At 38.3% G+C, this 113,536-nt stretch overlaps 2 protein-coding genes across 6 annotated transcripts; one reads left to right on the forward strand and one right to left on the reverse strand.

Annotated features, from left to right (window-relative positions):
* Positions 1-17,182: 17,182 nt before the first annotated feature.
* LOC135714700 (3-phosphoinositide-dependent protein kinase 1-like) lies at positions 17,183-64,908 on the reverse strand. 2 transcript variants are annotated; one of them, XM_065238089.1, is made up of 5 exons: positions 64,814-64,905; positions 57,911-58,111; positions 56,846-57,835; positions 46,363-46,646; positions 17,183-17,299 (listed from the first exon to the last, which is right to left on the reverse strand). In XM_065238089.1, the coding sequence occupies exons 2-5, from the start codon at positions 58,062-58,064 to the stop codon at positions 17,204-17,206; spliced, it is 1,524 nt and encodes a 507-aa protein (XP_065094161.1). In that variant the 5' UTR covers positions 58,065-58,111; positions 64,814-64,905; the 3' UTR covers positions 17,183-17,203. The 2 variants fall into 2 exon arrangements, with proteins under 2 accessions (XP_065094161.1, XP_065094162.1); XM_065238090.1 differs by lacking the exon at positions 46,363-46,646 and having other exon boundaries at positions 64,814-64,908.
* Positions 64,909-65,961: 1,053 nt separating this feature from the next.
* Positions 65,962-81,328, forward strand: Mrtf (Myocardin-related transcription factor). Of its 4 annotated transcripts, none has more exons than XM_065238081.1 (5): positions 65,962-66,101; positions 66,471-66,629; positions 71,524-71,661; positions 78,422-78,487; positions 78,545-81,328. In XM_065238081.1, exons 3-5 carry the CDS (start codon positions 71,571-71,573, stop codon positions 81,286-81,288), a joined length of 2,901 nt encoding a protein of 966 aa, XP_065094153.1. In that variant the 5' UTR covers positions 65,962-66,101; positions 66,471-66,629; positions 71,524-71,570; the 3' UTR covers positions 81,289-81,328. The 4 variants fall into 4 exon arrangements, with proteins under 4 accessions (XP_065094153.1, XP_065094155.1, XP_065094154.1 ...); XM_065238083.1 differs by having other exon boundaries at positions 66,471-66,618; XM_065238082.1 differs by having other exon boundaries at positions 66,471-66,614.
* The last annotated feature ends 32,208 nt before the right edge of the window (positions 81,329-113,536 follow it).

A 113,536-nucleotide genomic window follows, 5' to 3' on the forward strand; every position in this document is an offset into this window, starting at 1 on the left:
CTCGGAATTGACTGATGACAGCTACCAACGATGCCAACAGATCCGGTCCCTTGAGGAGAAGAGAGTTTAGGGATATTCCGGAAACTTTGGCAGAAGCGTCCCAAACAAGTCTCACTTTCCCAGGTTTTTTTGAGATTCGTGAGATGCTTACTGGAAGGTACCATATTTGTCCGGGATCCACTTGCGTTAACTCCTTCGGAGAAGCCTTGTGTGCGTAGCCCTTTCTTAAGTATTCACTTATTTAGTGGTGATAGGCATCAGCAAGCTTCACGTTGTTAGACAGCCGCTTTTCCAACTGCTTGAGTCGTTTTAGAGCCATTGGAAAACTGTTGGGAAAATGATGATTATCCGATTTCCAAAGGAGCCCGGTTTCAAAACGATCACCCTTGCGAACGGTGGTGCTTTCCAGGATGGCTTTGGCTCGTTGGTCGTCATCGGATTCTAGAACGGTGCTTGCTGTAATTCCGATGTCTTCTACCGAGAAATGATCCCGGAGTAAATTGTGTAGCTCTTGATTGGGAATGCATTCTCCTTCATGGTGTCCAACAAATGCTTCGTGGCGTTTTTCGTTACTATTTGGCCCATACACCGCCCATCCTAGTTTTGATCTTACAGCGATTGGTTCTCCGAGATTTCCGATCCGAGATTCAATCGGGGCGAATAGATGGATGTTATCCAAACCAATTAGAATCCTAGGCATGTCGGACAAGCCATCAGCTAGTGGAAGATCTTTCAAGTGATCGAACTTCTGTGCTAGCTCCGAGTACCGAATGGATTGAACAGGTAATTTTATTTCTATTACGGTATGAGCGTTCCTGAGTGGCCACTTCTCGCTGGACCCTTTGGCGGAAATTCGCAAATTCACTCGCTTTGAGTTTCTTTCCGTTCTGCTGATGTTTGCTGTCCAAATCGAACGTAACATTTGCTTGACACCCTTCACGCCAAGATGATCAGCTAAATCCGCTTCAACCAGGCTTAACGATGAACCCTCGTCCCCTGCTGTTCCCCACTGTGCGTGTAGTGGTTGGAAGCATCTTCTGTGTCATCGGCCGAGACGCTAGCAGCTGGATGCATTAGAGGATGATGCCGCTCTTGGCATTGGCTTACGTTGCATTGGATCTTGAACCTGCACCGAGATTGTCCATGCCAATTCAAACAAGTACTGCAGAGCTTCAACTTATCCACTTCCTTGGTCCTCTCTTCCCACGTCATGGCTTTGAACTTCGGACAGTTCCGAACGCGATGATCCAGCTTCTGGCGTACGTGGCAGGGCTTCTCCACCGGTATGGGCTTTCGAGCCGTTTCCGACGCTGCGGCATCATTCCACGAGTTTTCCGATGAATCGTGAGAATGCAAGAATGCTCTCTCTTTTGGCTTTTTCTCTGGTTTGGTATGGAAGTAATCCTTCGGTTGCGAATAACCGGTCGCTTCACTTGCGTCAGCAGCCTTTTTGGACATAAAATCCGAAAATGTTCGAAGTGTTGGGTTGGGAAAATATCGCTTGTAGCGAACCCACTCCATTTTGGTACTGGCTGGTACTTTTTCCACAAGCTCCTGTAGAAGCAGAGGGTTTACCAGATGATGCCTTAGGTTGGTCGCCTCCAGGTGGTCACACAGTTGTTCGACGAGAATCCCAAAATGTACGAAGCTCTCCAAACGATCCGGCTTGAGAGGATCCGCCTTCCTGACTTTCTCCAATAACGAGTAGAGCAATTGCTCTGGGCGACCATACATTCTTCGTAGGGTTTCGACAATCTGCGGCAGGATCAGTCTGCTGCGCACAAGTTCGAGTGCAGAACCTTTTAAACATTCCTGCAGTCGGACGAGGTTTTCGCTCAACGAGTAACCGCACGCTTCCGTAGTTGTGTTGTAGCTTCTCAGAAAAAGCGGCCACTCCTCCGGTTTGCCGCTGAATGTTGGAAGTTTTCTTGGTAAAACCTGCCTTGCAGCCATTTGAGCATTGCTCAGACTTGGCTGCCCCAGCCCGTAAGGAACTTCGTTCATGAACCGTACGTTACCTGGTAGCCCAGCTGGCTGCCTTTGTTCACGATATTTGACAGGTATAGGATCAAACCGTACATTGCTGGGTCCCATTTTAGCAATCGGTAATACCGGATCGGCTTTACCGAAACGTTGTTCCCGCTGATGCTGAGGGATTCTTCGGGTTAAATCGTCATCTTCTTGCAATGCTAACGATGATATGGCTCTATCTAGGTCCACTAGATTCTCCGGAGGAATGTTGTTGAACCGATCGCATCTTGGATAATACGCAGCCATTGGGTTTAAGCGGATACGTTGACGATTACCCGATACCTGTTCGAGGTCGTTCTTGGAAAAGCGTTCAGCCACGCTTGATGCCCTTCCCTAATAAAAATTTTATGGTTAATTTGCTTAACGACGTGTTCTGGCTATCATCCAAACCATTTGTGGAATAGTTCAATGATTTGGGTTATCGTTCGTTTATGGTTATTTTTTATTAGGGTTGGAAGGGGAGCTTTTGGATATGCCCCACGAGGATCCGCATATCCGGTTGATTTTCGTCCAGCATCCTCGGGTTTTGACATCGTTTTCATCCACCATTCCACTTTACCTTTTACGTTTTGCTGACTTTCTGACTCGAACATACTTCCACGATCACTTCCTCCTACCGTACCTTGCCTTAAGAGAAAAGCTTGCCGGTTCCTCCGGTATTCCTCCTGAAGTGCATTCTGCTTGCACAAGTACTTCTCCTCTAGAGCTTTCTCCTGCTCCAAAGCCTTTTGCTTTTCCTTGAGCTCATCTTCGAGCATTTGAAGCTCCAGCGTAAAAACGGAACTTTCCTTGGAAATCCGAGAACAGACGCTTGACGCTGATGCTGCAGAGCGGAAGCTGCAATCACCGCAACTCCATGAGACGTTTTTCACATTTTCTGTGACGCCCGCGCATCGGAAGTGAAACCATTCCCCGCATACGTCACAGGCCACCATGCCAACATCCCAATCATCCGGTCGATCACAAAGTTTGCAGGACGTTGCCATGTTGAGATCCGGATGCTACGAATTCTTTAAGAATGTTAGTGAGAATTTTCGGTTTCGGATGCAGCCGAAGGAACTCGATCTTCAGAGCGTGTCCAGTTTGTGAACAGCTTGAAGCTGGAAATATATTTGCATTAGCTTTAAGGTTATTAAAGTAAAGAAACAAGCTTACAATTCGTGTTTCCTCCTTTTTTCCTGCACCTCTGATTCCCTAACCTCAATTTCACTAGAGTAACAACTTCACTGCTAGAAATTGAGGTATAATTAGTATGTTTGTTTGTAATTCAATTCTGTCCTGTACATTACCGTTTAGTTATCAAAGTTTGAAGTTTTAGAGCAATAGAAACGCAAATAATAATGATAATACTTCAGTCCGCATCGTGCTCTCTTGCCGTGCGGATCTATTTGCTTTTTGCTTAAGGAAGTGTTACTACTACCTAAAGCTACAACAAATTTAAACAGCACTTTTCAGTGCTCAACCTGTAAAAATTTTCTACCTTGTTCAACTCCTCTTATTCCTCTTCGATCCTTGTTTGGACCCTACCCGAGGTAATCCTTCTTGGATATCGATTTGGAAAATTCCTCTTCGATCCTTCAGATTCTTATAGTAATCTGCTTGGAAGTCGATTTGCATAATCGCATAATCGCACTTTTCAGTGCTCAACCTGTAAAAATTTTCTACCTTCTTCAACTTCTCTTATTCCTCTTCGATCCTTGTTTGGACCCTACCCGAGGTAATCCTTCTTGGATATCGATTTGGAAAATTCCTCTTCGATCCTTCAGATTCTTATAGTAATCTGCTTGGAAGTTGATTTGGATAAAAATTTACTGCCGCCATGGCGCCTAAACGCAAAAGAAAGGGGCAAACTCTTGACCCCCCTTCTGATGAAATTAATTTGAGTAATCAATTTGATTTGCTCACGGATGATGAGAATGATCCATCATCCAAGAAAAATTCTAGTAAACTTTCCCGGCTTAATGCCAAGAAAGAAAAGATTCCCCCTATTGTGATAACCACTACCGATTTCCATGCTCTTCGCATGGAACTTTTGAATTTCGTGAAAGTTAAGTTTTCACTACAAATTGGACGTCGGGGTGAATGCCGTGTATTGGCTGAAACCTTGGACGGATTTAAATGTCTTCTCAAGTATCTTACGGAGAAGAAGCACAAATTTTTTACTTACGACACCAAAACTGAACGTGTGTTCAAGGTTGTCATGAAAGGACTGCCCAGTGGTGAATCCCTGGATCAGATCAAAGATGAACTGGCAAAATTACTTGGAGTTGTGCCACTCCAAGTAATCAAAATGAAAATGAAATCCCGTCCTGGCGATTCGCGCAACGGGATTTCTAATGATTTTTATTTAGTTCACTTCAAGTCTAGTGAACTAAACAACCTTAAGGCCTTAGAAAAAGCTAGCCTTATGCTCCATGTCCGAGTGAAGTGGGAACACTTCAGGAAGACTGGAGGAAATTTCCAAAACCTCACTCAGTGCCGTAAGTGCCAGGGATGGGGTCACGGAACTAAAAATTGCTACATGCCAGCTAAATGCATGAATTGTGGTGATTCCTCTCACGCAAAGGACGACTGTCCTGTGAAGGAGAATCCTAAGAAATTTAAATGTTCAAATTGTGGTGAAAACCACAAATCCAATTTTTGGGAATGTAAGACTCGCAAAGCGATCCTACAATCTCGTTCTAACCGACAGGTAAGAAACGCTTCACGTTTCCGACCAGGTACAAATTCCTCTGCTGGTAACAACGGTCAGCGAGGAACAAATTCTACATTCGTACCCGTAGGTACAAATATCACCCCTGCTTCAAATGTTTCATCTGTACCTACTCCCCTCGCTGCTAACAATGTTCAGCGAGTTAATGGAGCTACCTATGCTGCTATTGCAGCGGGTAGAAATCAAAATACTAACCAACGTTCTAACGGAAATTTTGACAATTTTGACTTAGGAAGCATTACTGCCCCTAAAATGGAATTTTTACAGAATTCATTAATTGACATGATTTCTGATATGCTTAAATCTAACTCCATGTTTGATGCTATTCAAACTGGAGTAAAATTTGCTAATAATATTGTCATGACTTTAAAATTCAGTAATGGATTTTAAAGCATTAAACATTTTAAATTGGAATGCTCGATCTCTTAAAGATAATGAAGACGAGCTATTTAATTTTTTGAGAGTTCATAACGTGCATATTGCCGTTATAACTGAAACGTTCCTTAAACCTGACCATAAGGTTAAGAAGGACGCAAATTACTTGATTTATAGAAATGATCGTCTTGATGGACCCTGTGGTGGCGTTGCCATCATTATTCATAGACGAATCAAGCATAAAATTCTTTCTTCATTTGAAACCAAAGTTTTTGAAACTTTGGGAGTTTCTGTTGAAACAAAATTTGGACAACTTACGTTTATAGCTGCTTATTTGCCATTCCAATGCGTAGGCCAGCAAAAGAATTTTCTCAAGGGTGACCTCCAGAAACTTACCCGTCATAGGTCTAAATTCTTCATTATTGGTGATTTTAATGCAAAACACCGCTCATGGAATAATGCTCAAAGCAATTCCAATGGTAATATTCTGTTTGATGATTGTTCTGCAGGTTATTACACTATTCAATATCCAAACAGCCCAACATGCTTTTCTTCTGCAAGAAATCCCTCCACTATTGATTTGGTCTTAACTGATTCATGTCAACTTTGTAGCCAATTGGTTACCCATGCTGACTTCGGTTCTGATCACCTTCCAGTAACTTTTGAAATATCCCAAGAAATAATTTGTAATCCCAACAGCTCTACTTTCAATTACCATAGAGCTGATTGGGAGCAGTATCGAACATTTATGGAATATAACTTCGATCCAAACATTCCTTTGCAAACCAAAGATGAAATTAATTATGCTCTTGAATCTCTGACTACTTCTATAGTTGCAGCAAGAGCTGCCTCAGTACCAAAATGCGAGGTTAAATTCGATTCAATTATAATAGACGATGATCTTCAGCTCTTGATCCGTCTTAAAAATGTCCGTAGGAGACAATTTCAAAGAACACGCGATCCTGCCATGAAAGTTATCTGGCGGGATTTGCAAAAACAAATTAAAAAGCGATTCTCTGCCCTGAGGAACAAAACTTTTGAAAATAATGTTTCTAAATTAGACCCGAGTTCCAAACCCTTTTGGAAACTCACAAAAATTTTGAAAAAACCTCAAAAGCCAATTCCAGCGCTTAAAGAAGGTGGTAAAATTTTGATCACAAATTTGGAAAAAGCTCATAAACTTGCTAAGCAATTCGAGAGTTCCCATAATTTCAGTTTGGGTCTTACTAGTCCTATTGAGAATCAGGTTGCTCGGGATTTTCGGAATATTTTCTCTCGGGAAAATATTTTTGATGATTCCTGGGGGACTGATTTGGACGAAGTAAGGTCTATAACTAAAAAATTTCAAAATATGAAAGCTCCAGGTGATGATGGAATTTTCTATATCCTCATCAAAAAACTCCCAGAGAGTACCTTGTCTTTCCTGGTAAAATTATTTAACAGATGTTTCCATTTGGCATACTTTCCTGATAAATGGAAAAATGCAAAAGTTGTTCCAATTTTGAAGCCGGATAAAAATCCAGCTGAAGCTTCTAGCTACCGTCCAATAAGTTTGCTTTCTTCAATAAGTAAACTTTTTGAAAAAATAATTTTGAATAGAATGATGCTTCACATCAATACGAACTCAATTTTTGCAGATGAGCAGTTTGGATTTCGCCATGGGCATTCAACTACTCATCAACTCTTGAGAGTTACCAATTTAATTCGTTCAAACAAATCTGAAGGCCACTCAACTGGAGTTGCTCTTCTAGACATAGAAAAAGCATTCGACAGTGTTTGGCATGAAGGTTTGATTGCTAAATTGAAAAAGTTTAATTTTCCACTTTACATTATGAAATTAGTTCAAAATTATTTAACTGACAGAACTCTGCAGGTAAATTATCAAAATTCCAAATCTAATCGACTACCTGTTAGAGCAGGAGTTCCTCAGGGTAGCATTCTTGGGCCTATATTGTATAACATTTTCACTTCGGACCTCCCTGATTTGCCTCAGGGTTGCCACAAATCTTTGTTCGCTGATGACACAGGCATTTCCGCTAAAGGAAGAAGTCTTCGTGTTATTTGCAGCAGACTTCAGAAAAGTTTAGATATTTTCTCTTCTTATTTACAAAAATGGAAGATTTCTCCCAACGCTTCCAAAACTCAACTTATAATATTTCCACATAAGCCCAGGGCTTCCTTTTTGAAACCTAGTAGTAGTCACATAGTCACTATGAACGGAGTTCCAATTTCCTGGTCAAACCAAGTGAAATATCTTGGATTAATACTTGACCATAAATTAACTTTTAAAGATCACATTGAGGGCATTCAAGCCAAATGTAACAAATATATAAAATGTTTGTATCCTCTTATTAACAGGAAATCCAAGCTTTGCCTGACGAATAAACTTCTAATATTTAAACAAGTTTTTAGACCGGCCATGCTTTACGCTGTGCCAATATGGTCTAGTTGTTGCACTACCAGGAAAAAAGCACTTCAAAGGATTCAGAACAAAATTCTGAAGATGATTTTGAAGTTGCCTCCCTGGTACAGTACTACCGAAGTACATAGAATTTCGAATGTTGAGACTTTAGCACAAATGTCCAACAAAATAATTAATAATTTCCGGCAAAAATCGTTACAATCCTCAATTGCAACGATCAATTCCCTTTATACTTAGATAAGATTTAGTTTTAGTTATTTAGTTTTAAGCTATCAATTGTTATACTGACATGCAGGTTTAAAAAACCTGTTTAAAATACTGAATTGCCAAGACAGGAACAATGTAAAAACACTTAGATATATATCATAACAATTAAGGCTGGTAAGTTACTGTAGTAACTAGAGCACCTAGGTTAAAAATGAAATGTAATTTATTTTGAATTTGGAACAAATAAAGAGTTAAAAAAAAAAAAAAAAAATGATAATACTGTAAATTAAACTTTTGTCTTCCTAGCGTGTTTACACTGTGTCAAATTACGATCTTTTTTTTATTTCTTCTTCCTTTACTAATACTCTAGTCCGTCCGTTTTCGTGTACCGCTAACTGCCAAGGTTAATTTAAATATCGAGGTGCGTTCGAGGTACCCAGTGGGCTTAACACTTGTGGTGAACGAGCTGCTCAGGGATTGTAGAAAGGAAAAGGTTTGGGTAGGTTTTATTTGAAAAGCGCATAAGTTATTATCGTGTCGTTGAAAAATGGCCTCGATTTTTTTTTGCGCTCTCGTCACATAGCACATCGAGTACATCACGCCGTCAATGAAAAAGAAATTAATAGAGATTGAAAGAGATTTTTAGTTACGTTGCGTTTGTAATGGAGTAATTCCTCGAGTAATTCGTAGGTTGCATACTGGCAACTGTCATATATCTACTTTAACATTCTTATTCTAATTGCTTAAATAAGGAATACTATTTGGGAATGAATAGCTATCCAATAAGAATTCAGATTAGGAAAAGCATGACAATTAATTACCATTGCCGGCCACGCCATCTTCTCGGTTACGGGGAAAGGACGGATATTGTTGATGTAACATCTACTTAACGGAAGGCCAGCGACTCACCGACGCCCTCTACGGAGTTGGATAGTTGGGTAGGATAATTTTAATAAAATATTATGTAATTTTTTTACTAAAAGATCGCTAATTTATTGGTAAGAAGTTTCTAATAAGCCCTCCCAGTTCCTCTGTATACAGAACAAATCTGATACCAAATCAGAATTGCTCAGTCTGCATGAAGCAGCTGATTTCATCATGGAAGATCTATAAACAACAGAGAATTAATCTTTTGAGGCATAAGGAAGCATTATGTTATTGTTATTGTTATTGCTCAACTCATACCTGGCCGACTATCACCCGCCCATCTGCACTTAAACTAGGTATGAATCTACGGAAATTTTGGTCGTGGCCTATGCTAGACCGTATAGCATAACGACTTTCTTCCACAAGCAGGCCTGTTGCTCCCGTAGGCAGTCCCACTAGCTTCAGATTTGTAGGGGATAGTAAGAGAATAAAAGAATAGAGAAGAGCGATAGAGTATTTGTTGTTTTTCTGAAAATAGAAGAACAAAAACAGCACGCCGACTTGTTGTGCTGCATGAGCTATGTCCGCTTTCATTCCCACTCCTGTGGGTTACGTCCCTCTTCACGTGCTCACTCACACAAGTATCCTGGGAACCTCCAGAGGTGCAGAGGGCCAACATGAGAAATCTCTATTCTGAGCGGTTGCTTGACCTGGGCCCAGGTCAAATTCCTATTGGCTTGCTTGATTTCCTTGTTGGGGTTTTGCTGACATAAGCCCCTGTGCCTTTGCTGTGACGTACTGATGAATTTGATTCACATGCTTCACACGCTTGCCTGCAGTGATATTGTCGGTTGTATATTATGTTTATTTTTATATTGTTTTTCGGCTGCCAGCAACAATTTCCATTGGGGATCATTTGATACGTTTGCTGCATTCCCGTGTTGCTCATTTGTTGGTTTGTATGTAAATAGAGAGATAAGAGTAAAAAATAGAGAAAAAAGAAAATTAAGGTTAAATAATATTAGTCAACATGTTTATTAACCCATTTATTGTATTTATTTATTAATACTTACATTTCAATAAAGATAATGCTATCTATTTTACCTTTCATGTGATACTTATCATCACAGAATCCAACTTTGAATCGTAGACCAGGTCCATTAACAATACACTCGTTCCGAGAAGGGGGTCATGGTACCACTCATGATGTATAGTCATCTTCTTCATCTTCAGGTTCGTTCACCACCCGGAATGAAGGCTCGGTGCGGTTAGTAATATCAAACAGTGTAACATACAAACGAAAAAGAGATACAACCAGGATTAGTTTTTTTTAAGTAATAGTTTCATCTGAATACCCAACTAACCATATCTCAGTGACATTGTCTCAGTCTGAACCTACATTTAAAGTTATTTTGTGATTATATGGTTACCACAAGTTCAACAACGCCCAACTATGGACAGCTCAATGTTAATACCAGTTACTATTTGAATCAGCGTACACCAACATGATAATCTTCTAAGAAACACCTAAGAATATATGGGAATAAAGCTCAAAAATACAGTTTTAACTGAGGGTACATTATAAACATTAAACTGTCCAATATTGGACCCAGCCAACACACGGCGCCTGCACGGTAATTTGGGCCGTCAGAATGGTTCATCGGTTGAGAAGTGTGCTTCTCAAACTGAAGCGATACATTTCAACGTTATCCTAATGTAAACTTAATATTATCACCCATATGCCCGTCCACGCCCGAAACCTATTCACCACACAAAATCAAATAAAAATGTTTCTGTATGGCAAACACGTCCAGACATAAACGAGAATATGGGTGTATATCTTCACTGTAACAACTACGGGTAATCATCGAAAGTACTTGCATTTTACTTAGGCACTTTTGAGCAAACTGCAATCACTCTCTCATACTCGAAATGTGCCACGACCAAATTGGCACAACGACGCCCTATACGCTATATGACCAAAGCGCAGGGGAGGCATACGGAAGCATTATGAAGGTGACATATTTCACTAAGGGAAATCATCATAGTTGCAGATATAAAGAGACTAAACATAACCCTTTGCTTCAGTACTGTCAACCTCCATGTCCATGGGGAGGGAATCAATATTTGAGAAATTATATTCCAACACAAACATTATGACAGTAAATGATGTGGAAATTAGGCATTTTGATACAACATTAGAATCTAAACAATGTACCGTTTAACTTCTATGTCTGCAAATTTCTGCTTATCATATTAAATTCATGTTACCCAAAAGCTACGCCCGATGTGGATGGTCTTTCTAGAAGATTACCGCCCAGAGCAGAATTAACAATGGAAGAAATAAGCACTCACAAATAGTTTCCTCTGGCATCGATTTACAATGAAATCATAGGAAGAAACATTAGAGGAAAAATATAAAAAAATATATTAAAACAACAATATAGAAAATTAATTGACTTTAAATAAAAAAAAAGTCATGGAAATTGCTTTTAAATATTTTATGATTTATTTATCATTAAAAGCAGAACAGCAGCTATAGACAAAAATATAAATTTTGATGTTTTTGTGCAGCAATTCTCAACACAAGGAGGCACACAAAGCGTATTGGAGCGTATCTAAGTTAAAAAGGAAAAAATACTATGAGTTGTTTGAAGTGAGGTTTGAAGCTCCTATTCTCTCTGAGGCTCTTGCTCTTGCTCATGAAGGTTTTTCTTCTTCAATTAAGATTTTTAATTGCTTACCGGTTTGCAATTATATAGCACCGCTCAATCTACACACCAAACTTCTTAAATTATGTTCGGTACTTTTTTTTGCTGAACTTAGTCTGTAAAATACAATTTTTACCGATTGTTCTGTAAAATACGGTGTTTTACCGCTTTTCAGCATTTAAAAGTGACGAATTTCTGTAATTTACAGAAAATTACCGTAAACTGTAAATAAAGATACGGATTGAACCTGTAAATGGCTGCAATTCCGTAATACTGTAAAAAACTATTACGTATGTACAGTAAAAATAATGTTTTACAAAACAAACTGTACAATTAAGTACGATATTTTTGAAAAAAGTACCGAACGATTTGTAAATTACGTGCTGTCAAACTTATTTTTTGCCCACCTTTTTAAAGCTGGTTATGACTCGTTTCTCCAGTGTTATAAAGTGCACAATTGGAAAGTGTTTTAAAAATGAGTAAATACTCCAACAAATTTAAGCTCTCGATGGAGGAACAGAAGATCTTTTTCGTTAGTAAGTAAAATTAAAACTATTATTACTATTATTATTATTTTTATTATTAATTTCGATTATATTTTTTAGATGGTTCTCGAGATGAATAAAGATCCCATCATGTGTTTTTCCTACGGTCAGCTCGGGCACCACCTCCATCACCATCCATGTGCTATCAGCATTTGTTTTCCCTGCAGAAGTGAAGAGATGCATCGGGAAAATGCATCCACCGAATTCAGAGAATGAAGGAATATGAACTCTGGGTACCTTCATGTTCCAAATCACAATGCTGTTAACAGTTTTCCGACATAGACGGAAAATGTATGCATATTAAAGACATTGTAGCTAATGACATTCGTAGAAAAAAAAAAAATATACCAAATACCGTATTTATCTTATTGTTAACTTCAAATTTGAAAAAAGAAAGAAAATCAATAAAAAAAAAGCAGTAACAACACAATCGGTAATTTTTACAGTACAAATTTTAAATCGACCGGTAAACATTTTACAGCATTTTCGGTAAAAATTTACAGAGCGGTAAATGCAAAATTTGCAGTATGTATCGGTAAATTTTGACAGCTCAGCTGAATATAAATTTACTGAACGTACTGTAAAACATAAAAATTACCGAATCGATTACCGAATGTTCAGCTGTTCCATATTCGGTAAAAAATTACAATGTTCTGTAAAAAAAAAAATCTTAGTGTGTACTAGCAACAATCAATACGAAACTAACGATTTTAAATTGGCTCACCACTTTAGTAGCCTATTGGTCCCAAGCAAACGATTAACGTACCCTATTCTAGTTGAAATTCTATTACTACACTATGTTTGTTTTGATTCGCTATGAAAGTTTGACAGATAACATCAGGGGTGTGTGGATTCATGCAGAACATGCAGGGGTGAGTGAAATAGCTTGGGACTGCTTGGGACCGTTGTTCTGGTACTGAGTGAGCCAAAAATAATAATGATTTTCTTCGGGACCCAGTGGTCTTAGAGTTACCTCTATGGTACTAGGGCTGTTCGCTTCGCATACATCATCGTGAACAGGATTTGATAAGTTTCAGACTTTAACCTCCACCTGTGGACAATCATTAGTGCATATTTTTCAATTCAATCGTCTCCTCAGACAGCTCCTTAACATATGTATGATCCATCCTGCAAATAAACTTATACAGTTTTGTTTTCATTGAAATAAAATTTAAAAATAAATATGATTTTATCACTGGCAAACCAATAAACAGATTCTGAGTGACTTTATTTTTTTTTCCTTGATTTGTTTTCCGTCGATCTTGATTTCCATACTGAAGTACGCCAGGGAGGCAGCTCCCACACCTGGACCCTACCTATCGACCCATCAAACTCATGGACAGGGACCAGCGGTTTTACTTCCCTTCCGAAGGAAGACGTGATCAGAGATTTTATGCCTCAGAAAATTCCAATCACACCTACCGTATGCGTGATAATGTTTGCACCATTGAGCAATGTCAAAATAAAAAAAAAATCTCAAAAATTTCGTTTTCGAGTTTTTTTATGTATGCGTGATAATGTTTGCACCATTAAGCAATGTCAAAATTTAAAAAAATCTCAAAATTTTCGTTTTCGAGTTTTTTTTATTTATTTAAAGGGGGATGTTTCTCAGAGTCTTAAACTATGTTAATCATCGATCGAGTTTCCACTTGCTGCAATCACGGCCTCCACACGCTTCAGATTCTAATAATGTAGTGTGGATCCATTTCTCTCCAGATACGGGTCAATGTTTGTCTGAGGCTTGCTGTACTCGGCTGGCGTTTAGAACAGGCCTTGGCCTTCATGACGCGCCATATTGAGTAATCCAGCGGATTAAGATCGGGGCTGGATGCCGGCCACATATCCTTCGCCCAGAACGAAAGATGTTTCTGCAACCACTTCTAAGTGCTGTTCGAGGTGTTGTACGGAGCCTCATCTTATTGAAATACAACATTTGACTATGGACCGTACTGTTCTTTGATCCACAGAAGAACATACTTACTTAAAATCCCGATGTAGACCTCCGTGTTGACCTTGTCGCCTTCTGGAATGAACACCGGGTCCATTTTTTTAGCCATCGGAAGCCACCAATCCAAACACCATAATGCTAGCATGATGCTTGGTCAGATACACGTTCTTGTGCTCGTCGGTCACGTCTTTTACCGGAAAAGAACTAATAAACCGGACGGTTCTGGAATTTGATCCGGGATCGACGGTAAACATGCTCTCGTCGGTGAACAGGATTACCGGATTTTTGCGCTTAAGGAAGTTCAAGATTTTCTTGCATCGTTCGACTCGTAGCTCCCGGATGCGGTTGGTAATCATGTGAGTTTTTTTTTCGTTCCCTCGACTTTGCCCCGCAATCTTCCTTTACGATCTTCCGTGCCGTAAAGTCACTGATCCCGTGTTCCATTGCCATTTTCCTTATTGAACGCACTGGATTCACCCGAATCTTCCTTTTGATAGCAGCGATAACCCTCGGAAACCAAGCTGACCTCGGACGACCTGTGGCCACCTTCGCGGATAGTTGTCCTTTCTTTCCTCGGTCTAAAACCCTTTTGACGGTCCACCGGGACACGGTGATTGAAATGTCTTTTTGCGACATTTGCGCGTGGGACAAATCACGAATACGCTGCCACTTCGTCATGGTTCAGCTGTCAAACTAAGTAAATCATTTTCTTTTATACAAAGCCTACTACGGCATGAGCTATAGGTTACGTGCATGCAAAGAAAACCAAGGCATTGTATGCACAGGTGAAACGGGAACCTTATTTGTACGATGGTGCAAACATTATCACTTCACCACCGGCGCCAACTTTATTATAAGATTACAATTTCGGATAGAGGACACTAGTCTCAACTTTCCAGTTTCCTCTGAAGGTTTGCATTTTTGAGTACATCTGAGTTACTCAAATTTACTCGCTGCAAAACTATTTGCTCTAGTAAAGTTGAATTGCCCCTTGCTCCGAACACGATATCTCCAGTAAAATGTGTAACGGCAAACTTGCAATGTATGAAAAATCATAGCTCTGCTATTTATTGACGAATTTTAAATCTATTGGCGCCAACTACATCATTTATTCGGTATCAATAGATTTAAAATCTATCGATAAATTGCTGAGTAATGATTTTTCAAACATTGCCAATCTGCCGTTACACATTTTACCGGAGGCATCGTGTTCGTGGTGTTAATAAAATTTGCACAGAAATCAAATCAAATTGCGGTCTTCGACAAAGTTTTTCTGCATGTGAAGACTGCACATTGTAGTCAAAATACGTATCTGTCATGGATACCAAAATTAATTAAGTGAAATTAAATGCTTTTTTGGTGTTTTATTTAAGCATTCCGCTAACAATCCAAAATGAGCTATCACAGTTTCATTATTCCAACCAACTTCTTCTTTTTCTTCTTCTTCTTGTTCGCATTTCATGCTTATTGCTTACTACCACTCTTCGCATGTCCGTCACATAGCAAAAATCGACAAGCCGAGAAAATCACGTTTTAAGTTTGCTTCGTACCATTGCATCTTATGTGATGACCTTTTCAGAACAAAGTTGATGAGTTCATCCAGTATTATGAAAATATGGGTAGTTAGCTACCATTTGCATTTAAAATACTTAGTATTGACAAAAACGACTATGGGACCGACATGCGAAGAGCGGCAGCTTAGCGCATATTAGTTTATTGCGTGCTCTCAACTTAGTGTTCTAAATGCACTTCCACAGTTATTAATTGAGAGCAGCTTTCGATGCCAATACCAATGCATGAATTTGTATAATGTGTGGCAAGCACAATGATACTCTATGTCCAGGGTAATCGAGAAAATTTCCAACCCGAAAGATTCCCTCGACCGGACCGGGAATGGAACCCGCCGCCCCCGGCTTGGTAATACCGTGCCTTCACTGACCAGGCTATGAAGCCCCTGACCAATCAACCTGAGATCTAAATAGAAGGTACATGTTTGTAGGAAAGCATTGAAAGCATGCTTAGGAAACTAAAGACAGAATTAGGTATTGAAAGTATTTTCTTACGGTTCAGGTAAATATTATAATAGGTAGGTAGGGTTACGGTATGTAATGTGGGTCTAGTCCTTTCATTCGGCCTATCACGCAAATAAATAATTAATTAAGGAATATTACACAAAAAATAAGGAAAATATTGATCACTGATGATTGATAAATGTGTACCACACACAAATCAATTTATATCACAACATTTCAATACATTTTCAGCTCTCGTAAGTAATAAAACTGGTTGAGAATATCACTCTGTTCGGAGTTTTTAGCCGCCATGACTTCTAAGGTTAAGATGGGAAGGTTGCACTGACGATCATCAAATGGCCTGATTATGGCATTTATTGAATGGAATTACCTGATAATACACACTAGACGTAAAACTCACAGTTACTGTTTGAATATTTTATGTTTATTTTAATTGTTTAACAACGTTTTCACAAGTAAATCATGGACCCAACTTTAGGGACACATTTCTTTTCTATGTTCCTAACTTTGGCCCATGAAATTCATTTGACAGCATATAGCAATAAGAGTAACGTCAACAATGTAGTTTGCATTTGGATGATAAGGAACGAACAGGAAGGGAGATTTTTTCTGCCAAATCTGTATAATGAACATCACAATGTTTTGATTTAGATATTCTGCGGTCGAAAGACGATAAGCGAAATTTTTAATTTTTAATTTTTAACTTGAGTGATTTAATGTAGTTTTCGTAAAATTTTCTCTAAGAAATGTTTTGAGGAATGAAGAGTATTAAGTTAACAGTGATAGTGATAAAAAAAAATACATAAGAAAACGTTACCAAGAGCGTTTTTTTTGAGAATCAAACAGGATAGGACGAAGTTGCATCCATAAATAGACCCAATTTGGGGACAATAGACCGATATTACATACATTTCCCTGGTGAGTTTTTGTCTTAAAAAAAGTAAGTTTTTCAACTTTTTGCGGTTCCTGATAGCAAACGACATGATAAGCATATCTAAGCATACCATTTAGCAGTAGAATATCGTTTGCAGGTAAATTAATTGATGAGTTATGATTAAAAACGTAATCTATGGCTGCATATTAGACCGAGGTTAGGGACGTATACCCTATGTGTTATTTTTTCATTAAACCGGTACTAAATCGACAGATAATTTTTTTGAACCTGAATTTTACCATATTTGACGCTAACCGGGCGGGATGAGTAGCGATCGTTTATTCTCAGGCACGTGTGATGGTATGTATGGCTAAGGGATAGTTTTAGAAAATAAGTGTCGACTACTATTATACTTAATTTTTTTTTTGACTTTGTTATAATTATACTACAGTGACAGTGATAATTGAAAATTAGCATTTATTTTTTATACGCTTTATCATAGACTTCTTGTATTGCTTGACACCATTTAAGCGCATATCCTTGAGGATCCTCTAAGTAATAAGTTCTATGTGGCTGAAAATATACAAAAAAAAAATTAATATGGCATCACAAAAAGTATAGAAATAAACTTATTTCTTTGTACAAATCAATTAACGAATCAAATTCCTTTAAAAAAATAATTTGGCATACGCCCGACGTTTGTATAAGTGAGTATTTAATTTGGAAATGTGACAAAATTGAACAAACTTCAAAATGTATAACCGAACCTAATGTCTTACTTTTGTAGGAACTTTAAATTATAAATATCTGATACATACATAATTTTCTTTAGTTAGGCTAAATGACGGCTTCGGCAATACCGTCAGTAGGGTGTTTCAGATGATCGATTGACTTATTTGAGCGCTGAAGGACTTGACGATAATTGGTAAAGTTATTGCCGTTGTCGACATATCCCCTAAGTAAGGGAAAACAATAAAATGAGAATAAACTATCCACGTGGGCAGTTTTTGAGAGATTTTAGATCCCAAAAAACCGATGTTTAATAAGTGATACTATCGGTGATTTCTTGGAATTCCTGCATTGCAATCTTATTTGTAGAAACGGTTGTTTTTTTACCTTCCTCACGTTTCGGCCGTAGGGTTGCTGTCTTTTCCTTGGGCAGGGCTTCTGTCTGTCCTTTTTTTCATGAGCAGTCAACATAACCATTCATTCAATTTCAAGCTGTCCTTTGTGTGCGGTACTTCGTATACCATCCGTTGCTCCACGCTACTTTTCGCATTCATAATTCCAAATGCACAGCGTAACGAATAGGTAGAAAAATCAGTATTTGCTCCCTCTCGTAAAAAATCCTCTCTCGTTTAGTCACTCTGCTTCGTTTTGATTTTTTTCACATTTTCATTTCGGTCAAGTTCCCTTTGTCGTTTGCTGTAGTGAATGACTGCAAAAAAAAATCAGTTCTACGGCAGTCACCTCTAGCGCAGGTAGTGTTTGCAAACTTTTTTTTACCCTTCTTACAAAGAAGGGTATAGATATCACTTGAAAAACCGACTATCGATCCGAGGCCCGGAGGGCCGAGTGTCATATACCATTCGACTCAGCTCGACGAGATCGGAACATGTCTGTGTGTGTGTATGTGTGTGTGTATGTAACGAAATGAATGCGCTCACGTTTCTCAGCAACCGCTCAACCGATTTGGACAAACTCGGCGCCAAATGATAGGTCTTGGGGTCCCAAGTTTTGGAATCGGTGAACTGGTTCCGGAGATATGGCCGGAATAAGATCCGGTGAATATGGGCATTCACGCTGGATTTAACGGAAAACGTATCAAACCCATCATATACCATTCGACTCAGTTCGACGAGATCGGAATATGTCTCTCTGTGTGTGTGTGTGTGTGTGTGTGTGTGTGTGTGTGTGTGTGTGTATGTGTGTGTGTGTGTGTGTGTGTGTGTGTGTGTGTGTGTGAGTGTGTGTGTGTATGTGTGTGTGTGTGTGTGTGTGTGTGTGTGTGTGTGTGTGTGTGTGTGTGTGCGTGTGTGTGTGTGTGTGAGTGTGTGTGTGAGTGTGTGTGTGTGTGTGTGTGTGTGTGTGTATGTGTGTGTGTGTGTGTGTGTGTGTGTGTGTGTGTGTGTGTGTGTATGTGTGTGTGTGTGTATGTGTGTGTGTGTGTGTGTGTGTGTGTGTGTGTGTGTGTGTGTGTGTGTGTGTGTGTGTGTGAGTGTGTGTGTGTGTGTGTGTGTGTGTGTGTGTGTGTGTGTGTGTGTGTGTGTGTGTGTGTGTGTGAGTGTGTGTGTGTGTGTGTGTGTGTGTGTGTGTGTGTGTGTGTGTGGCTACTTGTGTATGTGCATATGTGTGCATGTGTGTGTGTATGTTAGGAAATGAATGCGCTCACGTTTCTCAGCAATCGCTCGACCGATTTGGACAAACTTGGCGCCAAATGATAGGTCTTGGGGTCCCATTGAACGGTTTTGGAATCGGTGAACCGGTTCCGGAGATATGGCCGGAATAAGATCCGGTGAATATGGGCCTTCACGCTGGATTTAACGGAAAACGTATTAAAACCATCATGCGACACATCAAATTACTACAGAATTCAAAAATAAGATCAATGCAAGTCGTGTTAAGTGTTCCAGACCACATTAGACACACTTGGACATGTTCCGGGTACCCCGGGGAAGTTGCTTGAATATGAATTGATAAGGTGATTGGTAGCCTCACCAAATAGACTACACCCGGATATATTCCGGGTACCCCCAGGCAGTGGCGTAGCGTCACTGGATGACACGGGGGTGGGGGGCTTGGTCACTGATAATGACAATAAAATAAATAAACTTGAATAAGTAAGAAGGGTCTGTTCACACCATAGGTGGATAAATTCGGGTTTTTTTTTTCCTTTGGTTTGTTTTTTCCGTCGATCTTGTTTTCCGTGCTGAGCACCAATGCTACCGACGTGCCAGGAAGGCAGCTCCCACACCTGGACCCTACCTATCGACCCATCAACTCATGAACCGGGGACCAACGGCTTTACTTCCCATCCGAAGGAAGGCGTGATCAGAGATGTTATGCCTCAGAACATCCCGGCGGCGCCGACTGGAATTGAACCCAGGCCTGCTTGGGTGAGAGGTAATTACGCTTACCACTACACCACCGGCGCCGTTATTTGCAAACTTAGCAGTGTGGTTTTTAATAAGAAACTGGTTGAAATTGGAAAGAAAATCGCAGGCAAGAGGAAGTTTCGTGATTTGGCGAAGGATTTCGTTGTGCAAAATTACGTGGGTGTGTGGTGTAGGTTGAGTGGTGATGAAAGTTGTAAATATTTCCAGAAGAATTTTGATGCGGGAAATTTTGTGCGTAATTTTCGCAGTACACATGTCGCGTAGGCCAAGGAAAGGGTTTTTTTTTAAGGAGGGTGAGGAAGTGGAAGCAAAATCGAAGAAAATGAAAAAAAACGATTCGTGCGTGAAGCTTGTGGCTGTGAGGAATATGCCTTTGTCTTCGATTGACTGGCCCAAAATGCGTGCGATTCTTGACGCGCTAGCTAGTGCGTTAGGTACCAGTTTTTCATCGGGGAAAACCAAGAAATACATTAACATCGATGCTGATAGAATTCAGAGATGAGAGGAAAGTTAATTTCACTGAAGATCGACTCTATTTTTTCCTTCCATCTAATATAAACTCTACCCAAGGGCAACATTTTATTAAATTTTGATACTCTGATACCCTTTAGCCCACTCGCAAAGGAAATAAACGTAACATTTCACTAATCACCCTTTATTAGGACAAACCTAAACAACAGACAGAAAATGTTCATAAATTATATTTAGCAAATCCACGACTAACCATACAAGGGTGTTTAAAAATATAGATTTTGCTCTACCCTGCTCAATCGATTATAATTTCTAAGTACTCTCGAGAAATTTGAACCCATTTGGTTGCGATCTCATACTGCTCTTTAATTTTTATAAGGAAATTATTACGAGAAAATTTGAGAAAGTTCTATCAAAAAGTAGTCTCCAAATTTTACATAAGAAAAGATAGTAGGCATACCCGTATATCATTTTGGGAAAAGGCTAAAACGAAGAAAATAACCTATAAACCTCGAAGAGCTATTGTAGTATGAAATTACAAACCAGTCAGGTCAAACTCAAACGCAAAAGAATAATCTGGACGGACCTGCTTTGGTGGAGGTGGAGCAAAATCTGCAAAATCATTGCAGGGGTTTCTTTCCAAACACTTCTATGGCCACTAGAGGCCCTACGGGCACCAACTCCGGGACAATCCATCGGATGATCACAAAATTATGATAAACAGTCTCCTGCTGTTAAATTCCTGCTATAAATTCATGAATTTTGATACCCATATTGCAGGGGTTTCTTCCCAAACACTTCTATGGACACTAGAGGTAATACGGGAATCTACTCCGGAATGGCCGTCCCGGAGACAATCCATCGGATGATCACAAAATTATGATAAACAGTCTCCTGCTGTAAATTCATGAATTTTGATACCCATATTGTAGCGGTTTCTTCCCAAACACTTCTATGGCCACTAGAGGCCCTACGGGAACCTGCGCCGGAATGGCCGTTCCGGGGAGAAACCTTAAACTGGTCCTCAAGTAAGCTGAAATTGTTTCTTGAAGGAGATTCTACTTTGATATCGATTCCTTCAAAATTCTAGCAAAAGGCAAGAAAATGCTTAGTTCTGAAACAATCCGGATTTCCTAGAACCAGACTATTCCAAATGGACATTGTTGGCAATGTCCAGAAAGAACACAAGTTTCTGAATCCTATGGTGCCAAAAGATTCAAAATCGGTCAAATGTGGCCGTAATAGCAACTAGAGACTTTAAATATTAAAAATTAGATCGATTTATTTGAGCCGAGTTATAGCGGTGAATATAACATATTTCCTACCGCGTCTATCGAGAGACTCGTACAGCATAGCTCACCATTGGAAAAGAGAAATGAAAACAAAATACGCAGCATACTCCCGGTCATTCTGCAGCTTCAACTTTCAACATGCACGATAAGTGGGAGAATGAATGAATTGAAAAATCGGCTTCCACCGAGTTGCTGCAGCAAACAGCACACAAGCAATCGACAAAAGGCAGAACGACTGCGCCATTTTGCCAGTAAAACCAACGTGCTTGCTTTGCACATTGAATGCAGAAAACGTACGCGATCACGCAGTCACAGTCGATATGCGATCCCCTTTCAAGCCCTGTCCTTGGGTTGTAATTCCGTTACATACTTTTTACAACATTGAAAAAAACCGCAACCCTAAGGCCGAAACTTAGGGAACGAAAAACGAGACAGTTGATAGAGCCTCACACGCAAACCTGAAATAAGCGGAGTTTAACATTACTTTGAGAAGTAGGGGAAATCGAGGTAAAACGGATACCTTAAGGATTGTTATTGTTTTTTCGTCAATAAATAAAGCATTTTGCTTATAATGCCAGTATTCTGTGAGTTAAACTCATATTAAAAGAAACATCATATACAATTTGATATTAATCATAAAACTTAACACATAAAACGGTCCAAAAATTCACAAAATTCACTAGGTGCGGAGAAAACAGACAGGTGCTAGGGGGGTAAGGCGAACATTCTTGGAAATTTCATGATTCTACATTATAAAAACTGTTGAAATAAATTTATGATTATAGTTACAGCAGGTCATTATGAGAACTCAGGACCGCATTAGTCACGTAGGGATATCTTCCGGATGGTCTTGGTACCCTGAAGGAAACAACTAGTATGAGCCGAAATTCATAATGGTGGACATTAGCATTCAAGAACAAGATCACTAGCTGTACCGGTGGATATATTATTGATGTGTTCTATGAGAGTAAGTAAATTCGATAATAAAAATTTATTTCGTATGATTTATTAACAGGCGACGGACAGTCTTGCCCCGATGATAAACTATTTAGAAAAAATGCCTCTACTTGCAAACGTAATAACAGCATTTAACTACTAATTTCAACAGGTCCAGTAACAGGATAGTACACTATGTTGTAAGCATTTTACTGTTTTGGTACATTACAACTTTATGAATTGTACACCGAAATTAACATCACATAACCGCTGGAGGAATAACTTTTTGTTTTTGTTTATATTTTTACATTTGACAACTGTAGAATATTGTGGAATCCATTAAATATCGTTAATTAATAGCGAATTCGTTTATTATTCAATTCCAACCTGGGTCGGGTATCAAGATTGGATCTGCTTATTTTCTGACAAACGGCAGTTTGATCGTTTGTTTTTAAAGCCTAGTTCAGGTTGAGGTTCGCACTGACACAAAGTTCGGTTTCGCACCTGGTTCCAACCCCAATAATAAACGAATTCGCTATAAGAGTGGGAGTGACTAAAACCCGATTATTCAATAGTTAAGCCTTCAAACAATCAGGTGTCCGTCTTACCCCGAATACCCTTAGCATCCCTTCTCACAAATAATTCCACCATGGCTCACAGCTTGTGAACGGGAGGGCATAAAACGAGAGTGACGTTAGTGCCATCCATTTTCAATATTTCTTTCACTCGCTCTTAACCTCATTCTGTGTGAACCAGGCCAGTGGCAAGGACTATACCAACAGCAGCGTTTGACAGTAGGCAGCATGTCCCGGGCTCAAATCGTTTATTTTGCTGTGCTGGGCCCGCTGTCACAGTATAACATGTTGCCTACGCGCCTGCCACTGGGCTTGTGAACACTCTGAGCTTCATGCCTCGAACAAAAAAGTAATCCGGAGCCTCTCAAAGAGTACCTCATAACCTCACATCAAATCATTCTCTCGCACGAGTTCGTTCTCCCTCTTTCTTTATGAGTTGTTTTCGTATTCCTTAATTCCTACTGCCAATTTAATGGCACAGCAACATGTGTGTGATCAAAACTAAAGAGCCTGAATTTATAAAGAGACGACATACGACATCTTATCCATTTGACAGGTCTTCTGCTTGATTGGAATGACTTTTCCTATGACTTTGACAGACAATCGATTGTTCCAATTTTGACATGTCGCCTCTTTATAAATTTAGGCTCTTTAATCAAAACGACTGCAACCTGAGTAGTTGTTGTTTTGTTGTTTTGTTTATTAAGGACATTTTACATCTCCGCGATGCATTCATCATGATGTAGGGTTTAGATCTAATTTTGGGCCTACTAAGCACAACCCGCCCTTTATCTCTATTTTTCGAGTAGATTTTTTTCACAAATTGGAACGTTTTCACTGCAAATGACATCTAAATTTATTTACCTTTCCGTACGTACCGTAAGATTTTTTTTTCTTTATTTTAGTGAATTTTAGCCATAGTATAGGTAAGGCCTGCCTTGGGAAAAAATACAGTTGACATTCACAGAGTTTTGGTTGGACGACATTTAAAATTTGGGAAATACAGAAGAACAAACTAGACCATTGACATTGAGTTAACTTATTAACTAATTCGAACAAGGCAGAGCTCCACCGTGGAAGGCGGTGACCCGGTCCGGTAGAGATGCCCCGACGGCCGAAAGGAAGGAATCAAACATTGAAAAACAATCCAGCGCCCTTCAGGAAGGAGATCAGCGTAGCCAGGATCGAAGGTTCGTCGCCCAGTATGTCGCCGATATTCCCCGAAAGGCCGTAGTGTTGCCACACGAGCTCATACTTTGGACACACGCAGAGGATATGCTCGACGGTGGCTGGAATATAACAGACGACGCAGGTCTTGCGGAAAACTCATCTGCCGAAATCGTGTGAGAGCCGGGTGTGACCTGTGCGAAGCCTGGAGATGACTCGTTGCTCCTTCAGGTTCCCAAGGTCCTTCCATGGACGCGTGCTCTGCTTGATTTTCCTTAGAAGCGGTCCTTGGTTTACCAACCATTCTTCTTGCCACCTAGCCTGCATGGAAGTTTCGACCCATCGCTTGATGTCCGGAAGGAGAAGTGATGCCACAATGTCCCGGAACCCAAGCGAATACTGTGTTGGGGGCATGTCTGATGATCCCCTGAATCCATGGATGAGTGGACATGTTGGACCGGAGAGCAGAAATAACGCTGTGTGAATCAGTGAGGATTAGGATTTGATAAAGAGAAACAAATTATTGAGATATTTTTAAAAACCTAACACTACTTCTTGATCCCAAACTCAGCCTACGGATTCTAAATTAGGCTTAATGCATTGAAAAGCCCTTCAAAAGCCATTGAATTTACTTCGGCTTATCGGATGAAGATAAAAATTGATTCGGTCGGATCGCTTCTTTTGTTTTTAAGATAAATGGGTTTAAACATTCATATCATGCGTTCTCATTGACTTCGTTCGGTAGCTTTTGAACTAAAGTATCGTACCAAACGCATAATTGACTTGTTAACTCTGAAACAATGGATTTATTTGATGTTTTCTGCTCGATAGGCCCAAAATGGGCAATTAGGCCGAAGTAGTGCTCTACCCTAATTATTATCAGTAACACCACAAAATCAAATTTAGTTTTCAATTTGATCTCAAACTTTGCTCGGCGAGGCTCCTGCACTCAACATAATTTTCACGTCAATGCTACGTGAAAACATACATAGATTTTTTCCATCGCACTTTTCACGTAAGTGTTACGTGATTATCATATGAAAGCACTTATTTCAGTGAGCAAGATGGTCACGGGATTATCACGTAGAAGTTATGTGATTCTTTCGATGGAATTCATGGTGGTTTTCAATGATTTTTATTCCGGTTTAAATCAAATGTATTCTTGATTTCAAATGAAAAATGATCCTACAGTATTCCTTGACCATTATATCTTTAGTGTGGCAAATAAACACTTAGAAGAAGAAATTAATTCGAGCGAAACTGGACTCGGGAAGGATATGGGACACATATGATAAAAGGGCAATTAACTCGCATTTCAATCCATGGTACCCCTTGTTGTCAGACTAAAATAAAGAAACATGTTACAAATTATTCTCACCATAAAATTTGTCTGTGATAAAATGTTCAGCCATTATACTTACAACACGAAATTGTCTCACGAAAATAAGCCCCAAGATTATAATTGGCATGTAAACATCATATTGCGTACCATTATGAGTGAGGCACTCATTTATTTTTTCATATGTGAAAATCACTTAGGGTTTACGTAAAATGCACATAGAATTTGTGAATGTGCAAATCACGTACGTTTCATTAAAAAACCTAGTGACTTTAAAGGGACTTCCCGTTGATACGTATGTGGTATCACGTAGACTCTACTTGTGTCACGTAAATTTGACATAAAAGTGAAAAGAGAGACTCCACGTGATTTTTCACGTAACAATAGCGTGTCGATTATTTTGAGTGTAGTTCCTTTTCCTTGGCGCAGAAGCTTGAGTTTTCCTATTAGTTTCAGGTGATGTTTAATGCCAATGCCTGTTATCAATGTTCATGTTATGCAATGTTAGCCTTCCACCTCGAGTTCAGATTGACGGTGACGAAATCGAGGTGGTCGACGAGTCGTGTATTTGGACTCACAGTTGACCGCCAAAAAAGATACCAGCAAAGAAATTCAAACACGCATTATGCCAGGGAATCGTGCCTAGTTTGGATTCCGGAGGACGCTCCGGTCGAATAAAATTCGCCGCCGCACGAAGTTGACTATCTACAAGACGCTGATTAGACTGGTGGTGTTTTCGAACGGAAGATGTTGCGTATCATCAACGAAGGAGTGCAGATGGATGACGGAACGTGCAGGAGGCGAATGAACCACGAATTGCACCAGCTGCTGGGAGAACCATTTCTCGTCCGTACTGCAAAAAATGGGCGACTTGGGCTGGGCACGTCGTAAGAATGCCGGACGACGACCCAGTGAAAATGGTTCTCGAAAGCGACCCAACAGCGGGCAAGGTGGATCGACCAAGTAGAAGGCGATCTGCGGACCCTTCGCAAACTACGAGGCTGGCGGCGTGTGGCCAGTATAGTGAAGCAGAGCGGAAAGCAGAGGACATTAAGGCCTTAGCCTGATTGGTAATGTAAGTAAGCCTATTACAAAAAATATATAACAAAGACAAAATTGTAAAAATAGCAATTAAGGCAACAATTGTAAAACGGTCTACACTGATGAACGACAAATAAATAAATAAATAAATAAAACAGTATAAACAATGAGATCTTTCTTTAACAAATTAAGAATTTGACGATATTTAATGAGGATTTGGAGCGATTGTTGGTCACTTTCATTAAGAAAATCAAAAAGCCGTGGCTTAGATTATGGTATGGTAGGGCATGTATGTATGTTACCCTAACGATTGTACGAAATTAAAGCTCGTCAAAAGTTGGTTAGGATTTTTTCAAATGTCACTTCAATTTTTTTCTTGAAACTGCAACGAGGCAAAGTGGGGTGGGGCAAAATGGGCATGTGTTTTAAATGGAGTGACACCGATTAATGCTTATTTAAAAAGTTGCCTTTTGACTCTTAATCATGCGGCTTATTGCTTATTATCGCTTAATTAAACTGCTTAATTTTACAATATTAAACTGCTTAATTTTAACATATAAACTATGTGTACGTAATACGGAGGCAAATTGATTACTTTTTAACGTAAATATAGTAATAAATTTCTGCAATAAGTGATATTGACAAACTAATGGTATTTAAATCAGCAGTTATAAGTACTTGAAAATTTAAAAATATCGATAAGAAATGGAATTGACTACTTCCTTAAATGGCTTCCCAGTGCATTTCTAGTAAATTATCTTATTAAATTTGGCTTACCTGAATCCGAGTCAGATGCTTAAACTCTTGTACGAAGAGTATTTCAGCAAAAAAGATTTCATACAATGTACAGTTGCACCTACATGTAGGCAATGTCAATAAAAATCAAAGATTTTTTTGCGAAAACTCATCGATTTATTGATATTGAAAACATTCTATCGTAATTTATTAAATAATTTGAATGAAATGACAATTAGTCTAGGAAAAAACTGCTACTTGCATGCATTAGCACCAATCCCAAGTAACAATTTTGATTTTATGAAGGTTCTGTAGACCAGACCATAATTTAGACTTATAGAATGCTATTAAACCTCTATAAAACTGGAAATGTTACTTGGGATGACATCAATTTTTGCAGGCTGCAACTTGCAGCCTTATGATCGTTAGTTTGTATGATTTTTTTTTCAATAAATTGATTTATTTGTACAGGCTCAATCGAATAAACTTTACAGAGCCAAGTTATCATTTTCGTTATACATACTTAATCCTAATATTAAATCTAGAGTTACAATGATTGAACCGAATACTCGCGGTCGTCTCGAGGTTAGAGGAGATTTACAATTTTATGGATGGGGAGAGGGAGGAGGAGATTTCACTATTTCTAAAACATTAACTTATTTCTATTCAACTTGTTATCAGCTGTATAATTTTACAATTATTACCAAAACAAAGTTAAAAAAAAACCAAACACACAAAATACAAACTAAACACAAGTTAATCAAACTTACAATCTAAGGTTAATATTCTTCAGGAAAACATACATAAGTTTCATAAACTCCAGATCGCGTATAGCCAAAACTTCCCGAACTGGAACATTAGGTTGTCTACCTCGAGCCCGAAGGAAATCGTACAGTTCAGATCTGACTCCGCGATGCTCAGCACAAGACCAAATAATGTGATCTGCGTCCTGGTAACCTTGTCCACATTCACAGAGATTGCTGTCCCCCTGCCCAACACGGAACAAGTGAGCGTTTAACGAGTAGTGATTGGACATGAGGCGAGACATCACACTAATGAAGTCTCGACCCACCTCCAACCCTTTGAACCAAGGACACTTCGACACCTTAGGGATGATCGAATATAGCCATCGTCCCAAACTCCCTTCGCTCCATTTATTCTGCCAGCTGACGAGTGACTGTTGACGATAAATGAAGAAAAATTCATCGTAGGCGATTTGTCGATCGTAAATATCGCCTTCCATAGGGCCCACCATTACAAGCGAGTCCGCCTTCTCATTACCCGGAATCGAGCAATGAGATGGGACCCATGCAAAGGTGATGACAAAAGATCTTAAAGATAAAGCACTTAGAAGCTCTCGTATTTTCATGAGAAAATGCGAGGAGTGCTTTACCGGCCTCATAGAGCGAATAGCCTCGACAGAACTGAGACTATCCGTAAACATAAAGTAGTGATCTGGTGCAAGTGAGGCGATAGTTTCAAGCGTATAATGTATTGCCACCAGCTCAGCAATATATACGGAACAGGGAGCTTGAAGCATTCGAGAGGCGCTATGAAATTCGTTAAAAATACCAAAACCAGCGGACGCCTCTATTAATGATCCATCTGTGAAGAACGATCTTGCGGAATCAACTTGGCCAAACTTTGCAGCGTAAATTGACGGAACAATCATGGAACGATGATGTTCTGGGATACCACGAATCTCCCGCGTCATAGATAAATCAAAACTAACTGAATTGCCGAAGTCGGAGAAGCATGCATGATGAGGATTATGATGTGAAGGGCTGACATCCAGTGTTATGTACACGTAGTACAATGACATAAAACGAGTTTGAGGGTTCAGCTCAAGAAGCTTTTCAAAGTTTTCGATTACCAGTGGGTTCATAACTTCACAACGGGTGAGTAGTCTGAGGGACAATTCCGAAAACCGATCCGATAGAGGCAACATGCCCGTCAACACTTCTAGACTCATCGTATGAGTCGAGTGCATGCATCCTACGCGATACGAAAACAACTAAACTGGATACGTTCCAGCTTGATGATGTAAGTTTTAGCCGCCGACTGAAAACAAAAACTACCGTATTCTAAAACCGATAAAATCGTTGTCCGGTACAACGTTAGAAGATCTTGCGGATGGGCTCCCCACCACGTTCCGATAATTGTTCGGAGAAAATTGATCCTTTGTTGGCATTTTCGTCTCAGATACTCAATGTGGGATCTCCAGGTGCATTTGGAATCGAACCAGACCCCAAGATATTTTTTTCTTCTTTCCTTTATTTAATGTCGGTCTCTGTTCCGCAATCTAGTGCCAATCACCGACGGACATCGATTGCCATCCATTGACGGCAATCGAATGTGCAGGAAGGCAGCTTCCGCACCTGCGTAGGATACCCATTCAACACACATGGGCCGGGAACAACGGCTTTACTTCCCTTCCGAAGGAAGACGTGACCAGAGATTTTTATGCCTCAGAAAAATCCCACCGACCTCGGCTGGGATTGAACCCAGACCCATTGGGGTGTTAGAAAGCAGTCACGCTTACCACTACACCATCGGCGCCGGCTACCCCAAGATATTTGAAAGACATGGAATGAGTGATCGGCTTACCCAAAAGTTTAAGCTTCGGTTGTGCTGGGCTATGTTTCCTAGAAAAAAACGACCAACTCAGTTTTCTCCGATGAGAATTCGATACCTAGCTCGATAGCCCAATTAGACAAATTATCTAAGGTATCCTGTAAGGGTCCTTGCAGGTCGACCCCTTTGAGCCCTGTCATAGACACTACGCCGTCATCTGCAAGTTGTCTCAACGTGCAGTTGTCAGTTTGACAATTGTAAATTTCTCTGACGTAGAAATTATACAAAAGGGGGCTTAAACATGAGCCCTGGGGGAGACCCATGTAACTAAATCGAGAAGCTGTAGAGTTTCCATGAGAAAAGCTCATATGTTTCTCTGACAGCAAATTGTACAAAGAGTTATTTATTACTGGAGAAAGGCCACAAGTGTGGAGTTTGTCTGAAAGGACTTCAACCGATACTGAATCAAAAGCCCCCTTGATATCCAAGAATACAGAAGCCATTTGCTCTTTTTTTAGCAAAAGCCAACTGAATTTCTGTGGAAAGCAACGCGAGAAAGTCGTTCGTTCCCTTGCCCCTACGGAAACCAAATTGAGTATCTGAGAGTAGCTGGTTCATCTCAACCCATTTGTCCAAGCGAAAAACGATCATTTTCTCCAACAATTTTCGAATGCACGATAACATCGTGATGGGGCGATACGAGTTATGATCTGACGTGGGTTTTCCAGGCTTTTTAATGGCTATAACTCTCACTTGCCTCCAATCATCTGGAACAATATTGAGCTCCAAGAACTGACAAAAGAAGTTCAACATGCGCCTCTCAGCGACGTCTGGGAGGTTCTTCAACAAGTTGAACTTAATTCTATCAGCCCCCGGAGCCGAATTGCCACACGAAAGGAACGCGAGTGAGAGCTCCAGCATTGAAAAAGGCTAGCTGATCTCGTCTACCGAATTCGTCGTTTCGCGAGGAATCATCTGTGCCGGCACGGAATCAGGGCATACTTTTCGCGCGAACTTGAGAATCCAACGATCTGAGTACTCCTCGCTCTCGTTGTTCGAAGACCGGTTACGCATCCTTCGCGCCGCGTTCCAAAGCGTATTCATCGACGTTTCGCGCGATAATCCGTCCACGAATTGCCGCCACTATCCACGTTTCTTAGCTTTGATGAGGCTCTTGAGCTCTCGTTCAAGAGAAGAGTACGCTTCGAAATTCACGGGTGTTCCACGTTTCCGGAAAAGCTTAAACGCGTCGGACTTTTTACGATAAACCTCAGTGCATTGCTGCTCCCACCAAGGGGAAGGAGGTTTTCTACGGAAAGACGTTCCAGGAACCGGCCGAGTTTGAGCTCGAAGCGCGCTGTCCAAGATCAGATTGGAGAGGAAGTTATATTCCTCCAACGGTGGAAGCCCTTCTACCGACGACACGGCTTCCTCTATCGCGGTCTTGAACGTTGTCCAATCGATATTACGGGTGAGGTCGTACGCGACGTTATCGGATTGCGACGGATTGAACCCACTGGCAATCGAAATTTTGATCGGCAAGTGATCACTACCGTGGGGATCCTGGATCACATTTCACGTGCAATCCAACGATAATGAGTTAGAGCAAAGTGTGAGGTCTAGTTTACTTCCATTTAAGGATGGACCAACCAAACGTGTTACTTCTCCATTGTTAAGAATTGTCATATTGAAATTGTCACAGACGTCATATATCATAGTAGAACCATAGAGGTAACTCTAAGACCAGAAGGTCCCGAAGAAACGTGTTCAACTTTTTGGCTCAGCTCTGGTACTCTCTTCGGTCCCAAACTAATCGATTCACCCCTTGAAACATAGGAAAATCCACTATCCCTCATTTTATCTGTCAAACTTTCATAGCTAATCAAAACAAACATTGTGTAGTAGTAGAATTTCGACTAGAATGGGGTGCGTTAATCGTTTGCTTGGGACCAATAGGCTAGTCAAGTAGTGAGCCAATTTAAAATCGAGAGTTTCGTATTGATTGTTGATAGAACGGTTGTCATCATACAGTTCCCCCCAGCCTGTACCGTGGGAATTCAAATCTCCCATAATCAACCGTGGAGCAGGAAGTACCGAACAGATATCTGAAAGTTGTTTTCGATTAACAACGGCTCTAGGAGGAATATAAACAGAAGCTATACAAAGGCTCTTACCTTTAATAATAGCCTGACATGCGACAACTTCAATACCTGTAAATTGTGGAAGATTCACTCTATAGAAGGAATGGCACTTTTTGAGCCCAAAAAGTACCCCTCCTCCACGCGAATCCTCACGATCAAGTCGAATAATGTTAAGATTACAAAAAGGAAGATCTATGTCTGAAGAGAGCCAAGTTTCACAAATAGCAAATGCATCACAATCATTATTGTGAACTAAAAACTTAAAAGAGTCTAATTTTGGAATAAGGCTTCGGCAATTCCACTGTAGAGCAGTGATCAAATCCCCGACCTCGTTTGGAAAATTATCCATCGAAGGAAATGATTGCTGCAAGGAGGGGCCACTTCAATGTCAATTGCTTCAAGAGGATCTTCACATAAGGAAGCATTGCCAGAACAATGCTTTTGAGAGGATCAGAAATATTGAGGTACTGAAGGATATCGTCCACAATTTTATCAAATGAGAACAACCCAGATCATTCCACATCGAACGCTCGACTGTTTCGGTCAAGTATTGCTTGCACTCCGTAATCGGTACTAGTTTTTTTTTCCCCTATTGAGGTTTTTTTTTTCAATCCGCTTTCATACTGAGTGGTGTTGTAGTATACAACAGTGTAGTGAGCATCGCGGAATTGTAATTGCCGCTCAATCGTTCGAGAAAGGAAGCAGTCATTTTCGGCCGAGTCCGGCAGATGAGCTGTACATCTCTAACCAACAAGTTTCATCGCATCACGAAACGGCAAAATCAAGGTCATCGAGTTCACCAGCCGGCGAGCCAGCCGGTGCTTTGTTGCAAACACTCGAGGGCAACAATAGAACGATCATCACCATCATTCTCACATCAGGATAGATCATCGTCATCAGCCACACTCCGTGCGCTTGGGTGGAGAGTTAAGTAACAAACGGTTATCTTCCGTTCTCCGCAACCTGATTAATCTCCATACAGTGTTGATTAACTTTTCTGACACCTTTTTGTTTTTTTCCTGAAAAAGTTTTCATTTTTTTTTTCTTTTTTTTTTTTTCATTTACTGTTTTTTTTTTGCAAGTTGATTAATCTCCCTATAGTGTTGATTAACTTTCCTGGCACTTTTTTTTTCCATTTTAAAGGTTTTTTTTTTTTGCTTTGTTGGATTAAGTATTATTTTTACCGTTATATTTTTTGGATAAGTTTATTTTTTTTTCTTATTTTTTTTAGTTATTATTTTTTCTTTATTTATTTTTTTTCTCATCGCATATATATATAGGTATATATATATATATATATATATTTCCTTTTTTATGTCGAAATCTGTTGCGGAGGTACTTAAGACCCCGCAATGGACGAAACCAATGATGGCGGGGGTATTTCGCTAGCAGATATCTCCGATGATGAGTCTGTTAAATCTCCATCATTCGAAAATCTGCTTCTCACTGAAGAGGAAATGGATACCTCAGGGGATTCTACTTCGGACCCCAAAACGAGCACTGGAGCTTACCCAAAGGTGATGTCTAAACAACAACCTCCTTCACCCCCTGCCCCCCTTTCTCCACCATCGCCCCCTCGTCCACCTGTTCCCCCTACTCCAACCGTTCCCTTAAAAATTTCTGCGACCCCCCGCCATAAAGCTTACCCAAGCGACTCAAAAGGTCCGTGGGTTGTTTTTTTCCGGCCCAAACAAAAACCTTTGAATATTTCTCGGATTTCGAAGGATCTGACAAAACATTTTTCGGCCGTAACCGATATCTTTAAGGTAACGTCAAACAAACTGCGCGTTACCGTTGATGACCTGAAACAGGCAAACCGGATTGTTGCCTGTGAGCTTTTTTCGATCGAATATCGAGTCTACGTCCCCAGTTATGACGTAGAAATTGAAGGAGTGGTCACCGAATCGAGTCTGACTTGTGAGGATTTCCTGCAAGTCGAATCTTTCGGCGTTTTCAAAAATCGTGCCCTCCCGAAAGTCAAGATACTGGACTGCATTCAACTGCAGTCAGTGTCGCACATAGGCACAAAAAAAAGTATACCCTCTCAGATTCGTTTCGTGTGACCTTTTCAGGATCGGCATTACCTGACTACGTCACAATTGGGAAGGTTCGACTACCTGTACGCTTGTTTGTACCGAGGGTAATGAATTGCTTGAAATGCAAACAACTAGGTCACACCGCGGACTTTTGTTCCAACAAACCGCGGTGCGATCAATGTGGGGAGGAGCATACGGAGGGTCCTTGTCATGCTACCCCAAAATGCGTTTACTGTAAGGATGCTCCGCATGCTCTGAGTGATTGCCCGAAGTACAAACAGCAGGGAGAAAAACTAAAGCGGTCTTTGCAAGCTCGCTCTAAGCGCTCGTTAGCAGAAATTTTAAAAACGACCGCTTCATCTTCCCAAACCACCCCAAAAAGCAACAACACATTCCACCTCCTGCCAGATGATGATCAGGGCTCTGACTCAGAGGTGGGTGAGAGTAGTCCTTTTGTCTTTAATGGCAACACGAGGAAGCGGTCCAAAATAAACGTCACCCAAAAACCTCGTAAGGCCTCTCGTATGGACTACCAACCTACCTTGACAAATTTAAGAGGTAGCGGAAATGTACCGAAACCCCCACCACCGGGATTTAAATCTTGTAATTTTAACAAGGACTTTCCGCCACTTCCGGGATCATCTAAAACCCCAGATATCCCAGTTTTTCAGCCAGAAAAACAGCTGAATAATCAGCAAGAACATGATACCATGTTCACGTTTTCTGAAATTGTGGAGAGCATCTTCAATATATTCAACGTCTCTGACTCAACTCGGAACATTATTAATTTAGTGCTTCCATTCGTGAAAACTCTTTTGAAGCAACTAGCTTCTAGGTGGTCCTTCCTTGCATCGATCATATCCTTTGATGGATAATTTTCCGAATGAGGTCGGGGATATGATCTCTGTTCTTCAGTGGAACTGTAGAAGTCTTATACCGAAACTTGACACATTCAAATTTTTAGTTCACAACTCACTTTGTGATGCATTTGCTCTTTGTGAAACATGGCTTTCTTCAGACACCGATCTCCCTTTCCACGATTTTAACATTATTCGCCTTGATCGAGCAGATTCGTATGGAGGGGTGCTTCTCGGGATTCATAAGCTCCATTCCTTTCATAGAATCGATCTGCCTTCCGTGACAGGCATTGAAGTTGTCGCATGTCAGGTAAATATTCGAGGTAAAAGCCTCAGTATTGCCTCAGTATATCTTCCTCCAAGAACTGCGATTTCTCGCCAAGGTCTCTCAGATATCTGCTCAGCTTTATCTGAGCCTCGGTTGATATTAGGAGATTTTAACTCCCACAGTACAGGCTGGGGGGAACTGTACGATGACAACCGCTCAACCCTGATATACGACCTTTGCGATAACTTCAATATGACAATTCTAAACACTGGGGAAGTAACACGAGTGGCCAAACCTCCAGCAAGAGAAAGTAGATTAGACCTCTCCCTCAGTTCGAGTTCACTATCGTTGGATTGCTCGTGGAAAGTAATTCAAGATCCCTACGGTAGTGACCACTTGCCAATCAAAATTTCTATTACCAACGGTTCATCTTCCACTCGCTCGGTTGACATCGCGTACGACCTCACGAAAAACATCGACTGGCAAAAATTTGCGTCCGCGGTTCTCGGTGGTACTGATTCGGTTGACATACTCCCTCCGCTGGATGAGTACTCCTTTTTATCGCGACTTATCGTTGACTGCGCTCTTCAAGCACAGACGAAACGCGTTCCGGGTGTTTTCGTTCGCAAACGACCTCTCACTCCGTGGTGGGATAAGGATTGCACCGACGCGACCAGCGAGAAGTCCGCCGCGTTTAAACGCTTCCGCAAACACGGTAAGGTCGAGGATTTCGAGCGGTACACCGACCTCGAGAAAACTTTTAAGAGCTTGATTAAAGCCAAAAAACGCGGTTACTGGCGTCGGTTCGTCGATGGTTTGTCGAGAGAGACTTCGATGAGAACACTCTGGAATGTCGGCAGGAGAATGCGCAACGCGTCATCACCGGTCAACGAAGACAAGGAGTACTCAGACAGTTGGATATTCAGCTTCGCGCCGAAAGTTTGCCCGGATTCGGTGTCGGTTCAAACCAACGTTCGTGATAGCCCGTCGGGTAGTAACGAAATAGATTCTCCGTTTTCGATGGTGGAATTCTCACTTGCTCTCCTCTCATGTAACAACTCAGCTCCAGGAATGGATAGAATCAAGTTCAACTTGCTCAAAAATCTCCCAGACGTCGCGAAGAGACGCTTGTTGAACTTATTCAATCAATTTCTGGAGCACAACATTGTTCCGGATGATTGGAGGCAAGTAAGAGTTATCGCTATTCGAAAACCCGGTAAACCCGCGTCGGATTATAACTCGTACCGTCCCATCGCGATGCTGTCCTGTATACGGAAATTGTTGGAGAAAATGATTCTTTTTCGTCTAGACAAATGGGTCGAGTCGAATGGTTTACTTTCAGATACGCAATTTGGATTTCGGAGAGGCAAAGGAACGAGCGACTGTCTTGCGTTGCTTTCAACTGAAATTCAACTGGCCTATGCGCAAAAACAGCAAATGGGTTCAGTTTTCTTGGATATTAAGGGGGCTTTTGATTCTGTTTGTATCGATGTCCTTTCGGATAAACTCCACGATAGTGGGCTTTCACCAATTATGAACAACTATTTGAGCAACTTGTTGTCTGAGAAATATATGAGCTTTTCTCATGGAAACTCGACAACTTCACGAATTAGTTACATGGGTCTCCCCCAGGGCTCATGTTTAAGCCCCCTTCTTTATAATTTTTACGTTAAAGACATTGATGGTTGTCTTGATGAAAATTGCTCGCTAAGGCAGCTTGCAGATGACGGCGTTGTGTCCGTTATAGGGCCAAGTGCACCGGACCTGCAAGGACCATTGCAAGATACCTTAGACAATTTGTCTACTTGGGCTATGAAGCTGGGTATCGAATTCTCTCCGGAGAAAACTGAGTTGGTTGTTTTTTCTAGGAAGCATCATCCTGCACAGTTACAGCTTCAACTAAAGGGTAGAACAATCACTCAAAGTATATCTTTCAAGTATTTAGGTGTCTGGTTCGATTCCAAAAGCACGTGGGGAAAACATATTACGTATGTGAAACAAAAACGCCAACAAAGAATCAATTTTCTTCGTACAATTACTGGAACTTGGTGGGGAGCACACCCGGAAGATCTGATCAGGTTGTACCGAACAACCATCCTTTCGGTTTTAGAGTACGGCAGCTTTTGCTTCCAATCCGCAGCAAAAACACACATTCTTAAGCTGCAACGGATTCAATACCGTTGCCTTCGTATTGCGCTAGGCTGTATGCACTCGACTCATACGATGAGCCTCGAAGTACTCGCGGGTGTTCTCCCACTGACAGATCGTTTCGCTAAGCTGTCTTTCCGGTTTCTCATCCGTTGTGAAGTATTGAATCCTTTGGTAATAGAACACTTTGAGAAGCTGCTCGACCAAAATCCTCAAACAAGATTCATGAGTTTGTACTATGAGTACATGACGCTGGAGGTTAGTCCTTCTTCATTAATCTCCAATCGTGATTGCTTCCAAGCCTTCTATAGTTCCTCTGTAAATTTTGATCTGACCATGATGCAAGAAATCCATGGAATACCAGATCACCATCGGTCGATGGTTGTTCCCTCAATTTTTGCAATCAAGTACCACCATGTAAGTAACGATAAAAGATTTTTCACAGATGGGTCAACCATAAATGCTTCCACTGGATTTGGTGTATTTAATCAATTTTATAGCGCCTCCTATAAACTGCAGAAACCATGCTCCGTATACGTTGCGGAACTCGCAGCTATATTTTACGCAGTAGAGCGAATTGCCTCACTACCTTCTGACCATTATTTCATTTTTACGGATAGTCTTAGCTCATTGGAGGCTATTCGTTCAATGAGGCCGATGAAGCACTCCTCGTATTTCCTGCCTGAAATACGATCTAAACTGAGTGCTTTATCTAACTGCTCCTATACTATCACCTTAGCTTGGGTCCCATCTCATTGCTCAATTCCGGGTAATGAGAAAGCGGACTCATTGGCTAAGGTGGGCGCTATGGAAGGCGATATTTTTGAGCGACAAATCGCCTTCAATGAATTTTTCTCCATTGCTCGCCAGCAAGTCCTCATCAGTTGGCAACAAAAATGGAATGATGGTGAATTGGGAAGATGGTTACATTCTATTCTCCCACAGGTGTCGAACAAACCATGGTTCAAAGGGTTGGACATGAGCCGCGACTTTATACGCGTTATATCAAGGCTTATGTCCAATCACTGCTCGTTAGACTCGCACTTCTATCGAATTGGGCTCTCAGGCAGCAATTTATGTGCGTGTGGCAGTGGTTATCACGATATCGAGCATGTTGTTTGGTCGTGTACCTTACACCGTGTTGCCAGATCTGAGTTATCCACATCCCTCAGGGCCCGAGGAAAACAACCCGCGATACCCGTTAGAGATGTCTTGGCGAGCCGAGACCTTGACTATTTGAATTTAATTTATGTGTTTTTAAAACGGATAGATTTGAGGATTTAGAAGTTAGTGTCATCTTGTGTTCTCCCAAGTTGTTAGCTACCCATCGGTGTACCCCCATATTTGTCTTTTTCATCAGAGTGTCGCCTAGTTCGAGATCAAGAGCACATTGTGTTCACAATCCCTACCCTGCCATCCATTTGTTACAATTTGTTACCCCTAACCTCGAGATAGCCGCGAGTAATCGGCCCCCGCTTTACTAACGTTAGTTTTAAGTAATTTTGTTATCTAAACAATGAATATCGGCTCCGCAAAGCTACAGCAAATGAGCCTGGAAAAATAAACGAATTATAAAAAAAAAAAAAAAAAAAAAAAACAACCCAGATGAAGAAAGGGCTTCTATTCTTCATCAGGGGTTTTGGATGTACCCGGGAGAGGAGGAAAATCGTGGGTATAGTCAGTTCTTCGGAATCCAGGAGGAGTAGAAGTCTCCTTTTTTTTCACCACTCCTTGATTTGGGCAAGCTGTTTTGGGATTCTTCATTGTCAACTTTCCGCGAACGGACGCGTTTTCGTTTCCGTGCAGAAAAACGGAAAGAAGTTCCCTCCTCAGCCAAGTCAGAGTCAGTCTCGTCATCTGACAAAAGAGAAAAGGGATTTTTGTCGTTGGTCGATAGCGTGGCCGTCTTAAGCATTTCTGCAAAAGACTGCCGGGAACGTTCCTTAAGTGAGCGTTGTAATTACTCCCCGCGTTGTTTGTACACCGGGCACGACGAGAGACCATGAGGAGTTCCCTTACAGTACACGCATTTTGGTGCAGTGACTGTGCAGGCGCCATCCTCGTGCTTCTCCCGCATTTGGAACAGCGTGCCTTGCTGCCACAGTGAGAGGCCATATGTCCCAACTGCTTACAGTTTTGGCAGTTCATGACCCGGGGAACGAACAAGCGCACAGGTAGTCGAAGTTTTCCCACCTCGATGTAGTGAGGAAGGGCTGAACCAGAAAAGGTCACACGAAACGAGTCTGTTGGGGTAAAACTCTTTTTATCCTCGCTGACAGATACTGAGCCCAGTTTTTGAACATCCAGTATCTTCCCCGGGGGAAGCAAACGGTTCTTGAAACAGCCAACCGCCTGCTTCTCCAAGATCTCGGGGGTCAGACTCGCTTCGGTGACCACACCTTCGATCTCCACATCACGAGCTGGGATGTAAACTCTATACTCGAGCGTAAAGAGCTGGGAAACAGCAATATCATTAGCTTGCTTCAGGTTAGAGACGGACACACGAAGTTTATTGTGCCTAACCTTCGTAATTTCGGTCACGGCCGAGAATCGCTTCGTCAAATCATTTGAGATTTGAACAACGTTCAAAGGTTTGTTTTTGAGCTGAAAGTAGACAACCCATTGGCCAGTCGAGTCATCTGGATAGGCTCGCGATCGGGGGTTTTTCTGAGCCTGTCCTTTGCCAGACTGAGACGACGAACCAGGGATGGCATCATCTGTCTTCTGAGAAGACGTACGTTTTCGACCCTTCTTGCCATCACGTGGCAAAGTAGTGTCATCTTCCGACAAAACGTCCATTTCGTCTTCTGACAAAATGTCCATTTTGCCGTACTAGTGGGAGCGAAAAACGCTCTACCACTGAAACGATAATCACTCGGACACAATACACAAAAAAAACTACAAACACAGAACACAAACTTAAAATTTAACTGATGGGCGTAAGAGAGAAACAAGAACAAAAACTTATCTGATAATCCTATACTACTACCACCGAGCGTTTAAACAGCAGCAGCGGAGCGACGCACAGCGTGGATGATCTTCGATCAGCGTGTGCGGGCGGTCTTCGTTGGTGTGTGCTTGAATGAGGGTCGGCACTCAGCTGAACACACGATGACAGATGAGCGGTGTAAATGCGGAGGCAGATGCTGACACTCGATGACGATGATCCGTATGCAGGTGTGCGTAACCACGCACCGATGGTGCTCAAAATGGTTGGCGAATTGCCAATCGCAAGAACACTTTTCCTTCAGATGATGCCGAAAACACACTTTCTTCTAAAAAAAAAAACTCACTTTTTGATTATTTACCGGGAATTATGCCAGGAATCACTGAGCGAGAAAAAAAAACTGATAATTTACGTCAGAAAATAGCCAGAAAACTTCCAAATTAACGGAGCGCGAACTAAGTCGATAGTACTTCTTGCTAAGACGCAGTGGAGTGAAGTTTGTATGATGATATTGTACTATTGAAATTGTACAATAAAGTTATTTTGCCAAATTTGGTGAAAATAAAGCTTACCAAAGATTAGTTTTAGTACAATTAAGCCTTCACATTTTTATGTATTTTTATTCATAAATGTAAAGGTGGCACTCTTGCCCCCTCCCTCTTAAAGAAGATGATTTTTGATAAAACGATGGAAATATTAACCTATCTCAGGCAAGTACGACATTATTTCGAACAATCCACTTCCTGAAATGTATTATGCCTACAGCCGATCATTTCCGATAAAAACACAACCTGCTTTATTCAACTCGACACTCGGACGCACACTTGCAACTAGCCTTGTGGAAGCCCCTGATCCTATCATCGCAGTCGAGCCTATGCTGCCAGCGTTCAACAGTCGTCCCAGCCCTGCGTTTGAGTTAGGAGAGGGGGTCTTCCAAACTCCAACTGTAGGCAAGTATAATCAGCAAGCAACAACTGCTCTGTCAGAAAAATTCTTGTTTTCCAGAGTGCCATTGTATATGTCTGCTCCTCGACAATTGTGGTCTGAAGATAACATTAACAGTATACCAGCCCCACCATACCAGAAGCCGAGACGCTCCACAGAAAATTCACCGGAAGAAGCATTCAGATCCTCTGATCTAGTCCTGCCGAAGATTGACGACTTCCACCATTATGATGAATCAACTTCTGTTTGTTTACTGGGACGCACTGCCGTTGGCATCATGGAAGCCCCCGAGCCCCCGCCACAGTCGAGCCATTCCCGCCAGCGACCTGCAGCCGTCCCGGCCCTGTGTGTGGGGGTCTTCCAACCACTCGTTTACGGCAAGTATGAACTCGTCCATGTGAATTCAACTGTTGATCCGCCACTTCGTTTCAGTTCATCTTCGCTTATGGCCACCACTTCGAGCCTTTCTACGTCAGGTGATCTTTCGCTGCCTGATAGTTCACCGTTCTCTCGTGCGGATCCTGGACAAGTTATCATTGACACGGCTCGCACCGAACCCTCTAGCGGTTTACGTGTCTACTATCAGAACACCAGGGGGCTCATGACTAAATTGGACGATGTTTATCTGGCTGCGCTTGACGGGGAATATGACGTTTATGTATTCACGGAAACTTGGCTCGATAGGAGGATCAATTCAGTGCAACTGTTTGGTGACTCTTTTACTGTCTACAGATTAGACCGTAATTCATCCAACAGCATTCGTACTCGCGGTGGTGGTGTGCTCATCGCTGTTTCCAACGAATTCGCCTCCTGCGTAATCTCCAACGAACTATTTACTACAATTGAAGCGGTTTGGGTTAAGGTCAGCCTCACTTCGCGGGACATCCTCATTGGAGCGGTGTATATTCCCCCTGAACGTCGACATGACTGCACCACAATGCAGCTTCATCTGGATGCTACAGAATTTGCATCGTCCATGGCTGATATAACGGATGTGCTTCTTCTGCTTGGTGATTTTAATCAGCCTGGGCTTAGCTGGTCACCCTCAGGCCAGGGTTATGCGTTTCCAGATCCGATTGCATCTTCAACTACTCCTGCCAGCCGCTTGCTTGTTGACGGCACGGCTTTTCATGGACTGAGCCAGATAAACCTTGTTCCCAATTTCCAGTCTCGTTTTCTTGACTTGGTTTTTGTTAGCGAAAGTGCACTTCTGGACTGTGTCGTCGATGAAGCGCCTGATGTCATCGTTCCTCTTGACAATTTCCACCCTGCTTTGGATATATCTATCGCGAACGGATCTAAAATTCGTTTTGATGAAACCATGACTGCCACTCGGCTCAATTTCCGGAAGACCGATTTCCGTTTGCTGAGACGTTCCTTGTCCCGGATCAACTGGAACGTGTTGAATGACCTTGATATCGATACAGCAGCCGCTCGCTATAATAGCCTTTTGCGCGACTGTGTTTGTGCTTCAGTACCGAAGTGCCAACCTCCAAGAAAACCGCCTTGGTCTAACGCTACTCTCCGCAACCTGAAACGAGTGCGATCTAGAGCTCTCCGTGCTCTCACTCATCGACGATGTACCCTTACCAAGCAAAATTTTTCAATTGCCAGCAATGATTATCGCCACTACAACAAGCTTCTTTACAAGAGGTATGTAATTCGTACTCAACATAATCTGCAATGCCACCCCAAGGGATTCTGGTCGTTTGTGAATACTAAGAGGAAGGAAACTGGACTGCCGTCCAAAATGTTTCTCGGCAATGACGTAGCATTGACAACTGAGGACAAATGCAGCCTATTTGCTAGGCACTTCTTAAGCGTCTTCTCGAATGACTCCCCATCGCAAGCAGAAATTGAGCGAGCCGTCCGTGATGTGCCAACCGACGTCGTAAACATGGATGTTTTTGCCGTAGATGTACAAACGGTTCTCTCTGTGATGAGTAAAACCAAATCATCATTTTCACCAGGTCCGACTGTTATTCCATCTGCAGTCCTAAAAAAAATGCTCCGATATCTTAGCTGCTCCGTTGTCCTTGCTCTTCAACCTGTCACTTCGTCAACAGAAATTTCCCGCACTATGGAAACGGTCTACTATGTTCCCTGTTTTCAAGAAAGGAGACAAACGCAATGTGGAAAACTACCGTGGGATTACCTCGCTTGGGGTTGAATCTAAGGTGTTTGAGTCACTGATGAATGAGAGATTGTTTGCTTCCTGCAAGCATTACATAAGTACATGTCAACATGGTTTCTTTCCTGGCCGCTCCGTGGAAACTAATCTCGTCAGCTTTACGTCGTTCTGTATGGAAAATGTATGCAAGAAACTTCAAGTGGATGCCTCTACACTGATCTTAAAGCTGCGTTTGATAGAGTTGTGCACGACGTTCTGCTAGCAAAGCTTGAAAAAATTGGATGTTCTGTTTCCTTCTGCAGCTGGCTTAGATCGTACATCGTGCAACGTGAAGTTACTGTATGCATTGGAAACTACTCATCGTACTGTTTCTCGAACAGATCAGGAGTTCCACAGGGTAGCACTTTGGGACCAATGCTCTTCTCTTTATTTGTGAACGATGTAACGTTTATTCTACTACGAGGAGGTAAATTGTTTTTTGCCGATGACTTGAAGATTTATCTAGTCGTTCGAGGCTATGCCGACTGTTTAGAACTACAAAACCTTCTTTAAATTTTTAATGATTGGTGTGAAAGTAATTTTATGGTCCTGTGCGTCTCAAAGTGCTGCGTAATTAGTTTCCGTCGAACTAGGACTGCCATTTTGTTTGATTATAACGTTGCTGGAACTGCAGTTCAACGTGTCGATCACGTTAAAGACCTCGGTGTCATGTTGGATGAAAAGCTCACATACACTCGCCACTTCTCAACCACGATCGACAAAGCTAATCGACAGCTTGGATTCATGTTCAAGATATCTAAGGAATTTCGTGATCCTCTGTGTTTTAAAGCCCTTTACTGTTCATTGGTACGCTCACTACTGGAATTCGCGTGTGTTGTCTGGAATCCCTACCAAGCTGTATGGAGTGGACGATTCGAAGCTGTTCAACGCAAATTCGTCAGATACGCAATGCGCTATCTTCCATGGAGTGACCCGCTGAATTTACCACCGTATGCTGACCGCTGTCGTTTACTGGGTTTGGATACTCTTGTTAAGCGACGAAACATATCGCAGGTCGTCTTCGTTGCTAAAGTTTTACTCGCAGAATATGATGTTCCTGAGTTACTGGCCAAAATTAATCTGTATGCTCCTGCCCGAACACTCCGTCCGAGAACCTTGCTACATGAAGTAGTACATGCAACCAACTATGCTGCAAACAGTTCCTTTGTCGCCATGATTCATCAATTCAACGAAGCCTCTGACCTATTTGACTTTGACATCAATGCCTCGATGTTTCGTCATCGTTTGCTGTTGGCCAATTTTTAATTTTTAATGAGTGACTACATTTAGATTTAAGTGTTTCATTGAGACTATCAAGTCAGATGGACTATAATAATAATAAATAAATTATTTTAATAAATGAAGAATGAAAACAACATGAAAACTAAGTTTGATATTTTGATATAAGCGTTCGTGATAACACATTTTCCATACCGTGTGGTCGAGTTAACAGTAATCATAACAAAAATGAGATCTAAATGGTATATGAAGGATATTAAAAAGATAACAAATTATGTTTTCTTGATAACAAATCCATGTATGCGTTTTGATATTAGTAATTTCGTTAATAATAAACAAAATAAGTAATCAATATGTTATTATAACTATGGTAGGAAAACAAAAAAAAAAAAAACTAAATTAGTTATTATTTTGATATCATGATATCAAATTTAGTAATCTGAATGTTTTGAAATCTTTTGGTTGATATCAAGATTCAAAATCAAATAATGTTGTAAATAAAGTGCGAATGGTGCCATATTAAAGTACAGAACTGGAAATAATCATCCAGTGGTACACATTACAAGAAAGTATATAATGAATCGCTTTTGTCATTATAGACAAATAACAAAAGTTAAAATATGACGAACGATTGAAGTAATCCACTAGCATAATAGACGATGTGAACTTTTTAAGTTTAGAGTTTCGTTTTCATGACAAATTCTAGTGGAATTATATTCAATATAGGAATAGGACACACAAATTGTGTAAAAAAATAGTCTACGATGACTCTTATATCATTATGAATGATAAATTCCTTCGCATCGAACATATTTTAACAGACAATGACGATATTTATTTTATTGGGAGAGAACTGATGATTAATAAAATTTATGACAACATATTTAAATATGAGCTAAGAAACCGACTAAGTCTACGAAAGTTAAATTGCAATATTCGACTATGTATTAGTATAAGTATTACAGACAAACTGGACGCAATCAAATATATATCGATTTGTAAATTCAATTCACAGGCAGATTAATATCAATAAATGTTGTAAAACAACACTGTAAGAATCATAATTGTCTTTGTGATGTTCATAAAGAAACCTGATTGACAATATCAAAATATGAATTCAACCGAAATTTAAAAAAATAGCATATCAAAATATGTTGCCAACATGATTTCAAAAACCAAATGAGTATTTTGATATCCGACTTTGCTCGGGCTGCGAGGTTTTTTACTTCTTGCCCAGACTTCTGCATTTCGGTTTGGGCAACAGTGAGCGTACTTAATGACGCACTAAATCTCGACATCATCTGATCAGTCTTCTTCCGGCATTCCATGTTTACCTCACACTTTTCTTCAATCTTGTTGACAGAAACTTGCAGAGTTTTTATGGATTGGAGTAATTCATCCATTTTTTTTTTATTGTTCGTGTGCGTGGACTCAAGCGTGGACTCACATTGAGTTGAGTAGTAAAAACAGTTATTTTTCTGCACCTTATTGTAGCGTGCCTCAGACAAACCAGCATTTACAAACCAGAACATGTTCCGGCCATACACCTCCGGAAGTAGTTCGCAATTCCAAAAATATTCAAAAAGTTCTATGGGACCAATAATATATATATATATATAAATAATTGTTTCTTACTTACCGTATGCACAAAAAATATTTTAAAATTTTTAGCTTCTGCGCGCATTTTTTCGCTCCATGGAATTTCGCCTTTTTTAACCATCTGCACAGGATCAATGTATATTAGCTTAGGTCCAGTTGTGAGTAATAACATTCGCTTTCTTGGTACATATAGAGCTCCTTTCCTTTTATTTACTAATCCTTTCTTAAGAATCAATTCACCTTCAGCAAACGGATGCCACATATCCGATTGTTGTTCTTCTAGCAGTGAATGTTTTTCCTCATCACTAATGTAGATTTTCAAAGCTGCAAAAACAATCAAAATATTGAGTCTTAAACAGTTGAAATTTCATCAGAAAATAAATATATTATGCTGTAAAATACCACGATTTCACTCAGCTAAGTCCCTAATTTCGAGCAGTTTTGAAAAATCTCAAAATAATGTGAAATGTGTATATTTTAAATTGAGCTAAGTACGTAGATAGATCTTATTGACTGGTATATGGGAAAAATATCGACCAAAAATAAAAAAAGGTGGGTCAGCGTTTATAAACAGAACTTGTAATGTTATTTTTTCGCGAACCGAAACAGCACCGTCGGGTAGGGAAAATTATCTCCAATCCGATAGTGATGTTGGTTTGCGTCGTAGGTGCGCTTTGGTTTGCGAGGAACGGTTATTGCAAGTTTTGTTTATGCCCGGGCCAAATAAAGAGCACGCATTTTAGTTGCTCCTGAATCGACATGCTGACAGACCATGAAACCTTACATTGTGTAAACCACTTTTAAATACAGTATTAGCATAGGGATAACTCTAAGACTAGAAGGTCTCGAAGAAACGTGCTCAACTTTTTGGATCAGCTCTGATACTCTCTTCGGTACCAAGCTAATCGATGCACTCCTCAAAACATAGGAAAATCTACGAAACCCTCATTTTATCTGTCAAACTTTCATAGCGAATCAAAACAAACATAGTGTAGTACAAGCATTTCAACTAGAATGGGGTACGTTAATCGATGTACTTGAGACTGATAGGCTAGTCCAGTGTGAGCCAATTTAAAATTGTTAGTTTCCACCGGTTTAACATGCACCAAAACCGCTTAAGGAACGAACTCGAATCAGTAAAACCGTTTAGAGCTAAACATCTTGTGGGAACCGGAAGGAGAAATTTGCGATATAATAAAGAGAAAGCGTTTGTAACTTTTCAACGTGTTTATTTCTCTATTGACTAAAACTTAATGACTCCAAACAATATGGTCGCCTTTTTATCAAGGGTTGTATACAGTGTTAGCAGTGTGCACCACATAGTCCCCACTCCCAATTACACCAGGAACCAGACCCTGTGTCCTGATGGTGTAATTTTGGTCTTCGAAACTGGTAACGGATGCTCGCTAATACCTTGATCGCAAACGAAAGTCCTCTGTAAACCGCTTCACTACTTCAAATGGTCCTTCATACATGCAAGAAGGTGCAACACCTTCTTGACGGCATCGATCCTGACGAAAACGTGACAGCACTTGTTTAACACGGGGTTCACGAAAACGGCTGGTTTGGCATGGTGCGCTGCATCGACTGGTTTTAGATTGTTAAAGATGTTTCGCAATTGCTTGGTAAAATCTAGAAACTCCTCGGGAAGTCGTAACGCTTGACCATACAGCAATTCCGCAATTGAACAATCACAATCTGATCGAAGAGAAGTACGCAACCCTAATAAAATTTGTATGGTTATTTTGCTTAACGACGAGTTTGGGGTATCATCCAAACCATTTGTGGAAAAGTTCGACAATTTGGGTTATCGTTCGTTCATGGTATTTTTTTATTAGGGAACCCAAGCATTATCATCGGCAATTGAGTTCGATGAAATCGCTCTACTAGACCATTTTATTGTGGATAGTATGCCGTTGTTAGGATGTGTTTGGAATCCATCGCTTTAGCCAATTCACGAAACATTTCAGATTCGAATTGCCTTCCTTGATCCGTGGTGATTGTTTTTGGTACACCGAAACGAAAGCCAGGCAACCAGCGGCGTTTCCTTAACCTCACTCTACCTGTGCACCAACTCTCAAAACATAAACAATTTTCAAAATATTGCTTGCAATGGATAGATATTGAGTAAACTAGAAGATTAAATGTATTTTTCAACCGATTCGAGTATGAATATGGCATTAAATCTGGTATTGAAAGTTCGCCTCCGAGAAAAACGGTCGATGATGGTTAGCAGATAGCGGCTGCCATTTAATGGTATCCACTTAGATATTGTGGGACCGTTACAATATCTACGTGGATATGACGAAAACGGCTGTTTGGCAGAGGAATACTCTGAAGAGGAGCTACGGTGTGGCGATCTTGGAATCTTGGAACGTTGACATTGCAGACAGTTCTGCACGAGAAAGTTGACATCCTTGTTCATGTTTTTCTATACGAACCGATCCGCTACAAAGCAACGCGTATAACGCACTCCTGGGTGAGCCAGACTATGAAGATGTCGAAGAACCGCGTCACGATGCTGAGGTGGAACGCAACGATGCCATATATACAGACTTCTGTACACGAAAAAAGTGGTCACCCTTTTTTAATTGTATCCAAAAAACATCAAATGAAGTATTTCGTGAAGCTACAATGAATGCAATAACTAGTTAATGTTTGTAACTATTTTTATATTTATTGAGATTAGAAAAATCGTCATTATAATTAAAATTACAAGGGTTTAAAAAAGATAGTGTCCACTTTTATCGTGTACAAAAGTCTGTATATCTGGCATCGTTGGTGGAACGTATGATCTTACTTTGTTTTGACACATCACAATACAGGGGTCAAGATGCTTAAGGTGTATTCAGATCTAAGCGATATTTCACGCGCGGAACGAAATTTTGCGAAGGTACGAGAGGGAGAAAAGTACTAGTTGTCTCTCTCATTTCAACGCAAATTTTGCTCCGCTTCGCTAATGTACGCTCAGATATGAATACACCTTAAATCTGTTTGACGCAATTCCAGTTTCAACGCACTAGACGATACAAGCAGGCTTTTTAATTGGTTGTCAACAACTTGATCAGCCGCAATTTTGTCGTAGTCAATCGGTGTAGGAAGAGAAATCGGCTTCTGTCCTGGATAAAGTGTCTGCTACCACGTTGAATTGTCCGCTGATATGACGAATATCGTTTGTAAATTCCGAGATAAACCGTCGTATAAGTATCGCTCCTCGTGTGGAAGACGACTACTTGGACTTGAAGCCATAGCGTGAGTTAACGGCATATGATCGGTGTAAATTGCGAACCTCCTTCCTTCCAGAATATGACGAAAATATTGCACACACATCTTCATCGCTGTCAGCTTTCGACCCAACGTTGAATATTTCACCTGATCCGAGGAGAACTTTTCTTAATAGAAGCCCAGTGGCAATGACGTTTATATAAGGTCTGGACCAAATGGCTTATTGGTGTTAGTGAAATGTGCAAATGTTTAGTGGTGTTCGTATTTTATTGCAACGTTTATCTTTTTACACGAAACAGCTGTTGGCAGTGACGTATTTCTATCTGTTCTCAGTATGTTGGCAGTGATGTATTTCTATCTGTTCGCAGATATTCAGCAATGTTTACAACATTTTTGCCTAACACCAGCAAGCTGCCTGTTGGCCCAGACCTTATATAAATGTCATTAGCCCAGTGGAACCCAGTTGCTGCCATTGAACTGATAAAGCACAGCTATTGGATGCATCGATGAGCAAACTTAATGGTTTCGAAGAATCATGATAATGCAAAAGTGTGGTTTCCGCTAGAGATTTTTTGCATTGATCGAACGCTTTTCTGGCCTTATCGGTCCAAGTTATTTTCCGACAATCTTTCTTTTTATTTCCAGGAATCAGGTTTCGAAGATCTGCCTGTATATCGGAAGCGTGTGCTACAAACATTTTGTAACAGTTCAGTAAGGCAAGGAATCGTCTCAATTAAAAAAAAATCTAAAATTGATTATAATCCCTGCTAAACTTTAACTAAAATGGTTATGGAACTTTACATGAACGTTTGTGTGATAACGTTTTAACCTTATGTATTATGGTTTTTTGGAAATAAACCTTACAAATAATGGGTTGTTAAGAACCATTACCATTCAAAATAGTTGTTTTCTCCATACATTTTCGGAAAGAAAACTTTTTATTTATGGTTTGAGAATTTTAATTGTAATGGTTACACACTTAGAATTTTTTACATAAATCTGTAAAATTTTACCGAAATCTCAACAGCTGAACGTTCGGTAAACAGTTTCGCAGATTTCCTGTAATTTTTCACAAATATCTGTGAATTTTTCACAGATATCTGTAAATAATTACAGGAAAACTGTAAAATTGTTTACCGAACGTTCAGCTGTTTACAGTAAATTTTTACAGAAATCTGTAAAATAATCTTAGTGTGTATGGTAGTCAGTAAGGTGCATGGATGGTTTTGTAGCATCGATCAACTTTATGTGGAATATATCACGAATAGGTTGCCTGTAAAATTAGGATTACCAATTTGCGATATATTTCACGTAAGGTTAACCGACAATACAAAACCATCCATGGACCTTACTCATTACCATAAGCATTACAATTCAAATTCTTAAACCATAAGTAAAAAGGTTCTAAAATAGTTTTCTTTCCAAAAATGTATGGATAAAAGAACTATTTTGAATGGTAATGGTTCTTAACAACCCATTATTTGTAAGGTTCATTTCCAAAAAAAAAAAAACATAATATATAAGGTTGAAACTTTATCACAGAAACGTTAATGTAAAGTTCCATAACCATTTCAGTTAAAGTTTAGCAGGGACTGGAAACAGAATCATTAAAAACAGTCCGTTGAGTTCTGTCAGACAAATAGCTTTCAAATCATTTATATGCAGTACTCGTAATTCCAAAGCGCTTGATTGATCTTAACAATAAGGGCCTAGAAATTCAGTGCCAACATTTCAAAGGGGCGTAATTGCATTTGTAAACAATGGCTTTTGCTATCGATTTCTCGCTGTTTTATTTCGTCAGGTTCATCGACTAATTCAATGGATTGATTAATCAATGAAACACTGTAAACAAAATAATCATTAAACTTAGCTGCAATTACTTGTTCTGACTGTTCTAAAGGGTGATACGGTCAAAATTTGGTCAAGGGAAAACGCGTGTAAATCGGTGAAATCGTTTATTTAAAAAATCAAATTAAATTTCTTTTTCAAGTTCAATTAGTATAAAATTCAGGAAAAATATTCAGTTAGGCTTCCGCTTTTCCAAATCCGAATTGCCGGGCCTTACGCTTGACCCCTGCCATCAGATTTTGTACAGCCACCTTGTCCACCTTCTTCGCCGCAGAAAGCCAGTTTGCCTTGAACTGCTGCTCGCCCTTAGCAGTTTTTTTGGTCTTCTTTAGGTTCCGCTTGACAATAGCCCAGTATTTCTCAATTGGGCGGAGCTCTGGCGTGTTGGGAGGGTTCTTGTCCTTGGGAACCACCTGCACGTTGTTGGCGGCGTACCACTCCATGGCCTTTTTACCGTAATGGCAAGATGCCAAATCCGGCCAAAACAGTACGGAACAACCGTGTTTCTTCAGGAAAGGCAGCAGACGTTTATTCAAACACTCTTTCACGTAAATTTCTTGGTTGACAGTCCCGGAAGCTATGAAAATGCTGCTTTTCAAGCCACAGGTACAGATGGCTTGCCAAACCAGATATTTCTTTGCGAACTTTGACAGTTTCATGTGCTTGAAAACATCTGCTACCTTTCCCCTTCCTTTTGCCGTATAAAACTCCTGTCCCGGAAGCTGCTTGTAGTCGGCTTTGACGTAGGTTTCGTCGTCCATTACCACGCAGTCAAACTTCGTCAGCATCGTCGTGTACAGCCTCCGGGATCGCGCTTTGGCCGTCGTATTTTGTTTATCATCGCGATTTGGAGTCACTACCTTCTTGTAAGTCGATAGTCCGGCTCGTTTTTTGGCTCGATGCACGGTTGTAGACGATACACCCAGCTTATTTGCGGCATCTCGGAGAGAGAGGTTAGGGTTTCGCTTGAAGCTACCGGCAACTCTCTTTGTCGTCTCAGCGGCTTCCGGTTTTCGATTCCCTCCCGATCCAGACTTCCTGGCTGTCGACAAACGTTCCCCAAACACTTTAATTACATTTGTAACGGTTGATTTGGCAACTTTTAGCGATTTTGCCAACTTTGCGTGCGAGTAGCTCGGATTTTCGCGATGCGCGAGCAAAATTTTGATACGCTGCTCTTCTTGCTTGGACGGCATTTTGACAACTGAAGAGTGAATTCCAAAATCAAAATAGGAGCAACATTCTACACACACACACCTTCAAAATGAGGGGTGTTCAGGTTTTTTAAATGCAAAATTGAAAGAAATACGTCAAGTTGATATTGACCAAATTTTGACCGTATCACCCTTTAATGTGCCATTAAAAGTTATGGACCGCGGTTTGCAATTACTAGGTTTTAATAAAGATTTCAAAATTTTCCATAACTCTTTGCTGTTGTTTTGATGTTGATCAATCTTCCTTTGAACATATTCACAACGAGTTTTCATAGCGAATCGATTGTGAATACTTATTACGCGCGATTGTGTACCTATTCCAATGATTGTCTTTATTTGATCTACAAAACTTTTTGTACCATTTGTCCCTTTTCCGTTTAACACGCAAAACATCGAAATTGTACCAGCCTCGGTACCAGCTGTTCGAGTTCTTCAAAGAACAAACTTTTGCTCAACTAGTTGATTAGTATACGTTTTCAAAGCGTTATTAAGAACAGCTGTAGATTCATCTAAGTTACCAGCCGCGAATGGAAAATCCACGCTCCTCTCAACAAGATTCGAAACAGCTTGCTTCGAATGTTTCCTCCAGCACTTCAATTTTACAAAATTATCGTTATCGTTAACATGGTCTAAGACATTAATCAGTAAAGTCTCATGATCGGTTATTTTCAAATCAGTATCTGTAACTGAACAAATGGAATCAAAATTGGAATAAACGTGGTCAATTAAAGTTCTACTGTGCCTGGAAATACGCGTATATTCATTTACCGTTTGCTTTAAATTAAAAAAAAAACTCTGCTAAACGCTTCAAATGATTCGAATTATGGTTATCACGCCAATTAATATTAAAATCACCAGCCAATATATTTAATTTACTAGAATCAAGGAATGTCTGGAGCCAGTTCTCTAAAACTTCAACAAAACGCTGGCCACTAGAACTGGGAGAATGATACAAAACACCATAATTACCCATCTTCATGCCACGTACAACTGTAATGCCCAAGAACCAGTTGCCATCAATAACTTCGTTGGTACGAAGGTTGAATTGAACTGATTCTTTGACATAAATAGCAACACCGCCAGTGTGTCTAGAATGTGAAAAAACAAGCAGCAACAATATATCCCGAAATACTATACTGATCAAAAGCTTCGGTTTCTACAATATGGGTTTCAGATAATAAAATTAAAAGAGGACGTTTTTCCTCAACAATCTGACGTAATGCTACATAGTTTGTTGACAACCCCGCAATATTCAAATACAAAAAATCGAATTGATTCACATTCCTGGAACTTGACTGCTATTTATTGAAACGCATGCATCAAATTCTCCACATTTGAAGCATCTCAGCACATTAATAGCGGGAACTATCGAGCACCGATCAAACCCTACATATACATTTTTTGGAACATAACAAACATTTATACGTATCGACATCGACTTCAATTACAACACTAAACTTGTTATAAGTGATAAGAGATGAGCTAGCCTATGGTTAAAAATCTCTATAATAAAGAAAAAAAATAAAAAAATGTTATAAGTGAAGCGTGGATTTTCAAACATGTTCACTACTTTTACATCATTAATAGCGATGTCTTTATTTTGACTTTTTAAGTAGTCAATGAAGACATCGGAGGAAAATTGATCGTTCTTGCCCACTATTTTCAATCTTGACACAGAAGTGGGAACAACAGCACTATATTTTTCACTCAGATTGCTTTCAATACCATTTTTCACATAATTTAGATTAGCTCCTGTTGCACACTCAACAATATTGGAGCCATCTTTACTGCCGCTCTTCCCATGTCGGTCCCATAGTTGTTTTTGTCAAAACTGAGTTTTTCAATGCAAATGCTAGATAATCACGCGATACGAAGCAAACTTAAAACGTGATTTTCTCGGCTTACTGATTTTCGCTATGGGACGGACATGCGAATAGCGGCAGTTTACCATTCCTGAAATTATTGATTTTGTGTGTTTTTGGATCTAACTGTGTTTTCAAAAACTTACGAGTATCTTCGCAAGCTTGTTTGGACTTCTTTGGTTTGATCACAATGACCGGACGAGTCTTACGATTAATCGTTAATCGAAGAATTGGACTTTTAGGCATCGATAGAAAATAGTGTGATTTCATGTTTTTTGATAGTCCTTCGAGAATGTCGAACAGCAGAATTGCAACCAGCAAGTGTAGCCCAAGTACCAAAAGCGGTGCAATGCTAGTTTTCATTTCTATGACGACGACTGAATTAAGGGTCTTAGAAGCAGAGGGGTGAAAGTCAATAATTCTCTTCGTCGATTTCCTCTTTTGATGACCATGGCACTAACCTATTTCGCACTATTTCTGCTATGCTCTTCTATCATCCAGAACACCAAACGTATCAATGAATGTGTTTGTTTCCGTCGATTTATTAACGAAACAGAAAGTCGATGTAGAGAATCGATCAAAATCACTTGCACCCCAGCTTCCAAGTTTGGTTACAAGATTACAACTATGGAGAGCATTTTATGTGTTCGTTGGGGGCGTGTGGTTCTGAATATGGCAATTCGTGAGCAAAATGTTACGCAATTGCATCCTCCCTATTCGCACACGCTCGAAGATCGGAGGCGAACGCCACTTCGACTTGTTTCGTCTACTAACGACTCTCTGATGACAGTGTTGGGGAAGCAGCAATGCTACATCAACATGTTTCGTCTAGAAACGATTCTCTGATGGCTGTGTTGGGGAAGCAGCATATGCATGTATGTAATTGGTGAATTTGTTAATTATTTCGACGATTTTGGACAATGCTTGACATTTACAACTTTTTCAATAGTTTCTTGTTGAAAATCAACAATCAAAAACAAAGCTATCGATGCGAAGAAATATTTATGATCGATTGTTGATAAAATTATCGAAATTGGTCCAGGGGTAGCTGAATTATTAACGTTCAAAATCTTTCATAATTTCGTTACATGTTTCATTTTCGATTTTCACAAAGTGTAACCCCATGTAGAAATCACAGACGTAGTCTTACGTCAAAAAATTTAACAGGAACAATTATGTTCTGTACAATAAAATAAATTTCAGAAGTACTGTCTATTTACTGCTATATTTTTTCAGTCTTTTGAATAACTGATTTTTTACCAAAGCAGCTGTTTCAAAACGTGATTTCAGCTGTTTGAAACGTGATACAGTCATTTTTTTTTTTTTTTTTTTTTTTTTTTTTTTTTTTTTTTTATTATAGTCACTTTAACACTCTTGGGTCATTCGTGACTTGTCCGGAGGTGAGATTTGAACTCGTGACTTTGGCGTGAGAGGTATGGATGTTAACCACTACGCCGGGGTCGCCCCCAGATACAGTCATATTTATGAAAGCAATAATGCAAAATTTAAGAATTTAAGTTGAAATATCGATTGCCCCGAATGGACTTAAGTAATATTTTGTTAAGAAAAACTTTAATGGTTATTAAAATCAAGAAAAACATTGTGTCATATAAGAAACCAATGGCCATTTATAAAGCTGCTACAGTAATATCAACGATAAGTTATAAGAAACCACTGATAGACCTTATTATCTGATTCAGTTTTGACATTTTGAGCTAGTCTAACATGTTTCGAATATTTGCTCTACAGAAAAGTATTTTGTTAGACTTAAATGAAATTGATAATTGAAGTTGGCTTTAAGCATAAGGCCTGCTTTTTAAGCGGGTGGCAACATTGCCACACTTTTCCCTAATCTTAATTTTTTTTTTTTGCAAGGCGTGTATAGTGTTAGCATGCGTGGGCGAGCTACCAGTTACGCCAAATCGACGATCAAATGCATTGTTTACAAAAGCTGATACGTCGCTTCGAAAAAGTAGTCGAGAATTTTAGATCTCGGACATTTTTTTTAAATTATAGGCTCAGAAATGTTTCCAGGATTGTTGGGTCTACAAAATGTTTAAAAAAAAACTGATTCTACCTGCCCTCCTAGCTACGCCAACATATACCATCACGGACTTTGTGAAAACTTAAATAAACTCAGTGCACCGTGAGTTTCTCAAACCAAATTTACAGTTACTGAACGAATACTTATAGCAAAAAAGCATAAAATATTATGCCAAATATACATTATGCAATTAATTCATTATGTCTAACGTACGCATGCCTATCGTCCGTGTTTTCATGCCCAATGTGGTATATCATTCCTAAATAACTTGTTATTGTTATCCTTATTCTAACTTGGTTACTCCGACCTAGTTAAAAAAACAATACTTACTGTTTTCAACTGACGATGAACTGGTTTCCACCGATGGCGCTCCAATTTTCAACCAGTCTTGTCCAAGTAATCTTGTTATCTGTTCATTATCCAGACCAGGCTTTATGTTGTCCGGAAATTCATATGTATCAATTGAAAAATCTTCTTTGGTACATTCACCACTTAGTAGAGTAGAAATTAAAAATGGTGGACTCATCTTTCGTAATGTGAAAAAATCTATACCTTCCAAGAATTTGTGATTTCGTATACTATCGTACGGTGAGCTGTCTTGAACGCCTATTCTATTCTGGGGATTCAATACGAGTATCTTCCCGATGAGGTCAGCAGCGACATGGTCAAAATCATTCGGAAACGTAAGATCTAGCTTTGTTATTTTTTGAAATATTAGGTAATCATTAGGTCCTTGGAAGGGTGGGAATCCGGCTACCATTTGATACACCATGCATCCAAACGACCACAAATCTGATGCAACAGTTGAATCTCTTCCCTTGAGGATTTCAGGTGAAACATATTGCGCTGTTCCTACAAAGCTGCCACGTTTCCGATGCGGCTTCGAAGACTGTTCATCGGATTCAGAGGCACTTTCATCTACCTCATCGCTACTAAAATTATCTTTTTTATTGTCGTCTATTCGCGACGAACCGAAATCCGCTATCATAACATGTAATTTCTCATCTAAAAGTATGTTTTCTGGTTTCAGATCTCTGTGTATGATACTATGGGCGTGCATTTGTTCCATTGCATGTAGGATTTGTGCTGAATAATATCTAACACACTCAACATCGAATTTTTTAACTTTCTCCATCAATTGTAATAGATTGCCCTTTCTAGCATAAGTCATCACAAAGTATAACTTTGTAGAATCTTGAAATGTACAAAACAAGTTAAGAAACCCTGGCAATCCACTCAGTCTATTGAGGGCTTCACGTTCACGTTTAACATATTCTTGTTTTCTTTCACGAATAATTTGCTGCTTTTCACAGACTTTGACTGCAAAGACACAAGAAGGTTTGTTTCGCATGATATTTGTAAAAGTTGTGAAATAAACAACCATAAAATAATTACCTGCCCATTCCTTAGACGTATGAATATCTTTAGCTAAATAAACAACGCTGAAGCTGCCTTCTCCTATAAGTTTTCCGAACATAAAGTCGTTGACATTACGCCTAGCTCGGACGTTACTAGGGTATTTATGTTCAATCTGTGAACTAGCACTCATATTGTATCGATTCTTATCGGCTGGTCACAGGACAGGTTTGCATTGAACTATAAGAAGAAAAAAAATGTTATTAGTGACAAGCTGTAATAAAACATAAATTGAATAGATCGTCAAAAGTGCATAGAGGTCTTTGAACGCGAAAAAGAGGTGCAATTACTTCAACTTATGTTTCTTTTAATAAAAACAATGTTTTACTTTTACATTTTTTTTTTATTATTTGTTCAGCCTATGCTTATATAACCGTATCCGAAATAATAGTATTTATTATCACACAGTTACATATTCCCGCCCTGTAAATTATTGGAGAAAACATTATTCCATTGAAAAAGTAAGAATTTTCTTATAAATGGATTCGCCATTTATTCAGTCCATCAATTGATTTTTTTCACTCCACTGAATGGCTACGTAAGCAAGTCCTCCACTATCTCTCGTTCAATAAGTTTCAATAAAGCGGTATCGTAGCCATTTGTAAAAAATAATTATTGTAATCTGAAAATCATACTACGGGATACGTATTTATGTTCCTACTTACTGACAAACTGTTCAATTAGCCAAATCCGAAAGTTGAAATGATTTTAGCAAGTCAATTAGATCCCGATCAAAAAAAAACTTGTACTTCAACACGCAGAGAAAATCCAATGGTTTAAACCAACCAATAATATTTTTGATTATCAAACAAACACATAAATTCGAATGATAAGCTGTCAAATGCGGTCATTCTGTTTGCCATCTCCAATCACAGTTTTAATAATTGGCGATGAATTTCATGAAATTATCTCCGTACGGCTAGTCTAAACACTTCTATGCGATTTTCTCGGTATGTATTCAGATTTCGTTCTTTATTGAATACCTATTTATTTAAGAGTGTTTCATCGAGTATTCCAGAAATTGACGCCATCACCATTTCCACCAATCCATGACGTGATTGCATATTTGCATTAGCATCCAAAGGGCAACAAAAATCCTTGCCAATATTGAACAGATGAAATAAGGGTATTAAATATTAAAATTAATTCCATAATATCACAATAAGTAGCTCATCTAAATTCTAATCTGTTCACTACATGCCGATTAATGCTCGAGTAAAAGTTTGTAATAAATAAAATTGTAAATAGTAAAAACAATGCCAGTTTGTGATGACAAAAAAATAATGGCATTGAAATAAAAAGTAAAGTAAAATAGATATTGGTCATGAGACATTGTTGTTTCTAAAATATTGTTGCATGATTTTAAACGAAAATATTGTTGAATAGCTTGTCACAGTTGTTTTTGGAGGTAACAGCAAATATTGTTGAAACGATTACACGATTTTTTTTATTCAAAATAATACAGTCTTTAGTTGAACTTTTGAAGCGATTATAATTATTTTTTTCTGCGTGAATGAACTCTTTCACAATATTTTCATCGTCCGACGCCATGTAGAAAAAAAAGAAAATAAACGCTCCGAGCTTTTTGTAGCGCACTAAATTTGCATGATTCATTAGACTATACATAACAGTTGAAATCATGATTTTATTTTAACTTGGATATGGTCAATTGAATTGAACGGAGAGATAGTTGTTTTTTACCATCGAATAGTTTATATGAGGGACAGTTCTTTTACTAATATTGTTCTTTCAATTGTAAAACTATTTTAGAGTGAACAAATAAATTCGTTTGAAGTATCTATGAACCACTACTCAAAACCAACTATCTAAGATATTATTCCAACAAAAATGTTTAACCGTGATGATGCAAATCATCCTTAATTGGTTTTCAATAGAAAGAAAAAAACAATACAAGAATAAAAAAAATCAACTTGCGCAAATATATGCCACTGCTACCTGCCATTTTTTTCCTAATTTGTCCCAATTTACATATTTTCATAAGAATTAAAATCCTTGTTTTCAATGAGAAAATATTATAAAATAAAGTCATTATGTGGGTAAATTCTCAGTAATCCATAGGAACGATTTTTTTAATTTCCAAATAAGGGATTTTGAAAAAACCACCTAAACCCCAACTTACACTATCCTGCCCCAGATGAAACCAGTTCTATTAGATTCATTGGGTTTTTTCATGTAAGAACGACTATATTTGCTCAAGTGCCTTCAGCGCGAACAGGAGTTCAAGAGCAAATTTTCATTATGTCGTAAGTAACATTCGCACCAATCCGAGAAAAATAAAGTTTTGTTTTGATGACCGAAAAGTTATTCCTATTTCCAAGTAAACACATATAATCTCATAGTGATAGCAATGTTTGACATATTTAGCAGGGTTTTAATCATACAAATGCAAATCGCTAGCTTTCATGCTAAAAAATACTGGTTTTTGAGTCAAAAGTTATTATACGTCGTTTGGTGGCCCCTATTGTTACTTAAGTCAAAGTGTATTTACCAGGATATTCGGAAGAATTATCAATTACGTCTCCTTACGTGCAGCCCATTCATCATTTTAGGACTACCGAAATCATCTTAGCATTAAACAGTTCGATTTATTCACTTTAATAATGAGAAAGCGAAACGACGAACGTACACTTTTCACGGGTTTCTCAGCGCTGTTACTTAAGTCAAACGGCATCTCCATAGAAATTGGGTGACTTAAGTAACATCGAAAACTATTTTGATCGGAAGGTGATTACGTCAAAAAGCAATTTGACTGGCAAATAAATTTAAAAATGGGATTTGATCCTATATTCGGACAGTATATAGTGTAATAGCAGGAGCATCGATTGACACTGATAGCTCGACTTTGTTTACCTTTGTTACATTCGACGTAATGAAAATTTGCTCTTGAGTTATTGAATTTTGATACATTTTTTTGTGCCCAGTGTGCAATGTATACCTTAAACATCATCTTGAGGACAGCGGCGCCAGTGGTGTATTGGTAAGCGTGATTGCCTCTTACCCCAAAAGTCCTGGGTTCGATCCCAGTCGGCGCCGTCGGGATTTTCTGAAGCATAAAATCTCTGATCACGCCTTCCTTAGGAAGGGAGGTAAAGCCGTTGGTCCCGGTCTATGAGTTGATGAGTCAAGGTAGGGTCCAGGTGTAGGAGCTGCCTCCCTGGCGTTGGTAGCATTTGGTATTCAGTACGGAAAACAAGATTGACGGAAAACAAACCAAGGAAAAAAAAATCTTTTTGAAGACGAACGACGAATGTCAAAGATTTGGAGTGTGTATGGTAGACAGGGTACTAATTATTATTTAGTTCCTCGGTTTTCTAGATTTCCGAAGTTCCGATAACCCCGGAAGTTTCCAAAGTTTTAGGGGTTGCCATTCACCTTTCACTATTCATAGTTATCAGGTATCAGAACGTTGGCTCAGGTAGCAGGTTCCCCTACAGATGAGAATTATCATTTTCATTTCATTTTCAAGCACAGAAGGGGGTCATAGGGCCAAGTCACCAGCGAAAAATCGCTGTCCATACTGCACCAGGGTAGAGGTATAGATTTGCCATCACAGAATAATAACCACAGGGGTCAAATGAATCCTGTTTACGATACCGGATAGTAAGGAAAGCTGTTGAAGATAGGGGATAGTCAGAGTAACAGCAATAATAGTGAAAGTTAGGAAAATAAGCAGGTAGAGATGGTTGATTTGCAATGGCTATCGACTCTGTTATATGGCCTACCGTATCAGATTCAAATTTAATGTCGTTTAATATTGCGCTTATTACTTTTATCTTTATTCTAAGCAATCTCCTTTCATACTTGTTGTTTTAAAGTGAACTGGATGAAATGATTGTTTTATCAAAATTATGTTAAAGTTAACTACTATTCATATTTGCTAATTAATACCTAAATGTAATTTTTAATTTTATGAAGATAAGTTGCTCAGAATAGCAGCCTGTAATTCCGTACCAGAATCCGCCTCCAATTTAATGTCTTTTGTGGATTCGTAGTAGCAAAGTTGTGCTAAAAGCTAAATAGTTACCTAAAAATACTACCTAAATCGTTCACAATCAGAGCCGGGCCACTGATGAAAACCAAAACTACAACCCTGAAAAAACGAATCGATATTTTCGAAGGCGAACACAACCTATTCTTGCTAGTGATTCTGTCCAATTGTTAGGTATCCAAATTATAGTCATATTATTGAATATATGGATGAATTATCTATTATTGAATAACTATTATTTACGATAATTACATGAAAGAAATAACATATAAACTACAAACAAAACGTGACTACTAAAATCTCAAAAAGATATTCTCACAAGTATATTTCACGCAACCAGGAATCTCAAAACCATTAGACGCTATAATGATACTCTGCACATGTTAGACACAAGAAAAGGCCAAAAAGCAAGCGTCCGACACACAAAACCCGCCAAATCCACTGGCAGTCACAATCAACGATTCTACGAATCGCGAGCGCTCACGAATCATAAAACCGCTGACTGCGACACTCTGAAAGCGAAACTGACAGGCTCTATGCGTCAAACACCCGCCCTCCAATCTCCTCCCGCATCCAACAACACAAACCTCCATTACAACATCTAACGAATTCAAAACTCCGAAAATCACTCATCTATAGAAAGTGAGTGGAAGCAACCCTGCATGCAACTATTCTTCATGATACGCTTTGTCTGTCTATCTTTCTATTAGGCCTGTAGACATGTGTTAGCTTCGAAACTTCTAACCAAACTAGGAAAATTTTGAAATCACAAAAAAAAAATTCAAAGGTAATTACAAGCAAAATACATATTGATTATTTTACGCAAAACCGAGCAAGTAATATTAAATCTCTTGTATTGTATGCTAATGCTAATTGACTGTAACAAAAATAATATGCTTAAATAAAATAAAATATTAATAAAATTATATGCAAAATTAACTAGAAGATCATTACTTTATTGGTGAGAAGTTTCTAATAAGCCCTCCCAGTTCCTCTGTATACAGAACAAATCTGATACTATAATCAGAATTGCTCAGTCTGCATGAAGCAGCCGATTGCATCAAGGAAGTTCTATTAACAACCAAGAATTAATCGTTTGAGGTATACTGAAGCATTAAGAAGGTGATATGTGTCACTATGGGAAATCATCATCGTTGCAAATATAAAGAAATTAAACATAACCCTTTGCTTCAGTACCGTCAACCTCCATGTCCATGGGGAGGGAGGTTCCCCTACAGATGAGAATTATCTAAAAAAAATTAAATTGGCTGTGTAAGTTAGATGAGATTTATTGATATATAAGAATCTAAAAATCAACAAAAAACAAAATTTACATCTAAATATTAAATATTATTCTTCACAATTCCGATCAGAAACTTACTCAACATTTTTTTTAAAAGTTGACATGATATAAAAGGTGAATTGATAGTTGAAAAATACATAATAACAATGGTTTAATCACAGACAAACAGACATAAAACATTGAATATTTCTCAATGTAAAACATCGTCCCTAAAACATTACCGCCATCTGTTGAGTATACTGTGGTGGGTAGTACGCTGAACAGATGGCGGTAGTGTGTAAACGTCAAACGCAAGGGAATTGACTATGCGCGCCGCAGGTGGCGGTACTACCAACTTCGATACTTTTGAATTGACCGTTAAATGCTTGTTCGATGAACAGCTTGCGAGTGTTATGTCTGTTTGTCTGTGGTTTAATTTTCTTTGATAAGCTTTCCGCAAAATCTGCGTCACGCTTATAAAAACGCGCGAAACGCATAATCCGCACTAGCAAAGCACCAGGCGTAGCAATCCTGGAATTATAATCGAAAATCTCTTGCAATTACATTGTTCTTTGAAGCTCTTGTCAGAATGTTATTAGAATTATGGTCAAAACTCCCTTGGAATTGTCATTTGAATTGTCCTCAGAGTTCCTTTGAAATTTTGCTCATTATCGCAATACTTTTCACAATCCCAATGGAATTTTCGTCATGATTACCATGTACTTTTACTCATAGTACCCTTGGAATTCTCCAAAGAAATCTCCTGAAGTTCTCCTCGTAAATTAAAAAAAAATCTTTTCAAAGTTACCATGAAATTAGAATGGAAGAAGAATACTATCCAGAGCTCCCTAGAAATTCTCTGCAGAATGCTCTTGGCATTGCGCCCATTGATTTAATATCATTGAAATTAATATCGTGGAAAAGTTACTAAATATTTCGAGCTTTGCCTTGGCGCCCTTGGTGCGGGCCATTTTTTTTCCATCCCCTCACTACGTCCCTGGATATCGATCTACTGTTTGAAGATACATTCGATCCATCGGTGCCTTCTTAAATATGTAGGTAATAAAGTTAAATGAGCCATTTTTTTTCTAAAAAAAATAACATACAATATACAATGTTTTTTATTGGTTCTTTACGGGACTAATGTGCAAAAAATACATGCTAACATTTTTAGGTAGATACATCACATATTTTCCATTGAACACTACAAGAGAACTGCTTTCAGTCTGATACAATTTATAAATTTAGGTTTTGTAATGTTTATCCACATCTGGATTTTTGGGAGCTACCTGTAAAATAGTCGGGTCAACTACAACCAACATATTTTAGTTCGTACAGTACTTCGTGACCGCAAAATTCACCAACATTAAAGTTAATTTTAAATAAAATTCGAAAAATAAAAACTATTAGCAATGAAAAAATAGATTTATCTTCACTGCTAATGAAACTGTTGTCCTAAATATTTTGGGTGATTCATGTATTGGGATATTTTTTACAAACGTACGATGAAAACATTAAAAAAAATATTTAATGTTATTTCTTGATTTAAATGTCATTAACTTTATCTCAAGTTAAAGCAATTTATACTTACAGTAGAATTTAATAAATCACTATATTCACTATTTAATTTTTTATTTGTAGCTTTTAAAAAACTTTTTTGATAATCAAAATTCGTGCCAGTCAATAAATACACGAAACTGAAGTCAACATTATTTTGATTGACATTTTTTAACTCATCAACATGAACACGGTAAGCACAGAACACCCAATAATGACTTTTAACTACCTATTTTCTCGGGCTTACACGTTATTTCAAAACAACCCAAATTTGGAGAGCTAGATGGGTCTAAACTGAACCTACACTCAAAAATATTACAAAACGAATATAGATTAAGTTTTATGCATTTTATGGTTTTTCAAAATTTATACATTGGTTCGATTAAAATTTTCGTCAAAATTATACTAAGTCCGAATAACGGAGTGGAATTCGATCAGTGTTTACTAAAATGACAGGAATAAGAACATCTGGATTCCCTTCGGAGCTTCGTGCTGATGGTGAAAGGCTTTGTCCCAGCGGATTTCTACTGCGCCTGTAATCTGCTGGGCAGCATCGAAATTGTAAGTATTTTTTTTAAATATTATTAATAAAAAATAAACTAATGAAAAAAGCTTCCTGAGACAATTTTTATTTTCATTTGAAAACAATAATATTTACCATAAATGAAATAAAGAAGCGAAAAATACATTCTCTTGAATAAACCGTATCTATGCATTGTGAGTATGTTTCAATTTTATACTATGGCACGCATAAACAATTTTTATACTAAGGCTGTGTTCCATTTGGAAATTTTTCACTTAAATTTGACACTTCGAAAATAAATTAAGATGTTCGAAAATCCCTCTGTTATTGATCGGCCGATTTTTGAGAAAGCGTCTGTCACAGTTGATTCCTTGTCTGTCAGAAATGAGTCTGCTGGAATAGCAGGTTTATTTGAAAATTTTCCATCTGTCAAATTAAAGTGAAAATTCACCAAATGGAACACAGCCTAAGTTTGCATTCTCTCCCTTTATACCGACCTTTGCGTCGGTACGGAGAGTTGCTATTTAGCGTAACTTTTATACTATTTAGATTTCAATATTTTTTGAGTGTAATCTGCATCATCTCTTGCCTCCCGGCAACCCTGTATGCTGTCCGATCATATGTCAGTGTCACTTCTGCTGTCACCTGAAAAGCTAGGCGTTTGTTTTTTCCGTGACATTTATTTGGCTAAAATTTATAGTATATCGTATTGTTACTTATAATTTTCAATTTGATTTAATTGTTAAAGTACATTGCTGAGCCTACACTGGGATGGATCCCTTCGACATGACAGCAAAAGGTTTGAAAATAATTGCAGGTTTTTTCGTACTCTAAACTCCTTTATTATATCTTCGTTTCATTACCCCACCCACCTACGAAGCTCTGGGTTTGACTAAAAATTGGCGTTGACGGCGACTCTGTAGCTCTTTACTCCTATGAGAAAATCCATAAGCAAACGTCAGACTGTGCGTGAAACATGGCGGACTTTGTACTATCCTTTCACTCCACCGAAAATTCCCATAAGAAACTATCTAAATTTGCTGGAAGAGCAAATTTTTCGACGGTGCCGTCAACGCCAATAAATGTATAAATAAAAGTACAGCAATATCGGCTTCTCTTCTGACAACAGCTGGAAATAAAAAAATATAATTTGTTTATTACCATGTAGCGAAGTGGCAGTAATGGAGTGAATTTAGCTGGAAAATCTTGCAAAGTTGGTGTTGCCCCATTTTATCGACCGATTTCCCCGATGACCTGCTAGCATCCACCGGATCTATGTAACTCGGTCTACGTTTTTCATCATGAACAATCAGTAGGTACATTGTATGTAGGTATGTTCTCCACACCACATCAGATGGAAGAGCTTGTGATAAATTACAGAAGAAATGACACTACCATGGAAGGGGACATTTTGTTCATAATGTATGTGAAAAAAGGACATTATGAAAGATGCAAAATTAGTGGTGTTCGAAAATTATTGAAAAATGACGGGTTTCAACACCTCTTTCTAAAAGTGCATTTTAGTTTGAAGTGGTAGCACAATACAGTGGCTTCCCGTGTTTGACAACAAACTATTTTTGTCTGTTTTGTTGTCTATGAAACCCCTCGAACGCTAAATGCATTTTCTGATTTTACTAAAATGGTTTTTTTTTTATTGTTATGAGATTGATGGTAACGTAAAATTATTTAAATGCATTAGTGCTGGTAGAAAACTCTATTTTAATATGCATAAGGTTGTTTCTAAACCCACAGTCACTTATAGATTCTGTTAGTTGTAGGGTCTGTGACTGCTACTACCAAGTGTGCCAATACAAACAAAAATAAACATTTTGACAGTGAGCATTCATAAGGGCGTAAACGTAATGATCGATTCTCTTCGTCGATTTTCTCTTTTGTTAATAACTCGCTAGAATTAATGTTTATGTTTCCCGGCGCGTTTGCTGTTGCCAATTGGCAAATCAAACTTGGCACTCGTGGAGAATAGATGAACTATGAGTGTGATGATGGTTTCAAAATTTTACACGGTGCGGTATACTGCCGTTATGCACATAACTGTCCCATGTTCTATGCAATCCTTATGCACCGTGGGACTCTTAGGGTTGATGCATATATTATGTCACGCTCTAAGGGGGGAGGGGGTCTAAGATTTTGTGACAAGCAATGCATTAGGTATAGGAAAAACGTCACGATAGGGGGGAGGGGGTAATTTTTTGCTCGATTTAGCGTGACATAATTAATGCATGGGCCCTTATGCGTATAACGGCAGTATACGGGTGCTATCTTAAAATGCTTTTATTTTGCAAATGAAGCATCATATTTTAATCTGGTTAATGCTACGTTAGTAGAAAACTTAAGGACTACTCAATAGACATATAATATAGAAAAAATGATATCTTTTCAGATTTTTAGGTGTATACATAGATTTCAGCTTTTGTACTACTGTCACCGACAGACCGACATGAATGATCATAGCAAAAGCAATAAAATTTCTGACCAAAGCACACTACTGACATCTGGCTCCGTGTTCGCGGGTAACATTTAGCTAAGCCATGAACCCGCATGCAAAAAATATGAATTGGTTCGTGTCTGATCTATTCTGGACAAATTATTTTTATCTAGATCAAAAAATCCTATGGTTTTGACAGTTCGGATCACTGCACATTTAAATCGACCGTTTACGAATTTCGGGCATAAGTCCAAATTAAGTGTCATGTCGGTTTGTCGGTGCTACTGTAGCAGCAACCAGAATCAAATAGAATGCTCTATTTTTGCAAAATAAAAGCATTTTAAGATTGCATTCGTATACCTCCCCGTGGAAAATTTTGAAACCATCATCACTTTCATAGGGGAAATGGCTCTAATGTTGGCCTATGGATCTAAGATCGGGCCCATCGCTAAAAATCTACTATTTATCATTTTTATCTAGATGAACGCGTCATTGGGACGGTACTAATGGATATTTTTGGTTGCTTTTGAAAATTTAGTCAATTGCTGAATTATGGCCGACATTACATCCATTTCTCCTAGTTCTTCTATTCTCCACCAGTGCCAACTTTGATTTGCCAATACAACCTGTTACAACTCTGCATTGAACAAATTCTAAAAAATTGGTTCGCTTAGCTGTAGCAATGCAAAGAGAATTGATTAAGAGAATCGATCATCGCGTATACGCCCTCCTTATGCATGCTCAAAAATTTTATTCATCTACATCGCATTTCAAGCTTATTGCTTATTGCTTATTGTGTTCTAGATGCACTTCCACAGTTATTAATTGAGAGCTTTCGATGCCTGTACCATTTTTGCATTAGTATGATTGTGTAGCAAGTACAATCATATACTCTACGCCCAGGGAATTCGAGATATTTTCCAACCCGAAATATTCCTAAACCAGACCGGGAATCAAACCCAGCCACCTCCAGCATGGTCTTGCTTTTAGTTGCGCCTTTACCGACTGAGCTAAAGAAGACACATTTATTACATCCACTTAATAATTCAGCTAAGCAGGCGACAACTTGTTCACATCAACAACAATCATCAAAATTTATTCTACGTACAAAACAATCATATTAAGTTAAAGAAATTTCTAGCCTGCACTATAGTAGTTTGCATTTCTGGAGGCGAACAAGCCCCAGGCTGAAAACCTCCTCAATAAAGAAAACCTAACCTAACCTAGTTTGCATTTGACCAGTACTCCTAAACATGCGGGATTGCATATAAAAGTGAGCTTTGACGTTGAATCGTCTTGGTGTCTTCGGCGCACTTATTCCTTATTTGCTAAGGAATAAGTGCAACGTAGACACCAAATTGGTTTACCGTAAAAAGCCACTTTTATTAGCGTTTCCGCACTTATTGTGTGCACAATGCGCAATATGACATCTGTAAATTTCTGAAAATCTTGTTAATAAAGAAATTTAATCTAATCTAATCTGTAAAATGTATTCCCAATGAATTACAGCGTGCTATTAGTTTTGATCTCAAAACTGCTAACAGCATGGCGACACTTTAGCGGCCAAAAATAGTAAAAAATTGATGGAGTTTTTTTTTTTAATTCTTCCCAATTGATTTTAAAACCGAAAACGAGCAAATATTTAGTAAACATAAAATACACATATTTTTTCTTAAAAAAATATATCAAAATTTGAATACACAAAAGCCTTTCTAAACGTACGCATCCCTCACAAAGGGCATACAAGTCTACACTATTTTGCAAAAACTTGTGAGCGTAATTGTTAACATCTATAGATCTATACCTCTCACGCAATAGCCACGAGTTCAAATCTCATCCCCGGACAAGTCACGACTGACCCAAGATTGTTAAAGTGACTATTAAAAAAAAAAGGAAATTGTTATTTCATTTTGCAATGTGTTGGACTGTTTTTTTTAGCTTCCATACCCGAGCAAAGTCTGAGATCAAATTGAAATCTAAATTTGATGTTGTGATTTCGCTGATATAATGATTACTCAGGTTGTTGTCGTTTTGGTCGTTTTAACGGTTAAAATATTAAAATTGAGGGCAAACATATCTTCCTGTGACATCACATTGAAAACTATTTCTGCTATCAGTGAGAGCAAACTGAAAACCAAATTTGCTATCCATTTTTCCTGTTGATAACAAAACAAGTATTCAATTTGATGTTATGCTAAGGCAATGAAAACAAACCCGTAACAACATATTTTTAAAGAGCAAATGTACAGCAAAATGAAATCTAAATTTGGTATCAAATTTGTCAATGTGTAAACTGAAATCAAATTATGATTTCAGTTTGATGTTGATATCAAAACTTGATTTCAATTTGCTGTCATTTTGATGCCGGACTTTGCTCGGGTACCCAACTAACTATTAGCGAATTTGTTTATTATTCAGTTCCAACCTGGATCGGGTATCAAGATAGGTTCTGCTTGATTTCTGACAGACGTCAGTTTGATCGTTTGTTTTTAAAACCTACCTCAGGTTGAGGTTCGCACTGTCAAAAAGTTCGGTTTCACACTGGGTTGGAACTGGTTTCAACCCCGATAATAAACAAATTCGCTATATGTAAGCTAAATTTTGACTTATTCAGCAGAACAAAGCTTATTCAGGTAGAAAGAGGCATATTCAACCTTTGTTTGATGGGTTTTATTATTCAACAATTTTATCAGACTTTAATCTAATCGGTTTAATAGGGTAAGCGGGGAGGAAACTCTGATAGTCTAGTCAGTAACGGCACGGTAATACCACAAACGAAGTGACAGACGACTAACTGGCGAAGAAATCAATTAAAATAATGTGGTTCGCTTTAATAGAATTTTCTTAGAAGCTTGTGCCATCATCCACCAGATGGGATAGTATTTTTGTTTTGGTTTTGCACAAAGTTGATTTTGTGTACAATGATTCTTTGACAGTGTGCAAAGAGTGCGTATCATTTTGTCATTTTTTTATGCATTTCAGTTTTGAGTAGAGTGAAAGAGATAGAACCAAAACATTCTAGTACATTTGGTGAAAATGCTAGTTCAATCCAGTAGTAGTGTTGCCATGTGGTACAATCCAGTAGTAGTGGTGTTGCCATGTGGTACACTGAAAAATTGCAATAGCAGGTTAGTCACCAAAGTTTTCGAGCCGCTCCGTCTGCCACTTCGTTTGTGGTAATACCAAACCGGAGCGGGTTCGATTCACAGTCCGGTCGAGGAAATCTTTAGCTTTGGAAATTTTCTCGACTTCCCTATGGAGTATCATTGTGCTTGCCACACATTATACCATTTCTTGCATTGGTTGGCATAGAAAGCTCTCAATTAATAACTGTAGAAGTGCATTTAGAACACTAAGCTGAGAGCCGTCAAAATGCTTGTAAAGAAAAAGCATAGATGAAGAAGAAGAAGGTACTTAAATGCTATTTTACAAAAAAAAACATGTTTTAGTATTGTTTCTCATGTATCTATTAGTACTAATATAAAATACTCTTTTTGGAAAATATGGCAAATTAAAGATACATTCTTTTTATTCTCCTAGCAAAAATAAAAATGTTTTAGTGTACATGATATTAATATAAAGAAATGTATATTACAGCTAAAAGGGTTTAAGGAACCAAACCGAAGACTAGCGCCTTCGTATAGAAATATTGATATTATATTTATGTAAATAAAGCTTAGACCATTCTTCCACTGAGTTTCTCAAAGATCAAAACATCATAGACTAACAGTATATTTACATGATTTTCAATTTTCTTTTCTTTTTTCTTTAACAGATGACACTGATTTGATTCATCAAGATCAGACAGCTCAGAGTTTCACAATGGATTGTACAAATCAATCACGGATCTCTCCTACTAAATCCACAATAGACTCTAGTCCCCTGCAGACAGCGATGGACAAGAACAAGGAGTGTAAGTAGAAATCAGCTAGCCTAATGTCAAGGGGCACGTAATAACTTTTAACTTCGATGAAGGTCACGACTGTAATCAAATTAATCCCATTAACTACTGCTATAATTACATTAATTACACAGCGCAGAACATTAACTACTTTTTAAGTCCTACAATTACAGTCGAAGTTTTCTAATTAAAGAACATTAATTACATTTTCAGTTCTTTTAATTACATTAAGTACGGATAATTAATTTTAATAACCCTCAGTATTACCAACAATCAATACGAAACTAACGATTTTAAATTGGCTCACTACTTGACTAGCCTATTGGTCCCAAGCAAATCGACTAACGTACCCCATTCTAGTATAAATTCCAGTACTCACTGCTTGACTAACCTCAACAATCAATACGAAACTAACGATTTTAAATTGGCTCACTACTTGACTAGCCTATTGGTCCCAAGCAAACGATTAACGTACTCCATTCTAGTCGAAATTCTTGTACTACACTATGTTTGTTTTGATTTGCTACACGGATAGAAATCTCCTTATACCTTTTGGCAAATTTCTATTACTGATTATCCATAAAATGTATAAGTCAACTAATAAGCAGACACCTTACAAAAAGTTAATGAAAATCATGTGTCAAATGAAATGTATAAGCGGCCACACATACCTTTAATGCATTCTTATAGGACCTATGTGGTTTGTCTTATGGAATGTATAAGGCTGATGTTTTGGCAAAAATGTATAAGTGAAACACATGAATAAAGTAATTGATTTTCGTTTCGTGTATGAAAGTTTGACAGATAAAATGAGGGATTAGTAATTTTGTCTATGTTTCGAGGGGTGAATCGATTAGCTTGGGACCGAAGAGAGTACCAGAGCTGAGCCAAAAAGTTGGGCACGTTTCTTCGGGACCTTCTGGTATTAGAGTTACCTCTATGGTATTACTTCAAAACACTTTAAGGTTTTATTTACTTTGATGCATTTTTTATAAATACAAAAACAGTTATTTTCGACGCATTATTTTAGATTGCAAAAAGCTCGCGTCATTTTGTGTAAAATATCAAAAGGAATCGAATAGTGCGAGCTTTTTGCAATCTGAAATAATGCGTCGGAAAAAACTGCTTTTGAAAGTTTGCAAAAAGCATCAAAGTAAATTGAACTTTAATTACATTAATTACTTTTGCTTGCATTAAACTCCGACGCAGTGGTTCTTTGTATTGCGTGCCCCTCACCTAATATTTTTTTCGTGCACTCAAAAAATTCTACACGTTTGATTGAAGTGTTTAATCACTTGATTTTTTAAATGCACAATCACATTTACTTTAAGTGTATTCCACCTTGGTTGAATGTGTTGTACACGTTAATTTCTAGTGTTTCAAACTTTGAAATGTTGAAAATCTTTCACTATCTATTCAAGTGTATTGCACATTGAATCACACTACTGTTCAAAACAGATGTATTTAAAGTGTTTTGCATTTCAATACGATGTGAATTGCTTGCTCAGAAAGGTAAACATCGAAAACAAGAGTTGTGACTTTATCCTATCAAGCCGCCTGATATATGAGAACAACCGTGGTACAGTGAGATCGAACGAAGACTCCGGCAGCAGCACACCCCAACAGTCCATGATCGAATCCCAAATCAGACCCATTAAAAAGATATGTGAAAGCTCTGGCCTCTGGAAGTATTGTTTATATATTTGTCTATTCATTTTTAGAGTCGGTAAAGTAGAAGTCGATAAAGTAGAATATTGTAGATTATTGAAATATGATGTGCAAAGCTATTGATATCACCATATGAGGCACATAGAATCCAAGTGTGCCACAATTCAAATCCATAGTGTTCAGGCATGGTTCATAGCATAAGATTCACACATGAAATGGATGTATTTCACAATAAGCGCAAAATTAAGTGTGAGACACATGATGATGGCGTGTGGAATTTTTTGAGTGTGAAACGCCACTTGATTCTAGTGGTTAACATGGTGTTAACTAGCACAAGAACTTTGTTTGGAAGTTGGTGCACAGGTAAAAAGTGAGGGTACGGGACGCCTCTGCTAAAAAATTGATTTAATCGACAAGACGGTTGCAAGCATACTAGATCTGGAACTGGAACTATCAAGAAATTCTTACAGGCATAAATGTACTCTGAACTGTCAGGGAATTTTAACTACCAATCAGTGCATTCAAATAATCAATCGAGTTGTTGAATCTGGGTACAGAGCATTTCGAGGCCAGATAGCAAAAAAATTGCGTGAATCTTTGCGTTTTTGTTTGTTATGGGCAATCATTCACATTTGCTTCACAATAACTGAGGACTAAAACGAATGCTCTGCTTCATTCGCTGCTTTCTTGTGATTTTGACGCCGTGGTTTTCACAGAAACGTGGCTTCATACTAACATCGCGAATGATGAACTGCCAAGAAACTACACTATCTACCGCTGTGACTGGAATTCCCACTATGATGTGGTGCCGTGAAATCCGAGCTGAATTGTAAAGCCGTGCATCTGGTTGATTGCGAGAATCTTGAACAAATTGCTGTGCAGGCTACCACATCAATCGCTTTTCCTGTGTTGCATCTACATTCGTTCCAGTAGTCAACTCGACTGAAATGGCTAGCCCTCATGATACGACTATAGTTATGGGTGATTACAACCTGTCGAATCTAGCTTAAGACTTCCATGAGGATGTCTAAGGATTCTTACCTCTCAATGCTTCATCTGAACAGGAACTTTCATTAGTCGAGTCTGCAGGACTTAAGCAAATCAGCTCAACGCGAATGGTAAACTTCTCGATCTGATGGTCGCCATCATAAGCCGTTAGTTTTGAAAGTTGATATCTGTTCGTATCCAGCAGCACGCAGTGAGTACAATTTCGCACGGTGTGATTTCGACGCTATTAATGCGAGGATCTCAGCGTTGGATTGGGTGCAATTACTTAACTTACCTACCATTGATGCCGCCGCGTCCGTGTTCTATGACAATATTTATCAAGTAATCCATGATACTGTTCCGGTAAAGGCTCGTAGACCTTCTAAGCATTTCCAACAACCGTGGTGGAATCCGCAATTGCTAATCTGCGTAACCGTCTGTGTAAAGGCCCACGCACATTAGATCCGGATCGGACGCGTTGCGGCAAAGTGACAGCTGAATCTATTGTCTAGCTGTCAAATTTACGTCAACGCAACGCAACATTGGATTCGCACACTTTACTTTCGCTCCAGGACTGGAGCTGAGTACAACAGTTTGCATGAAGTTCGCTTTCATGAATATGTTAATAACCTCCAGAGTGGCTTCAAAGAACACCCATCGCCGTTCTGGTCTTTCGTAAACGCTCGCAAAAGATCAGCTGGTATTCTGGCAGACGTCACCTACTGCAATCGATGTTCCTCCACTGATGCCACTTCTGCAAACCTCTTCGCTGATTTCTTCCAAAGCTTTCTCGAACTCGATCACTATTCGATCAACTACAACATTAGTCTACAGCAGCTTAACTTCAGCCATGACGCTGTTTTCAAAGCCGTTTGCTCGGTGGATGCATTGCAAGGCCCAGGTTCGGATTGTATTCCACCGTCTTTCATCAAAAATCTTCAATCGTACACTCCTGGATGGCGTTTTTCCGGATTCCTGGAAGCTTGCATCAATTACACCGATCTTTAAGTCAGGTAACATTCACAGCGTGGAAAACTATCGACCTATCTCGATAGCCAAGCAAGTTCTCGAAAGTTTTCTGCATGACAAGTTGTATCCAGATGTGCAATTTCGGAGTTCCAGCATGAATTCATGAAAAAGCGCTCGACGATATCCAACTTGATGTCTTATTGGTGGCATAGAAGAGCGTCAGCAAGCAGACGCCGTTTACATTTACTTGTCTAGGACTTTCGACGAAGTCCCTCATGACCTCGAAAAGCTGAGTCGCCTTAGTCATCCGCCGTGGGTCGTTTGCTGGTTAAAATCATATTTATCCTCCAGGAAGGCCTTCGTTAAGGGGAAATTTACCACCCCAAAAATAGATTTTTTTTTCGGCACGTTTTTATTTTTCTAAAATGAATGAGAAAAATTATCAATTATCCAAGAAAATCAGTTTTATCCTTAGATTCTTGAGAAAAATTACATGTAAACATATTTTTTCTATCTCATAATGAAAAAAAAAATTGGACTCTCAGCGAAACAGAAATTTTAGATGGTTGAAGTATAAGCAGTTGAAATTGAATACAAGTAAATCTAAATTTATGGTAATTTCGCGGAATCGAGTAAATGAGAACGTCTCTGTTGTAATTGATGATGAGATTGTTGATCGCGTTCGGGAGATTAAATATCTTGGCGTGATTATTGATGACACGCTTAAGTTCAACTCTCACATTGACAATGTCATCAAGAAAATTGCCAAGAAGTATGGAATTCTATGTCGCCTGACAAACGATTTAACTATTGCCAGTAAAATACAGCTATACAAATCAATCATCTCTCCTCATCTAGACTTTTGTCCTTCCATTTTATTTCTGGCCAATGCAACACAAATATCGAGATTACAGCGCTTGCAGAATAAAATAATGCGTTTAATTTTGAGATGTGCCGAATTATTCACTTCCTCAACTTTGATGCTAGACGCCTTACAATGGTTGTCGGTGAAGCAAAGAATTGTATATGTGACTATGGTGTTCATTTTTAAAGTAGTTAACGGTTTGCTGTCTCGATATTTGTGTGATCGAATTGAAAGAGGAAGTGACTTTCATAGATATAATACTAGAAACGCGGCTGAAATAAGAACACCACATTTCTTGACTTGTGCTTGTGGAATAAATGTTTTCAATTCGATGCCTAGACATATCAAACGTTCAGCAACACTTACAGAATTTAAAAGACACTGCATTTCACACGTTAAAACTGTCTTTTGAACAGTTATCCAGCGATTTTTTTTTATGAATTGACAAATTATGTATCTTGACGAAGTTATCTCTAACGGTTTATGTTATATGGATAGCTGTCATAACGACTTTTTTTAATAATTATTGTAGCACTTCAAAAACTATTTCTGTTCGCATCGATGCTGATGATGGATTTTTAATATTTGATTTAATAGTAGATTAATTTAAAAAAAAAACGTAATCTACACAGGTTTGAGCTTCGCGCGCGTATAGAGGACTGAATTTAACATTTGATAAAAAAAAAATGCATATTTTAGGTGGACAAAAAGGCGAACTAAGAGGTGGACGCCTGAGCTTTTCCACATTTATATCGCTGTGAAGCAACTGTAAACTCTAGAGGGAATTTATATCTGTAACTGAAACCAGTTCGATTTTGTTTGCTAACCTGGTTAAAATGTCATATTTAATTATCTTAAAGATAAATCGTCCAGCTCAAACCTTTGTAGGGGTAAGAGGTGGGACCATCATCATCATCATTATCCCGATAACCTACCACCATACGAACACAGATGTGCGCTTATTGGGCTGCAAACACTATCGAATCGCCGAATCTTCCTGCAGAGACAATTTATTTTTGACATGATTAGTAATCATATTGCCTGCAGTAGTATGCTCCGGGATATCAACTTCCACGCTCCAGTCCGTAGTATCCGCAATACGTACCTCTTGTGGACTCCTGGACACCGTACTGCTTATGGATATTATTACAGACAAACAGACATAACACTCGCAAGTTGTTCCCTGATATTCCCTGATTTTGGCGGTAATGTTTATGCGACCATGTTTTACTTCGAATTGGTGATATCAGTTGCTTAGTCATTTGACGAAGGCATGGATCATTCTCATTTCAGAAACGTTTTATATCATTCAATTGAGAAACCTATACATAAACGGAGCTCTGGTCGACATTCCGGCGTAAAAGCTAAGCCAACCCGACACCAACCTGACGTCTATCAAACCCCAACTCGATGTTGACCCGACATAAACCCCAAATTGACCTGACAACAACACGACATTGGGTCGACATCGACCTTAAATTTGCATTACATTGATCCGACATCGGGTCGACTTGTCTGTTCGAGACCATTTTACTGGGTTTCTTCCATACTCCACTGTTGTATATCAAATGATAGTGAGTGACTCAATTGACAGTGACGATGAGCTTCGAATGAGAAATGAGGCTCTTCAAATTATGGTCATGTGAGAATTCGTTTTCACATAATTGATAGAATGATTGTATTGGTTCATCATCAAACGTATGATATGAAAATTAACAGCTCTAATGGCGAGACACTGTTTATCTTCACGTTTGTTTTGGCTCCTCTTCACAGCAATCTTTCCCTTCGTCGAAAAACCCCGAGTAGATCCCGGTTAGTTTGAATAGCTAAAATGGCATTTAAACGACGCTCATTTAGAATTTGTTGAACTGGTACCCCTACATAAGTGCCCAGTGGTTTTTCGCCCCTATGTAGGGGTACCAAGTCAAACAAGTTCTAAATTAGCGCCGTGTAATTAGCTGTTCAAACTAACGAGGTTCTACGGTATAACATGGGACAATTATGCGTCTACCAGCAATTTATATACGTCGTGTAATACGAGGGTGTCCAGCTAAGTTTCACGAGGTGCCAGATTTTCATTCGGTTGTTAATTTTACAGTTGAAATAATCGTAACATAGTTTTGAAGCAATAATAAAGTATTGTAAAGTAAGCCATGAGTCAACAATACTTTTGTTGAATTTAAAATCAATTGTACTGCGTGAAACACATACACATACACATTCACCAAAGAAACATCAAATGTTCATTAATCTTATCTCAACGTACTCTCTTTTTCTTTTCAGCTTTAAAAGTTAAACTTTTGGTAAGAAGAACGTTAAACCAATTAGTTGAGCAAGGAATAATGCCATGTAGGTTAATTTATATGACGCTCATTTGACATGTGCTTTAATAGTAGTATTTTACAGCTCCGAAAACATCTCCCGCAATTTATGAGCAACAGCGACAACTCGAACGGGCCAAGACAGGGGATTTGCTCAAGGCTAAAATTAAGCAAAGACCCGACAGAATGGAGCTGGAACGGAGACATATTTTGGAGCACCAAGAAGGCAATATTGATCCCAGCCTTGCAGAGAAGAAAAGGATGTTGGAGAAAGCTCTCTTAGTAGATCACCTCAATTCTAAGATATCACACCGACCCGGTCCCCTTGAGCTCATTGAAAAAAACATTTTGCACGCAGAAGAACCCATAGAGCGAATAGTCAAAGAAGGTTTAGTAAACTATACCTCTACAGATGAAGCTGTTTCACCAGCGCAAACACTACGAAGCCCAGAAAGTATGATATGCATTGAAGATGACTCATTGAGCTCAGAAGGTGAAACGCAAAACTTGCAAAGACTTACACCTATCAATGTTTTATTACTCACGCAACCTCAAAGTACAACAGTTTCTACTGATGCTCTTGTTGGGACCTTGTCGATAGGTGCTGGAACAAACCAGGTTTTGGAATCCACAAGTCCACAAGACTGCCTTACTTTTACGCAGCCTGAAAGTTGTGTCAAGAAAGAAGGAATTGAAACAATTCAGTTTAATTCAGTTGAATGCCACAAAAAACCTTACGCCAGCAGTAGTGCGGCTTCGTCCAAAAACGATACAAAAGAGAAAAGTAAAAAGAAAAATAAGAACAAGGCTATTTCAAAAACAAGATCCATCAAATTTCACGAATACAAGGGACCCGCCAATGCTCAAAAACATTCTTCTGCATCGCAAAACCACGGTGAAACCAATTATCAATTGATAATGAAGCAGCAATATCTCTTAGAGTATTTGGAAGAAATCTGCAAGCACCCTCCTGCTTTGCATGGCAGCTCGAGTATGTCGTTTTCAGCCAAGGAAAAAGATTCAAATGCATCTGGACAGGGATGTGAAGTAAATATTACTCAAAAACTGCCCCCGGATCCGGCAACAGAGACTTTAAACAAGCTTAAAGTTTTCCAATTGAAAAGGTATTGCAAGAAATATAATCTTCCAGTCTCTGGATCAAAATCAAGTCTGGTTGAGCGCTTGAAACCGTACCTTTACTTAATGGAGCAAAGTTCTGATTTCGAGGGGAAATATGAAACGGATATATCAACAAGCAGTAATACCACTGATGTAAAATGTACTGAGGGAATTGATGAACAAGTGCTAAAAGAACAGCAGAAACGTATAGCCGAGCTTCAAAGGTTACTGAAAAAGAGCCAAGATGAGCTAGAACACATGAAAATGATACAATTGCGTTCGCCTCAAGATTATACATCTCCATCGGGAAGTTTGCCTTGTACAGATGACTCAGAACATAAAATCGAACCAGATACGTCAAAGATTTTCAAAAGCGAGGAAATCAATATCACTTCTTTACACGCTGATAAAATGCTATCTGATATGGATATTAAAATTACTGTTCGTATTGATGCAGACTCACCAGATACTACAATTATACCTAAACTAGAACCTAATTTCGTCAGAAAAGATACACTGTTGAGTGTCATGGACGCTCCAAACAATATACTTACGGCCAATGGCAGAGAGCAGTGGAAAACCGATGAATTACTAGAGGCAGTCGTAAACGAGGACAATATGATACAATGCGATTCAATATCTCATAGAACGGTTAGTTTTGCTTCGAATACTGAAACTCTTGACAAGCTACTAGGACAGGTTCAGCCAGGAATCCCAAATCTGAATGATAATAAAGAGCATGGTTATAACATTTCCATGGAAGTAAACACCCACAGTGACATGTTAACTAACAAAGATATGGACGCAAAACCCATGAGCGATGAAAACATGCATACTCCTTTAGTGCTAAATGATTACAATGATGTAGACTTGTTGGACTTCCACATGCAGATCGATGATACCAGTGATACTTACACCATTTCTAAGTCAATGGAGAGTTCATTCCCAAGCATGGATATCAAACAACCAGAATGCAGCAGTGTCAATATGAATAAAATGAACTTTGAATCAACGATGGCTACAGGAAGCAACAATACAATGTACGACAGGAGGGATCATAAATCAGATGCTTTCAATGATTTTGATGGTTTACGATTCGCACACAATGAACCGTACAGTGACATTTTCAAGTTACATCACACAGGCATAAATATTGAGAACGTGGTAGACCCAAATGCTTCTGAATCATATTTGAAGTTGAATAATACGAGTGATATCAACGATAACTTCCCCACTTCCGCCAGTACCGCGTTGAGCTGCTCGTTCGTTCCGAAGCATTTAGATCATTTCTCGAATCCTGAAGCATCGAGTGTTAAGCGTAGCTGGATGCCCAACAATGCGTACTATGATATAAATAAATTAAAGACGGTTACCTTAGAAAACCAACAGCATTGTGTGCAATCGAACCAAAACCACAGTGGGATTATAAATATAGCTGACATGAAAAATGGTGATGATAGCTTTAGTTTTGAAGAACGAAATAAGGACACATTGTTAAATAGTAGCTGCAATAATAGTTCACACACGGGGCACATCAGTCCTATGGATTTTGACAGTTTATTGTCGAATATTAACTCGCCAACAACTCCGCAACATTGTGATCGAGGCGTACTTGACGAAAATCAAGACAAAACATTATATGATTTGCAACAGAATAACTTTTTGGATTACTTCACTGATGATTATGGTATGCAAAATGCAATTCTTTAACATGTGAAATAAATAACATTAGTTTATTAGAACATATAAAGTTTACTGTTTCGAAAGCATCCTTCTTCTTGGTTTTCCTAAAATTTGTTTTTACTTTTTTTGGGAGCGATCCATTATGTTTATACATATTCGTTTATTCCTAGTGCAAAACGAGTTCCGCCCTAGATCCGCTCTAAGGCTGTATTCTTATCCCTTTTTTATGGCCCAGACCTTTTGGTCCATATTTGCGAAGGCTGTGTTCCATTTTTTTTTTTCTTTCCTTTATTTGACGTCGGTCTCTGTTCCGCAATCTAGTGCCAATCACCGACGGACATCGATTGCCATCTATTGACGGCAATCAAATGTGCAGGAAGGCAGCTTCCACACCTGCGTACACTCAAAATAATTTTCACGTCAATGCTACGTGAAAACATACATAGATTTTTTCCATCGCACTTTTCACGTAAGTGTTACGTGATTATCATATGAAAGCACTCATTTCAGTGAGCGAGATGGTCACGGGATTATCACGTAGAAGTTATGTGATTCTTTCGATGGAATTCATGGTGGTTTTCAATGATTTTTATTCCGGTTTAAATCAAATGTATTCTTGATTTCAAATGAAAAATGATCCTACAGTATTCCTTGACCATTATATCTTTAGTGTGGCAAATAAACACTTAGAATAAGAAATTAATTCGAGCGAAATTGGACTCGGGAAGGATATGGAACACATATGGAGCATTTCCAGCCCAAAACGCAAACCGGTTGGTCATGAGTGTTTCCGATTTGAATGAAACATTTCTCACGTGTTCGCTGCTACTAATGGTTGCATTTTTCATTTAAATATGATTTTTTCCTCCAGAGTAACTTTTGAAAAGGGCGTATAAAAAATGGATTATTTTTTTTTTCAAAAAATCATAACTTGAAAACTATTGATCTGATCAAAATGACATATCAGAAGAAGTTTTAGGTAGTTAAATTATCTTTGCGGAAAAAAAACACTGAAAGAAAAACTTAGTAAATTAGTATTTAAAAAACGTAAAACGATGATTATCTCAAAACACCCCCCCTTCGATCTTTATAATTTTTTTTTTGCAAGAAAACTGAAAAAATGCCCTAATATTTGGTGAAGAGTGTATGCTGGTAACTTTCTTTAAAAAAAATCTATAGTTTTTGAAATTTTTGTTGGTTTTTACAAGTTGGTGAAATTGCATATTTTTTAGTAAAATAGTAATTTATTTGGATTCTACGCATAATTGTCAAAAACTTTGCTTCTAAAAACTTTTTTCCTAAGTCCAGCCGTTCTCAAGTTAATGCAATTTAAAAAAATAATTTTAATAATTTTCTACATTTTGGGCCATTTTCAAATGTTAGTCGTGATGTCCAGCAACGAGATGTTTTTCCATGAATATATATTAAAAACCAAACAATTCATTCTCAAATATGGTAGCTGTCAGACTTACCCGTTTCTATTTAGACGCAGCAGAAAAGAAACAAGTTTATAAGTAAATACTCTCAAATATACCCAAATAATCAACAAACCCACTCATGTGCCTTTTTTCTGTCCTCTATTAGTTGTATACCTGGATAGAATTGTGTATGTCATAACAGAGGCTCAAAACATAAACAGGTAAACAAATATGTTATTAAACCTGTAATTGAGATAAATTCTCTAGGTAGGGTTAACTACCCCATTTCCGGCCTATTAAGCACAAACCGCATTTAGTCTTTCTTAACCTAGCGCAGTTTAGCACCAAACGAAATGTTATTATTACTGATGGCTTCCAAATTTATTTACCTTTTCGTACGTACCGTAAGATTTGATAAAGAGAAACGAATCGTTGAGATATTGTCAAAAGTCTAACACTGCTTCTTGACGCCAAACTCGGCCTACGGATTATAAAGTCGGCCTAACACATTGCAACGCCATTGAAACGCCAATGAATTCACTTCGGCCTATCGGATGAAGATAAAAATTGATTCGGTCGGAGCGCTTCTTTTGTTTTTGGGAATAATGGGTGCAAACCTTCATATTACGCGTTCTCATTGACTTCGTTCGGTAGCTTATTAACTAAAGTATCGTACTAAACGCATAATTGACTTGTTAACTCTGAGATCATGGATTTATTAGAAGTTTTCTGCTCGATAGGCCCAAAATGGGCGATTAGGCCGAAGTAGTTCTCTACCCTACTTCTCTGACGTATACCATATTGTGCCTTAAGAGCTCATCCTGCGATATCACAACTACGTAAAAAGGCACCCCGTGGAGGCTTCTTACACTCACACTTAAAAAAGTTTGCTATAATCAATTGTACCTAATGAAGATAGGTATAATGTCAACATTGTAATTATTCTGCTACATATATATATATATATATATATATATATATATATATATATATTGGGACGTTCTTCACCTGTTCTGTATCCGCTGATTTGCCGCAGATCCCGCCTCTCAAGGGTGAAAAAACTGGCTGTCTACAAACAAATCATAGCACCTGCGATCCTCTATGCAGCTCCCCTGTGGGAATCATGTGCACAGACTCACAGGAACAAAATCCAAATCACTCAGAATAGAGTGCTGAGGATGGTTCTTGATCGTCCTTTCGACACTAGAATAACAAATTTACATGAAGAGGCAGGCATTGCCAAAATAGATTCCCGAATTAACGAAATTAAGACTAAATTTGCACAAAAATGTATTTTATCAGAACATGTATATAGTAGTTGTAGGTTAGTTTTAGTTGTAAATAGTAGTTATAAGTAGTCTCCTTTTTTTCAAATTTTAAACAAACCAATCCCACCAAGGTTGTCATTCTTAAAACAGGCCTGATAGGACTAAAAACTGTAATTAATAATAATTTTAATTGAAAAGGAACTAAAGCTGAAAAGACGCATCTGTGTCACTTGATAAGGTATACATGTAAACCACACAATACAAGAAATAAAGATCATTTAAGTCAAGTTCTTCACCTGTTCCATTCAGTTCATCTCTCTTAGCGTTTCAAGTTAAAAAGCAAGTAGTTTTTTACGATGGATAACAATTTCAAGTGTTGTAAACCTCTACCTAAATCAATTTCAAAGCATGACACAGTAGCAGTTCAGTTGTTTATCTCAAAATTATTAGAATTTTTAAAGTCACAAATAACAGTCCAAAAGTGTATTTTTATGTTAGATAGAGCAGCATCACAATACAAAAACATAAAAAAATTTGCTAGCCTTTGTGGATTTAAGGATAAGCATAATGTAGAAATGGAATGGCTTTTTTTTGCAACTTCACACGGCAAAGGTCCTTGTGATGCGATTGGCGGTACCCTTAAGAGAATGGCAACCAGAGCAAGTTTAGCTAAGCAACACGAGCACCCTATAACGAACCCTAAACAACTGTACGACTGGGCAAATAGTCGTAAAGAAGATCTTCAAACAAAAATGTCATTTTGTTATGTTTCTACGGAAGAATACAAAAAGGCTGACACGGAATTTGATCCAATTTTTAAGAAAGTGAAACCAATTCCTGGAACTCGAAAATATCATTGCTATATTCCAGTTTCAAACAACCAAATTGCAGTAAAAATATTCTCTAATTCAAACGATACACCCAAATTATTCAATGTATTCAAATAATATGAGTTGTAAAATAAAATAATAAATATATACTGTTTCTTATCTCAACAAATCTTTCATTTGACCACATCAACGTGCTTCTCTTCCGCTGCCTCTAGATAGAAACGGGTAAGTCTGACAGCTACCATATCTGAGAATGAATTGTTTGGTTTTTAATATACAATCATGAAATAAAATCTCGTTGCTGGACATCTCGACGAACATTTGAAAATGGCCTAATATGTTGAAAATTGTTATAATTATATATTTTTAATTCGCATTAACTTGTGAACGGCTGGACTTAGGAAAAAAATTTATATATGCAAAGTTATTGAAAATTATGCGTAAAATCCAAATAAATTATTATTTTATAAAAAAATATGCATTTTCATCAACTTGTAAAAATCAACAAAAATTTAAAAAATAATAGCTTTCTTTTTAAGAAAGTTACCAGCATACACTTTTCATGAAATTTAAGGGTATTCCATCAATTTTCTTGAAAAAAAAAATTATAAAGATCGAAGGGGGGGTGTTTTGAGATAATCATCGTTGTACGTTTTTTAAATACTAATTTACGAAGTTTTTTCTTTCAGTGTATTTTTTCCGCAAAGATAATTTAATTACCTAAAACTTCTTCTCATATGCCGTTTTGATCAGATCAATAGTTTTCAAGTTATGATTTTTTGGAAAAAAAATAATCCATTTTTTTATACGCCCTTTTCAAAAGTTACTCTGGAGGAAAAAATCATATTTAAATGAAAAATGCAACCATTAGTAGCAGCGAACACGTGAGCAATGTTTCATTCAAATCAGAAGGAGTCGAGACAAAATTGACATTTTTTTTAACGATTTGAGCTAGAAATGCTCTATGATAAAAGGGCATTTAACTCGCATTTCAATCCATGGTACCCCTTGTCGTCAGACTAAAATAAAGAAACATGTTACAAATTATTCTCACCATAAAATGTGTCTGTGATAAAATGTTCAGCCATTATACTTACAACACGAAATTGTCTCACGAAAACAAGCCCCAAGATTATAATTGGCATGTAAACACCATATTGCGTACCATTATGAGTGAGGCACTCATTTATTTTTTCATATGTGAAAATCACTTAGGGTTTACGTAAAATGCACATAGAATTTGTGTATGTGCAAATCACGTACGTTTCATTAAAAAACCCAGTGACTTTAAAGGGACTACCCGTTGATACGTATGTGGTATCACGTAGACTCTACTTGTGTCACGTAAATTTGACATAAAAGTGAAAAGAGAGACTCCACGTGATTTTTCACGTAACAATAGCGTGTCGATTATTTTGAGTGTACACTCAAAATAATGTTCACGTCAATGCTACGTGAAAACATACGTACACTCAAAATAATCGACACGCTATTGTTACGTGAAAAATCACGTGGAGTCTCTCTTTTCACTTTTATGTCAAATTTACGTGACACAAGTAGAGTTTTCGTGATTTTTCACGTAGTATTAAAGTGTGGATTATTTTGAGTGTACCGATTCAAACACACATGGGCCGGTCACATACACTGAACCAAATTTTCCATACATCAATGTATGATTATTGCTTCACTTGAGCCCCATACGGATTATTTTTCTATTTGTGAAAGATTATCATTCACTGATTCAGCTCTCAAAGCACAGAAGAACTGAATAGCATTAATTCTAAAAAACAGGATGATTTCCGTTCTGCACGCTGTAAACCATTAGTTCGAAATCAGCATGATTATCATCCATTCTTAGGAAGACTTGTAATGAACAAACCGTATGATTAACATTGAGAAAGATACGGACTCGTCATACAGTTTCAAAATAATTGTCATGCAATGTTTAAATGAAATATAAGAGCAATCTGAATGAAAAATATATGGAAGAAGAAAGCTTATTTTACAGTTTAAAAATTGTGAACATAACGAAATATATCTCTTCTAAATCGTTGGAACTATAAATTAATGTTGTAAATGAAACGCTTCTGTTTTATAAGTTGAACAATTGTTTTATTCATATATGATAAAACAACCACACTAAATGCTGCACTGGGCCGGCCTCGCCCCTGGCGTCCCCATCGAACAGTGGATTCGCCGGTTCGGACTCGTCATCCACGGAATCGAACCCAATCACTTTCTGTAGGAACTTGTGCAATTTAGGATGTTGGCTCGGGTTGTTTGTGGCCTCAAAATGCAGTTTGAAAATGTTGTCCTAAATCTGCTAAACGAGCTCATCAGCTGGTTGGTCTTGAAGATATCACTGGAAGATAAATTTGTTTTGTTAGAATCATATTGCTTGAAACAAATGATTTTCGTTATGGAGTTCACTTGGATGATTTTAGTTCATTTCTGTTCTTGAATTCATTTATTGTTAATACCGTTCAAAATTTGAACGGTACTTCATTAAGTGGTTGATTTCCTTTTATGATATGTATGATGAATCATCCCATTTAATGTCAATTATCAGTCAATCGGGTATCTCATATTATTTTCGATGTTAAAGAAATCGGATAGCTCTGAATGATTAATCATGCAATTTCGTAATTCGTTCAGTGTAGTCACGCTTACCACTACACCACCGGCGCCGGCAACTGTGTTCCATTTGGTGAATTTTCACTTAAATTTGACAGATGGAAAATTTTCAAATAAAGCTGCTACCTATTGTAAATTTTCAAATAAACCTGCTTATTGTTGACATACCAGGAATCAATTTTGGCAAACACCTGCTCGAAAATCGGACGATCAACATCAGAGAGATTTTCGAACATTGAAATCAAGAGCCACATGTGAAAAGGGCATACAAGCTTTTTGTAAACAAACCTTTGTAGGCCCTTTTCTCGCCAACCGAGGGTTGGCCACGCAAACCAACAACATCATCGGGAAAAGGAAAGTTTCCCCTACCCGGTGATGTTGATGGGTTGCGTTGGTGTCATATGGGTGATGAGAAAAGGGCATAAGAAGGTTTGTTTACAAAAAGCTTGTATGCCCTTTTCACATGTTGTTCTTGCCTAAGAGCTGTCAAAACATTTTTAATTCGATAGGGTCGGATCCAGAACCACCCCGATGTCAATCATACAAGGTCTGGAGCAACAGGCAGCTTGCTGGTGTTACAAGCAAAAATGTTGTGAACATTGCTGAGCAAGCGAATGACTATGTCATGACAGCACAAGATTGACGCAGGATTGCTTCTCACCCCAAAAGGCCTGCACCGAAAATAGTTTTCATGTAGCTTCCATTGGAAACACAAATGATTTTCATCCATAAACAAAATTAATGGAATTCATCTGAATTTCACATAACATTTATGCGATCACGTTAATTTTATATGATTTTTCATATGGTTTTCATCGGCCTCATAATATTCATGTGATTTTGTGGTGGGATTTTTAGCTATGTGATCACATGAAAGATATGTGAAATTCACATGGTTTTCATCCATTAGATATGTGATAAATTTTTTGAGTGTGGATTTAATCCCAGTCGGCGCCGCCGGGATTTTCTGAGGCATAAAATCTCTTATCACGCCTTCCTTCGGAAAGGAAGTAAAGCCGTTGGTCCCCGGTTCATGAGTTGATGGGTCCAGGTGTGGGAGCTGTCTCCCTCGCGTCGGTAGCATTGGTGCTCAGCACGGAAAACAAATCAAGAAAAAAATACTACAATAGATCAAATTACTGGTCACAGTGGTGTTAGGTCCCGAACAGAAGAAAACAAAAACGGTCCTAGCTAAAATATTTCGGAAATCTGGATCTGATACAGATTCTCTGGAAGTCATTCTGGACTTATGATCCTGGCTAAAATATTCCATAGAGTGTGGCACTCCAACCCACTACAGCAAAATCAAGTAAATGATACAATTCCAATCAAACATGATGCTGAGGACACTTGCATCCCCGTATAAGCGCGAACCATAATATATTTCACGTAAAGTTGAGCGATAATACAAAACCATTAATGGACCTTACTGACTACCATAACCATAACCATTAATGTTCTTAAACCATAAGTAAAAACGTTCTAATATAGTTCTCTTTCCGAAAATGTATGGAGAAAACAAGAATTTGGAATGGTAATGGTTCTTAACAACCCATTATTTGTAAGGTCCGCTTCCAAAAAACCATAATACATCAGGTTAAAACTTTATCACACAAACGTTCATGTAAAGTTCCATAACCATTTCAGTTGAAGTTTAGCAGGGATTATAAACAATTTATAACCATTATCGGTAAGGTCATGTGATGGTTCGCGTTTATGCGGGTCTTCTGGGATCGGTTCCAGAGTTTTCCAGAAGTCATTTTGGACTTATGATCATGACTAAAATCTTTTCGACTATACTACAGTACTCAAAGAGAGGCCTAACATATGCAACGTATAATGTTTTGATTGCGTATGGATCATTGAAATTAAAGCTAAACCTTTTAATAAACCCTAGCAACATGCTTGCCTTGTAGATAATGTTATTATAATGTTAAACAAAGCTTAATTTTGAATCTAGTATAACACCTAAATCTCTAACTTGATTGCACCTTTCAACTCTGTTTTGTTACATGTTCTTGCCTAATAGTTTGCTATCTTGTAAATGAAATGGAATTACATTTCTTCACATTAAGCTTCAATAATCTTTTTGTGCACCAAGTGTAAAAGTTGTCAATTCCTTGTTGAAATACTACAAGATCAGACGTTTCATGAATTTCCAGGAAAAGTTTCATGTCGTTTGCATATATTGAGACACAACGGCGCCGGTGGTGTAGTGGTAAGCGTGATTACCTCTCACCCCAGCAGGCCTGGGTTCAATCCTAGTCGGCGCCGCCGGGATGTTCTGAGGCATAACATCTCTGATCACGCCTTCCTTCGGATGGGAAGTAAAGCCGTTGGTCCCCGGTTCATGAGTTGATGGGTCGATAGGTAGGGTCCAGGTGTTAGAGCTGCCTTCCTGGCACGTCGGTAGCATTGGTGCTCAGCACGGAGAACAAGATCGACGGAAAAAAACAAACCAAAGGAAAAAAAATATATTGAGACATTCAGGATATTCAATATGTGCTCTACATCATTAGCAAATAGAATAAACAGTAATGGTCCAAGATGAGAATCTTGCGGCTACTACTGACTACTGACGACAAATATCCTTCAAATCTAACTCTTTGTGTCCTACCGGTCAAGTATGACTGAATCCACTTTAATAACTGTTGACTAAAACCTAACTTAGATAATTTGAATAGCAAAAGAGGGATCTCTATCAAACGCTTTACTGAAGTCAGTATAGTGCCTCAACATAATGTCCCTTATCCATTGCGTTAATAGAAAATGTTACAAAATTCAACAGATTAGTAGTCGTTGAACATCCTTTAACAAAACCATGCTGTTTGCCTGTAATTAAATGTTTAACTTGTGTGAAAACATTTTGATTTATTATAGATTCAAAGAGTTTAGGAATGCAGGACAATATAGCAACTCCACAGTAAATTTTTGCGTCTGATTTTTTCTTTCCACTTTTGAAAATTGGAATCAAAAACGATTCCTTCCAAATTGACGGTAGAAAACAGTTGAGCAGCCAAAACAATGGCTTTACTATCTCCTGCGATACTGATTTCAAGAATAATTAATTAATTTAGCTTTATTTAGGAGGCTTTCAGCCTTAGGCTGGTTCGCCTCCACAATTTCAAGAATACTGGAGTGGTGGCAATCCATCTGGTCCTGCACCATTTGATGCATCCAATGTATTTAGTGAATGTAAGATTTCGTTGGGCCTCCCTTAGCTCAGTCGGTAGGCGAAGCTACAAAGCAAGACCATGCTGGAGGTAATTGGGTTCGATTCCCGGGCCGGTCTAGGAATTTTTCGGGTTGGAAAATTTCTCGACTTCCTGGGCATAATAGAGTATGATCATAGAGGTAACTCTAAGACCAGAAGGTTCCGAAGAAACGAGCTCAACTTTTTGGCTCAGCTCTGGTACTATCTTCGGTCCCAAGCTAGTTGATGCACCCCTCGAAACATAGGAAAAACCACGAACCCCTCATTTTATCTGTCAAACATTCATAGCGAATCAAAACAAACATAGTGTAGTACTAGAATTTTGACTAACTGCGCCGGTGGTGTAGTGGTAAGCGTGATTACCTCTCACCCCAGCAGGCCTGGGTTCAATCCCAGTCCGCGCCGCCGGGATGTTCTGAGGCATAACATCTCTGATCACGCCTTCCTTCGGATGGGAAGTAAAGCCGTTGGTCCCCGGTTCATGAGTTGATGGGTCGATAGGTAGGGTCCAGGTGTGGGAGCTGCCTTCCTGGCACGTCGGTAGCATTGGTGCTCAGCACGGAAAACAAGATCGACGGAAAAAAACAAACCAAAGGAAAAAAAAAAAGAAAAAGAATTTTGACTAGAATGGGGTACGTTAATCGATTTGCTTGGGACCAGTAGGCTAGTCAAGTAGTGAGCCAATTTAAAATCGTTAGTTTCCACCGGTTGGTATGATTGTACTTCCCGAGCAAAGTAAAATATCAAGTTGATATCAAGTTCTATTACCCGGTTATCACTTTTTGATAACTGAATATGTTATCATTATGGTTGAATTAACAGCCAACATAACAAAAAATTGCTCGTTGGACAAAAATAACTAATTTTGTTATCATTGATAATATCTTGATAACAAATTCTGTAAGTCATACAAATTTATTCCATAAATTTCAAATCATGTTATCATTTTGATATCAAAGCCTTACGCTGATAATATGATTAGGGATTAAAAGCACTATTTTTTTATTGTTTCAATGCGAATAATATTTAATGTTTTTAACTAACCTTGCATCGTTAATAAATATATAGTGAATTTTGCATGATAACAACTGATAACAAAATTGATCAAGGCTGATAACTTAATAAGTTATGAGATAACAACTGAAAACAAAATGATATCTGGGATAACAAGACTTGTTATCTAGATGATATCGGGTTGTTATTCTACTTTGCTCGGGTTGCCACACAATTACACTAATGCAAAAATGGTAGCAGGCATCGAAAGCTCTCAATTAATAACTGTGGAAGTGCATCTAGAACACTAAGTTGAAAGCACGCAATAAGCTAATATGCCATAAGCAATAAGCTTGAAATGGGAAGAAGAAGAAGAAGATTTCGTTGAGAGTAACATTATTTACTACAATATCGCTCATTGGCTCAGGAACGTATGAAAAATACTGGTAATTCCGGTCTTGGTCATCATGACTTGTGTAAATATCCTGAAAAAACTCAGCAAATAAGTTACTGATCTCGCTAGTCGTTTTTTCTCTTTTGTTGTCTAGGTAAATTTTCGAAGGATAATTATTTGACTTCTGTTTGTCTTTAACAAAGTTAAAACATGATTTTGAGTCTGATTTAATGTTGTCTTCAACCTGAGTGTTATACCATTCGTAAGCGTTTTTTTTTTATTTCACAGTTCAAATAATCGCCTATGTTCAAATAAATTGTGAGGTTATTATTATTTTGTTCTCTTTTATAGGCTTTATGAGCCTTTTGTTTTCTATTTTGAGATTATTTATTTGCCTAATGTACCATCATGTAATAGTCATCATAAACGAATACCACTTGGTTGCAAAACAGCGCTGCTTTCCTGCCTCTGCTCATTACCACTTCGGATGGTGTGGCACTAGGTTCTGTAATAAGCAGGACCAAAACAGCGGCTAAAGTTGGATCACGGCGTGACCATGACCACCACAATGAGGAATGAGACTTGGAAAATTGTGTATGTAAAACCCCCTCCCCCCTTAACTACAACCTCTACCTACCCCCCCCCCCCCTAACAACAATCTCTACCCCCCCCCCTTAACAACAACCCGAAAAAGACATGGACTTTGACAATCTCTTTTTTCCGGGAAATAAATTTTAAGCAAACCACAATTAGGGGCTGTTTATTAACTACGTAGACAGTTTTTTGGAATTCTTGACCCCCCCCCTCTTCCACCTGCGTAGGCAATTGTTTATTTGTATGGTCTGTGGTTAATTGCCAAATTGTTTATGAACAGCCCCTTATAAGTAAAAACTATTTTTTACCCGCTGAGCCAAAATTTTCAAAACAAAAATTTCTTAAGATGAGACATACATTCGATGAATTACCAACAACTGACTGTAAAACATATCTGGTACCTCTATATATGCAATTAGATTAGCATCCAAAATCCATCCTTTTTTACATATTCTGCACAAAAGAAACTTTCTGCCCCGCCCCATTCATAAAAAACGGTGGGAAATCCTGTCAGGTGCGGTTGCACATCGTTCTGCTTAAACCTGAAAAGATATAAAACAGCGCTGCTGTCGTGACTCTGCTCATTGCCGCTTCGGACGGCGTGGCACTTGGTCCTGCAGCAAGCAGGACCAAGTCAACGGATAAAGGTGGATCAGATCACCTGTCACATAATGAGGAATGAGACTTGGGTATGCAAAATACCCCTCCCCCGTCTACAACGTCAACTCAAAAAAGACATGGATTTGACGATCACTTTTTTTTTTCGGGAAATTAATTTTAAGCTAACTACAATTATAAGTTAAAACAAAAGCCATAATTTTCAAAACAATTGCTTAAGAGGAGACATACATCCGATGATATTATGTTGGTAAATTACCAACAACTGATTGTAATGCATATCTGGTACCTCTTTATATGCAATTAGATTAACATCCAAAGTTCATCCTTTTTTCTATATTCTGCACAAAAGATACGTTCTGTCCCGCCCCATTCAAAAAAATATGTATAATAGTCAAAAATGCATGACAAACATAAATTTTGCGGTGTTCTACGTCAAACGGCGGTCGTGTCTAGGACACAACCCTTTAATTTTTTTTTTCCTTTATTTAACGTCGGTCTCTGTTCCGCAATCTAGTGCCAATCACCGACGGACATCGATTGCCATCCATTGACGGCAATCGAATGTGCAGGAAGGCAGCTTCCACACCTGCGTAGGATATCGCACCCATTCAAACACACATATGGGCCGGGACCAACGGCTTTACTTCCCTTCCGAAGGAAGACGTGACCAGAGATTTTTATGCCTCAGAAAAATCCCACCAACCTCGGCTGGGATTGAACGCAAGTCCAGCATCAAAATGACAGCAAATTGAAATCAAATTTTGATATCAAAATCCGCCATGAATCCGCCAAACTGTCCGGAGCTGCACCCGGTGGAGCAGTACTGGGCAATAATGAAGCGGGAACTTCGGAAGAGCAAGAAGACAGTCAAAGACGAGAAGGACATGTTAAGAAAATGGAAAAAAAAACTGAGTAACTGGTACCGGATGACACTGTAAAGACTTTGATGGAGGGCATCAAGCGAAAATGCGTTCAATTTTACACTCAAGGCTCCATCGATTAACTTTTCTTTTGATTTTTGAAGTAAATATATGTATAAAACTACCCTAAAATTTTGGTTTGATTCTAAACATTATAAGAAAATTGGCATGACATTTTCGGTGTCGCAATAATTTCGTGTTCGCCCTTTATGTAGATTATTTTTTAATCGACTGCTTGAATTCTCAAAACCCACCGCTCAATTCTGGCACAACGTCTGGAACGCACGGTAAACAGGTACTCTAATGACTGATGTGACTATATCGAATTCGTTTCCATAAAGATAAGTGTAAAATCGTTCGACACTCCAGACGATTGCTAAAGCCTCCTTTTTGGTTTAGCAGTATCTCTTTTCCGTGTCTGTTAGTGATTTGAATGCACAGTTAACAATTCTACTGCATTCTGATGCATCTGTTTGTAGTAGTAATGCTCCAAGCCCTGTTTGACTTGCGTCAGCCATAACTGCCGTACGGTCTTCTTCCAGTACGTACCTGTGCACCCAGCTAATATTTGGTCCATGATTGTCATTTGGGCAAATCCAGACCGATGAGCTAAAATTAGGAATTTCAGACTCGGTCCTTTCAGATTAGCATGAAACTTTGCAAATTGTTCTCTATGGGAGTTACTCTAAAAAACTGAAAACCTCGTACTTTGATAATTCATAACTCATTGTATAAATGACGTTGTGAGAAATGATAAGAAAATTATCTCAGCAATACATTAAAAATATCTATCTATCTATCTGAAAAATGTTTTAAACGGCATTTATCACAGTAGAGGAAAAATGCAAGAAAAATCAGGAATATCCTTCGCCAGGTTGATGAAAATTTTCTTATGATTTTATACATCGTTGAATACTTCTTATTTTTCAGTGGTGATACTAACGACCAGCCCGATCCTATCGTTTTCTTGTTTTAATGATTTTCTTAAAATGGCCCATAACCGGCCATTAGTTTTTCGGCGATTACTCTAAAACGGTTAAAATAGCAGTTCGAAACCGGGCAAGTTGAAACGGTATTTTGAAACTTGATTTTTAAGGCTCTCTGGAACAATAATTAATTCAGATACCTACATCTGATGTTTTTACTCCAACAGTTTCATGAAAGAGTTTTCCAATATAAACAAATAGAAAATTACACACATGACCACAGAAACATATTGTTTTAAGCATACAATAGAAGTGTGTGTTATTTAATCGTATCCCATTAAACTGCTGTATTATAAGTGTTTCAACTAACCCCACTAAGTTGAAACACTCATAGTAAAGCAGTTTAACGATGAAAATTGTAAAAAAAATCCTTAAAACACGTTTATTCATATATAAAATAGCCCTTTGTGGATACAATAAATCCAGAATGATAACCAAGCAATTACAATGAAATATACATTAAACAAAATACATTTAATTGTTGACTTTATAAATGTAATTTATTAGTAATATGAACATATTCAGGGTGACTACAATAAGTTAACCCCAGACTGTCTGTAAATGTATAATGAATTTATGTGTTATAGTAATTTTTAACAATAAAAAAACATTTTAATTGATTGGAAAGAGCAACAATCAATTAAAGCTGTAAAACTCAAACTCTTTTTTTCTATTTTAAACAAACTGGAAATTCTATTGTTATCTTAGGTAGCAACGTGCACATTTTTTTTTACGGGCACCCTCTAATATTTCCGGCATGTTCTCCAACCAACTGTACTGATTTTTTGTTATGAGATTGTGACAATCATCATCCATTTTGACTTGTCACTGTGTACTCATTTAATTTTATCCTATGGGATGCAAAACTATGGGGCAAGATTTTTTTCTTCAGAAAATCAGTTTGACCGGAAAAACAAGTGTGTACGGTCCATACATGTTTTATAAATAAATTGTAAGAACAATTGCAAACGCAAGGCGAGGGAGTTTAAATCGTCCAAAATATGTCTACGAAGTTTATGCACAGCCCCACATCGCTTCTCTACTTGTCGCGTAGCAAAAGTAGATTGATTCCAGAAACTAGACTACCTACATGCTACCTCATGAAGCTGGTATTGATTGCAGCTCCAAAGAGAAGTTCCCGAAAAGTTAACAGTGTTGACTAAATATTACGTAACATGAGAGATGTCATTTTTACAAACCCCCCACACCCTGTAACAAATTGTAACAATTGTCAGATCCACCTCCATCCTGTGACTCTTGCGTTAAAAAAAAGTACCCGGTATTTGCACACTGGTCATACAATTTAAATATTGAGTTCCTTAAAGTTTTATAGACCTCAATTCATTAGTGTAACTTGCCAGTACTAATCAATAGCTGCTACTGCTTACAAATATGCCAATTTTTCATTGTTTTGGCCTGTGCGAAAATATAACGAAACAATTTTTTTTTTGCACGGAAAGGTGAAAAATACGCAATATTAATTCGGATAAAAAAGTATTTTTAACTGATGAACTGATTTTATTTAAATAGCTTTTTTTATTATTTAGTTTCGCGTAACGCGTAACAATACCTTATTACCGACACCGAGTTTTTATCATGAATCATGAATGATTACTTTTACTTTTGTAACACAACATTCGAATTTGGCAATAAAAAAATAATTCAAAAATAATTAAACTTGAAATAAGGAGGAAAATCAAAATGCAAAAGTATGTTTCAACCATGTTGCATTATTTTTTAGCACGGGATCTACTTGTATGCTTCTCAGCCGTGGTATTCAAATGCAAAAATTATCTAACAAATCATTTTTTTCCCGAATTTTCAAATGTGTTGGAAGCTCTAAAAATTTGAAAATTTGGAAAAATTAAAACTATAAGAAATCTCCAAAATTTCAATTTCAAGATTTCTTATTGTTGTAAATCTGAATCTTGATTTAAAATAGTCTGATGAGGTAACAATAAACTATTCCTGTACCTACATGGAAAATAACCCAACAAATGGCATGAACATCTGTTATTTACGGCTAGCTCAGTATATGGGTTTCTTTTCAGGGTCGGCTACATTCACTTGCTTCGGGAGGACATCACACATACAACCAATCAACACGAGAATAATAGGTGGAACAATACAGGACACCAAGACAGTCTCTCAAGGAAAAAAGGCACAAACACAGAAAATAAGCTTATTCATAATATAATTCTCGATTTAAAAGATACATCATAAGGGGAGGGGGGTCGTTGTGGCCGATCAGGAAACGGTGGGGCCTATGCGTAGAGGGAGAGAGAGAAAGGGATTTTGTAGCTTGGTTACCTCTGATGATAGGGTGGTCAGCTACTCCAATCGGCACCCATGATCCTGGTCTCCATGGGAGAACTCCGCCGATATGTTACCGAGGTCGTTGCGTAGATCCGTAGCTCGGCGTACCTTCTCGATGCTCCGACAGAGTAGGGTTTGAATAACCGACGTTCCATGCGCTCGCAGACGGGGCAGTAGCACCTTGGATTTTGGGCACTGGCAAGCGGGGGCGGACCCGCCAGACCTTACCAGACCCTCACCGCCACAGCTTTGGCTACTGCTCGCCCATTGCGTGTGTCGTAGCAATGGCGGATACTCGCTAGACACCAGCGCGGAACTCGCCGATCCCCAACTCACTTCTTGCTGGATCGAAAATAGAGCGCACGTGGGAACTCTGGTCACCGTCTCCGTTTGCGGGTATTTATATGTGGGGTTCTCCTTGTTACCACTTTCCACACGGCTTCTCCAAGGCCAACACTCGTTGGAGGTCTTTGCGGGAGGAATTGAACCCAGGCTTCGGTCTTCCAGTAATGTCCTTTTGGCCTCAGGTTGACAAGCACTATCCTTGAACCACTTTCCTACTTATCTTTCGTTCTTCGTTTTTCTTTATATATTTTTGATCCAAACTCTTGGACGGTCTACCACTTTCTGCCGGCTTTAGCAAAACTCCTTCATCATCTCCCCTCTCTCTCCCTTTTCTTCCTCTCTCTCTCTTTCTTACTCTCCTCTTCTAATTTTCCGGTGATCCGTGATTCCAACATTGGAGAGGCATAAATTACATGTAATCGAACGGATAAGATGTGAGCCGTTGTTGAGGGGTTTGCGAACTTTGCCGTCTTTTGTTTTTTTATTTACATTTTTATTGTTTTTATTTATTTATTTATTTATTTACAGTTATCTGCATGCAAAGATTTACAAATATTTATATAGTGGGCTGGGTAACTAATTGAACGGTTTATATTTATGTTAGGTATAATTTATTTACAAATGAAAATGTGCCAAGGGAAAATATTGCATTCAAATAATTATGTCTATATATATATACCTACAAATCTAAACTAATGAAAAAAAAGACCTAACCCTAACCTTAACTTATCTCCTTGTGTGCCTTGCCTTGAACCAACCTATTGTTCCCAAGTTGTTGGTAACACATCAAATGTAAGATTGTTTTTCTTACATCCTCTGTATACGTTTCTTACAACAAATGTAGTGAGCACTTACAATGGACTGTATCGTATAAGCAAGATTTTCCAGACAATATTTTCGTATAAAACATTGATGATATGTGTTTCCAGCTGCAGTACATTTGAAAAAAACAAAGTTCAAAAATTTAGCTAACTTAAAAATCGGAAAATTATTATAAAAACCTTCCGGCGACTACATTACAGACTTTTTATGCAAATCGTGGCCTACTGTAGGTTGTTAGTCTAGTCGAGTACAGCGGAAATTTGCTCGTTTGGTTCTCCTTAGTTGGGCTTCCACTGGTTGGGGCATGACTCAATTAAAAAGCAACTGGATGTCAAAATGTCATGTCGCTGGTGACTGCTGGATGAGTGCGATGAATGGTACTTTTGCCACAGATAGTGGAATCAGTGCAGGATGGCACGAGGGCTTGTCACTGCGAACTCTTCGCGGTGCCTGGTTCCCTACCAAGGCTGAACGTCGGCTCGTTGGCACGTGTAGTCGGTCAATCGGTGCGATCTCGGGTTGACTTCGTAAACCGTCGCCTGACTCAGACTTTACACACGTTTTATATTCTCCTACCTGATTCTACGGTACTAAACGATTAGCTAGCTTTATGGTTCCACCTGTATTCGTATGTTCACTATTTAGCGTACTATGTGAACTATGCACTTATAAACTTTGTTCTTCAACTTGGTAAAAGACGTCTTCTTAACTTAAAGGTTGGCGTGGAAAAGAAATAGTGCTATTCTTTGAATCGGTAGCAGACCATATATTTCCCTTTTCCCAAAATTTTCCTTTTTTTTTTTTTTTTTTTTAACTCTTTATTTGTTCCAAATTCAAAATAAATTACATTTCATTTTAACCTAGGTGCTCCAGTTACTGCAGTAACGTACCAGCCTTAATTGTTATGATATATATCTAAGTGTTTTTACATTGTTCATGTCTTGGCAATTCAGTATTTTAAACAGGTTTTTTAACCTGCATGTCAGTATAACAATTGATATCTTAAAACTAAAAACTAAAACTAAATCTTATCTAAGTATAAAGGGAACTAATCGTTGCAATTGAGGATTGCAACGATTTTTGCCTGAAATTATTAATTATTTTGTTGGACATTTGTGCTAAAGTCTCAACATTCGAAATTCTATGTACTTCGGTTGTACTGTACCAGGGAGGCAACTTCAAAATCATTTTCAGAATTTTGTTCTGAATCCTTTGAAGTGCTTTTTTCCTGGTAGTGCAGCAACTAGACCATATTGGCACAGCGTAAAGCATGGCCGGTCTAAAAACTTGTTTAAATATTAGAAGTTTATTCGTCAGGCAAAGTTTGGATTTCCTGTTGATAAGAGGATACAAACATTTTATATATTTGTTACATTTGGCTTGAATGCCCTCAATGTGATCTTTAAAAGTTAATTTTTGGTCAAGTATTAATCCAAGATATTTCACTTGGTTTGACCAGGAAATTGGAACTCCGTTCATAGTGACTTTGTGACTACTACTAGGTTTCAAAAAGGAAGCTCTAGGCTTATGTGGAAATATTATAAGTTGAGTTTTGGAAGCGTTGGGAGAAATCTTCCATTTTTGTAAATAAGAAGAGAAAATATCTAAACTTTTCTGCAGTCTGCTGCAAATAACACGAAGACTTCTTCCTTTAGCGGAAATGCCTGTGTCATCAGCGAACAAAGATTTGTGGCAACCCTGAGGCAAATCAGGGAGGTCCGAAGTGAAAATGTTATACAATATAGGCCCAAGAATGCTACCCTGAGGAACTCCTGCCCTAACAGGTAGTCGATTAGATTTGGAATTTTGATAATTTACTTGAAGAGTTCTGTCAGTTAAATAATTTTGAACTAATTTCATAATATAAAGTGGAAAATTAAACTTTTTCAATTTAGCAATCAAACCTTCATGCCAAACACTGTCGAATGCTTTTTCTATGTCTAGAAGAGCAACTCCAGTTGAGTGGCCTTCAGATTTGTTTGAACGAATTAAATTGTTAACTCTTAAGAGTTGATGAGTAGTTGAATGCCCATGGCGAAATCCAAACTGCTCATCTGCAAAAATTGAGTTCGTATTGATGTGAAGCATCATTCTATTCAAAATTATCTTTTCAAAAAGTTTACTTATTGAAGAAAGCAAACTTATTGGACGGTAGCTAGAAGCTTCAGCTGGATTTTTATCCGGCTTCAAAATTGGAACAACTTTTGCATTTTTCCATTTATCAGGAAAGTATGCCAAATGGAAACATCTGTTAAATAATTTTACCAAGAAAGACAAGGTACTCTCTGGGAGTTTTTTGATGAGGATATAGAAAATTCCATCATCACCTGGAGCTTTCATATTTTGAAACTTTTTAGTTATAGACCTTACTTCGTCCAAATCAGTCCCCCAGGAATCATCAAAAATATTTTCCCGAGAGAAAATATTCAGAAAATCCCGAGCAACCTGATTCTCAATAGGACTAGTAAGACCCAAACTGAAATTATGGGAACTTTCGAATTGCTTAGCAAGTTTCTGAGCTTTTTCCAAATTTGTGATCAAAATTTTACCACCTTCTTTAAGCGCTGGAATAGGCTTTTGAGGTTTTTTCAAATTTTTTGTGAGTTTCCAAAAGGGTTTGGAACTCGGGTCTAATTTAGAAATATTATTTTCAAAAGTTTTGTTCCTCAGGGCAGAGAATCGCTTTTTAATTTGTTTTTGCAAATCCCGCCAGATAACTTTCATGGCAGGATCGCGTGTTCTTTGATATTGTCTCCTACGGACATTTTTAAGACGGATCAAGAGCTGAAGATCATCGTCTATTATAATTGAATCGAATTTAACCTCGCATTTTGGTACTGAGGCAGCTCTTGCTTCAACTATAGAAGTAGTCAGAGATTCAAGAGCATAATTAATTTCATCTTTGGTTTGCAAAGGAATGTTTGGATCGAAGTTATATTCCATAAATGTTCGATACTGCTCCCAATCACCTCTATGGTAATTGAAAGTAGAGCTGTTGGGATTACAAATTATTTCTTGGGATATTTCAAAAGTTACTGGAAGGTGATCAGAACCGAAGTCAGCATGGGTAACCAATTGGCTACAAAGTTGACATGAATCAGTTAAGACCAAATCAATAGTGGAGGGATTTCTTGCAGAAGAAAAGCATGTTGGGCTGTTTGGATATTGAATAGTGTAATAACCTGCAGAACAATCATCAAACAGAATATTACCATTGGAATTGCTTTGAGCATTATTCCATGAGCGGTGTTTTGCATTAAAATCACCAATAATGAAGAATTTAGACCTATGACGGGTAAGTTTCTGGAGGTCACCCTTGAGAAAATTCTTTTGCTGGCCTACGCATTGGAATGGCAAATAGGCAGCTATAAACGTAAGTTGTCCAAATTTTGTTTCAACAGAAACTCCCAAAGTTTCAAAAACTTTGGTTTCAAATGAAGCAAGAATTTTATGTTTGATTCGTCTATGAATAATGATGGCAACGCCACCACAGGGTCCATCAAGACGATCATTTCTATAAATCAAGTAATTTGCGTCCTTCTTAACCTTATGGGCAGGTTTAAGGAACGTTTCAGTTATAACGGCAATATGCACGTTATGAACTCTCAAAAAATTAAATAGCTCGTCTTCATTATCTTTAAGAGATCAAGCATTCCAATTAACAATATTTAATGCTTTAAAATCCATTACTGAATTTTAAAGTCATGACGATATTATTAGCAAATTTTACTCCAGTTTGAATAGCATCAAACATGGAGTTAGATTTAAGCATATCAGAAATCATGTAAATTAATGAATTCTGTAAAAATTCCATTTTGGGGGCAGTAATGCTTCCTAAGTCAAAATTGTCAAAATTTCCGTTAGAACGTTGGTTAGTATTTTGATTTCTACCCGCTGCAATAGCAGCATAGGTAGCTCCATTAACTCGCTGAACATTGTTAGCAGCGAGGGGAGTAGGTACAGATGAAAAATTTGAAGCAGGGGAGATATTTGTACCTACGGGTACGAATGTAGAATTTGTTCCTCGCTGACCGTTGTTAACAGCAGAGGAATTTGTACCTGGTCGGAAACGTGGAGCGTTTCCTACCTGACGGTTAGAACGAGATTGTAGGATCGCTTTGCGAGTCTTACATTCCCAAAAATTGGATTTGTGGTTTTCACCACAATTTGAACATTTAAATTTCTTAGGATCTTCCTTCACAGGACAGTCGTCCTTTGCGTGAGAGGAATCACCACAATTCATGCATTTAGCTGGCATGTAGCAATTTTTAGTTCCGTGACCCCATCCCTGGCACTTACGGCACTGGGTGAGGTTTTGGAAATTTCCTCCAGTCTTCCTGAAGTGTTCCCACTTCACTCGGACATGGAGCATAAGGCTAGCTTTTTCTAAGGCCTTAAGGTTGTTTAGTTCACTAGACTTGAAGTGAACTAAATAAAAATCATTAGAAATCCCGTTGCGCGAATCGCCAGGACGGGATTTCATTTTCATTTTGATTACTTGGAGTGGCACAACTCCAAGTAATTTTGCCAGTTCATCTTTGATCTGATCCAGGGATTCACCACTGGGCAGTCCTTTCATGACAACCTTGAACACACGTTCAGTTTTGGTGTCGTAAGTAAAAAAATTGTGCTTCTTCTCAGTAAGATACTTGAGAAGACATTTAAATCCGTCCAAGGTTTCAGCCAATACACGGCATTCACCCCGACGTCCAATTTGTAGTGAAAACTTAACTTTCACGAAATTCAAAAGTTCCATGCGAAGAGCATGGAAATCGGTAGTGGTTATCACAATAGGGGTTATCACAATAGGGGGAATTTTTTCCTTCTTGGCATTAAGCCGGGAAAGTTTACTAGAATTTTTCTTGGATGATGGATCATTCTCATCATCCGTGAGCAAATCAAATTGATTACTCAAATTAATTTCATCAGAAGGGGGGTCAAGAGTTTGCCCCTTTCTTTTGCGTTTAGGCGCCATGGCGGCAGTAAATTTTTATCCAAATCGACTTCCAAGCAGATTACAATAAGAATCTGAAGGATCGAAGAGGAATTTTCCAAATCGATATCCAAGAAGGATTACCTCGGGTAGGGTCCAAACAAGGATCGAAGAGGAATAAGAGTTGAACAAGGTAGAAAATTTTTACAGGTTGAGCACTCAAAAGTGCTGTTTAAATTTGTTGTAGCTTTAGGTAGTAGTAACACTTCCTTCAGCAAAAAGCAAATAGATCCGCACGGCAAGAGAGCTCGATGCGGACTGCCCAAAATTTTTCTTTATTGCTTAGTCCATTGGTCCTATTCCAAATTTCCCTTCTCCTCCATGTTGTTTTCTGTATGCTAAGTGTAGGTGTGAAACAGTTGGTGTGTTTATGTATTTAATTCGACCATTTATACTGGAGTTCATGTTATTCAGTTCCCTAATTCCTATCTGTTTTATGTATATGAATGAGCCATTAGTGCTTTACTATTCATTTACCGTTCAGTTTTAGCAACAATATGAATAATAGTATCATTAATTCTAAACAAACATTAGTTCAATCATTATTGATATTGTTTTTTTTTTTCCTTTTTATTTAACGCCGGTCTCTGTTCCGCAATCTGGTGCCAATAATCACCGACGGACATCGATTGCCATCCATTGACGACAATCGAATGTGCCGAAAGGCAGCTTCCATACCTGCGTAGGATATCGCACTCATTCAACACACATGGGCCGGGACCAACGGCTTTACTTCCCGTCCGAAAGAAGACGTGACCAGAGATTTTTATGTCTCAGAAAAATCCCACCGACCTCGGCTGGGATTGAACGCAAGTCCAGCATCAAAGCAAAGTCCAGCATCAAAATGACAGCAAATTGAAATCAAGTTTTGATATCAAAATTAAACTGAAATAATAATTTGATTTCAGTTTACGCAATTGACATATTTGATACCAAATTTTGATTTCATTTTGCTGTACATTTGCTCTTTAAAAATATGTTGTTGCGGGTTTGTTTTCATTGCCTTAGCATAACATCAAATTGAATACTTGTTTTGTTATCAAGAGGAAAAATTGGTATCAAATTGAGTTTTCAGTTTGCTCTCACTGATAGCAGAAATAGTTTTCAATGTGATGTCACAGGAAGATTTTTTTTTTGCTTTCAATTTTGATATTTTAACCGTTAAAACGACCAAAACGACAGCAACCTGAGTAATCATTATCAGCGAAATCACAACATCAAATTTAGATTTCAATTTGATCTCAGACTTTGCTCGGGTTACCACTACACCACCGGCGCCGGCTATTACTGATTTTGTAATCATGCTGATTTTGTTTTCATGGTTCTTAGACTTGAGCGCACTGAACAGCAGTATTCCGAGCAAAGTAAAATAACAACCTGATATCACCTTGAAAACAAGTTTTGTTATTCCAGATATCATTTTTCTTTCAGTTGTTATCGCATAACTAATTTAATTATCAACCTCAATTAATATTCTTATGTTACATTAAAGCTTCAAATATTATCCACATGGTAAGAAAAAAAAACACTGCCAATCATGTTTCAGTCATCAGCGTAGCCCGAGCAGGAGAAAATAACAAATGAATACCTAATTCTGACCTGATACCAAAATTTGGTATTGATATATGACATAAGAGATAAAATACCAAAGAATAATACCAAAAAAATGTTCCCACAATACCATTCCAATACCAAATTATGATAATGCAATACCAAAACAATACCACACAGGTATTCTTTTGCTATCAAAAAATCAATTTTTGTTACGTTTTTTTTCTTACCATGCGGATAATATTTGAAGCTTTAATGTAACCTTGCATCATTTCATGATAAAAACTGATAACAACATTAATTGAGGTTGATAACTAAATTAGTTATGCGATAACAACTGAAAACAAAATGATATATGGAATAACAAAACTTGTTTTCAAGGTGCAAGGTTACTTTGCTCGGGTTGGTATTGCATTATCATAATTTGGTATTGTAATGGTATTGTGGGAACATGTTTTGGTATTATTTTTTGGTATTTCACCTCTTATTTCAGGCTTATTCAATTTAAGGTATGGGGATATGCGTTCCTGCTCGGGAAGGCTTTGAAATTTGTTGAAAAAACTTGCATGGATCACTGGATTTGTTATCAAGATGTTTTCAATGATAACTAAATCAGTTATTTTTTTGATATCCATGGAGTATTTTTTTTTGTTATAATTTGTGTTATGTTGGCTGCTTCAACCACAATGATAACATGTTCAGTTATCAAATCTTGATAACCGGGTATCAGAACTTGTTATCAATTTGGTATAATCCTTTGCTCGGAATACTAGTGGATTGTTGTCTCGTTCGGTTGAGTGCTCGCTCTTTATAGCACCGCTATCGCTCTGCTCGAGCTTTTCCATAGGGCAAAGTACCCAAACGGTAACAAAAGTGAATGCCATGTCAACTCTAGGGGACTTGCAGATTCCAATAGTGTATTATATACAGAATTATAGAGATAAATTTAAGCGACTTCATATCCGAACTATGGGGAGTTTGCAGAGAATTGTAGGATACAATTTTAAGGGTCCAATAATCTGCTCTCCTCTATGTCCCTCCCCTTGGCTGGTTTTTGCACCTTGTTGCAGGTGGGCGGGCTTAATTTCATGCTTTTTAGTGGAATGTTGGAGACGGTAGGTTTATGGCCGGCGTTGCTGGCTCTTGCTGCGATAGAATGGTGACATGGGCAGGCAATGGGTATTACTAAAATTCCCCTCTCTGATAAACCACTGCAAGAGAGAACAAAAGATCTAGTCTAGCAGTGATAGTATCACACTTGTTACTCCTTTGATTTAGAGCCGCGTCGTAGTACGCTTACGTATAGGCACTGACGCTGGGTGCGATACTGGCGGGTTTTGCCGCAAATCACTCTTATTTTTTTTACGCAGATAGATTTATTTGGGTTTGCAACCTGTTTTAATTTAAGGGTAATAAAAAGCAGTTTTCTTCCATAATAACACTGCCGGACAGTGGGTGTTAGATTGTACACACACACACACACACATAGATTTATTTGGGTTTGCAAGGGAATTATACCATTGAAATATTTCAGAAAGTGCCCAACAGTGCTCCTTCTATTTGCGTGACAAGCTTTCATTGTTGTTTTCATTGAGGTATTATTCAGCGAACAATGTTAAACATCATTTTTGTTCATGGTATTGTAACTAATCTTATATGTGCTTCATTTTGATTTGGGATAAGTGTTTGAACTATGACTCGGGATTTCCACTGTGGTGTGCTTCTATTGTGACATACCCATATATATTTTTGTGGTGCGACAAGGTGTCACCTGGGACGAACAAAGATATAATTAATATATGTCAAAGCCAGAAGTACTTGAAACACGTTAAATTTTAGTTTAGAGGTAGATTAGAGATTTCAGTTATTTATTAAATAAGACTAAATAATCATCAAATGAACTTCAATAAGAGAATACAGAAAGTCAATTAACATAAAAGATAGGACGCGGGGGGTCCGCTTAGGGAGGCGACTAGCCTTTGAAGTTGTATAATAAATCTTCCTATTTAGTGTATTTGTTAATTACAGGTAATGTCAATAGCGAAAGTCATATCTTCAATCAGGTGCTTACGAATAAGAGAAGTTTTAGGAAAGATGTGTTTAATATGTTCATAGGTTTGAAATAAGAATTAGGATTGTTAGTTTTCGGTAAGGAATGATGTGTCAACTAAATCCTTTTGAGAAAATTTTCAAAAATTAAATTGCTTGAGTGATTTATTGAAAGAAATTGCGTTGCGTTAGAAAACAGTATTCTTCTCTAGCGAAAATTGACAAGTCATACATCTAACATAGTATTAGTAGCAGTGTCGCATAAGCTTATCACAATTGCTGCAAATAGTGCTGGAGGGGCCGGCAGGGCTAAATACGGATCAAAACTAACATAACTCTTAACACTAAAATGATCCCGGAACTAACACTTATCCACTGCACTTTTAGTTATATATTAGTTTTATTTTCCAACTAATTTATCTATGCTTCTTTCAATTGTTTGGATCAAGTACAACTAATAGTAATATACCTTTATGTATCCTTTACTCCCTTTTAACCCATTATCTTTATGAATGGCGAATCATATGGAGCTGGAACTCGTGGAACGTGATTGCAATGGACTAAGGAGAAGGAATAGAATTACTTCGAACAGGATATCAAACAAATTCAGGACCAATCCAAATGAGAATCCAAGGCATCAGGGCGTTATATACTCGGAGAGGTATTTGATAAATAATCAAAAAGTGGCAGTTTGAAATCATAGTGGAGCCGAGGATCATGAGAGGTAATTGTCAATAATTCATTAATTAATAGAAATCTCGATAACTTTTTCAAAGGGACGTGTCGGCTTTAGTGGGCAGTGGTCGTCGATTTGGCGTAGCTGGTGGCTCGCCCACGCGTGTTTGCGCTACCATCAGATAGGGGAAATTTTCCTCTAACCTGCTGTGGTGTGGAAGGCGTGTGCGAAGAAGAATTTCAAGTCAGTTCTAAGAATTAATCCGAGGTAATTTTAAGGCATAAACTTTAAAAATCGAACGGATATTCCTCGAGAATTTAAAAAATGGATAGGCTAAGTAGCCAGTTTTTGGCCTTAATGGTCCTGTAATTTTTATAGAACAGAAATGCTGAAAAGATAACGGCGCCGGTGGTGTAGTGGTAAGCGTGATTACCTCTCACCCCAGCAGGCCTGGGTTCAATCCCAGTCGGCGCCGCCGGGATGTTCTGAGGCATAACATCTCTGATCACGCCTTCCTTCGGATGGGAAGTAAAGCCGTTGGTCCCCGGTTCATGAGTTGATGGGTCGATAGGTAGGGTCCAGGTGTGGAAGCTGCCTTCCTGGCACGTCGGTAGCATTGGTGCTCAGCACGGAAAACAAGATCGATGGAAAAAACAAAACAAAGGAAAAAAAATGCTGAAAAGTTGTGGAGGAAATTTTAAGGGTAAACCAGAGAAAACCTCTCTGATACAATCTCTGGAAAAATTTAAGGATGATATTTAAAGGACATTTGCGAACGTATTGGGATTATAACTGCAAGAGAATTCAGAAGAAAATTGGGCTGAATAATTCAAGGAGACGTTAAAGAAAGCTATGGAAATAAATCTTAGCAAATTCATGCAAGAATTTTGAAAAAATCTAAGATAATTTAAAATGAATGCCAAGATTTCTTTGGAGAGAATCTTAAAATTGTACTGCCGTGAAATTCTAGAAAATTTCAGGCGAATTCCAGAAAAAAAGTATGTAGGATAATTTTAAAAAGAACTTTGACGAAATTCTGGGATACTTTTTAAGAGATTGTTGAAAAAATAGAATGCAGACATTGGCATAAGGAGCATGTTACAAGCTTTATAAGCAGGCTTAACAGAAGGATTCAAATTCGCAAAAAATTGGAGACAAATTTTCAACGTTATTTCGAGAACTTTCTTCAAACTCGTTCAGGTATAGGGGAGACTGGACACACTTGGTTTCTCGAAATACTGTTTTTCAGGTAAGTTACTACAGCGTTTCGTCTAGACGGAAGGTAATCCTATGGTAACATTTGCGTCAGATTGTGGAACGGGAACGACTTTTTTTTAGCCACCATGAAACTTCTTAAAAACTTTTTGAATTTTCAACCAAAACGTATCAAATTTTCACAGCTCAAAGCTGTAAATAAGTATGATCAGCTATAATTATTCATTTGGTGCTGTATCTTTTGATTTTTTGCTATGTTTGAATTGAGGTAGAAAACTGACATTGTTTTAAATAAGATAAGTTTATTTTCAGATCGTTGAATATTTGAATATATGACATCATTAGATTTACATAATAATAATCCACTTTTTTCAGTTTTCATTCATGCGGGATGTATGGATTTTAATTATTTAAGCTTGCTTTCAGCTCTTCGATGATGAAACACCTCTAGGATTATATTATAAAATTTTATTTATATTATTGAATTTTGCACTTTTCAGCTTAGAGATGAACTAGCCTACAGAAGTTAAAGTAAAGTTAATGTAAAGTTAATATCAAACAAATTCAGGACCAATCCAAATGAGAATCCAAGGCATCAGGGCGTTATATACTCGGAGAGGTATTTGATAAATAATCAAAAAGTGGCAGTTTGAAATCATAGTGGAGCCGAGGATCATGAGAGGTAATTGTCAATAATTCATTAATTAATAGAAATCTCGATAACTTTTTCAAAGGGACGTGTCGGCTTTAGTGGGCAGTGGTCGTCGATTTGGCGTAGCTGGTGGCTCGCCCACGCGTGTTTGCGCTACCATCAGATAGGGGAAATTTTCCTCTAACCTGCTAGTGGTGTGGAAGGCGTGTGCGAAGAAGAATTTCAAGTCAGTTCTAAGAATTAATCCGAGGTAATTTTAAGGCATAAACTTTAAAAATCGAACGGATATTCCTCGAGAATTTAAAAAATGGATAGGCTAAGTAGCCAGTTTTTGGCCTTAATGGTCCTGTAATTTTTATAGAACAGAAATGCTGAAAAGATAACGGCGCCGGTGGTGTAGTGGTAAGCGTGATTACCTCTCACCCCAGCAGGCCTGGGTTCAATCCCAGTCGGCGCCGCCGGGATGTTCTGAGGCATAACATCTCTGATCACGCCTTCCTTCGGATGGGAAGTAAAGCCGTTGGTCCCCGGTTCATGAGTTGATGGGTCGATAGGTAGGGTCCAGGTGTGGAAGCTGCCTTCCTGGCACGTCGGTAGCATTGGTGCTCAGCACGGAAAACAAGATCGATGGAAAAAACAAAACAAAGGAAAAAAAAATGCTGAAAAGTTGTGGAGGAAATTTTAAGGGTAAACCAGAGAAAACCTCTCTGATACAATCTCTGGAAAAATTTAAGGATGATATTTAAAGGACATTTGCGAACGTATTGGGATTATAACTGCAAGAGAATTCAGAAGAAAATTGGGCTGAATAATTCAAGGAGACGTTAAAGAAAGCTATGGAAATAAATCTTAGCAAATTCATGCAAGAATTTTGAAAAAATCTAAGATAATTTTAAAATGAATGCCAAGATTTCTTTGGAGAGAATCTTAAAATTGTACTGCCGTGAAATTCTAGAAAATTTCAGGCGAATTCCAGAAAAAAAGTATGTAGGATAATTTTAAAAAGAACTTTGACGAAATTCTGGGATACTTTTTAAGAGATTGTTGAAAAAATAGAATGCAGACATTGGCATAAGGAGCATGTTACAAGCTTTATAAGCAGGCTTAACAGAAGGATTCAAATTCGCAAAAAATTGGAGACAAATTTTCAACGTTATTTCGAGAACTTTCTTCAAACTCGTTCAGGTATAGGGGAGACTGGACACACTTGGTTTCTCGAAATACTGTTTTTCAGGTAAGTTACTACAGCGTTTCGTCTAGACGGAAGGTAATCCTATGGTAACATTTGCGTCAGATTGTGGAACGGGAACGACTTTTTTTTAGCCACCATGAAACTTCTTAAAAACTTTTTGAATTTTCAACCAAAACGTATCAAATTTTCACAGCTCAAAGCTGTAAATAAGTATGATCAGCTATAATTATTCATTTGGTGCTGTATCTTTTGATTTTTTGCTATGTTTGAATTGAGGTAGAAAACTGACATTGTTTTAAATAAGATAAGTTTATTTTCAGATCGTTGAATATTTGAATATATGACATCATTAGATTTACATAATAATAATCCACTTTTTTCAGTTTTCATTCATGCGGGATGTATGGATTTTAATTATTTAAGCTTGCTTTCAGCTCTTCGATGATGAAACACCTCTAGGATTATATTATAAAATTTTATTTATATTATTGAATTTTGCACTTTTCAGCTTAGAGATGAACTAGCCTACAGAAGTTAAAGTAAAGTTAATGTAAAGTTAAAGTAAATTTAAAGTAAAATTAAAGTTAAGTTAAAGTTAAGTACAAGTTAAGTTAAGGTTAAGTTAAAGATAAGTTAAGTTAAATTTAAGTTAAAGTTTAGTTGAAGTTAAGTTAAAGTTAAGTTAATGTTAAGTTAAAGTTAAGTTAAAGTTAAGTTAAAGTTAAGTTAAAGTTAAGTTGAAGTTAAGTTAAAGCTAAGTTAAAGTTAAGTTAAAGTTATGTTAAAGTAAGGTTAATGTTAATTCGAAGTTATGTTAAAGTTAAGTCAAAGTTAAGTTAAAGTTAAGTTGAAGTTATGTTAAAGTTAAGTTAAAATAAAGTTAAAGTTCAATTAAATATCATTTTATATTCTGTTTATACTCACGAGTACGTGTGTGTGCGTGTGTATGCGTGCGTTTTTGTGTTTGTGTACCTATTATAAATCACTACAATCAGCATTAGTTTACCAAAAACGATCCCTGCTGCTGCAAACCTTTCCCCACATCCAACATCCCAGTGATTTCTCGTGGAAGCGCAGAGGATTTCTCGGTTTCCTTCACAGCGAGTATCACGTCAACACATTCCTTCCCATTCCCTATTGGACCTGCATTCGGACACGGCCGGCGCTGGTATTGCTAAATATTAGATCTTCAGACCAAACATCATCTGTTGGTTCTCTGTGTAATTGCAGCTGATCTGGTAATAACAGAGTAGCAACCGTGGGCGGTCAAAAATGCTAATGCTAATGCTAATGCTCATGCTAATTGAGGTAGAAAACTGAGTTAGGAGACACTTGATCCCCACACATACTTAAACCTGACATATGAGTAAATAAAATTCTTTTGTGGATACCTCATCTCCCAGATTTTTTTCACATTTGTGTGCAAACTAATATTCACATAAATATCATAAAATGGGGATCAAGTGTTCCCTAATTCTTAAAACTACGTTTCGTGACTTATTTAAGAAAAACGCACTTGAATGTATATTATCATGTCAGCGGCTCAAGAGATTTAGAAAAAAATCATATGAAAAGTCCCTAAATTCCCTCTCCCTTACAAAACAACTACTTGTAATCAATGGGTCACCCCCAATTCTTCAAAATGATTTTTTAAACATAGATAAGAAAAAAAAACATGTTTTTGGGAATTTACACATCGTTTTAGAGCCTTTTGAGCATTTATAAATTAACAAATTATATTTCCGCATTTATAAATTTACAAATTATAATTAGGGGAAATGTATGTAATGTCGGCCTAAGTGTCCCTAATTTGGGCCCATACAGCAATCGACTAAATTTTCAATAGCGACCAAAAATACCCATTAGTACCGTTCCAATGACGCGTGCATCTAGATAAAATTGATAAATAGTAGATTACTAGCGATGGGCCCAATCTTAGATCCATAGGCCAACATTAGAGCCATTTCTTCTATGTAGCCTGTGGGAAACCCGCTTGAAGTTTCAATTTTTTTCGCTGATATATAGGTCCAAAATAAAAACAGAGGATCAAGTGTGTCCACTCTCTCCTACAGTTATCAGGAAAATATAGTCTATGGAAATGTTTGTAATAGGTTAAACTAGAAAATATATATTTGAAAAGTATGAACGACACTCACAACCCGTAAAAAGTTTAGGGAAATGAAAAAACAGATCCTACATATTATTAAAAATCAGTTTTATACTTATGAAATATTGTTTAAATATTTAAATACCATTAAAACATTATACAGATTATGAGCAAGCGATCAAATGTGTTATATTTTTTGAATGAGTCCAAAAATTCTTCCATGCAGCATAGAAAAACATACATTATTTTCCCCTTCATGATTTAATGTTGAAGGGGAGGTGACAAATGTAAAACTTATAACATTTGTTCCGGCCTTTCTTTTTTCCTTGTTTTGTTTTTTGAAATTCTGTCATTGACAATGACAAATCTCGGCACTGCCCAGAAGTTCATAAAACAATATAATTGCATTGGCTGGAAGCAATAATTTGATTCGTTTTATATGTTAGCCTCGTACTTATTGTTCTTAAGTTGCAGAAATATGAATA

The sequence above is a fragment of the Ochlerotatus camptorhynchus genome, unplaced genomic scaffold, assembly GCF_037179485.1.
Source record: "Ochlerotatus camptorhynchus isolate MF236.1 unplaced genomic scaffold, CSIRO-AGI_Acam_v1.1 ptg000696l, whole genome shotgun sequence".
Taxonomy (NCBI): Eukaryota; Metazoa; Arthropoda; class Insecta; order Diptera; family Culicidae; genus Ochlerotatus; species Ochlerotatus camptorhynchus.

Bases quoted from the DNA above. Each gene is read 5' to 3' on its own strand.
- LOC135714700 (XM_065238089.1), bottom strand. From the start codon at position 58,064: ATGAGTGCTAGTTCACAGATTGAACATAAATACCCTAGTAACGTCCGA. The intron at 57,836-57,910 runs GTAATTATTTTA...GTGTCTTTGCAG, and splicing joins TACGTCTAAGGAATGGGCAG to TCAAAGTCTGTGAAAAGCAG. The intron at 17,300-46,362 runs GTAAGTAAGAAA...GTATATTTTCAG, and splicing joins AAATATTTTTTGTGCATACG to CCACATAGAACTTATTACTT.
- Mrtf (XM_065238080.1), top strand. From the start codon at position 66,074: ATGGATCCCTTCGACATGACAGCAAAAG. The intron at 66,102-71,523 runs GTTTGAAAATAA...TTTCTTTAACAG, and splicing joins CTTCGACATGACAGCAAAAG to ATGACACTGATTTGATTCAT. The intron at 71,662-78,421 runs GTAAGTAGAAAT...TTTTCTTTTCAG, and splicing joins GATGGACAAGAACAAGGAGT to CTTTAAAAGTTAAACTTTTG.